The sequence below is a fragment of the Pelophylax lessonae genome, assembly GCF_965119305.1.
Source record: "Pelophylax lessonae genome assembly, chromosome: 3".
NCBI classification, from domain to species: Eukaryota; Metazoa; Chordata; class Amphibia; order Anura; family Ranidae; genus Pelophylax; species Pelophylax lessonae.
In genome coordinates, this window is record NC_138770.1 from 442,547,643 (window position 1) to 442,669,538 (window position 121,896).

At 43.8% G+C, this 121,896-nt stretch overlaps 1 protein-coding gene across 1 annotated transcript; it reads left to right on the forward strand.

Annotated features, from left to right (window-relative positions):
• Window positions 1-35,574: 35,574 nt before the first annotated feature.
• Window positions 35,575-121,433, forward strand: HECA (hdc homolog, cell cycle regulator). The gene is made up of 4 exons (XM_082252267.1): window positions 35,575-36,021; window positions 78,525-79,565; window positions 117,230-117,384; window positions 120,612-121,433. Exons 1-4 carry the CDS (start codon window positions 35,811-35,813, stop codon window positions 120,774-120,776), a joined length of 1,572 nt encoding a protein of 523 aa, XP_082108393.1. The 5' UTR covers window positions 35,575-35,810; the 3' UTR covers window positions 120,777-121,433.
• The last annotated feature ends 463 nt before the right edge of the window (window positions 121,434-121,896 follow it).

Sequence of the window (121,896 nt, forward strand, 5' to 3'; positions counted from 1 at the left end):
GAGGGACAACCACCGGCGAATTGTGAAGAGCATACAGTAGCTGGGGCATAAGTATCATTTTTATAAGATTGGCCCGGCCCGCCAAAGACATGCGCAGCCTGGACCACACCTTGACTTTATCCCTGAACCGAGCGAGAAGGGGGGCTATATTAAGGCGAGCATAGTCTAACGGCTGTGGAGTCACCCTCAGCCCCAAATAGCGGAATTCAGAGGACAGCGGGATCCCAGCCACCCCGACCGCCTGCGAGCCCTGGGCATCATCTAATAACATCAAGGAGGACTTGGTCCAATTAATGAGTAGGCCGGAGTAGGAGCCAAAAGTCGTAATGACTGTCATAGCCTCCGCCAGGGAGCCCGACGTATCGCCCAGCAGCAGCATGGTGTCATCGGCGTACAACATAATTTTTTCCTCCACAGTGCCATAGCGGAAACCCACTATCGACCGATTAGATCTAACAAGAGCAGCGAGGGGCTCTATGGCCAGGGCAAAAATTAAAGGCGACAAGGGGCACCCTTGACGTGTACCCCTGAAAAGGGAGAAGGGGCGAGATACCCTGCCCCCCTCCCTAATAGCGGCCATCGGGTCATGGTAGAGGAGCTGCACCCAGGAAATAAAATTCTCGCCAAACCCAAACCGGGACATGACTGCCCACAGGTAATCCCATTCTACACTATCAAACGCTTTTTGTGCGTCGAGGGAAAGCAGAGCCCTACTACCCCCATTATCCGCCTGGGACTGCAAATTCAGAAACAAGCGACGGAGATTAATGGATGTCGACTTTTGCGGCATAAACCCCTGACTGATCGGAGTGGACAATAGACGCAACCACCTGATTAAGCCGTAACGCCAAGGCCTTTGCCAAAATTTTAATATCACTCTGTAAAAGCGAAATAGGGCGGTAGGAACCAGGGTCCAGACCATCCTTCCCCGGCTTCAACAAAAGGATAATATTAGCCTTGGTCATGGAAAGAGGCAACCGCATGTTCCGTTTAGCCTCCGTAAAGACCTCCAGGAGATGGGGTAACGTCTCATCTGCATATTCCTTATACACCTCCATCGGTATCCCATCCTCCCCCGGCGCCTTGGAATTGGGAAAAGACGCCGACGCACACTGCAGTTCCTCCAGGGTAAGAGGAGCCTCGAGTAAGGCCCTCTCCGGGTCCGACAAGGAAGGCAGGGGGATAGCTCCCACATACTCCAAAAGCTCCGCGGCCGAGTGCCCCGAACGGGATCTATACAGGGATTCATAATATTCCAGCAGCACATCCATGACCTGATCAGGGGCATTAACTACCCTACCCTCACTGTTTTTAAGAGCTCCTATTGGCGGCGTCATTTGATGAGAGCGGGCAATCCTGGCCAGAAGGCGACCGGTGGATTCCCCCTCCTCATAGTATGCCTGCCTTTGAAAAAATCTCCGCCGCTCAGCCCCAGAAGTATTGATACGGAGAAGAGCCTCCTGGGCCGCCAGCCATCCCTCCCTGTTGGCCTCCGAGGGGTCCGCCACATAGCGGGCCTCCAGCTGAGTCACCAGTCCTTCCGCCAACGTCCCCTGAGCAGCCGTGTTTTGCTTGATGGCCCGAACCTCTCGGATGAACAAGCCCCGTAGATAGGCCTTAAAGGCTTCCCACTGAATGCCCCGCTCCCCTACAGCGTCATGCATCACCCAAAACTCACGCATAGCCGCCCTGAGACGGTCATGTGAAGGAAACAGGTGCAACCAAAAAGCATTTAACTTCCATGGAGCCCTTTGCAACGTGGCACTGGGGCGCACCGCAAGGCACACCACCAGTGGAGAGTGGTCCGAGACGCCCCGAGGAGCGTAGCGGACATCCTCGACAAATCTGATGGCGGGGGAAGAGCAGAGGCATAGGTCAATGCGCGATAAGGAGGTATGAGTCTTCGAGAAACATGAAAAGACTCTGGCTCCTGGATTACGGAGCCGCCAGAGGTCAATCCAACCCAGCTCACCAGCAAATTTTGCCAGAGCCGAGCGCCCCATCCCTCCACTCCCCACCGCCGCAGAGTGCCGATCCATCTGAGCATCAAACACACAGTTAAAGTCACCCACAATATATACCGGGACTTCCGGGCGGTTCACCAGATATACCACCAGCTTTCTCAGAACCTCGCAGTGGAACGGTGGCGGTATATAAACAAAGGCCAAAACACAGTGCACAGTATACAGTCTACAATGAATAAATACGAATCGCCCCTCACTGTCAATCAGGCTGTGAAGCTCCTGAAAGTCAAGGGACCGATGGACCAACACACTCACCCCTCGGGAGTATGAGGTGTGGGTAGAATGGTATTCCCAGCCCGCCCAGACATAATGCAGCCAGGATCGTGAGTCCACATCCAAGTGTGTCTCCTGTAAGCAGCAAATGGCTGGAAAATGCCCGCGCAGGACTGTGGAAACCATAGACCTCTTAAGAGGGTCCCTCAACCCCCGGACATTCCAGGAGACAATAGGAATCGCAGTCATGGTGGGTGGCAGTACATCAATATAGCAGGATACATATCAGGGCAGGCCCCGAGGGGCCACAGCATCCAAAACAAGGGGCAGCGGCAGAGGCACTCCCGGCCGCTGCAGTACAGCGGGATGTGCAAGCCGGCTCCAGACTCCAAAACAGGAAGGCCAACATGACCCTCCAACTGGTAGAAAAAAAAACAAGATAACAGTACTCCGGGCCGTGAGGACCCCGACCCAGTACACACGCTTCCAGGAACTGGGTCCACAGTCACCAGAGCAGTAGTCAGTGTCCCCGAAGAGACCTCCACATCTTCCTCCCCACCCTCGTCCAGAACAACAGGTCCCAGCAGTACCAAGAAAAAAGCAGACCTTCCGCTGCTGTGCAGATATAAAAGAAAAAACAGGGGAAGAGGAAAAAAAAAAAGCATAAAGGGGGGGGGGGGGGAGGGGGAACGGGGGAAGGGACAAGAACAATCAGGCAGTGGAACCAAAGTTCTGCGGTATGGACAGATCCTTGAAGCTCCAAAAACAGACCATAGGAAGAATCACGCATCCCAACAGATCTCCAGGATAAAAGTACTATAAGGAATTAGGGGGTCACCGCCCCACAAAACAACAGGAACCAGGGCGCAGGCCCCAAGCTCAATCCGCACCATCATTCGGAGGTGGTTGACGTGGGCGTAGAAGGTGCTCATTGCGGTCGATCCAGGACGATGCCTCGGACGGATCCTCAAAAAAGTGGTGTTGACCTCCAGCAAAGACACGAAGTTTCGCCGGGTACAGCATGGCGTACGAGGCCTTTAGTTTCTGCAATCGTTGCTTGACAGCGAAGAATTTCGCCCTGCTCCTCTGCACCTCTGCGGAAAAGTCCGGATAAAACGAGACACGCACCCCGTTATATTGAACATCTCGCCGCTCCCGTGCCAGCCTCAGGATAGTCTCCTTGTCACGGTAGTTAAGCAGGCGGGCCAGCATGGTTCTCGGCGGGCGTCCCGGTTGCAGGGGTCGGGGGGGAACTCTATGGGCTCGTTCCACCCAATACAGAGCGGAAAAGGCGTCCCCGCCAAAAATGTCTTTCAGCCAGGATTCCACAAACTCCGTGGGGTCTCTACCTTCCACCTTCTCCGGGAGACCAACAATTCTAACATTGTTTCGCCGAAGCCGGTTCTCCACATCCTCAGCCCTCTGCCCCAGGGCTCTGGCCAGACCTGCCGTCTGTCTGGACTCCCTGGACAGGGGGGGAAGCTGATCCTCCATGTCGCTGACTCTCCCCTCCACGGCAGTGGTGCGCTCTCTCACCTTCTGGAGGTCCTGCCGAAGAAGGGACACCGCTTCAGTCAGGCCCCCAAACTGCTTTTTAAGATGGTCCACCGAGGCATTGCAGCGGTTTATGGCCCGCAGTATGTCCGCAAGTGTGGGCTGCACATCCTCATCCCCAGCACCCTCCTCAATGCCATCCGGGAGCTCATCTGCAGAGGCCTCAGCTCCAGGCTCAATCCCTGCAGGGATGGGCGGCCCAGGGTCAGCCGAGCTGGCAGCAGCACACAAGTCCTTCTCCTTCTCCTTCCCCCTCCCTGCAGGGCCAGGGGATTTTTGGGCATAGAAGCGCATGTCGCGCTGTGGCTCCTTCGGCGGGTGCTTCGGGTGCTTGGGCGGCTTGCTTGAGGAGGAGGCTGGCCTCTCAGAGCCCTTGGAAGGACGCTGCGGGAGGCCGGGAACGGCGCCATCTTGGGTTCCAGGCATCTTCGTGTCCCCGCGTGTCTGACGGCGGAGCATCACCCGGACACAACGAAAGGAGAGTCCCGGCGTGCGCCCTGATGTGTGAGGATGCGGCGGTGACCCGGTAAGTGACTGTGGAGACCGGGGAAAGGATCAATATGCAGGATACTAGCGGGAGCTCGGTGAGATGCGTCCTCTCACATGCCGCTCCAGGCCACGCCCCAGTTATTATAATTTTTACTGAACATGATTCGGCATACAGTTCAATATGAACAATGTCCTGTCCTCAATCCTCACTAGAATAATGTAGTGGCTCAGGCATACCTCCATTTTAATAGTACAGGTTGGCCTGCCTACAGGCTGCCTTGTCCAAAAGTAATGGGACAATTGGCTGCTCAGCTGTACCATGGCCATGTGTGTGTTATTCCCTCATTATACCATTTACAAGGAGCAGATAAAAGGTCCAGAGTTCATTTCAAGTGTGCTATTTGCATTTGGAATCTGTTGCTGTCAACTCTCAATATGAGTTCCAAAGAGCTGTCACTATCAGTGAAGCAAGCCATCATTAGGCTGAAAAAAAACAAAACAAACCCATCAGAGAGATAGCAAAAACATTAGGTGTGGCCAAATCAACTGTTTGGAACATCTTTAAAAAGAAAGAACGCACCGGTGGGCTCAGCAACACCAAAAGACCCGGAAGACCACCTAAACAACTGTGGTGGATGACCGAAGAATTCTTTCCCTGGTGAAGAAAACACCCTTCACAACAGTTGGCCAGATTAAGAACACTCTCCAGGAGGTAGGTGTATGTGTGTCAAAGTCAACAATCAAGAGAAGACTTCACCAGAGTGCATACAGAGGGTTCACCACAAGATGTAAACCATTGGTGAGCCTCAAAAACAGGAAGGCCAGATTAGAGTTTACCAAACAACATCTAAAAAAGCCTTCACAGTTCTGGAACAAACATGCTATGGACAGATGAGACCACGATCAACTTGTACCAGAGTGATGGGAAGAGAAGAGTATGGAGAAGGAAAGGAACTGCTCATGATCCAAAGCATACCACCTCATCAGTGAAGCATGGTGGTGGTAGTGTCATGGCGTGGGCATGTATGGCTGCCAATGGAACTGGTTCTCTTGTATTTACTTATGATGTGACTGCTGACAAAAGCAGCAGGATACATTTCTGAAGTGTTTCGGGCAATATTATCTGCTCATATTCAGCCAAATGCTTCAGAACTCATTGGACGGCGCTTCACAGTGCAGATGGACAATGACCCAAAGCATACTGCGAAAGCAACCAAAGAGTTTTTAAAGGGAAAGAAGTGGAATGTTATGCAATGGCCAAGTCAATCACCTGACCTGAATCCGATTGAGCATGCATTTCACTTGCTGAAGACAAAACTGAAGGGAAAATGCCCCAAGAACAAGCAGGAACTGAAGACAGTTGCAGTAGAGGCCTGGCAGGGCATCACCCGGGATGAAACCCAGCATCTGGTGATGTCTATGCGTTCCAGACTTCAGGCTGTAATTGACTGTAAAGGATTTGCAACCAAGTATTAAAAAGTGATTTATGATTGTTAATCTGTCCCATTACATTTGGTCCCTTAAAAAGTGGGAGACACATATACAAACTGTTGTAATTCCTACACCGTTCACCTGATTTGGATGCAAAAACCCTCAAATTAAAGCTGAAAGTTTTCAGTTAAAGGACATCTCGTTTTTTTTTTTTTTTTTATTTGAAATCCATTGTGGTGGTGTATAGAGCCAAAAAATATTAGAATTGTGTAGATGTCCCAATATTTATGGACCTGACTGTAGATGGCCCTAGCAATAGCATAACCTGGCAACACATATTTGGCTGTGCAATTTATTTTTTTTCCTTTTACAATTACATCAGGAGTAGCACCCCAATCTGATTAGTTTCATTCTGAAATGTTTTCATTTATTTTTTAACCTCGTTTTAGCAGTGGCACGTGCTTTTTTATCAGGTGGTACTAAGCCTGCTTTGACCAGCAGAAAAAGCAGCCACAGATTGAAAATCCATAGGAATGTGTCTTAAAAAATGTATTACAAAATTACAAGTAAAGCAGTTTCAACTTGGATTGGCCATTTGCACAATAGTTTGGTATATTTTTGTGAGCTCCTTTTTTTTTCTGTTATTAACGCTGCCCTGCATCCTCTTGAAAATCTTAAATGGCTCTGATTGTAGACTTGCCTGTCACTGTACTGTTTTTTTGTAGGTGATTGAAATTACGTATCATTTTTTGTACTATGGCAAAGGGGGATGATGCTTGTGTGCATACACATTCAACAGAGTGCTGTAACAAAAGGCAACTCTAAAAACCAATGGTCAGCCACAAGTGAACGTTCTGCACTTCACCATTTAAAAAAGGGCCCTATCAACATAAAACAAACACCAATATACTACCAAGAGAAATCAAGGCCCCAAAATACCACCCTCTGAAACGAAAGTCCCTTTTTTTTTTTTAAAGAAAACCTGTGCAGAAAAAAAAAGAAAAAGCAGTTTTCCATGGACAACTGCTAAAAGTGGCTGCTGTCCCCAATTGTAAGATCAAAGAAAATAAGAAAAAGAAGCAAATGGGGTGATTGTTCAAAGAACTAGAAATTATAACTAAGTAAGGGCTAATTTACACATAGTGCGGTGACAGACGTTTACTGCTTTGTAAAACGCTTGTCACATCAAGGACACACAGAAAACAATTGTTTCCTGTATGTCCTATTCACAATGCAACACAGCCCAGAGCTGCGCTGTAGCATGCTGCAATAAAATGCAGACATGCTGCATTTTATCGCAAAGGACTATACAGAATTGCATGACACTGTACAGCGGCACATTGTACTGCTGTACAGCGCCATGAATTAAGTTTACTTTTGCACACTTCAAATAAAGTCTGTAAAAATTAAAGGAAAAAAAGGACTGTGTGTGATGCGCTGAATCGCGTACCACATTGCCCTTTACCGCAGTGGGGAATGAACAGCTGCCTAAGAGGTAAACTTCTCCAGTAGCTGCCCATTTCTTTGTGAATATAGCCTAACTTTCCCAAATCCCCCTCTACGTGGTTTGTCATCCTGTCCTTCAGGAGCTTTCAGTGCTTTGACACTATGGCTCCTCTCTGAGCCCCTCATTTTATGATAAGGTGGCTGTGTGGGCAAATGTCCTCTGCGCCTGTGCACATGGGGATACCTTTCACACGGAGTGTGCTTATCAATGCCCGGGACCAGGCAGCAGTGTTAATTTCGTTGACTAAAACCGACTTAACGTTTTCGTCGACTAAATTAACACAATTTTAGTCTACTAAAATACGACTAAAACTAAAACAATTCAGATGACTAAAACGACTAAAACTAAAATGGAATTTTAGTCAAAAGACTATAACTAAAACTAAATCGAAATTTGCTGCCAAAATTAACACTGGTGCATGCTCAAAGCTTAATACCATAAATATAACATATTAGATTTTTCACTCCAGGACCAGCAGTAGTATATAATGAGTTTGGAAATTTTGGAGAAATGCTTAAATAATGCGTTACAAATTACAATTGAACTACACCAATTCGATTATAGATGACTAAAATGAGTTTTAGTCTACTAAAATGTACTGGAGTTTTAGTCGACTAAATACGACTAAAACTAAAACACTTGCAGAAGACTAAAATGGGACTAAAACTAAAATGCCATTTTAGTCCTAAGAATAAGACTAAAACTAAATTGAAATTTGCTGCCAAAATTAACACTGCCAGGCAGAGACTGTGCTCATGTGAATCATCTAACATTAAGGCAGCTCCCCTGACTTAGAGATGAGATTTCACCCGGTGTAGTAATAAAGTGCAGAATTCCTGTGAAAAGGGACTTGTCCCATGTCACCACACACTGTAACTTGTATTTTTGTATTGGGAGGGATGTGCTGAGCCTGTACCCACTACACCAGTCTAGCGTAACTCTGTTATCTCACGCTCAGTAACAGAATAGGGTCCTGCCGAGCACCTACCATGGACCTCATGCATGCTCTCACTTTGACTCTTTCTTTCCCATACCATGTGACCCAGCCATGAAACTCCATAACTCAAGTTCGGATCTAGTTGCCAATGGATACTGACCACTAGGGAGGGAGCCAGTACATCAAACCTGGGTTAACCCTTTTGTAACAGTGTTACTTCATACCCCGCAGTGCATTTACAGACCCAAGTTATTTTGATACGCAAGAACCATCATGCACCCCTTTGAATAACTTCAGACCAGGCTATGAACAGTTATTATAATTTTTACTGAACATGATTTGGCATACAGTTCAATATGAACAATGTCCTGTCCTTAATCCTCACTAGAATAATGTAGTGGCTCAGGCATACCTCAATTTTAATAGTACAGGTGGGCCTGCCTACAGGCTGCCTTGTCCAAAAGCAAAAGGCCCTTTCCTGCCCCTTCTTACCCTCCTGGCCATAGTTTACTGGGACCCACAATGTTTGCTACGAACCCATGGTAGTCTTGAACCTGACCTCATATCTAGTAATAAAATATGCAGACTGTCATTGCAGACCTCTCCATCTAAAAATGCTAGTTGCCCTGCTGTCAAGATGATCCAGTGGCTTCAATATTTGAATTAATGAGTTAATGCTCCATAAATACAGATCTTACTGTAGTATGGATGAAAGCATGCAGATAACAATGTGTGACTTCACTTGCTGTAAGATTGTTCTAGGTAAGTAACTTGGAAAGTACTAAAGTTATTGGATAAGCATGACTGTTTGGCTGTTGGCATTTTTAGAAAAAAGTTAGCAATCCATATTTTTCTTATTATTTAGTTAAACTGGCTGCCCAGTGATGGCATAGGCATGCTGACAGCAATTCTACATTTCAGCAAGCAGAAGCACAGGGCTATAAAAGCAAACTTGGCTCAAGTCCTGCTATATCACTTTAGATTGGCCCCTTTTGTAGGTATAGCTATATAAAACATTAAAAATAAGTGCCTATACTGTCCAGTGATACACTGTCGCAGCCTGCTCTACACAGGGCCGGTGCTTCCACTAGGCAAACTAGGCAGCCGCCTAGGGCACATTGCCACCTAGGGGCGCAGCCATGAGTCGGCACTCTCTCTCTATCATTAATGATCCTTGTGAGCTGAGGGGAGAGGCGGCAGTGGGCGAGGAAGAAGGGACAGAGGAAGATGATAGGTGTCTGGGGCAGTGGCAGAACTACCAGGCCTTGGCTTTCCACCGCTGTTTGGGGGGTCCCAATAGGCAGGAAGGGAGCCCACCGGTGTGCTGTCTGCATGATGATCCTCTTCGGCTGGAGCTGAGTGGCCTAAACCCCGAGCAGGAAGTGATACTCTGCACTGAGCTGGTGGGCAGCCGTTCATGTCCCTGGGTCGATATTAAGCAGGGAGCGGAGGAGAGCTGAACCTGAGCCAGAGCTCGGCACTGACTGCTGCTTCTCCATCCACCACGAGCCAGTTGGAGCCGTGGTGAGCACTGTGGTCCAGGAGAGGAGCGTCCTGGGAAAAGGAATCATGGTGAAGGAGGGCAGAGTGCGGACCACTCTCTTCATACTGCCCAGTGGGTGTCCCCAGAACAGGGGATCGGGGTCCCGGGGTGTGACATGGAGGATCCCTGGTGTGAAAGGGAATCGGGGTCCCCAGGTTTGCCATGGTGAATCTGAGTCACCAGGTGTGACATGGGGGATAGGGGTCACTGGGTGTAACAGGGGTTCGGGGTCACCATGTGTGCCCTGAGGAATTGGGGTCCCTTTGTGTGCCATGGGGGATTGATGTCCCCAGGTGTGACATGTAAAAACATCAGGGTCTCTCCGAGTATGATATGGAGGAACATCAAGGGCCACTGGTGTGACATAGAGGAACATTGGGGTCACTGGGTATGACAGCATGACATTGAGGAATATTGGGGTCCCAGGATGTGACATGGAAAAACATCAGGGTCCCTTGGGTGTGACATAGAGGGACATAAGGACATGAAGGAATATGGGGGTCACTGGGTATGACAGCATAACATGGAGGAACCATCAGATCAGGGTCACTGGGTATTACATAGAGGAGTTTTTAACCCTTTCCCTTTTTATTTTTTTTTTGGGGGGGGGGGGGGCGCAAGTAGCTGGTCTTGCCTAGGGCGTAAAATAGTCTAGCACCGGCCCTGACTCTACACATGCTCAGTTGCTTTACATTGTCGACACTGTGCCTAAAAGCGGAGCCACTAAAGGCTGATCAGCTGACAGCTTTAAGATTTACTGTTGCTGAAGGGGGAAAAAAAGTAACAGGAATAACTCAGACTGTATGTAATGAAAACATGTTTGCAAGAGATAAAAGAAAAGCAGGGGAGGGGACAGGACAAACTCTGCTAGAAATGTACATATTTTAATTGAAGAAAATTACATATCGTTTTTGAGACTAAGGAAATGCTGAGAGTTTCCAATAAGAAAGTGACTGCTCTGGCAACAAAATTGCGGCCTCCAGCAAAAAGAACAATGCTGTAGTCAGTTTACAGCACACACTTAGTTTGGTAGCTTAATTATTAATTATTATTGTTTATTATGTTTTTTTGTTAACCTCTTCGGTGGGTAGGCTTTAACGCAGAGAGGCTGCATATATGCAACCCTATGTGAACAATTCTCTGTGCTGAAAGTGTGTGCCCTGCACGCTCCGGGCAGAGTCAACAGCAGGTACTGGAAAGCTCTCAATGCATCTTTGCGATTGGGAGATTTCCGATCATGTGACCGGGAGGAGGAGGGGGGCTGAACTTCCGAGGGACCTCACCGTGGAAAGGTCTCCAGGAAGTGAAGTGGAGACGGGTACCTCTCAAAAACAGGTACCCGTTAACCCCCCCCCCCCCCCTCCACCTGAAAGGTGCCAAATGGGGCAGTGGAGGGCGGGGAGAAAGCAAACAAGTGAAGTTTCCCCTTTTGGGTGGAGCTCCGCTTTAAGGAAATTCACAGATATTATTCTGCAATTACTAATTTTGTTCTATCTGACAGCTAGATTAGAGACAGTCTCTACAGAGCTCTAGCTTGGTGTTCAAAAACTGACACAAGGCTTTGCTAAAAAAAAAAAACTGGACATTAAATTCAGGAAACAGTTGGCATGAAAAATGTTTTCAAAGAAAACTAAGTCCCCTGGATTGGTAAAGCTAAGACTTTCAGTGGACCATCTTTCAGAAGAGTTCCACTGTAACCCAAATCATGATGTAACCATTAAAGTATAACTAAGGGCAAATCTAAGGGATAGAGTGGAGAGGGATTAGAACACCTGTCAGTTTTTATTGCTGTCTGTGCCCCTATTAGAAAGATTCACTCTCTCTATTTGTCCTGTTTACAATTATCATTGAAAGTGAAAGTAAAAGAAAATCCCTAATTTTGGGTTGTCCCCAAAAAAGTAATAGAGGGGAAATCTTTCAATGGGAACACTAGTTCTTGTGACCTGGGGGTCCCACAGAAATTCTCTTAATTTTCAGGGATTTTCTCACTTCCCTTTTGGCTATGGGACAGGAAGTGAAGGGAAATCTCTGTAATGGAACACAGATGGCAAAAGAAAGAAAATCTGACAGGGGTTACCCTTCATTACTCTATCCAATATGAAAAAAAAAAAAAAAAACAGAAAATTGTATCATACTTACCATAATTTTCTTTTCCTGGTACCTATCAATGGCAGCATACGTGCAATAGTAGCCCTGCCTACTTCCACTCACAGGACCAGTGCATAGCTATAAAATGTTAACACCCACACAACAGCTCATTCCCTGTACATTGCTAGGAACGAACTGGGTGGGTTCGGTTTGCTGCCATGGTGGCACCAGGAAAAGAAAATGGTGGTAAGTATGATACAATTTTCTGTTTTCCTGGTGCCACCATGGCAGCATACGTGTGATAGATCAATAACTAGCTATCAGGGTGGGAAGCTTCAGCAAAATTCCATTATAAGAAAGTGAGCAAGCTACTGGCTTCCTGCCAAAGACAGGTGTAGTGAGGACTACTTAGCCTATCAGTAGTGCTGATTAAATTTTCCAAAATGGAACCAGATTGGCTCCCCTGCCTGTCATGCTGGCTGACATCTCTGCATAAGGTGCCCATGATGTTCAGATGCTGCTGGAGGAATGTACAGCAATTACTTTTAGTGTTTGCAGCCCAGCCATATAGCGGGACCTTAGATATAACTTTAGGAACCGCAAGGTGATTGTGCGCTGGAGTCTTCTACCATTATTGGTTTCTAAGGAGCTTGCTATATCTACTTTGGCTAGCTAATGACTGGTTGCAAGTGTGCCATCAATAATCTGGATGTATTGAAGGAGTACTTCACCCAAGTCGAACAAAGCAATCTCACTACGGGATAGGCAAACAAACGCCCACAGGCTCTTGATGCCACGACAACAGCAAGGCTGTGAACTTTCTGCAGCTTGAAGAGCTTCCTCAATATTTCTTATACCAGAAGCTGGCTTTGGATAAGGGCGAATGTCTGCCTGGAAGAAAAACAGTTGAACACCATCTGTGATACTCTCCCCATCCAAATTAACATGCAAATCCCCAGGACAGGCCCCCGGAGCGCACCCCCTTACGGGGACATACCCTCAAACCTGCCCCCAAAAATTACAGCACAGATGGAAAGAGTACAATGGACAGCACACAAATGCTCCCGCAGCAAGTACGATAATTCAGCTACAATCACCCCAAGCCCCTGGTAGAACACAGGGAAAGTGAGAATAGAAGCCTAGGTGGTAGCCTTGCAGATCTGAGAAACTGTAGTCTGCAGCCAAAAGCTCAGGATGCAGTTATAGATTTAGTAGAGTGTATCTTGTCAGGACAGGGTGAAACCTGAACCCTAGACCATGGAGTTGGTTGATGGTCTGCTGAGCCAACTTAAAACGATGGAGCTAGAAAACCGAGCATCAGTACAGGATCCATGTTGAAATACAAGAGGAAAGTAAAGGCTGAGAGATAAACTTTCCAACATAACCACATCCAACCAAGAGACAGAAACTTCCTTTGGGTGAATTGGATGCAGATCAAAGAACTAAATAAAGATGTCATATTTGAGTAGACAAATAGAAACTAACCGTGCAAGATGAAGAACTGGGTTCCACAACCTTGTCTAATGTTAAACCTGTGAAAGTTCCATGTCAGACAGGTCACCAGTCTTGAACAATCACCTCTCCAAGTGAAGGCTAAAGCCTAGTACACACGCAACGAATTTCCGCCGACCGGTCGTCCGTCTTATGTCCAGAGTTGTGTTTTGTTGGTTGGAATGTGCCTAGACTGCACACGAATTTTCCCACACGACAAAATTCTACTTCAGAAGTGATGTCATGTGTTGGTTTGCTTTCTTTGTGTTCTTTCTTCTCTGAGCAGGACAAAAATTTTATAGCCTGCACACCAGAATTTTTTCGGCCGAAAAGTCGGAGTCGGTTGTCGGAAGCATCATACTAACAAGCCGAAAATCGGCAGATCGGTCGTAGGACGAAAATTCCCGGCCGAATTTCGTCGTGTGTGTACGAGGCTTTAGAGTGAAGTACTTAAGATCCCACAAAGTCACATGGGCAGCAATATTAAGAGCCAAATGCTGACCTAGGCCCAGCTGCAGGAGATGACTTGTCCAACGAAGAAACTTTTGGGGAGAAAGTTCTAAGGCTTACACCAAGATAAGCAATCACCACATGTCCAGCAATAGATTTAACATGAAGAGGTAGACCTCCCTGCTTAGCATCAAGGGATTCCTAAACCCCATGATGTCCGGTCTCAAAATTTGAGCTTTAAAGCTTCAAGCTGTCAAAGGCAGCTTGAAGCTGTATGGCAAAACACATTGCTTGGGAACACATTATCCTGATCCAATAGATCCCTTGGATCAACTGTCCGGCACCGCTTTGAGGTTGGTGTACCACATCTGCCTGGATCAACCTGGAACACTGGAATGCTTTCTATTTCGAACATGCAAGACAAACGAGGGAAGAAAGTACTGAAAGTCACAGGAGCATCCTACCAGAGGACCACTGCACCTGAGCCAAAACTGCTTAGCCTTTAGTTTGACCTCAGGGGCCTGGTAGTCAACTAGTAATGAAGTTGCAACCATTTGAAACTAGGCCAAAGGAATTGACTCACATGAGGCTACCCTCAGTTCTAGGCCTCTCCTACAAAAGTGGAGTTTCAGATCACTCCTGGTACAGACAGCTTGAATCTGAGGTTAGAGTGTGTGTGAACCTATCCAAGTTACTGGAATATCTGTGGGACCATGTCCAGTTGCTCGATAGAGCCTGCACCAAATATTGACCTTTTAGGGATCTCTATATGAGAATATTTCAGGAAGGCAATGAAAAGTGGGTCCAGCATCCTATTACATGAGGCACTGACCAACAGACAAGGGGCAGGATCCCAGAATGGTAGTGTATGGGGTCCAAAAACAAGTCACAGAAATTGCTTGAGGGATGGAAATAGAGATGGGCCCAGGCGCGCCCATGACCCCAGCCCTAACCCACCCACCCGATCCCACCAGGAAGCCGAAACCGCACAACCCCCAACTACAGGCAGCGAGACACCCCCACTACAGGCAGCTGCGGACCAGGAAACGCACCACTGCCCGTGACCAGTGGTGCCGGCAGGCCTAGACGGGCAGCCCTGGGTGGAAGGGCCGGGACCAGGACCCTGAAAACACCCGAGCCCACCGTCAGATGGGAACATTAATTATCTGAGATGCCCACCAAGCCAGAAAGTATCCCAGGCGAAGGAGGCAATGCAAATTTTGTATTTTTCTATTGAAAACATGCATTTGTACCCAGCCTCTTAAAGCTTTAAGATGCATACTAGATAATGTCACCATGGGCTCTTGGATAGTGAACTGTTTGACACCACAATTAGGGCAGAAGCACCTTGACCCAGGAAATCTTCAGAGGATATGCAGAGACCACAAATGGAGAAAAGACACTTCATAACAATTAGAAGGAGAAAAAGACCTTGCAATCTGTACTCCAGCCTTCTTCCTCTGGCAATGACAAGTGTTCAACTTTAGCTGCATCTCTAATGCGGTTGACCTGGACTGTCTCAAAGAGAACCCGTCCCTGGAAGGCCATGCAGGCTACTTCTTCTGACTGAGGAAATTCTGTAGCAACTTTCTTATCTAGAGCCTGCTCTGAATTCTTACCTGGCTCCTCTGGTTCTTCTCCACTCATAGTAAACTTACCTACAGTAGCTTAAAGAGAATGGTCAGCAGGGGCAAAGCCTTAGGCTGAACATAAAGTACCAGCTTATCCTCTCTGTTCTTTCTTTCCAGTAGTTGGCCTGCTTTCTGCTGAGGGAATACAGCTTGAGGTATTTTCAATAACTTGAATATGGTAACTTCACCCAGGCCCACAACAATCCTGTGCGGCTATAAATAGTGGACAGGAGAGCTTCTGTCTACCCCTTTAAGGCAATCTTGACACACTCTATCTTGAAAAGGAAATTTAATCCAGGCTCATAGCCTTTGTGGCTATTAATAGTGGGGTGGAAAACCTTCAGTCACCTTCTTTAACCACTTAACCCCCCGGAAGATTTTACCCCCTTCCTGACCAGGGATTATTTTGCGATTCGGCACTGCGTGACTTTAACGGACAATTGCGCGGTCGTGCGACGCTGTACCCAAACAAATTTGACGTCCTTTTTTTCCCACAAACAGAGCTTTCTTTTGGTGGTATTTGATCACCTGTGCGATTTTTTGATCATGCGCTATAAACAAAAAAAGAGCGAAATTTTGCAAAAATAACAATATTTTTCACATTTTTTTATATGAAATTCCCCCAAAAAAAAGTAAAAATCTAATTTTTTTAGCATTTTAGGCCAATTTGTTTTCTGCTACATATTTTTGATAAAAAAAAAAATCGCAAAAAGCGTATTTTGATTGGTTTGCGCAAAAGTTATTGCGTTTACTAACTAAGGGAAAGATTTTTGTCATTTTTATTGTTTTTTTTTAACGAGTAATGGCGGCGATCTGCGTTTTTTTTTTTGCGGGACTGCGACATGGCGGCGGACAGATCGGACCCTTGACTGACATTTTTGACACTTTTGGGGGTACCAGTGACATTACTGCAGTAATCAGTGCTATACATATGCACTGTTACTGTAAAAATGACGCTGGGAGGGAAAGGTTAACTTTATTGGAGAGGGAGGGGTTAAGTGTGTCCCTAGGGGCGTGCTTCTAACTGTGATTGGATGTGGCTGTGTGTGTAACAGCAGAGATCAACGGTCCTACATAGCAGGACCGTATGATCTGTGCTTTTACACAGGAGAGAATGACAGGCGGCTTTGTTTACATTAGCCGCCTGCCTTTCTCCCTCTCTACCCGACGATCGCGAGTCACACGCGCGGGCTGCTTTGGGAACGAGCGGGGGGCGGGAGCGCGCCTCCGGCGGCGCACGCTCGCCCCCTATTGGCTGCCAGACTAGTGACGTACCGGTACGTCACTTTGCCTGGGAGGGGCTGACCACCGCCGTATATAGTCGGGCGGCGGTCGGCAAGTGGTTTAGGCAATCTTGACACATTATTTATCTTGTAAATGCAGCTTCGCAAGAAGACAATAGATAGACACAAAATCAAATATAAAACATAATATAAAAAAATCACACTCCAGTATACTGAAAATGCTACAGCTGCTATTCTGCTAAAGAATAGCAGGCGAGTCAGCGCTCCACTGGCCAAACAAACAGTCATATGAGTCCATTGAAGACTATTGTAGGGGGATGGTAATCTTGATAGGAGAAAGGACACTACATTACCCGGCAGCTCCTCGATGGGTATTGGTATTGATACTTGTAGCCTGACGAAGGTAGCAGGGCCTTGGAAACGCGTTGCCGCCCGCCCAGTCTCTCAATCCCTCTGTTTGTGCACTCAGCTGCAGTGGTGTGTTTCAGAGCCCCTGTGACTGCCGGATCTCCCCACAGCGATTCCTGGTCTGTGCCTGTAATTGCTCTCTAGTCCGTCAAGACCACAAATTTAATCTGAGCAACTATACCAGCCCTGTGTGCAGTTTACAGCTTGTTTACATGTAAGTGCTACTTAATAAATTACACTTTTTATCTTGCTTATACTGATCTGGCACCTTCTTCTATTTGTTGCATACCAAAAATGCTGCAGGTTTTTGTAAATTAAATTAATAGGGGGGAGATTTACTAAAACTGGCGCACACAGGATCTGATGCAGCTGTGCATAGATGCCAATCAGCTTCTAGGTTTTAGCCCTCGTTCACACTGAACATGGCTTTGAAATCGTAGGACTTCATCTAAACTCGCATGATTTCAAAGCTGCATTTCAGTCCGACTTCAGGGGTGACTTAAAAGACATCTGTGCAGGTTTATGCACAGATGTCTATTGAAGTCGCCTCCGAAGTCATCAAAAGCAGTGCAGGAACTACTTGTGGAAATCAGTGCGGCAATAGGCTGCGATTTGACATGTGATTTGACCTGTCATGTGAACGGGGGCTTATTGTCAAAGCTAATTTGAACAAGCTGAAGTAAAAAGCTGATTGGTTACTAAGCACAGCTGCACCAGATTCTATGCTCGAGTTTTAGTAAATCAACCCCAAGATGATTTGCTGTGTTACATCAATGGTCACACTCCCTAAGAACAAGTTTTATAGTGACTAGCTCAAAACCTCCAATGTAGAAAGTGTTTTAAACATTTGTGAACTTACTGTAGAGGAAGTCACACTACTGCAACATCACACTCAAGTAGTGGGTAAAAGTAAAAGCAGTGTTGTGCAAACACAATATTCATTTGCAGTACCTTAGGTTTTGTATCTGCATAAAGCAGAAATGTCTGACAGCAGCTTTATGTCATTAACAAATGAGAAATGTAGAGGTACCAGGGAATATCAGATTGCCTTCTGGGGGATCAGTAAGGATTTTTCTTCTGCCACTGGAGCTAATTGGACTATGCTTCTTAGGGGTTTTTCTTGGCTTCCTCCTTAACTGTGGGTTTAGGATTGTGTATATGGAGGTTTTTTATTTATTTTTTTTTTCTATTGGTTAAACTAGATGGACTTTTTCTCAACCTGAGTAAATATTTACCTATATAAAGTAGGGTTTCTTTTTGTCTTTTTTTTTTTTTTTTTTGTTTTTACTGAAGACGTTGGGAGTTGAAGTCCACGTATGGCTCTTGTGGGCTGGACAGTGCTGAAGCTAAGATACACCAGTGGTGAAGTCACCACTGTGGACAGGACTGCATGCCTCCCATTTTTTTGGGATGGGAATGAGGGACACCTACAGTGCATTGCAAAAGTATTCGGCCCCCTTGAACTTTTCGACCTTTTGCCACATTTCAGTCTTCAAACATAAAGATATAAAACTGTAATTTTTTTTTGAAGAACCAACAACAAGTGGGACACAATCATGAAGTGGAACTAAATTTATTGGATATTTCAAACTTTGTTAACAAATCAAAAACTCAAAAATTGGGCGTGCAAAATTATTCAGCCCCTTTACTTTCAGTGCTGCAAACTCTCTCCAGAAGTTCAGTGAGGATCTCTGAATGATCCAATGTTGACCTAAATGACTAATGATGATAAATAGAATCCACCTGTGTGTAATCAAGTCTCCATATAAATGCACCTGCACTGTGATAGTCTCAGAGGTCCGTTTAAAGCGGAGAGTGCATCATGAAGAACAAGGAACACACCAGGCAGGTCGGAGATACTGTTGTGGAGAAGTTTAAAGCCGGATTTGGATACAAAAAGATTTCCCAAGCTTTAAACATCCCAAGGAGCACTGTGCAAGCGCTAATATTGAAATGGAAGGAGTATCAGACCACTGCAAATCTACGAAGACCTGGCCGTCCCTCTAAACTTTCAGCTCTTACAAGGAGAAGACTGATCAGAGATGCAGCCAAGAGGCCCATGATCACTCTGGATGAACTGCAGAGATCTATAGCTGAGGTGGGAGACTCTGTCCATAGGACAACAATCAGTCGTATACTGCACAAATCTGGCCTTTATGGAAGAGTGGCAATAAGAAAGCCATTTCTTAAAGATATCCATAAAAAGTGTTGTTTAAAGTTTGCCACAAGCCACCTGGGAGACACACCAAACATGTGGAAGAAGGTGGTCAGATGAAACCAAAATCGAACTTTTTGGCAACAATGCAAAAACGCTATGTTTGGCGTAAAAGCAACAAAGTTCATCACCCTGAACACACCATCCCCACTGTCAAACATGGTGGTGGCAGCATCATGGTTTGGGCCTGCTTTTCTTCAGCAGGGACAGGGAAGATGGTTAAAATTGATGGGAAGATGGATGGAGCCAAATACAGGACCATTCTGAAAGAAAACCTGATGGAGTCTGCAAAACAGAGATTTGTCTTCCAACAAGACAATGATCCAAAACATAAAGCAAAATCTACAATGGAATGGTTCACAAATAAACATATCCAGGTGTTAGAATGGCCAAGTCAAAGTCCAGACCTGAATCCAATCGAGAATCTGTGGAAAGAACGGAAAACTGCTGTTCACAAACGCTCTCCATCCAACCTCACTGAGCTCGAGCTGTTTTGCAAGGAGGAATGGGCAAAAATTTCAGTCTCTCGATGTGCAAAACTGATAGAGACACACCCCAAGCGACTTACAGCTGTAATCGCAGCAAAAGGTGGCGCTACAAAGTATTAACTTAAGGGGGGGCTGAATAATTTTGCACGCCCAATTTTTCAGTTTTTTATTTATTAAAAAAGTTTGAAACATCCAATAAATTTCGTTCCACTTCATGATTGTGTCCCACTTGCTGTTGATTCTTCACAAAAAATTACAGATTTATATTTTTATGTTTGAAGCCTGAAATGTGGCAAAAGTTTGAAAAGTTCAAGGGGGCCGAATACTTTCGCAATGCACTGTATAAGCAAGAGTATGTAGGCATAGGACACACCCCCTGTCATGCCCCCTTAGGAGAATTTTAGAAAATAATTAGAAAATAATTGTTGGATAAACCCATAAGTGCCTTTTTTAACCACTTTACCACTAGAGCATTTTGCTGTCTTACGTCTGAGCCACTTTTTGCGATTCGGCGCTGTGTGACTTTAACTGACAATTGCGCGGTCGTGCGACGCCATACCCAAACAAAATTTACGTCCTTTTTTTCCCAGAAACAGAGCTTTCTTTTGGTGGTATTTGATCACCTGTGGGATTTTTACTTTTTGCGCTATAAACAAAAAAAGAGCGTAAATTTTGAAAAAACAACAATATTTTTCACATTTTTTTATATGAAATTCCCCCCAAAAAAATGTAAAAATCAAAATTTTTTTAAATTTTTGGCCAATTTGTTTTCTGCTACATATGTTTGGTAAAAAAATTCACAATAAGCGTATTTTGATTGGTTTGCGCAAAAGTTATTGCGTTTACTAACAAAGGGAAAGATTTCTGTCATTTCTGGTGTTTTTTTTTTAACGCGTAATGGCGGCGATCTGCAATTTTTTTTGCGGGACTGCGACATTGCGGCGGACAGATCGGACCCTTGACTGACATTTTTGACACTTTTGGGGGTACCAGTGACATTACTGCAGTAATCAGTGCTATATATATGCACTGTTACTGTAAAAATGACACTGGCAGGGAAGGGGTTAATTTTATTGGAGAGGGAGGGGTTAATGTATGCCTGGTACTTACTGACGTGTGGGGGGGGGGGAGGTGACTGTGTGAGCCAGGGACAGATCGGAGTGTTCAGCTATGCTGAACACTCCGATCTGTCACTCCCTGTCACTTGGGAGATCCGCCCGCTTGTGTTTACACAGGCGGGCGGATCTCCACACTAGATCCCCGACGATCGGGGCAGAGCAGCGGCGATCGCCGCTGCTCCTCCCCTGGCCCGACTCCCGCTGTGACTGAATACAGCGGGAGCGAGCCTCCGGCGGCGCGCGAGCGCCGCCCACAAGGGGGAGTGTCTGACCACGTAGGTCTACGTCGTCAGACGATAATGAGCCACTTTGCCGCAGTAGTAATACGGTACTCAGTGGCAAAGTGGTTAACCACTAATATTCCTTTATATTGGCTTCTGAAATTTACAACTACAGCAATTTAAAAATTGAATGAAAGGTTTAGCACTGGGAAACACTTTTTGAAAAATAAAAAATGCATTTTAAATACAATTTTATAGATCAGACCAAAATGAGGGACAAATGAGGAGGAAGGAGGGACAGATGGACTTTGTTCCAAATCAGGGACAGTCCCTTGAAATCAGGGACAGTTGGGAGCTATGGGAATGTCAGGATGGCCCCAGAAATCAGGACTAGAGATGGCCTTGCGGTTCGCCCGGCGGTCGGTTCGCGGCAAACTTTGCTTGTTCGCAAAAAGTTGGAATTTTGCCGATGTTCGTGAATATGTCCACGCCGCCATTTTCTTTTTCATTGAGAAGAACGTTGACCCATGACACAGCCGTCAGGTGGAACGGGACAGCCAATTGAAACATTCCAGCACATGGACAGTCCCCCTACCCTATAAATAGACCTGATCTGGCGGCCATTTCACATTCAGCTTTCTGCCAGTGTAGGGAGAGGTCTGCTGTGCTCATCAGGGAGAGTTTGCCAGACACATGTAGCGCTGTGAAGATCCTTTTCAGGGCTGGTATTTTTCGGTATAGGTCTAGTATCTTTTGAGCATAGGGAGAGGTATCCTGTGGTTGCTTTAGGGGCAGTTAGAGATCGGCTGCAGTCACACAGAAATCGCTTTGTCAATGTCCACAAAAGTCATTTAAAATGCTCCAATGTCATTTTAGGGTCTATTACAGTCTCTTTACTATAGGGGCAGGTTTCCTGTGGTTGCTGTAGGGGCAGTTAGAGATTGGCTGCAGTCACACACAAATCGCTTTGTCAATGTCCACAAAAGTCATTTAAAATGCTTCAATGTCGTTTTAGGGTCTTTTACAGTCTCTTTACTATAGGGACAGGTATCCTGTGGTTGCTGTAGGGGCAGTTAGAGAATGGCTGCAGTCACACACAAATCTCTTTGTCAATGTCCACAAAAGTCATTTAAAATGCTCCAATGTCATTTTAGGGTCTATTACAGTCTCTTTACTATAGGGGCAGGTATCCTGTGGTTGTCACAGATGTGTGAATGGACCCTATATGTATTAGACAATGTATGTACTGGCTACTGTCAGTTCTGGCTGATTTATGGAAAAAAAAATTTTTTTTTGCTGTAAAAAAAAAAAAAAAAAAACAAACAAACATTTAGGGCAACTTTTTCAATTGCAATACTTCTGTTATGACATTGTCCATGTGCTGGGACTATTTGTGCGCAGCTAGTACATCTTTTGTGGCTGAAAATATGACCTAAAGGTTTTCAACGTTCGCTTCCCATTAAAGTCAATGGGGCCCGCCGCGAACTTGCGGTTCGCGGACTTTTGAGAAAATTTGCGGCTGGCGTTCGCAAACCGCCCCGGCCGATGTTCGTCCATCACTAATCAGGACCACAAAAAAAGCATCAAAAGCAGTACAAGGGTAATCTCAGTAGATTGGGTTTCCACATACAGGGGCTCGAACAGCAGCAGGAGCCATTGGCTTCTGGTGCTGTCAATCAAACGCAGTGAGGAGGAAGTGGGAGTGGGGCAAAGTCCCACTGTGTGTGTCTATGGAAAGCGGCTCCATAGACACATTGCTCGGGAGCGAGCAAACACCATGTGCCTCTATAGCAAACGGCTTGCTATGGGGACACACAAAGAAGAGAAGGAGCCAAGATTGTCAGCGGGGAACCCAAGAAGAGGAGGATCGGGGCCACTCTGTGCTGTACCATATTTTAATTAGGATTTAGAAACACTTTAACAAAATAGACTCCTCTTTAGGACACCAACTAATCCAGAGTAGAGGGAATGTCTTGCCCAGTTACCTTGTCTGTAAAGTGGAACTTTAGGAAAAAATAAAAAATAGGGAACAGGCAAGAATTTTAATGCTTTGTCTCTTCTGCATTAAAGTTACTTACCTACCTGTCCGCCCTTGTGCAGTAAGCCGTGCACGTGCAGCTCATTGTACATATTCAGCAATGAGTGAGGTCCTGCTCGCCCGACAAATGGCAGGGGCCGGCGATCTAGACCTGAAAGCTGGCCGTCCTCCTGAAGATGTCAGCCGCTGGGCGGGGAGATTTGAAATGCTGGAGCCGAGGCCAGTATAGTTCTGCTTTAAAGGATATCTGTCATGAGAGAAATATGTGACCAATCACTGCTTGCTTCCGTGTGACAATGCTAGCTGGCTGGCTGGCTCTGGTTTAAATAAATTCTGAGTTTTCTTTAAAGATTTCTTACAAGCCTTATTATAAAACGTAGCACACAACCTTAAAGTGGGACTTTTTTTTTGTTTAATAAAAAACATATTATACTTACCTGCTCTGTGCAAGGGTTTTGCACAGAGCAGCCCCGATCCTCCTCTTCTGGGGTGCCCCGGTAGCGCTCCTGGCTCCTCCTTTCTATGAGGGCACCCATGCGGGCGCGTTCACGAATCCCGCTGCTGCGTCTATTGCTCAGCCCGGCCCCAGCTCCCGTGTCACTGGATTTGATTGACATTAGCGGGAGCTAATGGCTCCTGCTGCTATCAATCTATCCAATGAGGACCCGAGACAGCGGCTGGAGCCATTGGGCTTGTGCTCGTCGCTGGAATGATCAGGTTCACGTAAGAAAAAAAAGGGGGGCAGCTAAAGCACAGAAGGTTTTCACCTTATTGCATAGAATGCATTAATGTGAAAAACTATTAGACTTTATAACCCCTTTAGGTCCTGCTAGATCACTTCAGGCTGGCCCCTTTTGCAGGTATAGCTACGTAAAACATCAAAAATAAGTGTCTATAAGGTTTAAAATCCAGTAATATACCATCTCATCCTGCTTCTCAAGAAAGCTGCTTCTGTTTGATCTGCAACTGCCATGGTGCTGTACATGTGATCAGTTATGACACCAGCTGTTTCATGGTTTGACAGTTTGGTTGAGGACACAAGCAAATGTGACAGTTACATTCCTGAAATTCCGTGTTTGCTAGCTATTTTTTTAAACTGGAAAGTGGAACTTTAGTCAGAAAATGAAGTCCAGCTAGATCACTTCAGGATGGCCAATTTTGCAGGTATAGCTATGTAACACATTAAAACAAGTATCTATACTGTTTAAAAACCAGTAATACACTGTCTCACCCTGCTGTGCACATACTCAGTTGCTCTCCCATATTAGGCATTTTTAAGTGATTATAAAGTCTAATTTTTTTAAAAAATTTCTAAATAACAAACATGTTACAATTACCTTCTCTGTGCAGTTGGTTTTGCACAGAGCAGCCTGGATCCTCCTCTTCTCGGGTCCCCCTTCGCTGCTCCTGGCCCCTCCCTCCTGTCGAGTGCCCCCACAGCAAGCAGCTTGCTATGGGGGCTCCCGAGCCGAGCTGCGGCTCCGTGTATTCAGACATGGAGCTACAGTTTGCCCCCCCCCCCTGCTCTCTCCTGATTAACTGACTTTGATTGACTGCAGCGGAAGCTAATGATGCCGCTCCTTTGTCTCAGCAAATCAGGAGGGAGAGTCCTTGATGGCCGAGGGATTCGTGGACATCGCTGGGTAAAGATGAGGATCAGGTAAGTATTAGGGGGTGCTGGGGCGGCTGCTACACACAGAAGGCTTTTGATCCTAATGCATAGAATGCATTAAAGCGGAGTTCCACCCAAAAGTGGAACTTCCGCTTTAAATAGTCCTAACCCCCTGACATGCCACATTTGGCATGTCATTTTTTGGGGGGGGGGAGCGGGTACCTAGTTTTGACAGGTACCCGCTCCCACTTCCGCTCGGAGCGCGGCGCCCTGAGTGGAAGTTCTCCTCTCTCCCTCCCTCCCTGCAATCTTCTGAGACATGTCAGAGGTCCCAGAAGATTGCCGGCCAATCACGACGCATAGCGCAACTCGCGCATGCGCAGTGCGTACCCGGCTGTGAAGCTGCAAACTGTCACAGCCGGATGCCCACATCAGTGATGCCGGCGCCGCAGACCAGAGAGGGAGAAGACGCGCATCACCGTGGGACAGGTGAGTGTGTTTAGGCTGGAACTCCGCTTTAAGATAAAAAAAACTCCTTTTACAGCCAGGGAAGCTGCACTTCTGTTTAAACTGCAACTGCCATGGTGCTGCACATGTGATCAATTATGACACCAGCCATATGATGGTTTGACAGTTTGGTTGAGGACACAAGCAAATGTCACAGTTAGCAATACCGGCATTCCAGGAATGTAACTGTTGTTTGAAACCAATAAATCATTGGGTTTAGTTCCACTTCATGATTTACTGCTGTTTGGGTGCTCTGGGCTTCAGCTAAGTGGCAGCCTTCAGCAAGAAGCAATTTGTTATGGGTAAAGTTCTGTTTTAAATTGATGGGCTTACTTCCACTTTAGGATTTCCTACTGTTCAGGGGCTCTGGGCTTCAGTAAAATGGCAGCCTCCAGCAAGAAGAAACAGTGGCAACGCTGGAGGCAATTTACAGCACACACTAATATTGATTGCATATTTATTAATGGGAAATGTATGTTCCTTGCTTATGAACATTATTTTTTACGAAGTTGTTATGGGTAAAGTTCCGCTATTCCAGCAAAACTGCAATCCTACGTGTGGAAAAGCATTTTTTTCACATTATGAAGGTCTTTGTCAAGACCTGGATGCAGAAGAATGAAGTAACGAAGAAGGATCTATCTGTTTTTTTCTGAAATCTCTTGGAAATGTGCCTGGGGGGTTGGAAAATCATAGAGATTTGGCTTATTATTTTTCCAAAAAAATAAGAAACCTGGGGACAGTAATGAAATGAAATGGTCTACCTTAGTACGATTGGAAAGTATTGTTACCAGTGTAGCACCCTCCTAGGTAGGTGCTAGTGAGAGAGTATAGTTTTTGGCTCTGTCTGCCTATCAGAGGAGCAGCAGGGAAATCTATATTGCTTGCTGCTTACCAGAGAGCAGGATCTGTGAGTTTGAGGTCTGCTCAGGGTGCTCAGTGTGTGATTCATTGGGTCTAGAGAGTGTTACACACTGGTTCAATAGGGAGACATGTTGGACAGTGGGAGGAAACCTGACCAATGGGTACACAGGCTTTGATACAGTCCCAGTGATTTGTAGAGACTGGCTGTCTCGGTGCATTATGGGATATAAAAGCCAGGAGCACATGTGCTGTGGGGTCTTTGGCTGGTGAGCATAGTCCCCGAGGGAGGGTGGTGGCTGCCTCCTCCTCTTTAGCAGTGGCATGCGGTCACAGGCAGTTGGCCTGGGGACCAGAGAAAAGGAACTGAACCCAGAGGTCCAGGAGAACTGACTGGAGGTGTGAAGACATTGGAGACCCTTGAAAAACAGTATAATGAGTACAGGGAAATCATGTCTAGGGGTCTGACCTGAGGGGGGCCACCCCGGTGTAGGATAGTTAGAAAATGGGTGTCAATCTGTGGAATGAAAGGGGATACTAGGAAGTATCCCGAAGATAATCTACCTAACTAAGTTGTCTGACCAGAGACTTCACCTAAATTCATCTAGTGGCAAGGTGAATCTGCAGCTTGGCTGCATCTCAAGACAGGAGTCCTCATCCATTGTGAATAGTTCAATTTGGAGTATCCCACTATTCCCTCCTCCCATCCCTATTTAAAATAAAACACCAAAAACAACTTCATACCTCTGGACTGATCATTGACTGAGCCAAAGAAGTAAAGTGTTAATTTGTGAATGCCAATGTTGCTAACGGTAACCCAGGGGTGCCCGAGAGTGTATTATCAAGCAGTCCTCAAGGGGGCAGTGCTACACCAGCAGAAATTCATATTGGAATAGGCAGAATGATATCAGTGGGATTCTCGGCTTGTGCAAACTGTCACAGATATTGATGAATTCTCTGTGTCACCAGCGACAGACTTGGGTTCATACAATGGCACAGTCTAAGGCAGGGGTCTTCATACTATGGCCCTCCAGTTGTTCAGGAACTACAATTCCCATCATGCCTAGTCAGGTCTGTGAATCTCAGAGTTTTACAATGCCTCATGGGATGTATAGTTCCGCAACAGCTGCAGGGCCGTAGTTTGGGGATCCCTGGTCTAAGGCAAAACATATTATGAAACGCAGGATCCGGTCTGTCCAATCCAGAAGTCAGCGGGATTTCTTATATGGGAAGTTAGCACCTTTGACAACTAAAGAAAACTTTAAAGGGTATATCCACTTTCATGGGGGAAAACAAACAAACAAAGAATAAATGATATAGCGTATACAATTGTGACACAAGTCATATTTTAATTGAATGTTAATAAAAATGAACTTTCCTTTTCAATCTGCAGCCACTTTAATTTTCTGAAAATGCAATGCAATATGGCTAATTGGAGTTGTTCTGTACATAGAATGTATACTGACCACACCCCAGAAACCTCATTTCCTGCTTGCCAATTTCCCAGAAATCTGCCTAAGATATAAGTCAGATTTCTGGAATTCCCTGCAACAAAAATGTCATTTTTGGTGAGATACTCCCAATAGGAACACGTCTAAAGGGATGCAGGCCCAGCAGATTTCCTCATTAGTGCTCTGCAAGTGCACAGCTAATTGATGCACACCATGGCTGGTCCTGAGTTCTTTTATTGAAACATTCCAATGTGACACACACAGGATGCTGACAGGATGTAGATGGTTGACGCATTTCACACAAAGAAGCTGTGCTTAACTACTTCAATACAGGGCACTTTCACCCCTTCCTCCCCAGGCCAATTTTCAGCCTTCAGTACTGTTGAACTTTGAATGTAAATTGCACGTTCATGCAACACTGTTTTTCTTAGTTTTTGTCAGCAATTTTTTAAAATCAGTAATTTATCTCCTACACTGATGTGCGCTGATGAGGCTGCACTGATAGACACTGATGGGCACTAGTAAGGCGGCACTGATGGGGTGGCATGGATGAGGAGGCACTAATATGCAGCACTAATTGGCACTGATGATTACTGATGGGCACTGGTAGGTGGCACTGATACCTTTCAGTGCCCATCCATGTAACCTAGCACTGATTGGCATTAATGATGAACACAGACTAGTGTGACTGATGGGCACTGATAGGTTGCACTGATAGATAGCACTTATAGGCAATGATAGGTATCACTGATGGGCACTGATTGGCATAATTGATTGGCACAGACTGGTGTCACTGATGTCTCACAACACACTGTCAGTGTGAGAGGAAAAGCCGATAAACGGCACTTCCGTTTACATGTGATCGGCTGTGATTGGGCACAGCCAATTACATGGGTGAAGAGCTGAGCAGCGCCATGTCCCAGGAACATGGGGGCGCGCGATGGCAACTAAACTTGATGCCGTCATATGACGTTGTCCCAGGAACATGAGCCGCACTGTTCTGCCATCATCAGGGCCGGTGCTTTCACTAGGCAAACTAGGCAGCCGCCTAGGGCGCATTGCCACCTAGGGGCGCAGCCAGGAGTCAGCACTCTCTCTCCATCATGAATGATTATTGTGAGCTGAGGGGAGAGGTGGCGGTAGGGGAGGAAGAAGGGACAGAGAAAGATGCCAGGTGTCTTGGGCTGTGGTGGAACTATCAGGCCCTGGCTTTCCACCACTGTTGGAGGGGCCCCAAGAGGCAGGAATGGAGCCCACCAGAGTGCTGCCTGCATGATGATCCTCTTCAGCTGGAGCTGAACGGCCTTAACCCCAGGCAGGAATTGACTCTCTGCACTGAGCTGGTAGGCAGCCGTTCATTTCCCTCGGTTGGAATTAAGCAGGGAGCGGAGGAGAGCTGAACCTGAGCCGGAGCTCGGCACTGGAGGGCGGAACCTTTACTGGGGCAGAAGCGACGAGGCACCGGAATGGTCTGAGGAGGTTGGTGATTAAGGAGGGCAGAGTGGGGGCCACTCTCTTCATACCGCCCAGTTAGTGTCCCTAGAACAGGGGGGGGGGGGTCCCTGGGTGTTACATAGAGCATCACTGGTATGAAAGGGAATCGGGGGCACCAGGTGTGCCATGGGGAATCAGAGTCACCAGGTGTGACATGGAGGATAGGGGTCACCGGGTGTAACAGGAGTTCGGGGTCACCAGGTGTGCCATGAGGAATTGGGGTCCCTGGGTGTGCCATGGGGGATTGGGGTCCCCAAGTGTGACAAGGAGGAACATCAGGGTCCCCAGGTGTGACATGGAGGAACATCAGGGTCCCAAACTGTGACATGGAAAAACATCAGGGTCTGACATAGAGGAACATTGGGGTCACTGAGTATGACAGCATGACATGGAGGAACACGGGGGTCCCTGGGTGTGACATGGAGGAACATCAGGGTCAGTGGGTATGACAGCATGACATAGAGGAATTTTGGGGTCCAAGGGTGTGACATGGAAAAACATCAAAGTCCCTGGGTGTGACATGGAGGGACATTAGGGACCCCGAGTGTGACATGGAGGAATATGGGGGGTCACTGAGTATGAAAGCATAACATGGAGGAACCATCGGATCAGGGTCACTGGGTATGACATAGAGGAGTTTTTAACCCCTTCCCTTTTTTTTTTTTTTGGGGGGGGGGGGGGCGCAAGTAGCTGGTCTTGCCTAGGGCTTAAAATAGTCTAGCACCGGCCCTGGCCATCATTAGACAGTGGGCAGACGGGAAGTTGTTAATAATGTTAATCAGTTGATTAACCACTTCCCGCCCGTCATATAGCAAAATGATGGCCCGAAAGTGGTTGCTCTATCCTGACTGGCTATCATATGACGTCCAGCAGGATAGACTGCTCTGCTCTCCCCCGGTGGGCAAGCAGAGTGGCGATCGGTGGTGCGGTGTGTCACTCTGACTCACCGCATCTCCGATCCTGGTAAAGAGCCTAATGACGTAGGCTCTTTACCATGTGACCAGCTGTGTCCAATCACAGCTAGCTGGTCACATAGTAAATAGGAAGTGCCGTTGATTGGCTTTCCTCGGTTTGTGCCTGAAAGGCACGAGTAGAGGAGAGACGATCGGCAGCTCTCCTGACAGGGGGGGGTCTGTGCTGGTAATTGAGAGCATTGATTACCAGTGCAGACCCTTGTGGGAACCCACTAGAGCCACCAGGGATTACCCACCCATGGCCACCAGGGATGCCAATCAGGGCTCAGGGACCCTTTCAGTGCCCTCCTCATCAGTGCTGCCCATCATTCCCATCTATCAGTGCCGCCCACCAGTGCCCATTATTGCCCATCAGTGCTGTCAATCAGTGTCTATCAGTGCTGCCTATCAGTGCCTCCTATCAGTGCCCGTCCGTGCCGCCTATCAGTGCCCACCAATGCTGCATATCAGTGCTACCTATCAGTGCCACATATCAGTTCCCATCAGTGCTGCATATCAGTGCCCCTCAGTGCTGCATATTAGTGCCTCATCAGTGTCACCCCATCAGTGGCTCCTCATCAGTGCCTGTCAGTGCAGCCTCATCAGTGCTCATCAGTGCAGGAGAAAAAGTATCTATTTACAAAATTTTATAACATAAACAAAACCAATTTTTTTTTTTTTTCAAACTTTTCGGTCTTTTTTTATTTGTATAGCAAAAAAGAAAAAAAACTTGCGGTGATCAAATACCACCAAAAGAAAGCTCTATTTGTAGGAAAAATGACATAAATTTGGTTTAGGTACAGCGTTGCATGACCGCGCAATTGTCGTTCAAAATGCAACAGTGCTAAAAGCTGAAATTGGCCTGGGCAGGAAGGGTGTGAAAGTGCCCTGTACTGAAGTGGTTAAGCACAGCTTCTTTGTGTGAAACGCGTCAACCATCTGCAGACTGTCAGCGTCCTGTGTGTGTCACATTGGAATGTTTCAATAAAATGACTCAGGACTAGCCGTGGTGTGCAAGCATTACTACTTTTTCCAGTACATTTTTCAGGCACAGCACACCTATTAAAGTCCATAGGGCCAAAAACACAATCTTGCTCCAGAGAAGCTCCTGTACTCCTTCAATGCAAAAAGTGATAACATAATGGGAACGAGCGGTGTTGAATAAAATATTGTCTAGCAGTGTTGCACGTTTTAGACACCTGTGACAAATGACTCCAGTGTGATTAGGGGTCTGTTTCTTTCCTGTGTTTCTCTTGAGAACATGGAGAAAGATTTGAACAGGGATTTCCATTTATTACTGCAGTTGTGCTCGTAAGTATACATACCCTGGCAGAACTTATAATTTCTTGGCCATTTTCCGAGAATATGAATGATAACACAAAAACTTTTCTTTCACTCATGGTTAGTGTTTGGCTGAAGCCATTTATTATCAATCAAATGTGTTTACTCTTTTTAAAACATAATTAAAACAGAAACTACCCAAATGACCCTGATCAAAAGTTTACATACCCCAGTTCTTAATACCGTGTTTTCGCCTGTTAACATCAATGACAGCTTGAAGTCTTTTGTGGTATTTGTGGATGAGGCTCTTTATCTTCTCAGATGGTAAAGCTGCCCATTCTTCCTGGCAAAAAGCCTCCAGTTCCTGTAAATTCTTGGGCTGTCTTGTATGAACTGCACGTTTGAGATCTCCCCAGAGTGGCTCAATGATATTGAGGTCAGGAGACTGAGATGGCCACTCCAGAACCTTCACTTTATTCTGCTGTAACCAATGACAGGTCAACTTGGCCTTGTGTTTAGGATCATTGTCACGTTGGAGTGTCCAAGTAGCTTCCGGGCTGATGAATGCAAATTTTCCTCCAGTATTTTTTGATAACATACTGCATTAATCTTGCCATCAATTCTGACCAAATTTCCTGTGCCTTTGTAGCTCACACATCCACAAAACATCAGTGATCCACCTCCGTGTTTCACAGTAGGGATGGTGTACCTTTCATCATAGGGCTTGTTGACTTCTCTCCAAATATAGTGTTTATGGTTGTGGCCAAAAAGCTCAATTTTGGTCTCATCACGCCAAATGACTTTGTGCCAGAAGGTTTGAGGCTTGTCTCTGTGCTGTTTGGCATATTGTAAGTGGGATACTTTGTGGCATTTTCGTAGTAATGGCTTTCTTCTGGCGACTCGACCATGCAGCCCATCTTTCTTCATATGGAAAAAAGAAAACTGTGCTAGATATCAAAAGAAAAAGGATAGCAGCAACTTAATATGTGACAAACATCCAGGAAAACAATATGTGAGGGAAGCTGCGCTAAATGACAAGAACCATATGTGATAATAGGTCCAAAAAAGTCCCAAAAAATAAATTATATATATATATATATATATATAAATATTGATGAATCAACAAAAGAGTCCAAAAACTTCAACCGAAAATCCACAGGTGCAAACAATGGGTATAAATACTGCTTACCAGATGCAGCAGTATAGTGAGCCTTGAGCATATATGGCCAAGCCGGATGGAAATCTATGGGGGATTCCTCACCAACGACATCCGACCCAGGAGCACAGATTGGTGGATATTGGAGTAAAAAACATATAGAAAAACATAACGTGATACTGTATATTGAAAAATATAATAACCACTCCCGTGTGTATCAGAAAAAGAAAGTGCTAATAGAAACCACCACCATCATAGGCAGCTTACCAGAAGTAAAAATACAATAGGCAGATCAATCTATATAATCCCAAATGAATGGAATATTATGCCGTGAAAAGAGCCACCACCACATTCACAATCTAATTACCGGATTCATGCAGGTAAGTCAGATGTAAGGTAACCACTCAAATCAACTCGTGACCCCGTATGGACCGTCACCATATATCCCCGCTTACCAGAAATAGGCAATAATGTTGCATATATCCTAAATCCGAATGGCACTGGGTAAATATTCCTGTTCACTGTGAGTAGTCCGGTCCCTTATTCAATGAGGCTGACCCGCATACAGGAAGAAAACACAAGGCAGGCTTCGAATGGCGATAGGGTCCTCGTAGGCAGCAGCCCCGTACACAGCTGGGATTCTGCTCTCGGCTCCGCACAACCACTCCCACCAACACAGCACTGTCACGACAACCAAACCGTTCAAACTGCGTACTTGCCTTCTTATTGTGCATCTTGAAACAGCCACACCACATGTTTTCAGAGAGTCCTGTATTTCACCGGAAGTTATTTGTGGGTTTTTCTTTGCACCCCAAACAATTTTCCTGGCAGTTGTGGCTGAAATTTTAGTTGGTCTACCTGACCGTGGTTTGGTTTTAACAGAACCCCTCATTTTCCACTTCTTGATTAGAGTTTGAACACTGCTGATTGGCATTCTCAATTCCTTGGATACCTTTTTTTATCCCTTTCCTGTTTTATACAGTTCAACTACCTTTTCCCGCAGATCCTTTGACAATTCTTTTGCTTTCCCCATGACTCAGAATCCAGAAACGTCAGTGCAGCACTGGATGAAAGATGCAAGGGTCTGTCAGGAGTCCAGAAACTCATTGACCTTTTATACACACACTAATTACAAGCAAACAGATCACAGATGAGAATGGTTACCTTTATTAGCCATTCAAACCCCTTTGTGTCAACTTGTGTGCATGTTATCAGGCCAAAATCACTAGGGTATGTAAACTTTTGATCAGGGTCATTTGGGCAGTTTCTGTTGTCATTATAATTTAAAAAGAGTAAACACAGTTGATTGATAATAAATGGCTTCAGCCAAACACTAACCATGAGAGAAAGAAAGGTTTTTGTGTCATCATTCATACTCTCTGAAAAATGGCCAAGAAATCATAAATTCTGACAGGGTATGTAAACTTATGAGCACAATTGTATAAGGCTAGTTCCTATCCAAGTGTTCGTCCTAAACACTCTGTGCAGTGCCAACTACCCCTACTGCCTAGGCTTCACCCCATGTTGCCCCCCACAGTGCTGCTGGCTTCCCTCCTCTTCCCTCAGCTGCTGTGGGGAATGTTTCAGGAGGAAGAGTGTCATTCTGTCATTTATTGGCCCCTTCCTTTTCTTATCAAACTCACTCACTGTATTCATTCACAATTGAAGCTTTGTAAACTGCATTTACTATGCTTCAGTTTGTGAATGAACAGGAAGCGCTCAGCATAAGGCACTTCCCATTCATTCACTGTCCAGTGCAGCTGAGGCTGCAGAGAAAGGAGAAGAGGCGTGTGTGTTTAACCACTTGCTGACTGCCTAATGACGATCTACGTCGGCAGTCAGCCCCTCACAGGCAAAGTGACGTAGATCTACGTCACTAGCTTGTGAGGGTCTAGGGAGCGAGCGCGCGCCCCCGGAGGCGTGCTCCCGCGTGGTCACGGACCCCCCAGCGCGTGTGACCGGCAGACCCGATGTCCGCCAGTCACTCTGCGATCGTCGGGGGAGAGGGAGAAAGTCAGGCGGCTTGTGTAAACAAGCTGCCTGTCATTCTCCCCTGTGTATGAAGGATGATCATACGGTTCTACTATGTAGAACCGTTGATCACTCTTCATACATCTGAAGCCACAGCCAATCACAGTAGAAAGCACGCCCCTAGGGACACACATAGCCCCTCCGTTTCAAAAAAAGTTAACCCCTTCACTGCCAGTGTATTTTTACAGTAACAGTGCATATGTATAGCACTGATTACTGCAGTAATGTCACTGGTAACCCCAAAAGTGTCAAAAATGTCAGTCAAGGGTCCGATCTGTCCGCCGCAATGTCGCAGTACCGCAAAAAAATCACAGATCGTCGCCATTACTCGTTAAAAAAAAAAACAACAAAAATGACAAAAATCTTTCCCTTTGTTAGTAAACGCGATAACTTTTGCGCAAACCAATAAAAAAAACACTTTTTGCGATTTTTTTTTACCAAACATAGGTAGCATAAAACAAATTGGCCGAAAATGTTAAAAAGTTTTGATTTTTACATTTTTGGGGGGGGGGGGGGAATTTCATATAAAAAAATGTGAAAAATATTGTTATTTTTGCAAAATTTACACTCTTTTTTTGTTTATAGCGCATGATCAAAAAATCACACAGGTGATCAAATACCACCAAAAGAAAGCTCTGTTTGTGGGAAAAAAAGGACGCCAAATTCGTTTAGATACAGCATCGCACGACCGCGCAATTGTCCGTTAAAGTCACGCAGTGCCAAATCGCAAAATACCCCCTGGTCAGGAAGGGGGTAAAATCTTCTGGGGCTTAAGTGGTTAAGCTTTGGGGTGCACACCCTAACAATGCAATGGGCTGGGCACACCTATATTCCTGATAATGAAGGCATGTAGCCCCTTGTCTAACACACACGTCAGTGACACAAGAAAAGACTTGTAGACACACCACGCGTGTACGTGACACAACTCCCACTCTCCACACACACACTCCTTCCACTCTATTGTGTTCTACTGAAAAATGCGGCAGAGAGCAGGCCACACCCCTCGGCCCGACTCCCGGGCTCTGATTGGGCGTCAGAGAGGGCGCGGACATTGACGCCTTCAGAACAGAGACAGGATAGAGGCGGTGTGGAGGGAGCGCCGGTTGCGTCACGTAGGGATGGGCTGCAGGGTCGTGACGTCACGAGAGACGGGGAAAAAATTGACAGAGGGGAGGAACCGAGTCCACGGAAAGCAGAATCAAAACAAGGAGACACGCCTTCTAATCCTGCCACCCTCTGTACATGGGCAGCGGGCATCTAGCGTGCTAGCAGTGTGCCTCACCCTACCCCTCCTCCCCCTGCAGCCCGGGCACCATGCAGGCCGTCGGGGCGAAGAGCTGAAGGCGCGTCTGACGAGAAGCAGGAGCTGGCTGCGCAATGCCTAACGTGAAGAACAGCAAGGGCAAGAAGAACAAGCGCGCTAACAGCAGCGGGGATGAGCAGGAAAATGGAGCCATGGCAGCGGCTGCTGGAGGAGGTCTGGCAGCGGCCACAGTGGGAGCCACAGCTGCATCGACCACCATGCTGGCTGCAGCCTCGGCGGTAGTGCCCGTGCCATCGGCCGCACCTTCCTGTGACAACAAGAATGGTAAGAGCAAGTGTGCGCACCTGTCACTGCCTGCTGGAGGATCGGGCCCCTCTATCAGCTACCATACATGGGACTCCCAATACACCGGCCTTATATGTCAGCTACACATAACTGATCGCTGATATCTCCGATCACATCGGCCTTATATGTCAGCTACACATACCTGATCGCTGACATCTCCGATCACATCGGCCTTATATGTCAGCTACCCATACCTGATCGCTGACATCTCCGATCACATCGGCCTTATATGTCAGCTACACAATGTCAGCTACCCATACCTGATCACTGATATCTCCAATCACATCAGACTTATATGTCAGCTACACATACCTGATCACTGATATCTCCGATCACATCGGCCTTATATGTCAGCTACACAATGTCAGCTACCCATACCTGATCACTGATATCTCCAATCACATCAGACTTATATGTCAGCTACACATACCTGATCACTGATATCTCCGATCACATCGGCCTTATATGTCAGCTACCCATACCTGATCACTGATATCTCCAATCACATCAGCCTTATATGTCAGCTACACATACCTGATCGCTGACATCTCCAATCACATCGGCCTTATATGTCAGCTACACATACCTGATCACTGATATCTCCGATCACATCGGCCTTATATGTCAGCTACCCATACCTGATCACTGATATCTCCGATCACATCGGCCTTATCTGTCAGCTACACATAACTGATCACTGACATCTCCAATCACATCGGCCTTATATGTCAGCTACCCATAACTGATCGCTGACATCTCCAATCACATCGGCCTTATCTGTCAGCTACACATAACTGATCACTGATCTCACCAATCACATCGGCCTTATGTGTCAGCTACACATAACTGATATCTCCAATCACATCGGCCTTATATGTCAGCTACACATAACTGATATCTCCAATCACATCAGCCTTATATGTCAGCTACCCATACCTGATCACTGACATCTCCAATCACATCGGCCTTATATGTCAGCTACACGACATACCTGATCACCGACATCTCCAATCACATCAGCTTTACATGTCTGCTACCTTACATGTCTGCTACCCCTATCTGATCACTGATCTCACCAATCACATCGGCCTTATATGTCAGCTACACATAACTGATCACTGATCTCCCCAATCACATTGGCCTTATATGTCAGCTACACAATGTCAGCTACCCATACCTGATCACTGATATCACCAATCACATCGGCCTTATGTCTGCCCACACAGTACTGCACATGTCCCATCACTGACATATCCGATCACATCAGCCTTATATATCTGCTACCCATACCTGATCACTGATATCACCAATCACATCGGCCTTACATGTCTACTACACATACCTGATCACTGACATCTCCAATCACATCGGCCTTATGTGTCAGCTACACATAACTGATCACTGATATCACCAATCACATCAGCCTTATGTCTGCCCACACAGTACTACACATATCCCATCACTGACATCTCCGATCACATCAGTCTTACATGTGTGCTACACATAACTGATCACTGATATCCCCAATCACATCAGTCTTACATGTGTGCTACCCATAACTGATCACTCTCATCTCCAATCGCATTGGCCTTGCATGTCTACTACACATACCTGATCACTGATATCGCCAATCACATGGGCCTTATGTCTGCCCACACAGTACTACACATATCCCATCACTGACATCTCTGATCACATTAGTCTTACATGTGTGCTACACATAACTGATTACTGACATCTCCGATCACATCAGCCTTACATGTCTACTACACATACCTGATCACTGACATCTCTAATCACATTTGCCTTATATGTCTACCCAAACATACGTGATTACTGACCTCTCCAATCACATCAGCCTTATATTTTTGCTACCCATACCTGATCACTGATATCCCCAATCACATCAGCCTTATGTGTATGCTACCCATAACCGATCACTGACAGCTTCAATCACATCGGCCTTACATGTCTACTCACACATACCTGATCACTGACATCTCCAGTCACACAGGCCTTACTGATCTACTACACATACCTGTTTACTGACATCTCCAATCACATGGGCCTTACATGTTTACTACACATACCCCATCACTAACTTCTCCAGTCACATCAGCCTTACACGTATGGTCTACTACACATACCTGTTTACTGACATTTCCAATCACATCAGCCTTACATGTCTACTACACATACCTGTTTACTGACATCTGCAATAACATCCGCCTTACATGCCTGCTCACACAGTGCTACACATACTCCATCACTGACATCTCCAATCACATCCGCCTTACATGTCTGCTCACACAGTGCTACACATACTCCATCACTGACATCTCCAATCAGATCAGCCTTGTTTGTCTGCTCACACAGTGCTACACATACCCCATCACTGACATCTCCAATTAGATTGGCCTTGCATGTCTGCTCACACAGTGCTGTGCATACCCCATCTGTGACATCTCCAATCTGATCAGTCTTGCATGTCTACTAACACAGTGCTACACATACCCCATTACTGACCTCTCCAATTATATCAGCTTTACATATCCGCTCACACTGCTGCACATACCCAATCACTAACATCAGCTTCCATATCAAAGGGATATTCTTAGGATGGATGAAAGCAGCTTTTATTAAAAGAACTCCTTATTATTTATTGCAGACATGCATACATCAGTCCCTACCCTCTAGGAGTTTACAATCTAAGGTCTCTACCTCATACACATACCAGGGCAGATTAAAGAGGAACTAAAGTCCTGCTGTCACAAACTGTGATTAGGCAGGCTCTTTTTTGCAGAACAGACATGCAATGTCTCTTCTGCAGTAAAACTCACCTTCCTTCCCTTCCTGGTAGCATTCTCTGGCATGTAAAGTGAGCTGCACATGCACAGCTCAACTTACATTACTGACCCGTGCTCTGTGTGCCGGGATGACTGACTCCTGCACAGGAGTTAAATCATTCCACGATGAGGCCCAAAGGCCAGCACTCAGGAGAAAATGCTGGAAAGGGACAGAGACCATTGGCAGAAAGGTAAGTTTTTAGTTCTGCTGTAAAAAGGAAGTGAACTCCCCCTCCCCTCTCTTTAGCTGTCCAAAAGCATACTCCTACACCTGGTGATCCAATGCTGCTCTCTAGGGATTTGCCCCTTCAATGCAGCACACCTAGTCTGAGCAGCCAGCTTCCACTGATGCCACCAGGGGGTGCTGTCTGTCTTTTTCAGGTTATTCAGTGGCCTGCAAGGGGGGGGAAGTTGCAAAACACATGAATAGACACCTGGACCCCAGGTGATGTGGTGCCGGCACATGCAATGTTGAGTGCCTTGCTGCCTAAAAGGACCCGTGATGTCAGTATCCCAGGAGGCTGTGGGTGTTGAACACATCATTCTGGTAGTGCAAGGACGGGGTCCACAAAAAATGTATTTCCCCTCCATATATTAAGGAGATTGATAAAAGTTGATGGGGAGGTTACATTTTCGCTTTAAGATACCAGAATGTCAGTGGAATGTGGGAGGAAACTGAAGTACCCCGAGGAAACCCATGGAAGCACAGGGGGCACATGCAAAATTCATGCAGATAGTGTCCTGACTGGGATTTGAGCCAGGCACTGCAAGGCAGTAGTGCTATCCTAAATACCTGGTGATCAGACACTACCTGTTTTAGGATGACAACATTCTGACCTGCCTCCTAAAAGCTCTCCTGCATTGTCACCCTGCTACATGCACTTTTGATGTAGACTATAGGTGGGCATTCTGATGCTCATTGGGCAGGTATGTTCTGCTGTTGTCAGCATCAGGAAACCCACCCTGAGCAATGGTGCAGGGAGAAGCCGTCCCTGCCGGGAGAAGACAGTGATTATCTCTAGTGGCTATAGCCACTGCTAGTGATAATCGCAGGAGAATCCAGCAGGCTGGTTGTACCAAAGTTGATCGATCAACTTGATACATTTAGCCTGCCTATTATTAATTCAAACCGTGTATGACTGGCCTACGTGTAATCTTGGCCACATTTTTGCCACTTCCTGAGATAATGCTGCGCCTGCCTCAGCAGGAATGATGTTCTGCTATGACCTCCCCTGTATGGAGTGTGGGTGTATTATTATTACTGATCACTATATTGGTTAAAGTAAAGTTGTTGTAGATAAAGAGCTGTCACCGGTTTGCAGAGCAGGCAGAGAGGCTGCAGAAATTGCTTTTACTTGTCTAGCATGTCATTCCTGCAGATAACAGCCAATCGGCTACAAGAAAGATTCTTGGGGGTGGGACTTCCTCTTTGTACAGAACTGTTCAATATGGAGCAGCCAAAACTAAAGCAGAACAAAAAATGGTTTTTCCAAAGTTACATTCATGGCATGCCATGAATGAGAACTGTCACAGTTCCTTGTGCTCTCAACCAAACTGTCAAGACCTCAAATGGTTTGTGTCATAACTGATGCCATGTGCAGCATCATGGCAACTGCAGATCATGGGTAACGAGGAAAAGATTGGCTGCACACAACCATGGAGCTGAAGCAAATTAAGTCCTTTATTGTCGCATGCCAGACAACAGGATAAAAACGTTGGCATGGTTCACACGGACATAACATGTTTACTCCTATGAATAAGCACGTTATGTCCGTGTAAAACACATAGTTTCTATCCTGTTTTGTCTGTCTGGCATGCGACAATAAAGGAATTAATTTGCTTCAGCTCCATGGTGGTGTGCGGCCAATCTTTTCCTCTTTACCTGTGAAGTTAAGTTAAGGGGGTGGGCACTCACATTGGATGGCTGCTGATTTACTCACTTGAGCGGTGTACACTACAGATCAAACAGAGGCTTGAATGGCAGCTTCCTTGGCTGTAAAGGAGAGGAGGGTTATGTTCCATTTAAAAGATGAACAAAAAGGGCTCATTAACACGTGTGCTCAGCTTCTGTGTGAAGATCTGTGTGTTTGACCTGCCGTGAACTGCATGCATAGAGAACCACTCACCCTAGCTCCACCACACTGTGGGAAGATAAAGAGCTAAGTGTCTGTGCTCATGCCTCGTACACACGCAACGATTGTTGGCCGACCGATCGGCCGTCTTTTGTCCAGTGTTGTTGTGTTGGTTGAAATGTGCTCTAGACTGCACACAAATTTTCTCGGCCAACAAAATCCAACTTCAGAAGTGATGTCATGTGCTGGTTAACTTTCCGTGTGTTTTTTCTTCTCCGAGCATGCGCAGTCTTGCTCATCTGATTTTGTCTGCCGAATTCTGTACTGACTGACGGAAAATTGGCCGTTGTGTTGACGGCCAACAAAAATTTTATAGCATGCACACCAGATTTTGTCCGGCCGAAAAGTCGCAGTCGGTTGTCGGAAGCATCATACTAACAAGCCGACAATCGGCCGATCGGACGTTGGCCGAGAATTCACGGCCAACAATCGTTGCGTGTGTACGAGGCATTAGGCTGAACGTCCAAACCAAATGTTATATGAATAAAGCCGGCACACGAAAAAGGCTTCTTCCAAGTAAAATTCTTTATTCCAACATGGATAGCGGTGACAACATGACAAAAGCTGACGCGTTTCGGCTTTACGCCTTCCTCATAGCATGTACATATACAATAAATATAATGTGAAAACTGCTCCTAAAACTAGGGGCGGTACATACTTAATTGCAATTTACATCAATACATAACACCAGGGGAGAGGTGGTGTGTTCAAGTCGGTCAAAAATCAAGGAAGGTGTCCCATAGGAAAACAAAAAAACTGCATGCAGGCAATTCATTTCAGAGGATGGAAGTACATCAGCTGTACGGACTCACCCGCACAGCCAATTATGACAAGTACGCAGGGATGGGTGTGCATGCTCTGCGTTGTGGGTCCGTGCATCCATCCCTGTGTACCTGTCATACTCCGCTGTGTGGGCGAGTCTATACAGACCATGCATGTCCATTCACTAATATAGGCTGCCTGCATGCAGCTTGCTGCAAGCACAAAAACATAAACACACTGCTATTCACGCTAAACTGAGCACTGAGAAACCGTGTGAATGAGCCCTTATCCTAACACAAGGCCCAGTTCACACTGTTGTGCTCGGTAACGCGGGCATGTTTTATACTCCTTGATGTGTTGCGGTGCTATTCTTTCTTAAAGGATAGGTTTATCTTTGGGAACATGTTTTTAGGATGGAACATGTAATATGCAGCCGCTGCCTGATTCCCCCCCCCCCCTTTCCTCCTCTTGTGACAGCAGTACAGGGAGAAGTTCCCCGCACTAGCTGTCAGTATATTAAATCAGTGTGGCCGTGCGGGGCTCTGCCCATACAGCAGCGTCTTTCATACATAGAGCTCTGTGTATGAATGAACTACAACATCCTTTGCAGCTGTCAGCTTGTTGTTGTCAGTGAACTACCATGGTGCTATGGGATGTACAGGCACACATATGCACTGGCAGGTCTGCTGGAGATCTGCATTGCACCAGTGATCTGCTGATCGCAATGCTTTACAGGTAAAAACAAAATAAAATAAATAAATGCACTTTTTTTACCTGCAAAAAAGTGAAATTTATATATATATATATATATATATATATATATATATATATATATATATATATATAATGAATAAAATGAACTTATTCTTTAATGGAACCCCAACTCACCTTGCTAACAGACCTAGGCAGTGGCACTGTAGGGCACTGCAGTTCTCATTAGTACATTTAGGTTTTTGGTATGGTAGACAGCCCATTGAAATGAATGGGATGCCCTAATGCAACGCATGTTAAAGTGCTGAAGAACACACAGTAATGCTTAATGCGTTCTAACAGTGCATCAGTGTGAACCTAGCCGTTTAACATGCATAACAGAAATCATTTATTGTCTAAGTGCTACAAAGTTGCATGTCCAAGTTTATTTGTTTTTGGATGACATGGATACACTTTTTCTTGTTTTTGTTCTCCAGTTCTGTCCTGTGCTGTTTTCTACATCTAGTGTAGACCTGTCCAATCACTGGCTGTTTATCCTCTAAAGGAAAGGTTACATTCATTCTGTGTTTTAGGCCCCTTTCACACTTGTGCGACTTCAAAGTCTGACTGGGCTTATAATGTCTCTTCCTCAAAACGCATCAAAATCGTGCCAAAAGTAGTGCAGGGACTACTTTGAAGTCGGTGCGACTTCAAGTCGCACAGATATGAATGGGGCTCATTGGAAATAATGGAGGACTTGTCATGCGATTTTTTTGCAGTCCCAAATCGCATTACAAGTCGCACAAGTGTGAAAGGGGCCTAAAGTGGGCCTCCTAGATACAATGTTTGTGTTTCTTCTACAGCTTGGTGTTTCTCTCTTTTTTTATATTGCTCTGGGTCAGTTTACTAAGGCCCTGTTCACACCTGAGCATTTTCAGCTCGTAAAACGCTCATGTCTGAAGTCTCAAAATGCTCAACGAGCAAAATCCCATTCATTTCAATGGCCCCTGTTCATATATGAGCATTTTGTCCTCTGACGCGAAACGCCTGAAGCTCAAAAAAGAATGAGCTTGTTTTTTTAGTAGATTACAAGCATTTTTTGTTAGATGTCAATGCCTGCAAAAAATGCTTAAAAAACGCCAGAAAGAAACGCATGAAAAACGCCAGAAAAAAAAAGCCTGGAAATGATACGCTCAGGTGTAGGGCTGGGCGATTTTGCCTAAAAAAAAAAAATCTTCGATTTTTAACCACTTGCCGACCGCCGCACGCCGATCTACGTCGGCGGTCAGCCCCTCACAGGCAAAGTGACGTAGGGCTACGTCACTAGCTTGTGAGGGTCTGGGGAGCGAGCGCGCGCCGCCGGAGGCGCGCTCCCGCGTGGTCACGGACCCCCCCCGCGCGTGTGACCGGCGGACCCGATGTCCGCCGGCCACTCTGCGATCGGCGGGGGAGAGGGAGAAAGTCAGGCAGCTTGTGTAAACAAGCTGCCTGTCATTCTCCCCTCTGTATGAGAGCTGATCATATAGATCTACTATGTAGATCCGTTGATCACTCTGCATACAGCTGAAGCCACAGCCAATCACAGTAAGAATCACGCCCCTAGGGACACACACAGCCCCTCCCTCTCAAATAAAGTTAACCCCTTCACTACCAGTGTATTTTTACAGTAACAGTGCATATATATAGCACTGATTACTGTAGAAATGTCACTGGTAACCCCAAAAGTGTCAAAAATGTCAGTCAAGGGTCCGATCTGTCCGCCCCAATGTCGCAGTACCGCAAAAAAAATCGCAGATCGCCGCCATTACGCGTTAAAAAAAAAACAACAAAAATGACAAAAATCTTTCCCTTAGTCAGTAAACGCAATAACTTTTGCGCAAACCAATCAAAATACGCTTTTTGCGATTTTTTTTTTTTTTTTTTTTTTTTTTTTTTTTTTTTTTTTTTTTTTTTTTTACCAAACATAGGTAGCATAAAACAAATTGGCCGAAAATGTTAAAAAATTTTGATTTTTACATTTTTTTGGGGGGGAATTTCATATAAAAAAAAAGGGAAAAATATTGCTATTTTTGCAAAATTGACGCTCTTTTTTTGTTTATAGCGCGTGATCAAAAAATCGCACAGGTGATCAAATACCACCAAAAGAAAGCTCTGTTTGTGGGAAAAAAAGGACGCCTTTTTTTTAGGTACAGCGTCGCACGACCGCGCAATTGTCCGTTAAAGTCACGCAGTGCCGAATCGCAAAATACCCCCTGGTCGTTTAGCAGCCAAATCCTCCGGGGCTTAAAGAGGTTGTAAACCGATAATTTTTTTTTTCTTTTCTTTACATCCTGAAAGATAAAGACATAATGAGCTAGTATGCATCGCATACTAGCTCATTATCAAATACTTACCTTAGAACGAGCCCTCGCCGCGCCGCTCTCTTACCTCTATGACGGGCGACATGTACAGTCGCCAGTCTTCCGGGATCGCGGCATCCGGCCATCTGATTGGCCGGAGCCGCGGTGACGTCACTCCCGCGCGCCGACGGTCACGGCACAGGGCTCTGAAGGAACGGCACGATCTGCCGTTCCTTCAGAGCGCATGCGCCAGTGACGTCACTGGCTGCATCAAATGTAAATATCTCCTAAACGGTACATGTTTAGGAGATATTTACAGTACCTATAGGTAAGCCTTATCATAGGCTTCCCTATAGGTACAACTTCCTGAGGAGGGTTTACTTCCTCTTTAAGTGGTTAAAGAAAAATTCGAGTTTCGATTCGATTTTTCGATTTTTTTTTTTTTTTTTTTTTTTTTCCAATGCACTTAAAAAATGACTGCAGACATCAGATATAGTGTCAAAAGTGCAACTTTATTGCTATTTTAACTCCTCAAGAGTTAAAATGCATAGAATCCCAAAACAAAAAGTACACGCTGCCATGTTTGTTAATTTTTTTGACTGTGTTGTTGTTCTTTTAATAGACTAGACATTAGACAGTAAAAGAAGACGCGGGGGCTGGCTCATATCGCACTGAGCGGGGAGGGAGGCGAGCTCACTGTGTGGAGGGAGGACTGAGGAGAAGGAGAAGCGCTGCGGCTGTATATGTGTGTCTGACGGACCACCGCCGCGCCTGGATGTGATGTCAGCTGCGGGCGGTGCGTCTGTACAGGGGCTGCGCTGTGATAGGTACAGTCAGAGAACTCCCCAGTAACCGGCCACCTTTTTTAGTTTGAAACGATTTTTTTCTACACTTGTTTTTTTTCCGCCTGCCCCCGCGTAACTACACACACCTGGGCTCAGCCAGCTACTAGTCCACCGCACAGGAACCAAACTCTCCCCAGTAACGGGCCGCCGCGCCGCGCCTGGATGTGACGTCAGCTGCGGGCGTCGCGTAATTTTCAGATTATTAATTTTAAGTGAAAATTCTTGAGAGACATACAAGGGGTGCCATTGCAGACCTCTTTTTGGAAATGCTATTTGCTGTTCCAGTGATTTTAGTATGTTGTGTCACTGACCCAGAACTAGAATGCAGAGCGCTGCAGAACTAGCTGCGGCGCGCTGTGATATTGCAGGGGGCGCTTTAACTCACTGTACATGCTTCTTCCCACCTCCACTCTTGCTCCTCCACCCTCCCCCTTGTGCAGAGCATGAGATTGGATTGGCTGTCCTGGTACAGTGAGTGAATATAGAGTGGCTTCAGCAGTGTGGAGGACAGAGCAAGGAGTAGAAGCAGCAATGACAGCTTGCTCAGAGCTTCATCACAGGCATCGGAGCTATCTGAAGGGATTTCTTCCTCCTTCTCTGCTACTGTGAGTCACCCCCCCCTCCCCCTCCAAGGCTGCTATGTGTGTACGGTTCTGGATCTGTTCACTCACTAGTGACGTCAGCTGCCGGGAGAGGAAGGGGGCGGTGCGTCTGTACAGGCCAGCGGCTGTGATAGGATAGGTACCTATCCTATCACAGCTCCTGGCCTGTACAGACGCACCGCCCCCTTCCTCTCCCGGCAGCTGACGTCACATCCAGGCCGGGGAGTTCTCTGTGTACCCATCACAGCGCGCCGCAGCCGACGCACCGCCCGCAGCCGACGTCACATCCAGGCGCGGCGCGGCGGCGGTGGTCCGATACTGGGGAGATTTCGGTTCATGTGCGGCGGACTAGTAGCTGGCTGAGCCCAGGTGTGTGTATACGCGGGGGCAGGCGGAAAAAGGAGGAGAAAACAATTGTATAAAAAAACTCGAGTTTTAAAAAAAAAAAATCGTTTCAAACTAAAAAATCGATAAATCGATTAAATCGATTTATCGCCCAGCCCTACTCAGGTGTGAGTGGAGCCTAAATCTTAGCCGTACACTGTTCTGTTTTCCTTTGGTAAGCATATATCGCCCATTCGTGGATCAGGGGAATCTTTGCTGCCTGAATACTGTGGTCCTGCTGAACAGTGGCTGCATCTGATGGGATGCAGTTGCTGTTCAGCTGATCATTTTTGGTGGTATTTTCAGGGCCCACCAGAGCTTAAATTCTGACCAATTCAGCAGGAATTGTCTGACATTTGAGTTGTCTATGGACAGCTCTGGTCGGTTTGCACCACAGTAAAAACAAAATGGCATGTTATGTTTAAATACTGTATATTTCCACTTTCGTTTTAAGTGTTGATTGTGGTTTCAGTTTACTGTAGTTCTCAGTGACTGAGGAAAGGAATATCAGCGGGCTGTTACTGTAGTAGTATATACTTAAACTCAGTTAAGCCTAAAAAAAAAAAAAGTTAGAATAAAAGTATCTATATACTTGTGCACTATTGGTTTACATTTGCCTCCTTATTTAGCTATATTTACTTTGTCCAAGCCTGAGGTGGCCGAAGTCATTAGAAGTCTGATAGTTACTGCCTTAAAGTAGAACTATAGGCAAAACTTTTTATCTTCATTTTGGATAGGGTAAGAGAGGGTATTAAGTTACTCCTGTCAATTAATTATTGCCATCTGTGTCACATTGAGGAGATTTTCCTCACTTCCTGTATCATTGCCAAAACAGAACCCCCCCCCAGCAGACCTAGTGTCCCCACAGGCAGATTTCTCCTCTTACTGTTCTGGGGACAATTCAAATTGTGGCATTTTGTTTTACTTTTGATGACAGCAGTAGACATGACAGAGAGAGAGGAGGGTAAACGGGAGGGGGAGCACAGGTAGCAATAAAAACAGTTTTAATCCATCTCCATCCAAAACTTAAAAAGCTGTGCCTTCAGTTATGCTTTTAAAGCATTGGTTGGCAACCTTATAGGGGTGGATATCTACCTGAACAACATGGAAGAAGTCAAAGATCACCGGGTACAGGGTCACCTTCTCACACCTGATTTAAACCTCTAATTGCCATACTATCGTGTCGCAATAACGTGCATTGCACGGCAATCATGGGTTTAAATCAGGTGGTGAGGAGGCAACATATCGCCTCCTCACCACCTCAAACACAATAGGATCACTTTTCAGAGGAGCAGCAGTGCTTGATGCACTTGTGAATGACCCCTTAGTTGCATTCAGGAGCGGCACCCATAGGGCTCATTCACACAGGGTTGGGGGTTGGTAAAACCCTGCAGTTGATTTGCTGCCCCCAATCCCTACCTTCCTTGGCTGCTGTGACAGCAGCTAAAGGTGTGCACATGCCGCAGCAGGAAAAAAAACACTCGCGCTTTGGGTGGGAGTTACCGCCTGCCATTTGCAACCCAATAAAGTAAATGGGGCCACTCTGCATGTTCCCTGCAACTACATGCTTCTGCAGGATCCAAGGGGTTAAGGCCGGTGGTGAGAAAGCAACACCTGTTTAACCTCTTGTTTGCTGTATTGCACAATGTTGCAGGGAACTTGCAGAGCAGCCTCATTCACTTGAATGGGTCATGCTTGGCAGGTGCTATACCCACCAACCATGACAGGGCGTATAACTCCTGCTGTGACTGCGACCTGTATACACCCCTGCCCACTGCAGGTAAAGAGAGTGCAGTTATGGCAGAGGTGGTAAAAACATGCCTTAACTGGGGCGTGTTACCACCCCACAAACTGGAAATGTATATTAACGCTTACTGTTCTGAGCCCCCTATAAGGCTGATTTCACACTGATGTGCTTCAGTTTACCTGCACCACGGGTGCAGCGCAATGTGTCTGCGACTTTCCTGGGTTAGCTGTGCTTTACCAAAGACTTCTATTATATCCTGCAGGTGTGGTGCACTTTCTGAAAGCTCACCAAAACGCCTGAATTCAGAAAGGGCTCCAAACCCGCAGGATATAATAGATGTCTATGGCTAAGCACAGCAAACCTGTAGGATATAAGAGATGTCTATGGCTAAGCGCAGCAAACCCGCAGGATATAATAGAGGTCTATGGCTAAGCGCAGCAAACCCCGCAGGATATAAGAGATGTCTATGGCTAAGCGCAGCAAACCTGTAGGATATAATAGATGTCTATGGCTAAGCGCACCAAACCCGCAGGATATAATAGAGGTCTATGGTTAAGCGCAGCAAACCCGCAGGATATAAGAGATGTCTATGGCTAAGCGCAGCAAACCTGTAGGATATAATAGATGTCTATGGCTAAGCGCAGCAAACCCGCAGGATATAACAGATGTCTATGGCTAAGCGCAGCAAACCTGTAGGATATAAGAGATGTCTATGGCTAAGCGCAGCAAACCCGCAGGATATAATAGAGGTCTATGGCTAAGCGCAGCAAACCCGCAGGATATAATAGATGTCTATGGCTAAACGCAGCAAACCCGCAGGATATAATAGATGTCTATGGCTAAACGCAGCAAACCCGCAGGATATAATAGATGTCTATGGCTAAACGCAGCAAACCCGCAGGATATAATAGATGTCTATGGCTAAATGCAGCAACCTCGCATGGAAGCTGCAGGTACACTGCACTGCACCCGTGGTGTGAGTAAAATGCAGCACATCAGTGTGAAGGCAGCCCTATACTATTATCCCCAGTGTATTGCTTCCCACTGACCTGAAGATCTCTCCTTTCCTGCTGCTGGCACCACTCTGGAGACTGCTAGCCAGGTAAGAGGTGGAGTGCAGTTGGTATCACTGCAGGAGCTGGCACTACAGAGGAGGCATTAGCTTATGAGGCTCTTGCTCTCTACTACAGCTCCAACTTTACAAGGAGTCCCTCTGCATTGCACTCGGTTTGATGCTCTGGGCATGCCCAGACCGTGATCTACTGTTTGCTGATCCTAGCTTAACTAAACAATATCCTTATTCTCCAAAAATAATCTGTACACATCTACTACTTAATGGCCTTGTAATCGTTTTATTGTTTTTTTCTTCTTCTTTGTAACACGCTCCATGAGCTCCCAAACCTCTTCTTTTCCTTCTCCCTTCCATTTGTTTGTAAACAGGCCACGCATGTTAGTTGTGGTCACATGCACTGCTCTATGCACAATACAAATTCCAAAGTTCTTAGTCTATCTCAGAAGTGAGCAAAAGAAGGCGATTACATTTCTATATTCAGTGAGACCATGAAAAACGAACGTAGCCACCTTCTAATAGGAAGTCAGATCACAGCAGCAAAAATAAAGGAATTTGGAGGAGGCTGAGAATAATAGAAGGTACTTTGAGTTTTGAATAGATTTTTTTTTTTTTGAACCAGAGTTTGTCCCTTTAATCCTGCAGGATTAAACAAAAGACATCTAGCAGTTTCCCCTATTCACGCTAACAGAGCGGATGAACAGATCTCCTGCTGCAGCACCTCCGGCTGTCAGAATACCCGAACAGTGCCTGCATCTGATTAGATGCAGGCACTCTTTGCCGAATAATTTTCTGCCCAGCTCCTTTGACAGCTTGATTCATAAATTTACTTGTTTCAATCCAGGTTTTGAGGACTGGGCCACTGTATGGTGTGAATTTTCCCCTATTCTATACCCTATAGCAGGGGTGTCAAACTCCATTTCATTGTGGGCCGCATCAGCATTAGAGTTGTCCTCAAAGGGGGGTTGTATCTGCAAGACTATGCATCTACTTGGATACTTAGAAGTATGCAGTGTACAGAGTGTAGAGTTCACAAGTGCGCTACATACAGATTGCAGGGTTGAGGAGTGTATGATATACAGAGTGCAGGGTTTATGGGTGCGCTATGTACAGAGATAATAAGTATGCGGTGTGCAGAGTTCAGGAGTGTGCGGAGTACAGAGTGCCCCCCAAAAAGCTTCCTCACATCTCATCTGCCTTGCTCTAGTACCCCCAGTACTCCCAGGAGTGTAGGTGGCTCCGCGTCTCTCTCTCTCATTTGCAGGACTGTTCCCCACCGTGAGTGCATGCAGGGTAGGCAGGGATCTGCAGGAGCCAGAGGTGGCAGAACTGAGTTCCACCACATTTCAGCTGAAAAGAAACCCTAGGTGCAAGGGCCAAATAAAATGGCCTGATGGGCCGGATTCAGCCCGCGGGCCTTGTGTTTGACACCTGTGCCCTATAATTTTGTAGCTGATATAAAATTGTTCTTGAAAATGTTAAATTGTATTCAATGAAAGGTCTGTGTTGCTGAAATTTCAAGCAATTTGTCGCCTAATTTATGAGTAATTGGCTTTTTGAAGACTAAAATCGGGTGGAACGTGTAACATGTTCCCAAAGGTGAACATGTTATAACATCAGTATTCTAAAAACAATATAAACAATAGTTATTGTGACAATCCAGTATATGTTTATAAATCTTTCATGTTGTGAGTTCTGCCTGTCTGGTTGCATGCTTTGCAGCTTCTCCTCTGCCATTTACTTTATATTTCTAAGGACTACATATCCCATGGTACCTTGCTGCCTGCAGGCAGCGATTCCTGTACTGACTCCTCCTCTTCCTCCTCCTCCTGTAACTTCTCCTCTCAGCACCTCTGTATTTCAAAAGGCAGACTCTGTGAAATGTGTGACACAGCAATGCATGCTAACAGGACATAGCGAACACATGTCACAGAATTCAAAGAAGAATCTTTTAAGTTTACAGACTTCAAGATCATTCATTAGACTAAGCTAGAAATATTTAAATACAATATGGTAAATTTAATATATGGTCCAAAAATTTTGACCATAGATACGCTTAAAATACTGAAGGGAAATAACAATGCCCGATAAGGGAACCAAACGGTTATGGGATTAATGCACATCTACTCAAAGTACACTTTTTAGTTTTGCCCGCCACCCCACCCACCACTCTGTTCTAAACTACCCTACCCTCTTCTTCCCCAGATTCCTTCTTGCCTCGGTCTAGTTGCTGCAGCCTCCAGTGCTTGCTTGCTTTCCGTCCTGATAATCCTCTGTGCACTGGCTAAGCCTGCCCCGTAGTTCTCCATAGATTGTCACAAAGCAGTGTCCTGAGACCAGAAATATTCAGGGGACAGTCCCATGGAAGTCTTTGGAGCAGTGTCCCAACTCTGGAGATGCTTGTGGGATCGGCTCATAGAAGTCAGTAGGAAGATATTGCACAGGTGCAACAGTACATTATTGGAATGGGATTTATACAATTGCCAGAGGCCACAGCTGTCTGGTCAAGGTAAGTATACATCTGGGGCTGGTGGGGTACTTTAATAAAGGTAAGTGCACTCTGTTTAAGGCCCCTGTCACACAACTGTTCCGATCAGGTCCAACTGTCTGTTTTTCAGCCAGACCTGATTGGGTGGTCCATTCATTTCTATTGATAGGCAGGTGTGAACGGACTTGTGTCAGTTTACACCCACCTACCTCCAATTTGGTCTTGCTAAAAACAAACGGAAGGGGATCTGTTCTCCTCCTCCGTGTAGGTGGATTGAATCCGCAGGCAGTCAGGAGTAAACAGACAGCAAAGTCCATGTACCCATAGAGCAGAGCGGGCTCTGTCTGTGTCTGCTCTACAGAAACTGAGCAGATACAGACCTGTCATTCGCCTCGCTCTGCTCTGATCAGCCGGAGATCTGTGAGCAGATCCCTAGCTGATCAGGATGGAGTCCACCCTGTGTGAAAGGAGTGTTTATCATTCATGTAGAAAATTGCAGGGATCTGTTTCTTGACAGGAGGAGTTTGTAGAGACTGTCTGAAAGGTAAGCAACTTTTAGGCCCCTTTCACACAGGCGATCCGATCCACCTGTCAGTTTTTCAGGCGGACCTGATCGGATCTTCCATGCATCCCTATGGGACAGCGGGTGTCTCCGTCAGCGGAGATGTCTCCACTGACACCTGCTCCTATCTGATCCGATCCTGTCCGTGAAATCCGGATGGATGGAAACCCTATTTTCCATCCATCTGGAGGATCGGATGAGAACGGACAGGCGGTCCGTTCTCATCGGATCTCCCCATAGAGGACAGCGGGGATCTGACAGCTCTGTCTCTGCACACAAAGACATCCGCCTGCTCAGCTGGGATCAGCGGATTGCTGAGCAGAACGGACTCCGTCGGGTGGTGCCCCCATGTGAAAGGGGCCTTAGATATCAGGTGACTTGCTAGCCATACACAGTTAATTTTCTTCTGTTTGCCCCATGGCTTCCTGAATAGCTGACCAGTGACTGTGGAGTTAATTCTCTGAGAGATAAATACTGCATGAGTTTTTGCCTTTAAACAGCTAATTTGATATTTATCTCATTCAATTTACCAAAAAAATGCATTGTTTAAAGCGAATCTCAAACCATTCCCACTCCCAGTTTTTTACTTTTTCTTTTACCCCTTCTGACCGGGAGGTGAGTGTTGCACATTTCAAATATTCACTCTTGCAGCGGATCCAGTGTTGTCCCACTGACATCCTCTCATGCCCTGCCACTGTTGGGTCCTGCGTTGCCATGTTATCTCTGATATCATCTAGAGCAGTGGTCCTCAGGGCCCACTAACAGGCCAGATTTTAAGTATTACCTTGGGGAGATGCAGACTAGAGTACTGCAATCACTGAGCAGCAAATGATATCACCTAGGATGCATTTCAGTTATCTTGCAAACCTGGCCTGTTAGTGGGCCCTGAGGACCAGGGATGAGGACCACTGATCTAGAGGCCCTCCAGCTCTCCTGGGTTCAGCAGGTGGGCCTTTCGAAGACCTACCAATAAGTCTGCCCACCAGCCCTCTTCCTCAGTGAATTACACAGTAAGGCCTAGAAGAATTACCTTTAGAGGGGGCGGGTCTAAACGCTTTTTCTGAGAAAAAAAAAAGCCGCTATACATGTAGTGGGGTGGGAAGAAGGCACATTTACTTTATGGCTGAAGATCCGCTTTAATAGAATGTGTTTAAGCCCCGGTTCACACTTATGCGATGCGGGAAGGTTGCAAATTCGTAGTCTGTTCCCGCATCGCAAACGCACCCCTGGCAGTTCACCCTGCCATATGCGATACGCTGGGGGTGTCAATGTAATCTTAACGACACCCCCAGTTTGATCGCATATCGCAGGGCGATCTTACAGTTCGCACAGGATCGGATCGCACAAGTGTGAACCGCTGTGCGATCCGATCCTGATGCGGCTGCAAAAAAGGGTCCTGTGCATCTTTGCTCCGGGTGCGGTGCGAATTTAGCCATACAAAGTGTATGGCTAAACTCGCACCGCACAGCCGATCGCATGTAATGAAGGAGAAGTGCGCTCCGACATTACATGCGATTGCCGCAGCCGCATCAGTGTGAACCGGCACTAAATATTTGTTTTGAGATTGTTTTGATATTGCTTTTATTTGTTTTGATATTGGTTTAGCACCCAATTTTTTTTTTTTTTTTACATAGTTTTCTCAGTTTTTTTTATGCACTGGTTTTCACTGCACCATAGGCTTCTTTCAGATGGCCGCTCCGCATTTCTTCTCCGCTGCGGGACTTTTTTTTTTTTTTTTTTCACGGAGCGGATGACATTTGTGTCATCCGCTCCGTATGCCCGCATATCATCCCATCCGTTTGCGGATGATATACGGACATAATGTATGTCTATGGGCATTGTGGATGTCAGCGGATGACACCGCTGACATCCGATTTTCCTTCCTTTCCGTTTTTTGAACGGATGTAAAAATAGGGTTCTGTTCCATTCCAAAAAACAGAACTGAAAGGAAGAAAATCGGATGTCAGCGGATGGTATTCCGCTGACATCCGCAGTGCCATTGACTTACATTATGTCCGCAAATCATCCGCAAAAAAATAGGATGATTTGCGGACAAGCGGAGCGGCCGTGTGAAAGAGCCCATAAGGAGATCTTCTATGAATGAAGATGTGCAAATATTGTGAAACTATGAAAACTTTATAAGTGTGCTTTCATTCATAGAATGATCTCCCTCTGGTGCAATGTTTATTTACATTCCTAATTTAAGAGCAAGCCGTTATGAAACTGATATTATAATATAATATTCATTTAACTTGCGGATTAGTGCAGAGTTCCCCTCATTGTTATTTTGTACATTCCTAAAATGCCGCCTTGCCTGCACCATGGCATAAGTAAGTTTTGTTTTTTGTTGAATTGACTTTAAAGATCTGTCTCAATTTTTTTTTTTTTTTTTTGCAGTATTTCCCTCACATATTTACTCAATTTACCCCAATCTACTTTTAGAAATTCATTTTTTTATTATAATGTGATATTTAAAATAAAAACCCAAATATCAAATGCGATAACCAATGCGGGCACCGCTCGGCTATTCATTTTCAACCTGTTTCAGCCAATTTTGAAATTGACTTTTGTTGAGTTGGGTGGTGCTGACATGGCCACCCAAAGCTTGAATTTCAACTGATTCAGCAGGGATCTGCAAATATTTGAGCTGTGTTTGGCCAGCTCCATTTTTGTGCAAAAATGTTAGTATAAATCTTTTTTTAATTTTATTTTTTTTTTTTTTGATCAACAAAGCAACAGATTTAGCTTTGCATGGTTGAGGGGCTGAATAGCGACTACCACTTATTTTTCACAAATCCTCCAAGACAGTGCATGAGAGAGGCTCTGCATACTTAAAACAGGAAACACATCATCCACAATTGATAAAAACTGCACAGTCACCTAGTGTTCTAAGTATTTGTGTTTTCCTCCACCCTAACAGGAACATCAAAATCATTTTGTTATTTTCCCTCTGGTCTTCATGCTAGTTGCAAGCGCTTCCCAGTATATGCTCCTGCATCATTTCAAGGACCGTGTATCTGGAGGGGTTGCAAATCTGGGCCTTTCTGGACTTTTGTTGGTATCCTAATTGTGGGATCTTCCCTCCCCATCACCTATTTGATTTTCCCCAGGGTTCCTTCTCCACTGGAGGGAAAGCAACTATCCCCATGGGCGTAGAGGCTCTAGTTTCTTTTGATTTTTTTTGCCAGCTAAATGGGCAGGCCCTATTTTGCGAGTCGGCACTGCGTTACTTTAACGGACATTTGCGCTGTAATCATGACGCTGACAATCGTGCGACGCTGTATCCAAATAAAATTGATGTCCTTTTTTTCCCACGAGTAGAGCTTTATTTTGGTGGTATTTGATCACCTGTTAATTTTTTTTTTTTTTTTTTTTGCGCTGTAAACAAAAAAAGAGCGACAATTTAAAAAAAAAAAGAAAAAAAACAATATTTTTCACATTCTGTTATATGACATTCTCAAAAAAAATGTAAAAATCTAAATTTTTTTAACATTTTAGGCCAATTTGTTTTCTGCTACATATTTTTTATTATATTTTTAAAAAAAAATCGCAATAAGCAAATTTTGATTGGTTTGCACAAAAATTATCGCGTCTACTAACTACGGGAAAGATTTATGCATCGGCTTTCCCACTCGCCCCCCAGCTTCCCGCGCGCTGCCTACGTGGGTGTACGTCGGTTTGCGCAGGAGAGCCACTCTGCCACAGTAAAAAGGCGGCGGATGCTCGGGAAGTGGTTAAAAAAAACATATAATACGAGGTCAGGCCTAAAGACTTTCAATTTGTATGCAATCAGGCAGGCCCTTGCACTACATAGAAAAGGTAAGTTTAACCACTTAAGCCCCGGAGGATTTGGCTGCTAAACGACCAGGGGGTATTTTGCGATTCTGCACTGCGTGACTTTAACGGACAATTGCGCGGTCGTGCGATGCTGTACCTAAACAAATTTGACGTCCTTTTTTTCCCACAAACAGAGCTTTCTTTTGGTGGTATTTGATCACCTGTGCGATTTTTACTTTTTGCGCTATAAACAAAAAAAGAGCGTAAATTTTGCAAAAATAACAATATTTTTCACATTTTTTTTATATGAAATTCCCCCAAAAAAATGTAAAAATCAAAATTTTTTAACATTTTCGGCCAACTTGTTTTATCCTACCTATGTTTGGTAAAAAAAATCGCAAAAAGCGTATTTTTATTGGTTTGCGCAAAAGTTATCGCGTTTACTAACAAAGGGAAAGATTTTTGTCATTTTTGTTGTGTTTTTTTTTTTTAACGCGTAATGGCGGCGATATGCGATTTTTTTTTTTTTTTTTTTTTTGCGGTACTGCGACATTGCGGCGGACAGATCGGACCCTTGACTGACATTTTTGACACTTTTGGGGTTACCAGTGACATTTCTACAGTAATCAGTGCTATACATATGCACTGTTACTGTAAAAATACACTGGTTGTGAAGGGGTTAACTTTATTTGAGAGGGAGGGGCTGTGTGTGTCCCTAGGGGCGTGCTTTCTACTGTGATTGGCTGTGGCTTGAGCTGTAAGGACACTGATCAACGGTTCTACATAGTAGATCCGTCTGATCAGTGTTTTTACACCGAGGAGAATGACAGGTGGCTTGTTTACACAAGCTGCCTGACTTTCTCCCTCTCCCCCGACGATCGCCCAGTGACTGGCGGACATCGGGTCCGCCAGTCACACGCATGGGGGGGGTCCGTGACCGCCTCCGAGGGCGCGCGCTCGCTCCCCAGACCCTCCCAGGCTAGTGACGTTAATTAACGTCACTCTGCATGGCCGGGGCTGACCGCCGCAGTAAATCTACTTGCGGCGGTCGGCAAGCGGTTAAAGGAAATCGAACAACAAAAGTTGCATAGCTGGTATCCAGCTTTAAGCTGGATACACACTATACAACTTTTGTTGGTAGACCCTTGAGAATAAAATTGAGATCGTTGCAATGCTTTATGTCACATCGTACTTGCGCAGTGGTCTTAAAAAGCAATTTTTCGGGAAACAATACACGTTTTTGAGTTAAAAAATAAGAAAACAGTAAAGTTAGCCCAATTTTTTTTCTATAATGTGAAAGAGATTGTCATGCCGAGTAAATAGATACCCAACATGTCATGCTTCAAAATTGCGCACGCTCGTGAAATGGCGTCAAACATTGGTACTTAAAAATCTCCATAGGCGACACTTTAACATTTCTTCAGGTTACCAGTTTAGAGTTACATAGGAGGTCCAGGACTAGAATTATTGCTCTCGCTGTAACGATTGCGTGCGATACCTCACATGTGTGGTTTGAACTTCGTTTACATATGTGGGCGCGGCTTGCGTTCGCGTCTGCGTGCGCGCGCGAGCTTGGAAGGACGGAGAGCTTTAAATTTTTTTTTTTTCTTATTTATTTTACCTTTTTTATTTTACATTTATTTTTACACTGTCCCTTTTTTCAAAAAATAAAAAAAATCTGATTACTTTTATTCCTATTACAAGGAATGTAAACATCCCTTGTAATAGAAATAAGCAGGACCTCTTAGATGTAAGATTTGGGGTCAAAAAGACCTCAGACCTCACATCTACCCTTATAAGCAAAAAAATAAATAAGTAAAATCTTTTTTTTTTTTTTTTTTTTTTTTTTTTCAGCATGACAAAAAATTAGCCCTTTATGGCCATTGGGAGGAAGTGACATATGACGCCCGTCTGGTTCTCTGAGGTCATAGAGTCGAGTGGGGGCAATCTTGCCCTCACTCGGCTTCCTGCCTGGGACATGGACGGACTGGATAATTTTCCCCGCTACTGACGCTTCGGTAAGCGGGGAAAACAGGAGGGGGGCACCTCTCCTGTCGCCCATAAAAGTGATCCCGCGGACCACTTTTATGTGAAAGAAGACCGCCCGCCCTGTAGGCAAATACTGGGTTTATGAAAGCTTTCTGCTGCCATAACACCGGTATTTAACGTCAAAGTACCGATGTAAAACTGCGGCAGGCGGCCCGGAAGTGGTTAAACACAGACAGATATGTTCATCTTCAACAATTTTATTATACTAATGACATACAAAAAATAAATACCTGTCTAACCTATTAATAAAAGAAGCAACAGATTACCAATTGCAAGCTACAGACAGTTTTGTTAATTTTTAAAGTAAATTAAAGTGTAACCAAAGTCAAAACTTTCTTTTTAGTTTTTGGATAGAGTGGAGAGGGATTAGAACACCTGTCAGTTTTTATTGCTGTCTGTGCCCCTTTTAGGGAGATTCCCCCTCTCTATTTGTTCGGTTTACCATTATCATTAAAAGTAAAAGAAAACCCAAATTTTGGGTTGTCCCACAAAAAAGTAATAGAAGGGAAATCTTCCATTGTGCACACTGGCTCTGGTGACCTGGGGTTCCCCAAGGAATTCCCTTAATTTGCAGGGATTTCCACTCACTTCTGATTTGGCTATGGAACTGGAAGTGAAGGGAAATCTCCCCAATGGGACACAGATTGCGAAAAAAAAAATTGACAGGGGTTATAACCTTCCTTTACACGTACAGTGACAGTAAAAAAAACATGCCTACAATGCATTTTAATAGGGTTTTTCTATTTCGCGGATTTTCACTTTTCGCGGCTGGGTCCGGAACGTAACCCCCGCAATGGAGGGGGGTTTACTGTATAGGGAAAATTCCACTATTGTCCTTTCCATAATACATTATACCACAGGGGCCTCCTTAGATTTTTATGGCCTGATGTGTTGGCCTTTCCCTATGTATCACCACTGGCCCACAAGAACTGTAGTGTTCATTTGAGGCCTTCTTTTTACTGGACAGAATCTCTACATCTTGACATACCTGGCTATTTCCTTGGGTGATCCCCCACTTTACAGGGAAGGAATGAAACGATCGTACATCTACTGCGTATTGGTTGTAGAGGCTAGTGGAAATCGCATTATGCTCAAGTGCTCACAGATCCCATTGTTACCTGTTTGCTGCTTCCAGAGATATTTGAAGGTACTCTTTGGGTTGGGGACACTCTATTTTGAACACCTTATCCTTTTGAGACTTCATGTTTGGCAATAAAAACAAATTCTGAAGAGAATGCTGATCTGTGGACAGCGGTTCCTCCAATTATAATAACTGCAACCTTGCACAATGTCATTTTAACTCTACACAAGTGGGATATGATATCATTTCTGCTGGACAAAAAAAAAAAAAAAAACAGTCCCTGAGTACAGTGGCATTGCAAGGATTGTATGACCTTTTATAAATCAATCTTAAAATTATACTCACGAGTGTTGAAGTGAGCTAATATAACATTAAAGCAGGAGGCAAAGACTGTTAAAACTGGATCTAATGCCTCGTACACACGCAATGATTGTTGGCCGTGAATTTTCGGCCAACGTCCGATCGGCCGATTTTCGGCTTGTTAGTATGATGCTTCCGACAACTGACTGCGACTTTTCGGCCGAACAAAATCTGGTGTGCATGCTATAAAATTTTTGTTGGCCGTCACCAGAACGGCCGATTTTCCGTCAGTCAGTACAGATTTCGGCAGAGAAAAAGCAGATGAGCAAGACTGGGCATGCTCAGAGAAGAAAAAACACACGGAAAGTAAACCAGCACATGACATCACTTCTGAAGTTGGTTTTTGTTGGCCGAGAAAATTCATGTGCAGTCTAGAGCACATTTCAACCAACACAACAACACTGGACAAAAGACGGCCGATTGGTCGGCCAACAATCGTTGCGTGTGTACGAGGCTTCTTTCTCCAGAGTCTTCTTGGCTCTCGTGTGCGTCCTTCTTTAGGGCTCATGCACACTGCAGCTCACAACAAAAAGCTGCTTTTACAGGCATTTAACCTTTATTTCAGCTTGAAGAAGCTTGTGCTTTTTTGTGCTCATGTGCCTGTTTTTATTGAGCTTCTTCAAACTCCTTTTGAGCTTCTCTGAAGGCTTTTTTGAGGATAAGCCTTTTTTTTTTTTTTTTTTTTTTTTTTTTTTTTTTTTTATACAAACCCTCCTAGATAGTATTTTCTCAACCACTGTATAAACAAAACAAAAACGTGGAACAAACGTTTTTGCATGTTTTCGGGGTCTTTTGGGCACTAGCTCTCAAAAACACGAGTTTGGTGGGGTTTTTTTCTGCCTGTAGGAGCATATGCCTGAAAACGCTTGTAAAAGCCATGGTGTGTATGGACACATTGGCTAACATGGAGGGGAGTTTCCAGGCAGAAAAAATAAGAGCTCAAAAGCCTGTAGGAGCCGCTTCTTTGAGCTGCAGTGTGCATTAGCCCTTAATGTGTTTCCGGGGTCCCAGAAAGTCACTAATGAAGGATGCACACGAGCGCACCGCCTCCTGTCCTATATTATGCGCATTGTTATTCACACTTGCCTTCAGGGATGAGCTGAACGTACCTGTTGAGAGTTGAATCTTTAAAAAAGCATTTTTTGGCTTTTTTCATGGCAATGAACGGTCAAACAAATGGCATCAGGGGCTGACCTGGGGGATAAGTATTTATTCAAAAATAATTTTAAATTGTGCCAACTGATATGGAACAGTGATTTTAATAACCATTAAAAATGCCCAATTGCTTTAAATAACATGGTTGGGCGCACCTGTGTGAAGTAAACTGCACAATGTATTACGGTAAAAGTGACGTTTACAAAGAAAAAAAATACCATTTCGATTTTTTTTTTTTTTGCAAGGGGGGAGCGAGGAATGAGTATGCTCCCCCCCACCTTAACCATATGAGGGAGGGTACCTTTAACAGGGTGCCTCCAGATACCACCCCCCCCTCATGTGAATGAGTAAGGGGTACATCTTCCATCGTCCAATGATGCAGATCCTTGTCAATCACTATAAATGACAACTGCTGACACACAGCTCCCATTGAATGATTGATTCCCAACTGTAAACAAATGGGGTGGGGATTGGTGGCTGATGTTTGTTGACCAAGTATGGTCCTGGTCAATGACATTGTCATAGGTTTGTGTTTTTTGTAAAAGACGACAATCCCCTTTGTTCACGGTCATTCACAATGCAAGCCTCCAGCTAGGACTGTAGTCGCTGCCTTCTGAACTAGCTGGCGCCTTTTGGGAGGTTTTGAACTGAACCTTTTATCAATATAAAGAAGAAAACAGAGGATGCATAGAGCTGCACGGCAAGGAGGAATGCAAAACTGTAGATTATTAGTATTATTATTATTATTATATTGGATTTATATATCGCCGACAGTTTACGCAGCGCTTTACAATTTGAGGGTAGACAGTACAAATACAATACACTTTAATACAGTAGGAAACAGAGGGCCCTGCTCGTTAGATCTTACAATCTAATGGCGCTTTTCCACTGCATAGAACCATACCGGCTCTGCACGCTTTTGTGCTTTTCCACTGCGGTACCGCATGGTATAGGGTCGGAACGGTTCGGTACGGTACGGTATAGGTTTGCTTTTCCACTGCATGGAACCGAACGGTACGGTACGGTACGGCTCTGAAAAAACAGTACCTACTCGATTGTGGTTCCAACAGGTACCAAACTGGTACCATATCCCACAATCCTTTGCATGCAGTCACTATTAGCCACTGATTGGTCAGAGAATCACACCCACCCCGTTGTTATCCCACCCACTTAACTTTAGTACTACTTTAGTGGAAAAGCAAACCTATACCATACCGTACCGAACCGTTCCGACACTATACCATGCGGTACCGCAGTGGAAAAGCAAACCGGGCCTAGCAGGGCCGAGTAGAGCCGAGCCGGTACTAGCCGGTACTTGCAGTGGAAAAGTGCCATAAGAGGTGAGGCTGTGGTTTCAGTACCTCCAACATAGGAAAGTTCATAAGGCTGAATTCACATTGGCATTTAAAGCAGGCGTTTGAGAAATGTTAACGCCCCTTAAAACACACCTGGATTGCAGAAGGGTCCTGTGTGTCTTTGAGTCCGGTTCAGGTGCGAATTCAGGGAAAAATTCAAACCTGAATCGCACCTGAACTGGTGAACAGGCACGCACTGAACCCCAGGTGCGAAACCGCAGCTGTGCATATGTGAACCCCCACCTTAAAGTGGTTGTAAGCCTCAGACCTGAAACGTGAACAAAGCATATCCCTCTATAGTGTGTATTTGTCTCAATCCAGAGCACTAAGTCATTTCTGTTTGCTGTTTCATTTCTCTCTGCTATCAGCATTAATCACTTCTGACAAGTTTTCCTGACGCTAGGAGAAAAAATGGTGACAGAAGAGGGATCTCCAGCTGCTTGACAGCCCCAGCTCAGTTCCTGTGTGCTGTGTGAAGGGGGTGTGTCTCTTCCCTCCAATCAGCTGTCAGAGCTCTCCTCAATGAGCTCTGCAGAGTGTAACTTCAGCTCTCCACCCTTTTTTTTTTTTTTTTTTTTTTTTTGGACGCTCAGACAAGCTTTATAATTCTGCACTTTGAACAGATATTGAGAAGAAAGGGCTGCATATAAACAGATACATGAAAGGTATATGGAAGAGTTTACAACCATTTTTAATTTGCAATACTTGCAACTTTAACCGCTGCCCAATTGGATTTTAGAAATATAGATTTGTGGTGTATGTATTATACACAACGTATAAATCAAACAATTTTTATTCCAATATTTATGATCTATGTGCATGATGTAAATCATACATGCTTCAAAAAAATTTAATAAAATCGTCAGTCCTGTTTCCTATTTAAAATCATGATATTTCATCACATTCTCACAGGTCTCTGCATGTTTAATCTTGCCTCTGATGACTCAAAATACAGACCTGCAATCAAAATCAGTGCATTCAGGATTCTTTGCTAGTAAATGTTCAGCATTGTCCCTGAATCAGATATTAAAGTGTTGCTAAAGTCAAATATTTTTTTTGTTTAAAAAAAAAAAAAAAATAACAACGTAATACTTACCTGCTCTGTGCAGTGGTATTGCACAGAGTGGCCCTGATCCTCCTGCTCTGGGGTCCCCAGCGGTGATCTTGGCTGCTCCTCTTCTTTTGAGGACTACCATAGCCAGCCGCTGGCTATAGGGAGAGAATAGTCTGCGGGCCCCTGACCTGTGTGTCCATGGAGCCACGCTCCATAGACTATACAGCGGGACTTGGGCCCATCCCCCACTTCTTTTTCACTGCATCTGATTGACAGCAGCAAGAGCCAATGACTCCTGCTACTGCTTGAATGCTGTGTGAAGAGGAAGTAAGGGGAGAATAGATGCAGCCGTGCACAGCGCTAATCTCTTCTTCCCTCTCTTCCCCATCACACAGGAGAAGGGAGGCACAGAGAAACTGAAACATTTTTTAACTTAATACAAACAATGCATTAAGGTAAAAAAAAAAATTTAGGTTTAGTAACGCTTTAAAGCTCCATCCATCTCTGGGATTCCTCAAAGAAGCAATAATTATTTATTACAGGTATTTATATAGCGCCACCAATTTACACATTTATGCCTGCATTGGGTTTCCTCTGGGTACTCCAATTTCCTTCCATACTCCAAAAAGACATGCTGGTAGATTAATTGGCTCCGGTCTAAATTGCAATTTACAATATATATATATATATATATATATTGTAAATTGACATCGGTCCCTCTCCCCAAGGAGCTTACGCTCTAAGGTCCCTAATTCACATTCATACATATACCAGAGGCAATTTAGACCGGAGCCGATTAATCTACCAGCATGTCTTTTTGGAGTATGGAAGGAAATTGGAGTACCCAGAGGAAACCCAACGCAGGCATAGGGAGAACATGCAAACTCCATGGAGGTCATATACTCACGCTGCTCAAAGATGAGTCGGCGCAAACGGCATGATCTCCTCGTGCAGGGTGCTCGCCCAGTCACAGCTGTAGCAGTCAAAGAAAAAAATCTGGATAGCTGCACTCCCAAGCAGATTAGTAAAAAAAAAAAATCATAAAGAGCACAACAAGTACAATCTGGGAAGAGAAGGATAACGCGTTTCACACATAAACTGAGCTTTATCTATGCCTAGCTATCATCTCCGTGTACTGATCCTTCTATCCGGCCAAACCACCCAAGTATTGGCAATCAGCTGGTTAACCAGTTAATTACCATGTTTTCATCACTGCTCCAAAACTACATATAAACACATATCTATTACATTTCAGAACATTAAACAAAAAAGTTTAAAATGTTACAAAATGTGTAAACATTGATTACAAACGTAAGATTGTACAGCCAAATCATCAGTAACTATCAAGTAGCTAACTAATTATATTAATGCAGGTCTGGAGAAATACCAACAAATAAACCACTAAGAGCTGGTTCACACTGAGGCGACACGACTCCTTACTACTTCGGGGGCGACTTGTGCATTATCATGCACCACGACTTCGGAGCGACTTGCAGGGACTTCACATAATGGAAGTCTATGCAAGTCACTCCAAGGTCGCCCCAAAGTAGTACAGGACCCTTTTTCTAAGTCGGACGACTTGTGTCGCTCCTATTAGAACGGGTCCTGTAGCGGTCAATGGACCATGAGGGAGCGCGACTTGTCAGGCTGACAAGTCGCGCTAGTGTGAACCGGCTCTAAAGCAACCTGACTGAGGTGCACTTATATGCTCTTATATGGCCCCTCTGACACATTACTACATCAATAAATGTGATATAAGATTAAATTTTATATATAAATGTAAATCATTACAGACCTTTAACTTGGACTATATGTGCCTGCTAGCCTTCATTCATATTAGTGTGTCAGATCCCATTCGTAGTTCATCCCCGCTGGGATTCTAGTTTGAACATGGAAGGTCCAGAATACTTTGTGTAGGTAGTGCTGTGGTTGGGATTCGAAACAAACAATCCTAGTGCTGCTAGGCGGAAGTGCCAACCACTTCGCTGCTGTGCTGCCCTAGTTATTAAATTATTACGTTTTTGTTATTTATAAATTAATTTAATTAATATAAATTAATTATTAATTAATATTAATTTTAATTAATAGTTTTTAATGTACACTAATAAACACATACATAGACATTTATTGTACATCCTCTTTGTGTGTTCACACAATGCAGAACTCCTGGTGGGTGGGGTTGGGGGGGGGTTAATATTACACAAAGCCACATGTACTTCTACTTTTAAGTACACAAGTCTAATGATTTGTTTGCTTGAGTCATGACAATGCATTACATGATGTAAAAAGTTACAGCAGAATAAACCTTTGACTGCCAAAGATGTCTAACACATCATGACAGTCAAAGGGTAAAACAAGCTCTCATTCTTAGAGCAGTTAACCCGAAAGTGCTCATCTCTGAGGTCTCTGGGTACTGACTATAAAAATCCCAGCCGGCTATGGCCAATAAACAGCTGTTGGTCCAGAATGCTAGGGAAATATCATGGGTCTAAAAGACCCCTGATTTCTCCATAAAGACAACTTGGACAATGCTATTATAGAGGTAGTTTGATGCCCCCCTTGTGATAGCAATAAAGATAATTTAAAATTATAAAATATATAATAATGAATAGGAAAAAAAATACTAAAGATTTTAGAGGACTCTCACCCCACCATGCATGCACATTTGTACAAATTCTTCCCTTTTCAGGCCGACTTCTTACCCCTTACAGTACACCATGTTCTCCTATCCTTGCACTCTTGTATTTACGGTGGGATCAAATCCAAAAGCAAATTTATTATATGGCTGCTTACAAGTTCTTTGATGTGATGACGGCATTCGTTTTCTTTTTTAGGCTGCCTTTCTTTTTTCACCTAGTGATCTGGCTAGTAAGTTTTTTTGTGTTTCAGGAGAACAAGCTGTCCTGAAGTTATAGCAGTTAGAGGGTTGAGACAAACCATTTACAACTGACAGGGGTGCTACAGTGGTCAGCTTATATTTATTTATGTAAAACCATTATCCCAAAAGGTATAAAAACTGCTGTAACCTCTTATAAATTATAAATTTTTATCTGGAGTTCAGCTACAATTTCTTGTTCTGTCTAAATCTTCTAGTACAACTTAAGCCCCGTACACACGGTGAGAATATTGTACAAAAAATACCGCTTGCGAAGCAATCGTACGATAATCTGATCATTCGTACACAGCTTTTGCCTGAAATTTTCCGAAGGAACAAACAAGAAAATTTTTCATGTACAATACCTGATCGTATGATTTTCATTTAATCAGTATAGTTTTCGTCCAAAAATACAATACAAATTCATTACATCACTTCCGAAATTGTATTCTGTCGTATGAGAATTTTTATACTTTAGTAATCTATTTGTTTTTCGATATGAAGACTAGAAAAAAAAAAAAGGACGACCATTCATCTGATAAGGCTTCAAGCCTTAGTCCCGGTTCACACTGCCACGACTTGTCAGGTGATTTGGTCGCCTGACAAGTAGCGCTCCATTCTGTTCAATGGAACCGTTCTAATCAGAGCTACTCAAGTAGCTCCGACTTAGAAAAAGGTTCCTGCACTACTTGGGGGCGACTTCAGAGCGGCTTGCATTGACTTCTATTAGGGAAGTCGTTTGCAAGCCATGTTGAAGTCGTGCTGCACAGGGCGCCTTCAAAGTCGGGACAACTTTGAGTCGCCCCAGTGTGAACCAGCTCTTGCAGTGTCTCAACTAGTTAGACACTTCTTTTTGTCAATACTGACAATTTTAACTGTCTTGTATGATATATTTAAACTACTTCTAAACCACTTAACATGAATGTGAATCCTACCATAATTGTTAAATAATACACTTGAAGGCATTTTGTTTTATTTGTTTTGATATGTGCAAAAAATAAAAAATACCCATTGATCTTTATAGTAATCTTGCAAGATGCCATTACTCTTCCTGTGATCTCCCTCTGCTCCCTGTTATCAGTCAGCATTGTTCACAGCTCTCTCTGTCTAGTAAAGAACACCCACCAGGCTGAAAGAAAAAAAAAAACTGAGGAGCTTGCAAGGAGCTCACCGTACTAACTATGCAATGTAAGTACAGCGATCTGCCCACTGAGCTATTGTGTCCCGACCAGGGGACTGCCCCCCCCCCCCCCCGCCAGAACACACCAATCAGCGCTCGCTGCCATTGGCTGCCAGCTCTAAACAGATACCAATCAACTGCTGGTTTTCCAGCATGTTGGCCAGTTTCTGTTTAACCAGTCGAAATTCTGCCAATGTGTACCAGCCTTTAGTTGTGTCAGTCTGAGGAATACTGCTTGGGCATCTGTCAGTGGGATGAAGGGGGGATGGGCTTTGTGGGGTTCATAGAGCTAAAGGTATCTAGGGTAGGCTCTGAGGGGGGAAGGGGGCTTAAGGGTTCTCAAGGGAAGAGGGAGCCTAACAGGCTTTAGGAGGTTTCAAGGGGGTTTTAAAAGCAGAGGTCTAAGGCTGAGTTGTTCCCCCACCCTCTGTGTGCTCACCCAGTACAGACCTTCTTCTCTGCAGTGGTGTCTAATGGGGAAAAAAGGGAAATACTCCTTCTTATTCTATAGTCATGGGATATGTTACTTGACAAAGGGAGACTGAAAGAATGGTAGTCTGCCCTCACTCTCTAGTGGCACCACGGTAAGACGGAGGGGTTTTCTTAGTAGGCACCTGCTCTTACCTTCCCAGAGTAGGCTGCATTTGATGTCCCTTCTGCCCTTCTCATTGTTACATAGTTACTGAGGTCGAAAAAAGACATCCGTCCATCCAGTTCAACCTAGTGTGTGTTTGCTGTTAACCGTACATTGTATACCCCTGTATGTTGTGGTCCTTAAGGTGCCCATCTAATAGTTTTTTGAAACTATCGATGCTCTCTGCTGATACGACTGCTTGTGGAAGAGAATTCCACATCCTTACTGCTCTTGCAGTGAAGAACCCCCTAGGTATTTTAAGGTTAAACCGTTTTTTCCTCTAGTTTTAGTGAGTGGCCACGTGTCTTATTGTATTCCCTTTCTCTGAATAGTTTGTCCCTTATGCTAGGGTCGCCAGTACAGTATTTGTACATTTGATATCATATCCCCCCTCAATCGTCTCTTCTCCAGAGAGAATAAGTTCAGTGCTTGTAGTCTTTCCTCATAGCTGATGTCCTCCATTCCCCTAATTATTTTTGTTGCCCTTCTCTGGACTCTCTCCAGTTCCAGCACATCCTTCCTGAGGACCGGTGCCCAGAACGGGACAGCATACTCCAGATGTGACCGGACCAGAGTCTTGTAGAGTGGGAGAATAATCTCTTTATTTCTGGAGCGAATCCCCTTTTTTATACATGCCAGTATTTTGTTGGCTTTGCTTGCAGCGGCCTGGCATTGCATGCCAACTGTCAAGCCTGTTGTCCACTAGTACCCCCAGGTCCTTTTCAATCTTAGATTCACCCAGAGGTTCCCCCCCCTAGTGAGTAGCTTGCTTTCTGGTTTCTGGCACCCAAGTGCATTACCTTACATTTTTCAACATTAAACCTCATCTGCCAAGTAGTTGCCAACCCCATTATTTTGTTTAGGTCCGCTTGTAAGGTTTCCACATCCTGCATAGAAGATATTGGCATGCTTAGTTTAGTATCATCCGCAAATACTGAGATTGTACTAGATATCCCCTCCTCTAGATCATTTATGAATAAATTAAACAGGATTGGTCCCAGGACAGAACCCTGGGGGACCCCACTTTCCAATCCCGCCCAATCCGAGTACTCCCCATTAATCGCCACCCTTTGCATTATCCCCTAGAGCCAGTTCTCTATCCAAGTACTCACCTTATGGTCCATACCTACCTTCCTTAGTTTGAACAGTAAGCGTTTGTGGGGAACAGTGTCAGACGCTTTTGCAAAGTCCAGATACACCACATCCACAGGCTTACCTTTATCAAGGTGGCAGCTCACTTCATCATAGAAGGTTAATAGATTGGTTTGGCAAGAACGATTTTTCATGAATCCATGCTGATTACTACTAATACCATTTTTTTCATTACTAAAGTCTTGTATGTGGTCCCTTAACATCCCCTCCAAAATCTTGCAGACTACTGATGTTAGGCTGACCGGCCTATAGTTACCCAGGATATATCTCTGCCCTTTTTTAAATATTGGTACCATGTTGGCTTTTTTTCCAATCAGCTGGCACCATACCCGTCTGTAAACTTTCCTTAAAGATCAAGAATAATGGTCTGGCAATCACCTGGCTGAGCTCTTTAAGAACCCTCGGGTGCAAGCCATCCGGTCCTGGTGATTTATTTATGTTAAGTTTCTCTAGTTTAGTTCTAAGTCTATCTTCTGTTAGCCATGGCAGTACTTCCTGAGGTGTGTTTTTAGTTTGGCCTTACAAGCTGGGTTAGTGTAGCCCCCCAATTCTTTTGTGAAGACTGAAGAGAAGAAATTATTTAACACTACCGCCTTTTCCTTGTCCTCTGTGGCCAAATGTCCTTTGTCGTCTTTTATGAGGCCAATGTGTTCTGGCCTCGCTTTCTTACTGTGTGTGTGTGTATATATATATATATATATATATATATATATATATATATATATATATATATATATATATATATATATATATATAGGCCTTCTACCACTATTAATTCCCCTTAACTTCTTTCAGGACAGCACCTGAGAGATGGCTCCTCCCACTTGCCAACAAGAAACACGACTTCCACCAAACTTTAAAAGGAGGCTTCTCCCCACAGCTCATCAGTTTTTGTGTTTCATCCAGCCGAGGAACACCTAGTGGGGAATCAGGAGCTCTTAGGTGCTGTCCTGAGAGACCAGGCTTCCTGCTCCACCATACTTGTTTTTTTCTTAAAGAGAGTCTGTTCGTCCCATACCGCACGCACTGAATGTTGGATGGGCTCCTTCTCCCTCTTCGGTGCTTGAAGACAGCCTGTACTGCTCATGTACGCCAGTCCTAGGCGGCGGAGGCCGGCGGTGAACACTTCTTTTTCCTGTTCCCACCCGCCGGTCTAAATGTGCTGGTGCCTCGCTTGGCCGGAAGTGAGGTATCCGGCAAGTGGCGGCGCTCATGAGCAGGCGCACGGTGTCCCTTCCGCTGGAAAAGACACAGTGGGTGAAGGGAGGAGCGGATGCCTATTTCTGGTTCCGGTCCGGCGCAGCGGCAATATTGGAGTTCGGAACTGGCGTTCCTAGCCACATGTGGACACTGCAACACTGCTATGGAGAGCACGGTTGCGGCAGCCAGTGGGGGAGGCACAGGCACCAGCAAGGCCCAGGTAAGGGGTGGATTGGTCACCTTGGCCTGATTACTGTCTCTCTCTCTCTCTCCTTCTCTCTTTTTCCTCCCTGGTGGCTGGGGCCTGTCTGGGCACCTGAAATTTTGTTTATGCTTCCTGTGCACCTGTGGTGACCCTGATGAGAAATGGGTGGACTCACTGGGATGGTTTGTCTTGTGTTTTTTTTTTTCATTATGGCAGGCTAAGAGCTCTGACCTGGCGGTAATAAGGAATGCCCTTCATGTAAAGCAAAGTTACCTGAGGGTTGGAAGAAAACACTATGTCAGGCATGTAACTCCCTGGTTAAAGAAGAAGCTTCTATTGCATGCAGTTACTTGATCGCATCTGTTAAATAAGCTGGATGCTACCATTCAATCCTTTCACTCTTTCTTTGCTAACAAACCCATCCTGAAGTCAACCATCTATCTCACAATCCTCTCATGGCTCACAGTTAATCCCTGCGGTGGAGGGTGAAGTAGGTCCTCTTACCCAAGAGGGATATTCCGTCTCTCATTTCAAAGATGTTTCAGAGGAAGACGAGAAGGAAGAGATAAAAGATGTGCCCTCTAAATACAAGTTGTCTTTAGATCAAGTTGATGGTTTGTTAAAGGCAGTTTGTTACTTTGGGCTTAGGAGAAGGGAAAAAAAGAATTATCTCTGCATGATCGGATGTATGCAGGTCTGAATGAGCCTAAAGGTCGCACCTTTCCAGTACATTCAGTTATATCTGTGGCCATTATAAAAGAATGGGCAGAACCAAAGAGAAAGCTTATCTTCTCAAAGGCCAATAAGAGGCGTTTTCCTTTTGATGAAGACCCAGAGGCACTTTTGGAATAAATTACCTAAGCTCGATGCAGCCTTTTCCCAAGTTTCCAGATAAACTGACCTGGCATTTGAGGATTATGTAACTATGTGACATGGGAATACTAAAAGATCAAATGGACATAAGGATGGATCAACAACTTAAAAAAGCTTAGCCATCCATCATGGGCAATCTTAAACCAGCTATGGCGACTACTTGCGTATCTAGAAATCAGGAGTATTAGATAAATCAACTCAAAGCCCATATTCTCGCAGATTCACCCAAACAGGAGATCCTTGATTCTTTTTTGACTCTGTCAATGGCTGTAGCCTACATTGCAGATGCATAAGCAGAATCCGTAAGTATGACAGCAAGATCTGCAGCCCTAGCTAACTTGGCCAGAAGAGCTCTGTGGTTGAAGACCTGGCCAGGGGATGCAGCATCCAAAAGCAAACTTTGTGGAATTCCATTTATGGGGGATCTATGACTCGGTTCTAGACAGGACAGCCGACAAAAAATATTCATTACCTATTAAAAAGAAAAAAACAACCAGCTAAATGACTTTTTCGACTTCAAAGGGTTAAGGAACAAGATAGCAAACCCCAGGGGAAAAGAGAGAATTGGTCAGCGCAAAGGAAGTGTCATTTTCCATCCTCCTGCATCAATCAAGAAAACGCAATCACGACTCGTTGCCAGTGGGAGGAAGACTTCGAAAATTCCTCCCCCACTGCGCAAACGGGACAGAAAATCAGTATATTCTAGCCATGCTGTCCCGGGGATAAAAATAGAAATTTCAGATCCTCCTCCAGAAAGATATTTTGTCACAAACCTTCCAAAATAGACAATAAAAGCCCTGGCTATGAAGGACCTGTTAAAGGACCTGATGTGACAGGAGGTTGTGAGTCAAGTATCACCAGAGGTACGGCATCAGGGAATCTGTTTCCAAATGTTTCTCATAAGGAAGCCATCCAGGAGTTTTCGTCTCATCCTCAACTTAAAGCCGCTGAACAGGTTAGTCCTATACAGACGATTTTGTATGGATTTGATCTTCACTGTCAGGAATCTGTTAACCAAAGGATGCTTCATGGCATCGATTTAAGAGATGCTTACCTACAAATTCCTGTAGCCCCCAAAAATTCCTGAGGTTGGCAGTGGATATGAGGAAGGAAGTCCTGCATCTACAATTAAAAGCCCTCCTTTTTGGCCTTTTATCCACCCTACTGATTTTTTACAAAGGTAATGGCAGAAGCCCTTGCTCCTCTCCGCCTTCAAGGAGTCTCTGTAATCCCATATCTGGACGACCTCCTCTTCTTTGCTTCCTTCAGGGAATGATTGCAAGGAGACCTGGGCAAGGCCCGCAGTCACTTGGAAACCCTGGGTTGGATTGTGAACCCTCAAAAGTCAAACTTCACTCCAGCTCAGCTAGTACAGTTTCTGAATTACCAGATAAATTCAGTAGAGCAAAGAATCTTCCTTCCACAAGAGAAGAAAAACAAAGTCTAGAATGAAGTAGTTATGCTACAGGCAAATCAGGAGATGTCAGTCAAGTTATGTCAGCCCTAGGTACCTTTTACCTGAAACAATGGCAACCATTCAATAGGCAAGGCTCCTTTTCAGGCATCTCCAAAGTTTTTTGAGCAGCCAGCAAATTCAGCAGAGTGGAGCTTGAATCCAGAAATCTTTGCATTAATCGCCAGGACTTGGGGGCATCCACAGATAGACCTGTTTGCATCAAGAGAAAAAGCACAGCTCCCTAGATTCTTTTCTCTTCGCCAAGATGATGGTTCTCTAGGGATAGATGCCTTAGTACTTCCATTGAACTTTCACATGAATTATGTTTTTTTTTCCCTTTTCAGCTAATTCCATTGGTATTAAGGAAGATACAGAAAAGAGTGTCCGTAATTGTGATTACTCCGTTCTGGCCAAAAAGAGCCTGGTTCTCCACCATTCTACAAATTGCAGTCAAACCATTCTGACAGCTTCCTCTCAAACAGGATTTTCTACTTCAAGACCCAGTATGCCACCCGAATGTAGCCAGGCTAAGCCTCACTGCCTGGTATCTGTGGAGCAGCTATTAAAGAGTAAGGGATTCTCAGAACCTCTAATAGCCACTTTGCTTTCTTGTAGGAAGAAAGTAACTAGAGCTATTAGCGCTAAGATTTGGAAAGTCTATACAGTACTGCCTGGTGTCATTCGAAAAATCAAACCTTGGAAGATAATGTGTCCGTGTTGGAATTCCTACAGTATGGTGCAGTCAAAGGTCTGCCAGTTAGTACTCTTAAGGTGCAAGTCACCGTCTTAGGAGTATTCCTGGAGATACCAATTTCTTCAGAAGCCTTGGTCGCAAGATTTTTTTTTTTTTTTTTAGTGCTCTTGATTGTTCCAGACCAGCACCTGCTAAATGTTTTCCTAAGTGGGATTTGTCAGTGGTTCCACAAGCCTTCACAAAGGAGCCTTTTGAACATTTAGAATCTACTTTGAGGAATCTTAACCTCAAGATGGTAATTTTAGTTGCAATTTCATTTGCAAGAAGAATAATTGAACTGCATGCACAGTTAAGGAGCCTTTCTTTTCTTGTCCATCTACACAGATAGGATTATACTCAAAACGAATCCAGATTTTGTCAAAGGTAGCGTCAGTTCAAAACCAGTCACAGGATATTATCCTGCCCACTTTTTGTTCTAACCTTTCAGGGGTTAAGGAGAGACTTTCTCACAATCTAGATGTAAGAAGAATTCTATTACGTTACCTGGAGGTAACACGGGACTTTAGGTCTTCGCACACTGTTTGCTTTTTTTTCAGGCAACAAAAATGGCCACCAGGCATCTAAAGGGTCATTTTGCTAGGTGGCTTAAATCAGCTATTTTGGAGGCTTACTCCCAGATGGAATTTTCTCCCCCGCTGGGAATCCCAGGACACTCTACTAGAGCTCTTGTTTACATAGGCAGAAAAAGCTGGTGCCCCCAGATCGAATTTGTAAGGTGTCTACGTGGTCAAGTTATTTAACGTTTGTCCGTCATTACAGACTGTACCTTCTGTCAGCAGGGGATCAGGCTTTTGGCGGAAAGGTCCTTCAGGCTGTTGTCCCTCCTTAGTTGGTAAGTCTTGTTTATCCTCTCAGGTGCTGTCCTTAAAGACGTTAAGGGAAAATCCAAGTTAGATTTACTGGTAACTTTGTTTTCCAAGAGTCTTTCAGGACAGCAGCGACCCTTGTGATTTTTTTTTAATCATAATTAACCATATTGTGATTATGTGTTCCGGCCTGGGCCGGAGGTACTCTACTACAACTGAAAAGCTGTGGGGGGAAGCCTCCTTTTTAAAGTTTGGCGGAAGTGGTGTTTCTTGTTTTCAAGTGGGAGGAGCCATCTCTCAGGTGCTGTCCTGAAAGACTCTTGGAAAACAAAACAAGTTACAGGTAAGAGCCCATTCACATTAGCGCGACTTGTCAGGCGACTTGTCAGCCTGACAAGTCGCAGTATGTCGCGGTCCATTGAGTAGTACAGGACCCGTTCTAATAGGAGCGGCGCAAGTCGCTCCGACTTAGAAAAAGGGTCCTGTACTACTTTGGGGCGACCTCGGAGCGACTTGCATAGACTTCCATTATGTGAAGTCTCTGCAAGTCGCGCCGAAGTCGCAGTGCACGCGACTTCACGGGTCACCCCCCGAAGTCATGTCGCCTCAATGTGAATGGGCTCTAAGTCTAACTTGGATTTTTGTTTTATGTTTTTTATCAAATTCTTGAACTTTTCAGATTTAAGGCCCCTTGCACACCATGATTTGCTGATGTTTACTTGTGATGCCTATGTGCAAGGGGCCAAAAATTGTGTGTAAAAGACCTAAGTAATGTTGAGTATAGGTGAGTAAAGGTATGCAAGCGTATGAACGAGTAAAAATTCTTCTTCATTGCCAGTATTGTATTATACTAATTATACTCGCGTAAACAATAAACAAGTAAATAGTCAAGTAAATTACTGCACTTAAAGCGGTAGTATACTCATTTTCACTACTTTGCATAATATAAATCAACTGTGTCCGTATTCCATTACTAACCTTTTCTCCTTGCTGTGACTTTAGCTGTTCTCTTTCTATTTACATCGTTCTGCTCAATGACGTCACTCGCGCATGCTCAGTGTACCCTGATTTTCCGGCAAGCTAATGATCTTGCCGGAATAATGCAGGGTCTATGCCGGGGCTGCGTCATTTCCTCTGCTGGACGTCAGCCCCGTGCTCACGCGAGATTCTGACCTTCCCCCACATACAATTAGGTGGTTTGATAGTGTATGTATACAGTAATATAACTACATATGCAGCTGGCAGCTCACCTCCATTATTAGATCGTGGAGAAGGGAGGAGAGCTATTGTGCATAAGGGAAATAGTTGACAGACTCTTATTGGGCGATAGTGGACAGCCTCCTATTGGCTGTCCAAATGGTTAGTGAAACCAAAACGAGGCTTGGTTTCAGCGTCTACAGACAATAGACATACTGTGGGCGGAAATACCGCACCAATAAGAAGACAGAACCCACACCAAGGATGGCGGCGCACAACCTCACAAAACCCCCAGCAGAACGAAAGGAAATATAAATGTAAGGAAAACCGATAATCCATTGCTTTCTTGATATTTGATTGAACATTACATGGTACTGCTGGTGATTGCATTTTCAGATATGCATGTACTGAGTATACTACCGCTTTAAATGTAACGTTTTCTGTTTTTTGTTTTTCTGCTCTGTACTCAACGCTGTATTACTGATGTGCAATGTCCCATAGACAACAATGCATCTCATTTCAAATCAGTAAAAACTCTTGTGTGCAACAGGCCTAAGTCCCGGTTTACTTTTGTGCGATGCGGGAACGCTGCGAATATACAGCGTGTTCCTGCATCGCATCCGCATCCCTGGCAGTTCACACTGCCATATGTGATACGCAGGGGTGTCAATTAAAAGTTAACGACCCCCCCCCTAGTTGAGATCGCATATATCAGTGCGATGTGCAAGTTTGCACAGTATCGTATCGCACTAGTGTGAACCACCATGCAATCCGATTCTGCTGCGGATTAAAAAAAGGGTCATGTGTGTGTTTAGTGCGTTAGCGATGCGAATTCAGCCATACAAACTGTATGGCTGAAATTTGCACCGCACAGAGATCGCATGTAATTTAGGAGCAGTGCGCTCCGAATTACATGCGATCTCTGTGATCGCACTAATGTGAACCGGCACCAAAGGTTCAGGCTTTCTATTTCTTTAGACCTCTGACACATAGGGATGTAACGATATCAAAATCTCACGGTACGATACAATTTTGATATTGACCTCACGGTACGATATTTGTGATATTGTGGAAAAGCTCATGGTATTGTTAAATAGCTCATGATAGTGTTTGTGATGATAATAGCGAAAAAATACCGACATTTATTCTGCTTTTGCCAGTCAACAGGCAATTTATTGTTGTATTTATGGATCCATGACAACATAAAACACTGATCACATAGTGCTTTTAAAGTGCAAGTTGTAGTCGGGAACATCAATATTCTGTATAGTAATATTTGGTTGCATAACTGATTCTTCTGTGCAATGTTCAAGTTAAGAAGCAGCTAGAACAATTGTAAACAAACAATAGGCAATTCCCTTTAAGTGCAAACAAAGATCAAGTTAAGTCAGGTTTAAATGTGCAAGGCAAATAAAGGCAGCCTTTTAAAACTAATTTAGGAACATAACTTAAACTTAAATAAAATAGTCAGTCAAAAAGCCTTTAAAAAAAACACTTACCTATCATTTAGCTTATGTTCACGTTTTTCATCAGAAAGCTCAAAATATCTACATTGCAAGAAAAAAAAAACAGTAAAAAAAATCCTTAAACTCTGGTCTATGTAGTTAACAATGATTTGTTCCGCGGGACTGTGTTTATTCCTCTTGCTTTTTGACGGACACCTGTCCTTTTAATATTGTAACTCAACCACGACGATATCGAGACACGACCACGACGATACGATATCGCGATATCTTCGATATCGTTACATCCCTACTGACACACCAAGTAGAACTATTTACAACCTGATTATACCACATGTGGTAACTAAAATTTGGACTAACATGTAAAATATATAATATATAAACGTTAATGTAGTCTTAATGTGGTATTAAACCCAAAAACAAAAATGTTATATATTACAACCTACTGATCCTTAATTGTGGAAGCTGTATTAGTTTTCCTATTTTTTAGCTTTTTTTTTTTTCTCTTTATTTTTACCTGGTGATTTAGCCAGTAACACACTTCCTGTCTAAATCTGTCCATACACCAGTAACATTGTGTTAAAAAAACTTTGTTTCAAGAAAATTTGTTTGATTTTTTTTTTTTTTTTCAAATCAATGTTCATTTTCAACTGCAGCAACCTTATCTAAGAATTAGTAAGCTGCAGTATAATAATTTTTTTGTGTTTTATTACTGCTTTAATGCTTGGTCATGGCAGTTTGATTTTAGAGTGTTTGCTATTTATTGCAATTGAGAATTTTGTTTGTGTTACCTGTTTTGCATATTGAGAAGAGAAAAATATAAATGAATCAAAACTGCCAGTCTATACCTGACACGCAAAGGCAGTAAAGAAATCCTGTAATTTTACTAAAAACCTCTCAGCAAAGGACTTACTGGTAATGAAGAGGCTTTGAATACTTTTTACTCCTGCTGACCAAACCGCCTAGTGCTGCTCCATTGAGTACTGGTACGCTGGGACAAAGACACTTCAAGGAGTGCCCTTTTCTGGGTACCAGATTTCACAGGTTCCTCCCTCTGACTTCAGGTCATTACTGTACCCTTTGTGACACGAGTTCAGAGGAAGAAACCTGTGAGAGCTGCAGGGGACCACAGAGTTTCCACACTTTATTTTTTTTTATTATTACAGGTATGTCCTTGGCTAAAAGCATTTTAGTACATAACAGAGTCTCTCTTCTTTAGAAAGTCCGTAGTGATTCTAAAAGCAAGTAAAGATCAATTTTGCATTTTAGCTTGTTTGCATATTTATGCAGAATTCCTCAGGAAACGGCTGCTAATGTATTTCCTGACACAAGCAATACACCTTTTTGCATTCTCTAATATTTAGTGTTTTGTGTTCTCCTTTTTTTTCAGAAGCTGCTTGTGCTACACCTTTGATTTGTAGTGTAGGCAGACCTATTGATCTGGAGAAGGACGACTATCAGAAAGTCATCTGTAACAATGAACACTGTCCATATAGTACTTGGATGCATCTGCAGTGCTTTTATGAATGGGAAAGCAGCATACTTGTCCAGTTCAACTGTATAGGTAGAGCACGAAGTTGGAATGAAAAGCAGTGCCGTCAGAACATGTGGACTAAAAAAGGATATGATTTGGCTTTCCGGTTTTGTTCGTGTCGTTGTGGTCAGGGTCACTTGAAGAAGGATACAGACTGGTATCAGGTAAAACGAATGCAAGATGACAAGAAGAAAAAATCTGGCTCTGAAAAGCCAATGGGCCGATCTGTATCAGAATCGTCTGATGATGCAAAAAAGTGCCGTGCTTCAACAAAGCTCCAAAAAGGATTGACCTTTGACCCTCCTCGAAGACATTCAGTGGATAGACAGAACTCCCAAGAAAAGGGTAACAGTGGAGGATCACATGGTCTGCGTTCTCCTTGTGTTTCTCCTGGCCAGTCTCCTCCTGCTGGCTACCCTATCCTTTCTCCTTCTCACTTCAATGTTCCTCGTAGTTCTAGATATTTAGGAGAATTTTTAAAGAATGCAATTCATTTGGAGCCTCATAAGAAAAATATAGCCTCTGGAGGAGTGCTCAGGAGCACCCACTTTGACTACAGTGTTCCTGTATTGCAAGCTCACAGATCTGGGCGTTCTGATGCACCAGTGCAGTTTCTCCGGAGACTTGACCTTTCAGAATTATTAGCTCACATACCACGGCATAAACTAAATACTTTCCATGTACGTATGGAGGATGATGCACAGGTTGGACAGGGGGAGGACCTACGGAAATTTATTTTGTCCGCCCTCAGTGCCAGTCATAGAAATGTAGTCAACTGTGCATTGTGTCACCGAGTGCTGCCTGTATTTGAGCAGTTCCCACTGGTGGATGGGACATTATTTCTCAGCCCTTCTAGGCATGATGAGATTGACTATGATGTACCTTGTCATCTTCAAGGTAAAACATTTTAGTACACTAAGCTAAAAAGTCATATTAAAGAGAAAATGCATTTGATTTTTTTTGTGCTTTGTCCTCATAACTTCTGACCAGTTGTAGTGACTACTGCAAAGCTGTAGTTTTCTACCTGTCTTTCTCTAGATATGAGCCCCATTGGATGAGGTAGGTAAATGTTTGATACACACAGAGACTGGGGCATGGATGTCTATAGGTCCTAGTATTCATTCCTTCTGGAATATTGTAAATAGGAGGATTGGTAACCTAATTTGTTTACAAAGTACCCTCACTGTGATAATTCCTGTTGGGTCATTGTGGACCTTTCCTTGTGAATGCTTTTAACATGTTTCTCTAAAACCAATACTGTGCTACTGACTTTAAAATAAAGTAGCTGCAAGCACTACAATTTGACATACAATTGTGCAATAGTAAAAAGTGCTGCGCTATATATAAACTGTGTTATAAAGTTACATATATTAAAATTAAACCTCTATATCAAACAAATGTGTATCATATAAAACATATCCAAGTTCACCAACTAAACCATCTACATCAGGGGTGGGGAACCTTTTTTCTGCCAAGGGCCATTTGGATTTTTGTAACATCATTCGGGGGCCGTACAAAATGATCAACTTAAAAATTAGCCTGTTATATTTGACCACAGCGTGCCCCCTTTCAATGCAAAGTGACCACAGCGTGTCCCCTTTCAATGCAGACTGACCACAGCGTGTCCCCTTTCAATGCAGACTGACCACAGCGTGCCCCCTTACAATGCAGACTGACCACAGCGTGCCCCCTTACAATGCAGACTGACCACAGCGTGCCCCCTTACAATGCAGACTGACCACAGCGTGCCCCCTTACAATGCAGACTGACCACAGCGTGCCCCCTTACAATGCAGACTGACCACAGCGTGCCCCCTTACAATGCAGACTGACCAAATCGTGCCCCCTTACAATGCAGACTGACCACAGCGTTCCCCCTTACAATGCAGACTGACCAAATCGTGCCCCCTTACAATGCAGACTGACCACAGCGTGCCCCCTTACAATGCAGACTGACCACAGCGTGCCCCCTTACAATGCAGACTGACCACAGCGTGCCCCCTTACAATGCAGACTGACCACAGCGTGCCCCCTTACAATGCAGACTGACCACAGCGTGCCCCCTTACAATGCAGACTGACCACAGCGTGCCCCCTTACAATGCAGACTGACCAAATCGTGCCCCCTTACAATGCAGACTGACCAAAGCGTGCTCCCTTACAATGCAGACTGACCACAGCGTGCCCCCTTACAATGCAGACTGACCAAATCATGCCCCCTTACAATGCAGACTGACCAAAGAGTGCCCCCTTTCAATGCAGACTGACCACAATTCAGAGATCATTGTGCCCCCTTATAATGCAGAGTGAACAGCGTGCCAAGCCCCCCAGACCAGTGCACTTGACTTACCTGTTGTAGCGGCGGCTTCCTCTCTTCAGTCCCCGCGTCTCTTCGAGTCCTCCCGTGTCCCGCCTCCTCCTCGGCCAATGGCATTGGCCACGGAGGAGGAGGATCCGTGAGACAATAGTGAATTTTCATTCGCTATTGTCACACAAATGGGTGGGCTTGAGGTGCACTGCTCTGCACCTTGGGTCCACCCTTTTTGGAGACTCACAGTGTCAGGACGGAGCCATCGGCTCCTTCTGACACAGCGGCACGGGGAGGGGGGCGGATGTAACGATCGTGCGGGCTGGACGTAACGATCGTGCGGGCCGCAGGTTCCCCACCCCTGGTCTGCATGAATAAACCTAAAGTAACAGTCCATGCGTGACATCAAAAAAAGTTCATAAGACCCCGTTCACACTGGGGCGACCCGACTTGCCGGGGCGACCTGTGAAGTCGCCGTGCGCAGCTCGCACCACGACCTCGGAGCAGCCGGCACGGACTTCATATCATTGAAGTCAATGCAGGTCGCTCCAGGTCGCCCCAAAGAAGCTCCGGACCCTTTCACTAAGTCGGAGCGACTTGTGTCGCTCCTATTAGAACGGGTCCTGTGCTGCTCTATGGCAGGCGACCCACGCGCCCCAGTGTGAACGGGGTCTTATGGTGAAGAATTGTCCAAACAAGTGTATTGAATTTCATTGTTGATAGAAGATAAACCTTGTTTTTCCAATCGAACACCCTGGTGTGTGAACTGCCACCGATAAGGGATTTCGAAGAGCTTACCCGATTGTATGGACTCAAATGCTATCACCACTGAGTCAAATAGGCATCAGGAGAATAAGCTCTCCCACATTTAGTGCTGTGTGATAGATCCAACATCCGATTCCAGATCAATAAAGAAGAAACCTTTTCTCTCATTTAGTATGTCAGTGATCATAAAAAAAAATAAAGAAGATCTCCACAAAATGGGAAACCGTTTAGGTAATATTTATTAAAAAAAGAGATATTGCACTTACATCAAGCAGGATTTAAGCAGTCATAATATTATAACCCAGCATAACTCCGTATTGGCACGCAGTGATTAGATGAGCCTCAACCCGATATGTTTAGTCTCAAAAGGCATCATCTGGGGTACATGCCTGTTTGACTCGGTATTGATAGCATTTGAGTCCATACAATCTGGAAAGCACTTCTAAATCCCTTATCGGTGGCGGCTCACACACCAGGGTGTTCTCTTGATTGGAATAACAAGGTTTTTCTTCTATCAATAGTGAAGTTTTTTTTATGTCACACATGGACTGTTTCTTTATTATGTTTATTCATGTACACTGTTTAGTTGGTGAACTTGGATATAATTCATATGATACACATTTGTTTGATATATATTTTTTATTTTGATATATGTCACTTTATAACACAGTTTATATATAGCACAGCACTTCTTACTTGTTTTTACTAATGCTTTTAACGTACTGTATAATACAGTGCATTGTGCATCCTATAAATAATCATAAGGTATTCTGAGAAACGTCTTTGATAATGTGAGACAACTTACTTTACAGTAAAAATGAAAATAGACATAGTATCCATTTGTCATGTGAATGCTCATGCTACTTGGGATTGCAGGAAACAAATTTTGTGCCTTTACTGTCTTTTCTCCACTCAGACTTTTCTGCGGCCAGATCATACATTTTCGAATAATTAAAGATTATTCTGCATGACTTTTTTTTAAAAGGAAATCACTTTTTACACAGACTAGTAAAAGCAGATATTTAAATAGGATATATCTCTACCCTGCGAACAAAAAAATGTGTGTGAGCCGCTCAAGTTGTATGAGAATGAAGTCCTGTGCCCATCGTCTCACTCAAGTCCCCATGAGTAAGCTCCGGTGAGCAAAGTGAAATATGCTGGGGGTGTGGCCTGGAGGGGGGTCCAACCTGAGACTGCCATTCACTATCATACAGCAGGTCTTGACTTGATGTGCAGCTCCCTGAACACCTAGTCACTCTCCTGAATCTCTACCCTCCCACTGAGAAATTGTACAGTTCAGGACATAGGCAACATATTCATATTCCATAGGATATAGGCATATACCTTCAGATTATTTGACATTGGCAAGCTTTTAAGTGCATGCCCCCCTGGGGCACCTTCTTTATGATCCTACCCCACTCCATGAGTCCTTAGCTTTTTGGTAGTGTCTGAAAGCAATAGACTTCTTCTTCACAGAGAAATTGGCTTAGCTAGTTTATTATTTTATTTAGCCACTTCTGGACCAGAAGGTTTTACCTCCTTAATGACCAGGTCATTTTTTGCAATTTGGCACTGCGTGACTTGAACTGGTAATTGCGCAGTCATGCAATGCTGCACCCAAACTAAATGTTTGTCCTTTTTTCCCACAAATAGAGCTTTCTTTGGTGGTATTTGATCACCTCCTGCTGGTTTTATTTTTTGCGATATAAACGAAAAAAGTCTGAAAGGTTTGAGAAAAAAATCTACTTTTTCTGCTTTTTCTTACAAAAAATATCCAATAAACTCATTTCTCTATCGCTCATTGACAGACGTAGTCCTCGGTGATTCAACACCCTCGGGTTATGCTGCCCTCTACAGGAGTAGGACTAGACGGGAAAGAAAACGTTCTGGCCACACCCTAGGGGCAGTCCCAGAGGGTACATCCTCTCACTTCCTACTCTAGCAAATCAGTTTTTTTCTGTCTAGTTAGGAGTAAGGACCTAGATACCTTGCTGGGATCTTCGGTCCTGGCAGGATTTTTTTCTTAGAAAAGATTTTTTAGACAGCTTTTTTTCTCCAGTGTTCCTGTGAGATCTTCAAGCAAGAAAGCTGAACTGGGCGACGGGCTGGATGTTGAGATCCAGTGGTCACCCCAGTTCAGCCTACGAGCGCGTGCAGGCCATAGCTCCGCGCTGGGTCGGCCGCGACATAGTCCCACTGGACGGGGACTGACCCTGCGAGTTAAACGTCTCGCTGAAACGCCAAAGACCATGAGTCACGGCGTCCGTATTGGTCGACAGCCCTCCTACCTCGGTGGAGAGGGGTACTGTCAGGAGTTGGCGCCCGCCTGGTTCCGGTATGGTGAGTAGTATGTTCCCCCTTTCCCCCTGACGGGTCTTGTGGTGAACGCGGGCCCCTCTCTGTAATGGTAAGGATGGGTTCCCCTCTATCCTATAACATGTCACAGATCCCCCTAATTGAGTGTGATTTTTGTGTACAAGAAGCCAGGAGGCTTGGTTTGGGAGCTGACAATCTAATTGTAAAAATGTGAAAATGATTGTAGTCAGTGGCAGTACTAGAACTTTACTGTGATAGTATAAGGTATCCTACCTGTCAGTAGCCACAGGGCGATGTCTATACATGTATACTGCATTCCAGATCATTCCTCCAGCTAAGCAGATGCCTCCCAACGGCCACGGACCGCATACGGCCCGCCAGGGTCCGGTACCGCCGACCACGCTGACCACCATGAGGGTGAAGGGTTGTGAGGCCGAGATCCTTCTGCAGACATGCCGCTATTCTGTGCAGGCCCGCCGCCATTGTCTGGTAGATCGCACAAGGCCGCCATTTTGGTGTAGCCTCGTGTCTCCAGCATGGGGGCGGCCATGTTTGAGGTGACTCAAACACCTCATGGAGCCAGGGGGAGGCGCCGGCAGGCATGTTAAGGGGCGGAGCCGCCTCCTTTACCCAGGAAATAGGGCCAAAGACTTCCTGTCTGTAACAAGACAAGCACTGAGCAAGTTGATGAAAACTTCTGTGCATCAGGGATGAGCCTTGGGGTCTCTCTCTCTCTCTCTCTCTCTCTCTGGGGTCCAAAAAGGCAGGTAACACTGAGGGGCGCTGTTGCGACTGGGGGGACACAAAAAAAAAAGAAAAAAAAAAAAAAGTTTTTTACTTTGTCATTTTTTGTCGCTGGCAAGTGTCTTGTATAATCATTGACCCTGCCGCATAGGTATCCCCACCTGATCCCCTCAAGGTGGCCGCAGGACCCTCCAGTACCCCACTTGTTTTTAATGCATTATCGGCAGTTTTGGAGTCTTTGGTATCCCGGGTGGAGGTGGCCTGTCAGGGACGGGGGTCAAGAAGCGACCTCAGCAGTGAGGAGCACGTTTCTGCCTCCGCCATAGCACAAGAGTGGTGGATGCACTAGTTGTGTCCGTCCGGGAAACCTTTAGTCTTGAGGTTACACCGGCAGAGGTAGCTGAGACTGAGATTCCTTTTTGGTACTTGTTAGCCTACCAAAAGGGCAAAGGATTTTCCTTTACCCAAATGGGGTCGTTTTGAAACGAACCCCTGTTATTTCCAAACGCATGGCTAGGTGCTATCCGTTGAGGAATTCCTCTTTATAGGATAGACGGTACCACCTGCTGTCTTGCCACAGACTGTTAGGATAAAAGGACCTCGTAACTAACGAGGACCTTCCTTTTCTGCTCATAGAGTTGTTCGTTCCGCGAGGGCGGGCGATAAGGCGAAACCCTCCAAAGCCCCTTTATTGGGGTTTCAAAGGGCGCTGGTCGGCTAAACAAAAAGTCCGGCTCAGCCAAACCTGAAGATACAGCCTGATGCGCCCCTACCCATCTCTGGGGTGGGGGGGATGTCTTCACCGGTTTCTGGAGGACACAGGATCGAGTTTCGATCACTTCCACCGGTGCAATTCTTCCCTTCTAACATTGAACGGTTTCAGGGGTTCTATTCAAACCTATTCACAATGCCCAGGAAAGAGGGCAAGGTGCGTCCAAATCTGGACTTGGGAAGAAATAGAGTCCATCCGTACAGTGGTGGCCTCCCTGCATCAGGGGATTTCCTGGCGTCCATAGACATTTAGGAGGCCTATCTTTATATCCCCATCATCGCAGGACATCAACGTTTTTTCGCTTTCCCAAAGATCATCCCTGGTTCCCACCAGGAGACTGAACTATCTGGACCTAAGGTTGGATACATCCTGGGCAAGAGAGTTTCTCCTTGCGGAGAAACTCCAGAAGGTTCAGTCAACGATTCGGATGTTGCTGTCCGTCAATTGGCTGGGACTGATGGTGGCCTTCTTAGAGGCAGTACCGTATACCCAGTCTCATACCCGAATTCTCCTGAAGGAGATTCTTTTTTAATGGAATCAGAATTCCGATTCCCGGGACAATCGGATCCGGTTGAGCGAGCGGACCAGGAAGTCTCCGATGCTCAACCAGGGGAAGTCATTTCTTCCGATAGTATCCAGATTACCAATAAGGGTATCGGAACTGAGAGCGATCAGATTTTGTCTAATTTACTGGATCGAGCAGCTCTAGAGCAGCCCGATTCGGATCCAATCGCATATGGCCTCTTCATCCAGAGGTTTTTCACTAGCTGTCCCTTCATTGGGACATCCCGGATGTGAATCTGTTGGCACCTTTGCTTAACAGGAAGGTGCGGAGGTTTGTAGCTCGCGCCGCGATCCTCTAGCGGACGCAGCAGAAACGCTGATCGCCCCGTAGGGGCAGTATCAGCTACGGCATGCCTTCCATCCTCTCAAGTTGCTGCGGGAACTTCTTCGCAGGATAGAGGTGGAGGGAATTCCAGTTATTCTGGAAATTCCGGACTGACCTCGTCGAGCCTGGTACGCCGACTTGGTGAGGCTAGTCGCGGACGCTCCTTGGAGACTTCCTCTCAGGGAGGATTTGCGTTCTCGGGGACCGATCTTCCATCTTGCTTTACAGTCGCTGGCTTAATGGCCTGGCCATTGAGACCCAGGTACTGAAGGACAAGGGAGTGTCAGCTTCAGTTATTCCTACCTCCAGTTAAAGCAAGGAAAGCGACTTCCAGCACATGGAAGTCTTATATTGCATGGTATGAATCTATTGGATTTCCCCCACATACCTATTCGGTGACCCGAATTTTGGTCTGTCTGCAACAAGGGGTTGAGCAGAAACTATCCTTGAGCACGATCAAGGGTCAGGTTTTCGGCGTTAGCAATCTTCTTTCAAGAAACCTTTGGCTAATCATTCCTTGGTGCGGAATTTCATCCAGGGGGTGCGACATCTGGCTCCGCCAGTGCGCGCACCCTTACTGCCTGGGATCTTAATTTAGTGTGGTCGGTTCTTCAGAAACTTCTCTTTGAAGATATTAGGGAGATTCCCTTGCTTACATTATCCCAGAAGGTGGCCTTCTTGGTGGCCATTACTTCTGTGCGCAGGGTGTCAGAACTGGCCGCATTATCCTGTCGTTCCCCAGATCTGGTGGTTCATAGGGATAAGGTGGTTCTTCTTCCGAATCCATCCTTCCTTCCTAAAGTGGTTTTCGTAAGACGGACTCACTTTTTGTGATCACGGATAGCCCTTGAAGGGGGTTGCCTGTGTCTGCCGTGACCATATCTACATGGATCAGTCAGACGGTGGTACAGGCTTATTCTATTAAGGGTCGGAATCCTCCGTTCCCTGTTAGGGCGCACTTCACTCGAGCTTCCTGGGCCTATCGCCATCAGGCGTCAGTGGTCCAGGTATGTAAGGCGGCCACCTGGTCGTCGATACATACTTTTCCAAAATTTTATAAGATTGATGTGATGGCATCGGCGGATGCCTCATTTGGCCGCAAGGTTTTGCAGGCCGCAATTTGAGGAGACCGGTGGTCTACCTCGGGGGTTTTTTTCTGTTGAAAAATTTCTGTTGAGTCTCATCATTGAGGATGAGCATTGTAAACTTCTAGTTGGCACCGGTTGGGCCTTCTAGATTGGATTTGATTTCCATTTTCCCACCCCTCATTTGTGGTACTGCTTTGGGACGTCCCGAGGGTGTTGAATCACCGAGGACTACGTCTGTCAATGAGCGATAGAGAAAAATGGATTTTTGTAAAATCTTACCGTAAAATCCTTTTCTCTTAGCTCATTGACAAACGTAGTACCCGCCCCTCTGTTTTTGAGTTGGGTTGGGTTAAATTCTCTAAACACTGCTTTGTGACATAACTGATTTGCTAGAGCAGGAAGTGAGAGGATATACCCTCTGGGACTGCCCCTAGGGTGTGGCCAGAACGTTTTCTTTCCTGTCTAGTCCTACTCCTGTAGAGGGCAGCATAACCCGAGGGTGTTGAATCACCGAGGACTACGTCTGTCAATGAGCTAAGAGAAAAGGATTTTACGGTAAGATTTTACAAAAATCCATTTTTTTTTCATACATTTAGGCCAAAATGTATTTAGCTACAAGTCTTTGATAAAAAAACTATGGTGTAAATACTGGAATTTATGCAGCTTTTACTTTCTGACTGCCTGTCTCATTTCTTGAATTGCTAAAATGGCAGGGCAGTACAAACCCCCACCAAATTACCCCTTTTTTGGAAAGTAGACATCCCAAGGAATTTCCTGAGAGGCGTGTTGAGCCTATTGAATATATTCGATTTTGTTTGTCACAGGTGTTTAAAAAAATAACAAAATTATTATTTTTTTTACACAAAGTTGTCATTGAAATGATATATTGCTCACGCATGCCATGGGTATATGTAGAATTACACCCCAAAATACATTCTGCTGCTTCTCCTGAGTATGGCGATACCCCATGTGTGAGACTTTATTGCAGTGTAGCTGCGTACAGGACCCCAAAAACCAATCCCTGCCTTCAGGCTTTCTAAAGGTGTAAATTGTTGATTTCACTCCTCACTACCTATCATCAGTTTCGGAGGCCATGATAGCATGAAACCCCCCAAATTACCCCTTATTCGGAAAGTAGACACCCTAAGCTATTTGCTGAGAGGCATGTTGAGTATTTTGCAGATTGTGCACTTTTTTGTTACAAAGTTTTGAAAATTGAAATCTCTTTCTTAAGTTTCCAAAACAAATGAGAGCCGCAAAATACTCACCATGCCTCTAATCGGATACCTTGGTGTGTCTACTCTTTGGGGGGGGGGGGGGGGGTTGTGCTATCTTGGCATTTCATGGCCTCCGAAACTGTGATAGGTAGTGAGGACTGAAATCAACAATTTACGCCCTTCGAAAGCCTGAAGGCGTGATTGGTTTTTGGAGTCTTAGACTGCCAAAAAGCCTCACACATGTGATATCCCCGTACTCAGGAGAAGCAGCAGTATGTATTTTGGGGTGTCATTTCACATATAGCCGATAGCCGTGGCATGTTTGAGCAATATATCATTTAGGTGAAAACTTTTGTATAAGAAAAAAAAATATATTTAATTTTCCCGAAACTTGTGGCAAAATATAAAATATTCCATGGATTCAACATGCCTCTCAGCAAATGGCTTAGGGTGTATACTTTTCCAAAGAGGAGTCATTTTGCATAAACACGGGGACGGGGTGCTTGAATTTTTTTATATTTATACTATTTATTTTGCTTTTTTATTTTATTTTTACACCTTCCCTTTTTAACTTTTTTTTTTTTTTTTTTCAATCATTTTTATTGTTCTCACAGGGAATTTAGATATCCCCTATGATAGCAATAAGTAGTGACAGGTACTCTGCCTTTTTCTTCTTTTTTTTTTTTTTTTTAATAAATTGGGGTCTTTTAGACTTTAGATCTCTCCTCTGCCCTAAAGCATCTGACCACACCAAGATTTGTGTGATAAGATGCTTTCCCAATTTCCCTATGGCGCTGTTTATATCTGGCGACACCGAAGTCATGAATTGCTCGTATTTTAGGCCATAGAGATGATTGGAGCCACTCTCTTCTCCAATCAGCTGATGGAAACACTGGCTGCAGTCTTGGGTTACCCGGTGGGACAGGGGAAAGCCCGAGAAAACCGTAGAAAGGTGGAGCCGGTCATATCCAGGGTCACCCCGCAGGCGACAAAGTTCATTACTGAAGTGCATGAACTGCAAGATTTGCTCGTAGCTAGTCCTGGCTATGGCAGCAGAGAACACGGTCATATGATTAATTGGGTCAGTGGACCAATATGACCGTAACTTACTCTTTTTAGTATTGCCCATGAGGGATAGGCCTCGAAGGTTTTAAATTCGGAAACCGTGATACGTTTCCATACAAGTTCTCTGGCAAGGAACAAATTTGGATTTGCGGCGATGAATGTACAGATCTTCCATGAAAAACGGCTCAAAAAAAAACCAAGGTTGGCCAGTGAATTGGGGGGGGGGGGGGGGGAGAGTATGGGCGCTGCATAAGTGGTGGGCTCCCAATCAGGATTTGCAAGCGCATCAGGAAGGAAACTATGGGCACTGCGAGCCTGTTGTCTAATTCTTGGTGGCTGCTGGACAATACTTGTGCTAGCCACCGCACCAGCTTGAACTGCACCTATGGGACGCTCCACGTCACCAAGTGTTACTGCAGTGCTGGTTTGACTATGACCAGGATGTACTAGGCCGCTGGTGCTTGCTAGTTCACCAGAAGGTTGAGCGACACTCTGCATACGAAAACTCTGCGATTATTGCACGTTAACAACAGAAGAAAGGGGCCGGGTAAACCTGACCTTAGCAGGGACCATTACTCTGTCGTCAGAGCTATCCGTCAGGGTGTAGCTGCTCTCCACAGGTTTGAATACTGAGTCTGATTCTGACAGTGAGGCTTCCCCATCACGCTCATCTGTCATGCTCCGCATCGTGTAGGCCTCTTCACTAGTGTACCTCTATTTGGACATTTTTGCCAATAAATTTAAAGGTACCTAGTGTGACTCACAGGTAAAAAAGCACTTGGTTGTCAAGGACTGTTTGAACCGCTACCAAAAAAATGTACCTGCTAATGCTAGCAGAGATCATGCCTGACTCTAACGCTGCGGTTTTGTGTGCTGTGTATTGGAAGTGACCATAATCTGCTGATACTGCACTTCTTGGGGGAGGGGGCTAAACGTAGGTGCTGGCAGGTGTCAGGGCTGATCCTGCTAACGCTGCGTTTTGGGAACACTATACTAAACTATTGGAGATGCTCGTATAGTTCTGATCCGATCAAAGCTATTGATCTGTTCAGACACTATACTAGTAAAGGGTGTGTGTGTGTGTCGCTGGCAATCAAAGGGTTAAAATGTATTACTAAATATGCAGTGGGCAATCTGACGCTTTCCTGTATTGATGTTAACTAACGTTAATGCTAACTGATGTCACCTGTGACACTAATACAGTGATCAGAAAAAAGATCTGGACACTATAATAGTGACACTGTGGCAGCGCAATGAAGGGATTAACTGGGGTGATCAGGGGTTAAATTTTTATTAGGCGATATATGGCGGGCACCCGAACCTATCTGGGACTGGCTCTAACTACCACGAACTGTCTCTCACACTAACTGAAGTCACTAGTGACACTAACACAGTGATCAGTAAATTATCTGTATACTGTATATAGTGTGCACTGTGACAGGGAGTGAAATGATTAACTGGGGGTGATCAGGGGGTTTAATGTGTGCCTATGTTTACTGGTGTCAGTGTAGTGTTTGTGTACTCACAGTTGATGTTCTCTTCTCTCACGCTGGAACTGAAAAGGGCTCCAGGAGAGAAGATTGTATAATTTTCTGTGCCTGTGTTTACATTACACAGGCACAGGACATTATGCAATTATGCAATTGGTCAGAACCTATCACCAGGTCCTGGCCAAAAAAACATTGGCCTGGACCTGATGACTGATCAGTTCTGAACCGAATCAGAACATTGCGGGGAGGGCGGGAATGCCCCGCGTGCGACCGACGTACAGTTACATTGGTTTGCGCAGCCGAGTCACCTTGCCGCAGTTAAACTGTGTCGGGTGGTCTGCAACTGGTTAAAGTAATTATAAAGTCTCGTTTAAAAAACAAAAAACAAACATGTTAAACTTACCTACTCTGTGCCGTGGTTTTGCACAGGGCAGCCTGGATCCTCCTCTTCTGCGTGCGACTGACGTACAGTTACATTGGTTCGCGCAGCCGAGCCACCTTGCCGCAGTTAAACTGTGTCGGGTGGTCCGCAACTGGTTAAAGTAATTATGAAGTCTCGTTTAAAAAACAAAAAACAAACCTGTTAAACTTACCTACTCTGTGCCGTGGATTTGCACAGGGCAGCCTGGATCCTCCTCTTCTTGGGTCCCTCGTTTCTGTTACTTGCACCCCCACAGCAAGCAGCTTGCTATGGGGGCACCTGAGCCAAGCTGCAGGTCCATGTCCATTCAGCCACGGAGTTGCCATTCGGCCCCACCCCCCCTCTCCTGGCTAACTGACTTCGACAGCTGCAAGCCAATAGCGCCACAGCTAGGTCTCAGCCAGTCAAGGGGGAGAGCCCCGGACGGCCAAGGGACTCGTGGACATCACTGGAGAAAGATAGGGCTCAGGTAAGTATTAGGGGGTGCTGGGGAGGCTGCTACACCCAGGTTTTTTATCTTCATGCATTTGGATAAAAAAACCTTCTGACTTTACAACTCCTTTAAATACTTTAATAAACACTGCAACTTCAGTAAAACCTTGGGAGCCATACCCGGACCCCATGATGTGGGGATGGCCTGTAATGTTGATTTTAAAGTGGTTGTAAACCTGAAACATGAAATATGAACAAAGTATATTCTTCTACAACAAGGGTCGGCAAGCCGCCGATCGTGATCTGCCAGTCAATTATGGCCAGATGACTGGTAGATTGTGCCCTAGGCTGGCTGACCCATCATTTCTAGAACAGAGAAGAGCAGGGCCTGTACCACTGAAGTGAGCAGGTGGCCTCACTCCACCTCTCTGTATCTTTTTTTTTCAAATTATATCTTTATTTTTTTAAGTTCAGTTACATATACAGTATATTCATTACATTTTAGCTTTCAAGGTTATAATTACAAACCATTTATTCCCTTTAAGGAACCTTAGCCTTTCTTTGGCAATCTATTACCGAACCCAAAACTCCCATTTCGTTCCTTTTCCTTCTTTCCCCCTTTCCCCCCTGTCCCCCCCAAAAAAAAAAAAAAAAGGAGAAAAATGGTGCATAGGTCTCTACACTCCTATTCATTATATATCTATCTTCTCCGCACAAGTTCTTGTCCTGTACTTGGAAATTACCTTTCTTCTGAATTAACATAATCTTTCCACTGTTTCCATTTCTTCTCATATTTATCAGTTTGTTGATGAGCAGATAGGACCAATTTTTCTAGGTTGTGTATTTCCTCAACTTTCCTTAACCACATGTTTATGTTAGGTGGTTCAGTCTCTTTCCATTTAAGAGGGATACATATCCTGGCAGCGTTCACCAGATGTGGTATAATGGACTTTTTGTAATTTTGTATCGGTATGCTGGGGGTATGGAGCAGAAAGAGGGCAGGTTCTTTGGGAATATGACATTTCATAATTTCCTGTATTGACCTCCAAATCTGCTCCCAAAACTTTTCTAGTTTAGGACATTCCCAGAATATATGGAGCATTGTCCCTCTCTCTGTCCCACATCTCCAGCACAAGTCTGTATTTAATATAGAAATTTTATTCATCTTAACCGGGGTGTAATACCATCTGGAATAAATTTTGTAATTCAGTTCTTGAATTCTAACGCAAATTGAAGTTGAGAATACTGACTTAATTATTTGATTTTCCCGTTCTAGTGAGAAGACAATACCCATTTCCCTCTCCCATTCCTTCAAAAAAGGAGGTTTACGCCGTTCTACTGATGTCATTAGCAGAGAGTAAATTTTAGATATAGTATGTTCCATAATTCCATTTTGGGTGCATCATTTTTCATAAGGTGTTACCTCTTTATCATCCTGGGAGGGGACTTGCAATGTTCCCAAAAAATGGCGTAGTTGAAAGGCCCGCCATAGATCTAGGCCGAAGTGGCCTGAAACGTCTGTTAATTCCTCCATCGTTACCCAACCTGTCTCTGTTAGGAAGTCAGATATTTGTATAATTCCTCTATCTGCTAAGGTCTTAAATTTCCTGTCTTGATATCCTGTCTCAAAGTGGGGGTTTCCTAGTATTGGATACAGTACGGAGTTCTCCCGTATTAATTTATCCTGTTTAAATATTTTTGCACAAGTTTTGATCGTGTTTCCTATAATAGGATGTTTCTTTATTGATACTGGTAGGATCTTATAACACCATGGGGCTCTTTTCAACGAGATCTCACATTGTGCCTGCTCTAAGTTTGGCCAGAGCTTATATTCTCTGTGTCGACACCAGTCAATCACTCTTCCCAGTTGAATGGCTTGGTAGTATTTCTTTATGTTCGGGACTGCCAGCCCCCCATCTGTTTTCGCTTTAAATAGATATTTTTTCCCTACTCTCGGACGTTTTGAATTCCAGATGAAATTCATTATCATAGTTTCAATCTGCATCAAGTATCGAGGTGGGATGTGTATGGGAAGTGCCTGAAAAATGTACAGGAATTTTGGTATAACACTCATTTTAATTATATTGCACCTTCCCATCCATGAATGCATTCCTCCTCTCCACCTTAGCAGTAGTAGTTTTATAGATTTTAGTAAGGGAATAAAGTTCAGATTAAACAATTGCGATATATTTGGTGTGATCGATGTCCCCAAGTATTTAAGGGCTGTCTTAGTCCAGTTCAATTTAAAATTTGCCCTTAACTGTTGTTGGAGTGTCCCTGTAAGTTCTATTCCCATTGTTTCGGATTTAATGAAATTTATCTTCATATTAGATTGAGTTCCGTATCTCTCCAGCTCGTGTAACAAGTTGGGGAGTGATATAATTGGATTCGTGATCGAGAATAGGACGTCGTCGGCATACGCTGATATTTTATACTGATCCTTTCCCACGCTGATGCCCGAAATATCCGAGTTCATTCGGATTCTGCACAGGAAGGGTTCCAGTGATAATACAAACAGGAGCGGGGACAGGGGGCAACCCTGTCTCGTTCCGTTTGTAATTAAAAACTCTGTAGATAAAATTCCGTTTACCCTCACTTTTGCAGAAGGGACTGAATAGCTCTGTGTTATCCATTTTAACATTTTCTCCCCTATCCCTATATAGCGAAGGACCGTGAACATATACTCCCACCTGACCCTGTCGAACGCTTTCTCTGCGTCGGTATTAAGCAAGACTGTTGGTATTTTATTTTGGTGTGTTATATGTAATAAGCTCAATAGCTTGGTCGTGTTGTCCCTTGCCTCACGGGTTGGGACAAATCCGACCTGGTCCAAATGGATCAACTTTGTCAGGTATTTCTGTAGTCTGACTGCCAAAATCTTTGTGAAAATTTTAAAGTCAGTGTTCAACAGGGAAATTGGTCTGTAACTTTTGCACGAGGTAGGGTCTTTCCCTTCCTTAGGGATTACCGATATATGTGCATGTATGGTTTCTTTAGGGATTCTATTCTCTGCCCCCCATGCGTTGAACATATCCCTCATAAATTCCTTCAGGTGTCGCATTAACTTCTTATAGTAATGAATAGTAAACCCGTCAGGTCCAGGTGCCTTCCCTACTTTAATATTCTTTATAGTTTCCATTATCTCCGCAGATGTTATAGGGGACTCGAGTATTTTACTCTCCTCTTCTGACAACTGAGGCATTTGTGAGGTATATACATATTCCTCCATCTGCGTTTGTGGGGCTGTTTGGGTTTTTAAGTTATATAATGTTTCATAATATTTTTTAAATTCTTGAGTTATCTGTTTGGGGTATACAAGTTTCTGTCCTGCGTCTGTTACTATATGTGGTACATATGTTGTCAGATTTTGGTCTTTGAGTGATTTTGCTAATAGCTTCCCACATTTATCCCCTGCTTCATAGAAAATCCTTTTAGTTTTCTGAATTGCTGCTTTAGCTCTATAGGATAAGAGTTCATTAATATCTCTCCTTATTTTCAAGAGCTCATCCTTTCCCTCCGCTGATGGTGCATGCTTATGTTTTGCTTCTGTTTTATAAAGAGCTTGAAATAGGTGATCTAATTGTTTAGTTCGCTGTTTTTTGATCCTGGCCCCATGTTTTATAAAAATTCCTCGTATAACTGCTTTGTGTGTTTCCCATATTATCCCTGGGTCTGAGTCTGCAGTGGTGTTAGTTAAAAAAAAATAAACTATCTCTGACTCGACCTCTGCCATAGTCTCCTTATCTTGTAAAAGACTTTCATTCAGTCTCCAGGTTGTTTCTCTCCTTTCTCTTTTGTTTGGTAACTCATAAATTAATGTAATTGGGGCGTGGTCTGACCAAGTCACTGAGCCTATCGTTATGTCTTTTATAGCGTGTAATTGACTGTGTGGGATTAAGAAATAATCTATGCGGGAGTATTGTTGATGCAAAGAGGAATAGAATGAGTAGTCTCTTTCTCTGGGGTGCATCAGGCGCCATGCATCTATTAATTGTCCTTCCTGTAGTATTTTAGCAAAGTGTTTTCGCACCATAGGCGGGATTGAGGATTGGCCCCGGGATGTATCTTCTGAAGGGATCAGGGGGATGTTCATATCTCCTCCTATTATTAAATGTCCCTCCCTAAACTCGTTGAGCATATCCATGCCCCTCCTCAAGAAACCATCCTGCTTTATGTTTGGGACATACATATTGGCTAGTGTGACTTCGGTCTCTCGTATCGTCCCTTTTACAAATAAATATCGGCCATTTGGGTCGCTCAAAACTTGTGTACATTTCCAGGGTATGTTCCTTGATAGGAGGATGGATACGCCCTTCGACTTAGCTTCCCAGTTAGTCGAATGATATACTATAGGAAAAAGATTATTGTTTAACTAATGCCCCATACACACGTGCAGATTATCTGCAGACTTTTGTCTGCAGACTTACCAAAACCATATAATATGAGGTCAAACCTAAACACTTTCAATTTGTATGCAATCCGGCAGGCCCTTGCACTACATAGAAAAGGTAAGTCTGCAGACAAAAGTCTGCAGATAATCTGCACGTGTGTACGGGGCATTAGGGCATTTATCCTCTCTGAAATGTGTCTCCTGTACCATCGCAATATCTATCCTTGATCTTTTCAGATCATCTAACAAAATTCTCCTTTTCTCTGGAGTGTTGAGGCCTTTTGCATTAATGGATAAAATCCGTATATTCTCCATTATAAAAGAAAGAAAGAAAAAAAAAAAAAAGGGGGGGGGGAAACTTAGGGGGGGAAGGGGGGTGGAAGGAAAGTACCTTCTTGACCTCTCTACTATAGAGGGGTCACTATATAGCTTCACGCTGGGTTGCTCATCCAATCTATATTGGTTCTTTGAGCAATTTCCTAAATGGGGTTATGTTTGGGTTAGGTTAGAGAATAAAACTCTCCCCTCCCTCTCCCGAACCCCAACACAAATCATTCACAGGGTATTCCGGCATATATATATAAATAAGATTCATTATTTTTGTATATCTACTTCTCCCGGCCTCAATTTCTCACATTCCTTGTATCTCATTTAGAGGCAAAGGAGAGAAAAAAAAAAAAAATCAAGGATATAAACATTATATTAAAGATAAAAAAAAAAAAAAAAAAAAAAAAAAAAACCCATTCAATTCCCCCTGCAAAAAGGGAAGAAAAAAAAAAAATTAGAAAAGAAAAAGTAACAAAAAAAGCAGGGGGGGGTGGGAGAAGGAGGAGATGGTTATACGGGGGCTCTCTTCTCCCCTCGTCTCTCCCCCATCCCATCCATCCCCACCCCTAGATCTCACTATACATTTGCCATCTACCATCTACCCCTCCTCTTCTCCTAGTTCCTTGGTAGGTCAAGTATTACCCAATGCTTCCTCCGCCCCTCCCCCCCGCCTCTAGGGCACCCTGTGCTCTGTCACCTTTTTAGAGACCGCTGAAATTGGTCGTATTGTGAAATGTGTTTATATTCAAAAATAGAAGTTAAACAAAAACTGTGCTATTTAATAAATTTAGATTATCACCCTTATTACCCTTATTACCATTATTACCCTTATTAGTGTTTTATAGGTTACAAAGTGTATATTATACCCAAAAAAAAAAAAAAAAAAAAGAAGAAAAAAAAAAAAAAATTCCTAATTGTTATGTGCCCAAAACAGAAAAAGAAAAAGAAACAACATAATTTTCCCATAATCATAAAAAAAGAAAAGGAAAACACCTCCACTACCACTCTACACTCGTGTCTCATGCGTTTTAGAATTGTGCAAAAAAAAAAAAAATATATAAGAATATATGATATAAATATAAGAATATATGAGAATACGGAAAAAAAAAAAAAAAAAAAGTTCAAGTCAATAGTGATTTTGTGCAAAAAAAAAAAAAATATGACCTTATCTCTTATCCTCCTCCCGGGGGGGGGGGGGGGGGGGCGGGGGTGTATCCATGTATCCATATACCCACAAAAAAAAAAAAAACATGTTGGAGCTGACTGCTTCAAAAAGAAAAGGGGGAACAGCCGACGAAGGGGTGGGGGGAAAAAAAAAAAAAAAAGTTATTGAAGAGAGAATTTTGTAATAGCAGTATTTCTTCCTGTCATTTCTTCATTCTCTCGTTCCAATTGGATCCTCAATTTCACTTAGTTCTCTCAGACCTGTCCTTTCTTATTACCATGTCCATTCAACCTCCGTTCACGGGGTCCCCAGTTTGGGTACCCCATTGTTCTGGGGGAAATTGTAAGCCAGTCCTCCACCTGAACAGGTTCTGTACCCAAGAACTCAAATAGGTTGGGTAAATCCGCTGGGGTACGAAGAACAAACATGTCTCGTTCTTTAAAAAAAGTCACTGCCAGCGGGTATCCCCATCTGTACCTAAAACCTTGTTGCTTTGCTCTCTCCAGCACTGGCCGTAGTAATGATCTGCGGTAAAGCGTGGTTTTAGACAGATCCGGGAGTATTTTTATTTTAGCCCCTGCGACTTCCACTGTACCTATGTCCCAGGCTTTCCGGAGGATCTCCTCTTTCTGTGTGTAGTAATGCATTTTACATACTATATCACGGGGTCTGTTGGAGTCTGTATATCTGAACCCTGTCAGTCTGTGGACCCTATCAATTTCCATAGGGGCTGCAGGGTGTGAGGTGGGGGCTAGCACTTTTAAAAAAATGTCTCTCACCTTTTCTTGTAAATTTTCCCCTTCCACCTCTGGTACGCCTCTCAGTTTTAAGTTCCCCCTGCGGCTCCTATCTTCTAAATCTTCCATATGAAGTTGCATATTAATGGTGGCCTCTGATAATGTCTCTGTGGTCTTCCTTATGTCCGCTACTTGGTCCTTTACTTGTGTGATCTCGGTATCTTTTAAAGTAACTCTATCTGATAATTGGACCATATCTTTGCGGAGTTCCTGGATATCACGTTGGTGTGTTTCCTCAATCCGCATTATTAATGCCTCTATCTCTGCCTTAGTGGGCAATGCTTTCAATAAGTCTTTGATATCCAGATTTACCTTTTCCTGCTGAATCCCGGGGTCGGCTTCGGGTTCTCTCGCTGCTGTCCCCCCTGGGTTTGTCATGTTCCCCTCTGGCGGCTTCTCACCTTTCTCTGCATGCTGTGTGCACTGCACTCCCTGCGCACTCTGTTTGGGCTGTGTCCCCACACGTGCCGCCGCCATCTTGGTTTCCGGCACTCCGGACAGCTGCTGCTGAAAGTATTGCTGTATTCCACCACCTGATCTCCTCTGTAGTTGGCGCCAGTCTACTACCGAGCGATCGCTAACCGAGCGGGTCACTGGGCGATTCCTGACCGGGTTACTTGTTTGCATGCCGTGTAGCTATGCCGTGTCGGGGCAGTCCGGGAGAGGGGTTAGCGGGAGCTCCTACTCACACGTCCTCACATCTCTTCCTCTCCAAACCACTCCCCCTCCTCTATGGGAATGTTTGACCATTCTTCCCCACCTCTCTGTATCTGCCCTAGGGCCGAGCAGCAACAGGAAGGGAAGGTGCCCAGTGAGCAGAGCTCGCATGTGAGGAATGGGCTCATTGGGCTGCACATTGAGTGCCGCATTGTCACGGCAACGTGTGCATACTTCCTGTCCTCCCAGGGCTGCTAATTGTCTCCCTGTTGTTTGAAAATGGCTCCTATTTTGCATGGGGCACATGTGCAGTAGGTCCTGCATGCTCTGCTTGTTAGTGGCTGCAGGATGAAGCTTATACTGCTGATCTGGAGACCGTGACAAGGCACATAGCCTAATATACAGTGCGGTTACTTGTTCATCTAATTCGGATTGGGCTGGATATGATTTATATGCCTGCATATATAGGAATCATGTGAGTGCAACTTATTTTATATTTCTTTTTTAACCACTTCAGCTCCGGAAGATTTACCCTCCCTTCCTGACCAGGCCATTTTTTTTGCGATACAGCACTGCTTTATCGTAAGGCCGATATGTATTCTACTACATATTTTTGGGAAAAAAAAATCCCAAAAAAGTGTATATTGATTGATTTTGCACAAAAGTTGTCATGTCTATAAACTATGGGATATGTTTTATGGAATTTTTATTTATTTTTACTAGTAATGATGGTTATCAGTGACTTATAGCGGGACTTTGATATTGCAGCAGACAAATTGGACACTGACACTTTTTTGGGGGGCCAGTGACATTATTACAGTGATCAGTATAACTCCTAACAGGACATGAATACCCTCGGCTGCTCCCTCTTCGGCTGAAGGTGGCGGGAGTCTGTGTTCCTATGTGACTGTGTGGTGCAATTTTGAAGCCTATTCATATAAATGGGATGTGCATCACACCAAACCGCACAAAAAGTAGTGCATGCACAACTTTTAAAAAACACACTGCACCAAATCACATGGTGCTGAAGTACCATGTGATCCGGTGTAGGCAAACCCATTGCTTTTGCAATCTGAGTTTGGGGTGCCATTACCAATGTATTTTAACACACAGCAGATTGCAAAGACAGTATGCTTTGCAGTGCAGGAAACGTGCACTGAATGCACATTTCCCGCGCTAGGCTCTGCTGTGAACTGGCCCTAACAACAGCACAATATGCCTGGTGATCTTTGACTACTCCCATGTTGTTGAGGTAGATCTCTACCTCCTCTAAAGTTGCCAGCCCCTGTTCTACACTGTATACTTGTCTCTATCCGAAGCGTTGAGTTTGCTTCCTCTCTGCTGCCTGTCTTCTTTTATCTGCATGAGTCACTTCTGACAGCTTTTCTCGACTCCAAGAGATAAATGGTAATGGGGAGGAGAGCTTGAGCACACTGCCTGTAATTTACAGCCACAGCTATGCATGTTCCTATATACTGTGAGGAGGGGAGTGTGTCCCTTCCCTCCAATCAGGGCTCAGTGTTCTCCTCCCTGAGCTCTGCAGTATAAGACTTTAGATCCCCACTCCCTGCTTTTCAGAGATTCTGTGTAAAATGTATATATTGGAGGGCTGTAGAGAAGAGAAGGCTGCAGATAAACATGTATAACTTGTTTGGAGGATTTGTTTCACCTCTGTTTATCACTTTAGTGGCTATATGTAAGCGTGTACACCCAGTTTAGGGCACTGAATCCGGCATGGCTGCTTACCTTTGCACTTGGTGCATTGCATGAAGTCAGTTGCAACTTGCAAGGTACAGTAAAGGTCCAGGGCCAAAGTCATTCGCTATGGAATTCCATTCCTAAAGATCCGTTCGGGGGTATGCCCACTGTGATGGGCAAAGCCTAGACTTTATATTCAGCCCAGCATCATAGACAGATAAGACAGGATGACCCTGTATCTCTGTCTGTTACTGTACTATACTAACTAGGCTTCAACCTTAAAACCTAAGTTCAGCTCTTCCTTTCTACACAAGGCTTGGCCCACAAAGGCCTCAAAGCCTTTTCTAAAGTTCTCTTCACAATGAAGGGGCGTCTTCACTCTTATACGTGGGGGGATATCTGTTACTGTTTGCCTTTCTTTGAGTCAGACGTCCCAAACCTGTTGGTTCAATCGGGGTTTCAAAAGGGTACAAGATAGAGTACAGAACTCTACCAATTAACCGTTTTCCATTTTTAAATCTGCCAAAAACTACCTAAGGACATTTATTGTAGAATTGCAGAATGCCCTGAACCACATCTTGTCCCATGGAGTGGTTGTGCCAATACTGCCACAAGACAGTACCAAAGGCCAATGAGGATATTCATCCTATTCTGGACTCAAAATCCATCAACAAATTCCAAACTTGCATGCAATCTCTCTGAGGCAAAGGGAATACATGACATCTGTTGACATCCAAGATGCATATCCGCATGTTCCCATTTACCAACCTCACTAGTGGTTTCTGCACTTTGTAGTGATAGAAAAACACCAAGTTTATCGCGCTGCCTTTTTGGCCTATCCTCTGCTCCCATGTTCAAAAGTTTTAGTACCCTTGCTTGCCCTCTTAGAACTCGGGGCAACCAAGTCCCAGGCTATCAAGAAAACCTGATGGGTTTATCTCCGAAGCTCTCAGAAAATGTCAACAATTCAGCCTTTGGCTGGGTGATGCATTTCAACAAGTCTGCCCTCTAGACTTCCCTGCCGGTAGAAATCTGAACCTGGACACATCCCAAGCAAAAGTCTTTCTTCAAGGAAAGAAAACTTTCTCTAAGAGCTCATGCTTAACAAATGAGATACTAGAGAAATCCCACAGTGAGATTTGCAATGAGAGTTCTAGGCGTAAAGGTCGTCTTCTTGAAGGCAGTACCTTTCGGCCAATTTCATTAAAGATCTCTCCAACAAAAAAATATTTTCAACATGGAAAAAGCAGGCCTTTTCCCTAGACTTATCCATGCTCTAATACAGCCAAGCAATATCTTTCTTATATGGTGGATCTCCATCCCAGCTCTAACACTGGGAATGCTCTTCCTTCCCTACAACATGAAAGTCCTTACAACAGACGCAGGTCTTTCAGATTGTTCAATCTTTGACAATCAAAGGACAATGCTCAAGAGAGGAAACCAAACCCCCCAATAGCATCCTGGAGCTCTGAGCAGTCAGTTTATCCCTACAGCCCTGGTCCCCTTCCTCAAGGGACACCCAATCCTTGCTGATTTTGTAGCTCTGGGTGCATGTTGGTCTCCTTTAAGTAAAGACCAATGTTTACACACACAGCAGCAATCTAGCCATGAGCAGGCTTTTGCACTACAGCTGGAAAAGATTTGCAAGCCCAAACAAATGTTTAACTTTGCAAGATTTATTTATTCTTTTTTTTTTTTTTGTGAAAGCTACGGTTTGGCTTTAAGAATGGTTTGTACAGTTTCTCGCTTCTGCTAATTTCCTTCCTGTAAGATTAAATTCTCATGCAGATCTTTGCTTAACCACTTCTGGACCAGAAGATTTTCCTCCTTTATGACCAGGCCATTTTTTGCGATTTGGCACTGCGTTATTTTAACAGACAATTGCACAGTCGTGCGACGCTGTACTCACATTAAATTGTCCTTTTTCCCCCACAAATTTAGCTTTCTTTTGGTGGTATTTGTTCACGTGTGATTTTTTTTTTTTTTTACATTTTTTTTTTGCGCTATAAACAAAAAAAAAAGCGACAATTCTGAAAAAAACAATATTTTTCACTTTCTGCTATATAACATTCCCAATAAAAAAAAATTTGAAAAATCTATTTTTTCATCATTTTGGGCCAATATGTATTCTACTACATATTTTCGGTAAAAAAATTCCCAGTAAGCGTCTTTTGATTGGTTTGCCCAAAAGTTATTGCGTCTACAAAAGATTTGTCATTTTTATTTTATCTTTTACTAGTTGTGGTGGCGATCAGCGGGACTGCGACATTGCGGCGGACAGATCCACCCCCTAACTGACATTTTTTACACTTTTGGGAGGATCAGTGATATTACTACAGTAATCAGTGCTAAAAATATGCACTGTTACTGTAATAATGACACTGGCAAGGAAGGGGTTAACCCAGGGCGATCAAAGGGTTAAATGTGAGCCTAGGGGGTGTTTTCTAAATGTGAGGGGGATGGGCTTGTGAAATCAGTACAGAGACGTTTGTTCCTAAATAGGAGCAACGCAGGAGCTCTGTATTGATTCCAGAGAGAATTCTCTCTTCACGGGGAGCGATCGCGGGACCGCTGTTCTCTCTTCACGGGGAGTGATCGTGGGTGCTGGTGGCAATCTCAGCCACCGGCCCTGTACATCGGCTTCCCCGCTGGCAAATGGGGAACCCTCAGGATCTCTCCTGTGAACCACCGTACAGGTACAGTGATTCCCGGGAACCTGCCACCATATATAGGCGGCGGCTGATAGGCAAGTGGTTAAAAATGTAATTATCTGGCATTGGTTTTGTTATATTTCTAGATATTTAATAATATTGTGGCATTTTCATTTAAAAGGGAGATTCCACAATTCAATATCTCCCAAAATGTAATTCTACAGTTTGGATTTATGTAATAGATCAAAGATGGGTGTTGGAGATACTGGTTATCACACTGATACACACAGAACACATGCTATAGTCGTGTATTGTTGGTAAGTACAGTATTTATCACATTGCTTTGTATCAGATTAACAAGTAAGGCGGAATGAGGCTTCTAAATCTGCTTAGGTCTATTACAGATATCATTAAACCAGAGTTTCCCTGTGAACATACAACAGAGTTTATTTTTAGGCTACATTCACACCTGAGCGTAGCGTTTTTGTGCGTTTTTACCGCGATTTACAGGCGTTTTTTGTTTGAATAGATACCAATGGAAAACGCCTGTAATCTGCCCAAAAAGAAGCTCATGTACTTTTTTGAGCGTTGGGCGTTTTGCTTACAGCGTCATAACGCTCAGATGTGAACAGGGGCCATTGAAATGAATAGGATTTGTCTTGTTGGGCGTTTTGAGAGCTGATCCTAGAGCAGATAAACTCCCCAAAAACGCCCCAAAACGCCTACATGTGAACGGAGCCTTAGGGATGCACAAACAGGGTGACAGAAATTATTCTTGATTAGAAGCATATACTTTCATTGATCTCACATAACTCTTGGTTTTGTTGTCTAGTGGATACTGTAAAAGTCAGAACTTTGCACAATCCAAACAGACCAAGACAAGACTTCAAATTTGAAATTACGTAGCACTAAACCTTAAATGTATTAGTTGCAGCTATTTTATTTACCATAATATAGCGACCATAAAACGTTGGACAATGCGGTTTGTAGAGCAACTCCAAGCAGCAGATCTCAAAGGGGTGTGAGCACCATCTCCTTTTTTTCCTAGATATTCTACAAAGAGCTAGGTTTACAATAAAGCAGACATGTAAAAAGATTGTCTATTTTGTAGAGCAAAGACCATGGTTCTTAATTACACACATTTTCAGTATGTTGTCAAAATACAAACATACGTGCAACTTCATTTTTAACTTAATGTGGTTGCAAAGGTTTTTTTTTTACCCTAACGCATTCTCTGCATTAAAGTGATTTGTAAACGATCACCTTGTAAAACAACCCATTTAGTTTAAAATTGAAATGAAGGGCAAAACATTTTTGTATAGATTATAAAAATACATTATAAATACTTTTTTTTTTTTTTTTCCCTGTTTTTATAAGTGGTCACATTCCCTCTGTTCTCAGCTGCATATGAGCTGGGGGCAGGAGAAGCAGCAGCACACTGAGCTCTCCAGTGAATGGCTGTGCAGCAGGGTGTGTCAGGACAAATCTGATTATTGGAGGAGAGCACACGGAGCTCCCAGCATAGCTAGAGAACTGACCACAGTGTGCTCTCCTGCTTAGTGTGGTCAGTTTTTATTAGGAAAGCAGAGGGACTAGCAGGAACACCAGGGATTTCACATAAAGGAAGCAATAAAAAGAGAACAGGAGACTTTCCCATTCAAGTACATGGTACAGCAGCCACATATCAGGATAATGAAGTTTGGGGTTACAAACGCTTTAAACTAAAAAAAAAGTTCCAAGATTAGCTACCTCCAGACCCCATAAATACTTACCTGAGCCCAATCTCAATCCAGAACTGTGCCCAAGCACTTCGCTGCTCTATCTCTTCCCACTGGACTTTGAGGCAGAAGCAGGAGCCATTGTCTACTGCTAATCAGATTCAGTGAGAGGAGTAGTGGGCAGGGCTGTACTCTGTGTTTTATATGCACACAGACCCCAGCTTGGGGGCTCCTCAGTGCAGTAAGTATAAGATGTTTTTTTTTTTTTAATAAAAAAAAAAAAAAATAGACTTTAGTAACGCTTGAACTAGATGTCCCATGATACTGCACAGATACAGCTAAAGGCACCATGTACAGCTTAGTGTTTTACCAGTGATGCAGCTGATCTAAGTATTGCTTGAGATAATCGAGCTGTTAATTGTTGTGTGGCTTTCATCAAATTCTTAAAAAAAAAAAAAAAAAAAAAATTGGATAACAGTATGACACACCACTCCAGATACCAGGAAGCAATACAGGAAACTATGGGTTTTGCACTCGGTTATTTTCCACTAGCTTCTCTGCTTCCTTTTTTTTTTTCTCCAAACAGCTAGATTATTTCTTTTGGATGTTTTATTTTTTTAATTGTTTTTATGCAAGAATTAAATTCAGTATATATATGACCATCTCACATATGTCCCTTCCAGCTGAATGTTAAGTGTTAAGCTGGCCATACATTTATACAATTGAAGAAAGAAGGGGTTTTCTTGGTGTCTCAGGCCAAGGGAATGGGACTTTATGGGCAAGTAGATATCAATTAAGCAAGGTGAGAAAATATATATATATAAAATAAATATATCAATTTATTACCAATATTTACATAGGTCAAAAATAAATAATATCATCTCAGTGTGAGCATTGGTGTTGGGTATGGGCCCAATGTGAAAAGGATGAAGAAAGAATAGGGATTCTAATTGAATCCGTGACATAAGTGCTATTTGTGACAGTTATGGATCTTGTCTCTGTATATCCCGTGTATATTCAGGTCACGGACCCCCCCGCGCGTGCGACCGGCGGACCCGATGTCCGCCGGCCACTCTGCGATCGGCGGGGGAGAGGGAGAAAGTCAGGCAGCTTGTGTAAACAAGCTGCCTGTCATTCTCCTCGCTGTATGAGAGCTGATCATCTGGATCTACTATGTAGATCCGTTGATCACTCTGCATACAGCTGAAGCCCCAGCCAATCACAGTTAGAATCACGCCCCTAGGGACACACACAGCCCCTCCCTCTCAAATAAAGTTAACCCCTTCACTACCAGTGTATTTTTACAGTAACAGTGCATATGTATAGCACTGATTACTGTAGAAATGTCACTGGTAACCCCAAAAGTGTCAAAAATGTCAGTCAAGGGTCCGATCTGTCCGCCGCAATGTCGCAGTACCGCAAAAAAAATCGCAGATCGCCGCCATTACGCGTTAAAAAAAAAAAACAACAAAAATGACAAAAATCTTTCCCTTAGTTAGTAAACGCAATAACTTTTGCGCAAACCAATCAAAATACGCTTTTTGCGATTTTTTTTTTACCAAACATATGTAGCATAAAACAAATTGGCCGAAAATTTTAAAAAATTTAGATTTTTACATTTTTTTGGGGGGAATTTCATATAAAAAAAAGGGAAAAATATTGCTATTTTTGCAAAATGGACGCTCTTTTTTTGTTTATAGCGCGTGATCAAAAAATCACACAGGTGATCAAATACCGTCAAAAGAAAGCTCTGTTTGTGGGAAAAAAAGGACGCCAAATTCGTTTAGGTACAGCGTCGCACGACCGCGCAATTCTCTGTTAAAGTCACGCAGTGCCGAATCGCAAAATACCCCCTGGTCGGAATGGGGGTAAAATCTTCCGGGGCTTAAGTGGTTAATTGTAATGTCATATCATGTCGAGATGTAAAGTCATATACTGCCATTGTTGGCTACTCACATCCAGATTGGGAGGTAATTCTATATGGGTATATGTTGTTCCTCCAGTAGTATCCTGGATGGTTCTGGAAGGGGGTATATGTATATAGTTGACATTATATCTTTCTGGGTAAGTAATTCATGTGGGTATTCAATGCCCAAATGGAAAAGGACTTACATTTGCAAGGTTTGAAAATGAATTGAAGGGAGGGAGGGAGGGTGTCTCTCCTAATACCGCAGTCCAAAGTGGGAAGCTGCCGCCAGTAATCCGTTTCTGCAAAGGGGGGGACCATGGGTTATATCCATGTAATGTTCTTCACAATACGATTTGGTGTATAAAAATATTTTATTTGTGACTTTGGTAGGGTAAAAAAGCATTCGTCCAAACTTACATTTTAGGAAAGGTATGGTATAGAGAGGAGGGGGGGGTGTGTAGAGTCCTTCGCCGCCGCTGGCAACGTCCGTCCTGTTCCCTCCTTCTGAGGGAAGTGAGAGTGGACGCCGGCTCCCCGGCCTTATAAAGCCGCTCGCGCATGCGCAATAAGCGCTGCACGTAGTCGGCTTCTTCCGTCAGTGACTCAGGCTCATTGTACTGCGCAAGCGCCTGGGTGATGCACGCGCAGCACGAGCCGGTCCTGACAGCTCGGCCGCCGACACGGGATATGTGAGATCTGGAAGGTAACCCAGCCGTGGCCGGCGGGTGTGGGGGAGAGATCTTGAATCCCTTTCCGTCTCAATGATGGCCCCTGTCCCAAGAAGGGCAGGGGCTTCCCGTGCCGGGTGCAGGATAGAGGGGGCCAGAGTGGTTTGCTTGTGAGACAAGATCATAGTATTATAGGAGACAGCAATTACACATAAATAAACAAAAAGAACAAAAAGGAAAAAAGGAATACAAATTCCATGTACATAACATTCTTATAGCTTGTTTTAACAGCAGTAACAATATATGGATGGATACACAGGGGAGTATCCCTAAGGGGGACATCAATGGGATATCCACAGGTCTTGGCAAATCCAAAGAGGGAGGGAAGGGGGAGGATTAAGCAGGAATTCCAAAGTAATGACATGGGTGTAATCTCGAGATTACACCAAGAAAACCCCTTCTTTCTTCAAGATATAGGGACGGAGGCAACACCTACTCATACCACTTAAGATGAAAAAACCCCACCCCCTCATACATTTATACAATTTTCTTAATCAATTTTCTTTAAGCCTCGTACACACGCAACGAATTTCCACCGAACGGTCGTCTGTCTTTTGTCCAGAGTGGTGTCTGTTGGTTGGAATGTGCTCTAGACTGCACACGAATTTTCCCGCACAACAGAATTCTACTTCAGAAGTGATGTCATGTGTTGGATTGCTTTCTTTGTGTTCTTTCATCTCTGAGCATGCCTAGTCTTGCTCATAAGATTTTTTCCCCATTGAAATCTGTACTAATGAGACGAAAATCGGACATGTTTTGACGGTCGACAAAAATTTTATAGCCTGCACACCAAGGATTTTTTTGGCCGAAAAGTCGGAGTCGGTTGTCGGAAGCATCATACTAACCAGACGAAAATCGACAGATCGGTCGTCGGACGAAAAATCCCGGCCGAATTTCGACTCGTGTGTACGAGGCTTTAGATTTACTTTCAACTATGTAGTGCAAGGGCCTTCCAAAAATGAACACAAAGGGGATCTGAACTCCTCCGTCTAGGCAGATCAGATTGGGGGGCAGTGGAGCTTAAATAGACAGCGAAATCCATTTACACCCGCCGGTCCATAGAACAGAGCAGGCTTTCCCTCTGCTCTGCTCAACAGGGTATCACCAGAAATATTCCCAGCTGGTCGTAATGGAGTCCACCCCATGTGAAAGGACCTAAATCCTGATACGATGGTTAGTGGGGAAATATTTAAAAAATGCAACAGGAGCAGTACAAAAAAACACAAAATTTTAAAGCATTTATAAATCCTCTTGCTTTCTATGCAGCTGAGAACAGAGTGAATGTGATCACATAAAAAAAGGGGAAAAAGCTAAGAGCCAGCCATTGAGCTTGCTTTGGTGAGGCACAGCCATGAGTGGTCAGATTGTTGGTATGCATTGGGAGTTGCCTATGGATTGATGTTGATTCAGCGGAGCGTTGTTGCATGCTAGGGCCATTACCTACTAATCAGTTCGGAGGTGGTTCACATAGCACTTGGAGGAGTTTTTTGAACAACACACTTGCAGTTCTTCATGTGTTTGGGACTGTTTTTTCTTTTCAATATTTACACATGGGACTCTTCCCTAAGGATTTTATTATGGTTGTATGAAATGGTTTCACTTTTTTGCTCTATGCATGGTTGCACAGTATCACTTTGTGTTTAGGGTCCATTCACACTAGCGTGACTTGTCAGGCGACTTGGCCGCCTGACAAGTCGCGGTCGGTCGCTCGCCATTGAATAGTACAGGACCCGTTTTAATAGGAGCGACACAAGTTGCTCCGACTTAGAAAAAGGGTCCTGTACTACTTTGGGGCGACCTGGAGGCGACTTGCATTGACTTCAATTATATGAAGTCCCTGCAAGTCACCCCGAGGTCGCGGTGCACGCTGTGCACCGCGACTTCACAGGTCGCCCCAGCAAGTAGTGTCACGCCAGTCTGAATGGACGCTTATTGTTCCTAATTATTATTTTTTTTTTTCACAAATCACAATAATTGCAGATATTTATCTGACATTTTTAATTTCAAGATAGCGCACTAGTACAGTAAACCCCCCTCCATCGCGGGGGTTACTTTCCTGACCCACCCGCGAAAAGTGAAAATCCGCAAAATAGAAAGACCCTATTTACATACACTCTAGGCATGTTTTTATAACTTTCACTGTACTTTTTAAAAGCATTTTAAGGTCTTTAAACACACTTTTAAAACAATTTAAACACATAAAAGATACTGAGAGACAGAGCTAGAGCAATAGAAAACACAAAAATATTTAACACGCTAAGCTGTCAGCCGCCGGCTTTGCTGTGGAGGCGGTTGCAGAGGACATGGCTGACAATGGAAGCCCTATAGTAAATCTGTGGGTGACGTCACTTCCCATTCATGTCACAGCCGTTGTCAGCTGTGTCCTCTGCAGAACTTCCACCACTGGAAATCAGATTGGATCGGCTTCAAAAAAGGTATGTATACTGATTTCTTCTTTACAGGGCTAGATAGGTTAGTGGTAGATCGTAGATGTCTGTAGATTCAGGGATTTTAGTGTTAGGGTGGACTTACACTTTAAGTACGGTTTTAAGGACAACTGGTTGATAGAACAAAAGTGGAGATTGTAGACTATCTCTACTGGGCATGGAATGCATGGTGTATTTGAAGGTATTGGGGGAAAAAAACATCCTCTAGGGGTATTGTATTCCTCCTGTAATTGTTGGAATGGTTTTAACATGGTTTTAGTGCACACTTGAGCTAAATTAACAATGCCTCTAGATTTCCATAGGTCAAAAGTTCCCAGCTTTGCCATTTCAGGTAAATAAGTATTATTCCATACAGGCATATAGTTGGAGCTCCCTGGGATCTCTAAATCCTATGTTAGTAGAAATCTATCCTTGAGGGTGGCATATCATTGAATCTCACACTGTCTGCAGGAAGTTCATTATTTTGATCTGCACTCCTTTAGATACTTTACCTTCCTCAGGTCCTGTGCCCCTTGAGGGATTATATGACTTGCTTGCTCAACAGGGATCTGTTTCTACTACTTTCCTATACTCCCAGACAAGCCTGACTGTTCCCAGTACTCAGGTTTATAGACTATCCACAACACCCATGAACATACATACATACATTAGTGCCAGGTTATATTTCTTAGCTTCTCCATGTAAAAACTTTACAGAGGAGTCCGTGTCCTAATAATATTTTAACATTTTCTTTTTTTTTTCTCAGGTACTAAGCCAAAAATCCCCTCACATTTATTCTTTATGTACAGTGGATCCGGAAAGTATTCACAGCGCTTCACTTCTTCCACATTTTGTTATGTTACAGCCTTATTCCAAAATAAAATAAATTCATTATTTTCCTCAACATTCTTCAAAAAATACTCCATAGGCTCCTTTCACACGGCCGCTCCGTGTGAAAGGTCCGCTGCGGGACTTTATTTTTTTTTTTTTCCACGGAGCGGATGACATTTCTGTCATCCGCTCCGTGTGCCCGCATATCATCCCATCCGTTTGCGGATGATATGCGGACCTAATGTAAGTATATGGCACTGCGGATGTCAGCGGATGACACCGCTGACATCCGATTTTCCTTCCTTTCCGTTTTTTACACGGATGGAAAAATGGGGTTCTGTTCCATTCCAAAAAACGGAACAGAACTGAAAGGAGGAAAATCGGATGTCAGCGGATGGTATTCCGCTGACATCCGCAGTGCCATTCACTTACATTGATGTCCGCAAATCATCCGCAAAAAAATAGGATGATTTGCGGACACACGGAAAGCAGCGGAGCGGCCGTGTGAAAGGACCCTTAATGACAACAGGAAAGATGTTTGTTTGAAATCTTTGCAAATTTATTAAAAATAAAAAACAAACAAAATCACGTGTACCTAAGTATTCACAGCTTTTGCTCAATACTTTGTTGAAGAACCTTTGGCACTAATTACAGCCACAAGTCTTTTTGTGTATGATGCTACAAGCTTGGCACACCTTCTTTTTTTTTTTTTTTTTTTGCAGTTTCTCCCATTCTTCTACGCAGGACCTCTCAAGCTCCATCAGGTTGGATGGGGAGCGTCGGTGCACAGCCATTTTCAGATCTCTCCAGAGATGTCCAATCAGGTTCAAGTCTGGGCCACTCAAGGACGTTCACAGAGTTGTCCCGTAGCCATTCCCTTGTTCCTTTGCTGCGTGCTTAGGGTCAATGTCCTGTTGAAAGATCAACCTTTGCCCCAATCTGAGGTCCAGAGCACTCTGGAGCAGGTTTTCATCAAGGATGTCTCTGTACATTGCTGCATTCATCTTTCCCTCATGATTAGTACCCCAGCTCCTGCCACTGAAAAACACCCCCACAGCATGATGCTGCCGCCACCATATGTAACTGTAAGGATGGTATTGGCCAGGTGATGCGTGGTGCCTGGTTTCCTCCAGACATGACGCTTGCCATTCAGGCCAAAGAGTTCAATCTTTGTTTCATCAGACCAGAGGATTTTGTTTCTCATGGTCTGAGAGCCTTTTGGCAAACTCCATGTAGGGCGGTCATGTGCCTTTTATTGAGGAATGGTTTTCATCTGGCCACTCTACCATACAGGTCTGAGTGGTGGAGTGCTGCAGAGATGGTTTTTCTTCTGGAAGGTTCTCCTTTCTTCACAGAGAAATGCTGGAGCTCTGTCAGAGTCACCATCGGGTTCTTGATCACCTCCCCGACTAAGGCCCTTTTCCTCCGATCACTCAGTTTGGCAGGGCAGCCCGCTCTAGTAAGAGTCCTGTTTGTTCCAAACTTCTTCCATTCTCGGATGATGGAGGCCACTGTGCTCCTTGGGCCCTTCAAGGCTGCAGAAATGTTTCGGTACCCTTCCCCAGATCTGTGCCTCGATACAACCTAGTCTTGGAGGTCTACAGACAATTCCTTGGACTTCACAGCTTGGTTTGTGCTCTGACATGCACTGTTAACTGTGGGACCTTACACATACCTATAAATCATGTCCAATCAATTGAATTTACCACAGGTGGACTCCAATCAAGTTGTAGAAACATCTCAAGATGATGAATGGAAACAGGATGCACCTGAGCTAAATTTTGAGTGTCATTGCAAAGGCTGTAAATACTTATGTACATGTGATTTTTTTTTTTTTTTTAATAAATTGTCAAAGATTTCAAACAAACTTCTTTCATGTTGTCATTATGGGGTATTGTTTGAAGAATTAGGAGGAGAATAATGAGTTTAATCTATTTTGGAATAAGGCTGTAACATCATAAAATGTGGAAAAAGTGAAGCGCTGTGAAGACTTCAGGTGCACTGTAAATACAGCATTGTGGGAGGTACTCTTTTTTTTGTCATATTCCCTCTTGCTTTGTTGTTCCTTACTACTTTTCTGTGTGGAAGAATCTGGATTTCCGACATGTTAAAAAATGGATCCTTTTCAGGAAATCAGTTTCAGAATCTAATTTAGGTGGTTTTTATACCTTTTTTATTTTATTTTCTTGCTGGGGAGATTTTTCTTACAAATGTATCCTTTTCCCTAATCCTTAAATCTAGTTAAAGTGGTATTCCAGATAATAATTAAAAAATTTTACCCATTTTTTTTTTATATGAAGAATATAGAAAACATTTATAGTAAGCACTATTTGAAATGCCTGATCAGAAAAAAAAGGCCTAATCAGACATTCAGCAACCCTCCTGTCTTTTATTGACAACGGTTGTCCTATGCACACAGCCACTTCCTCAAACCGTTGTCAGACCCTTTTTAAGCAACAATATCTAAGCCCCGCCCCTTTCAGACGTCACATTAAAAAATAAAACAAGCCACTGGCGCGTAATAAAAATAAATAGATGTGTAAAAAAATTAGGGTAATTGGCGCTGCCAATCTATAAAGTGCAATCAGTGGAATAAATAAATGTAAAACCTGTAGTGTGATGATTACACAAACATAGTGGTGTGTAAAAATAAAACAATATAAAATGTAGTTGGGTGTACAATTTCAATTAATATGCAATCAACAATATATATAGTGCAATATTGATGAAATAGCCCACAAGAGGCGTGAAAAAAAGTGCAAGGTGCGTATCAGAAATAATAAAAGATTAATAAAATGAAGAAAATGCAAAGTTCATACAACTAATAAAGTGCAATGTAAATATATGACCAGCAGAGGGCGTCACTAAGTGCAAAAATGCATCTTAATAAATAAATAAATAAGTGGTCTAATGAACCCAAAATTAATGGATTAATGGAGAGAGTGCAATAAAGTAATAAATGTGGACAGTGGATGTGCAGTGCAAAATAGTAGCACTGTAAGATAAAGATGAAAATTAGGCACAAGAATATGCTAATGAAAATATAATAGGTGAAAATGAGCATATAAATACGCTATTAAAAATAATAAAGTGAGTGAATAATGCGCCATATAGGTGCAAACTAGTGCACAAAAAGTGTGGCTGGAAATGAAGTCCAATAAGCCAATATAGAAAAAAAGAAAACAAATTAGTCCATGTCTTGGTGGGTGTGCAGAGAAAGTGAAGATGACCTTACGGTGACCCCAAGGTGGGTGACTGGCGAGGTGTGGGGTGACCCCTAGTAAAAAGACCTACTAACCAGATATACCCACCCCACACAGGGGTATAGAGCGGGTATTTAGGGTATGGCTGGGTGCTCCTTCCTCTGGCTCCTTAATTCCCTTCTGTGTAGGGGGAGATGTAATGGACAGCCAATGGTGATCCCTGATGTCCCAAAGGAGAATGGGTTTAGTGGGGTCCTCTCCTAATGAAATGAGGTCCGGCGGTCCGTGGGTGAGGTCCGGTCACTCAGAGGTACATGGGTGGGAGGGTCACATAGGGCAAAGAAAGGCTCGATAGTGTGATATCGATTAACACCTTTATTAGATCAATACATACAAGATGGGTACTCACATTTAAAAAATCAGTTCCGAGCGAGAAAATGGCGTCCTGGAACGCAATGCGTTCCACCAGGATACCGGAAGCGGAAGTGATGTAACGGCGCTGTACGCGTTTCGTCATCTGACGTCTTCTGCAGCGCTGCGGAAGACGTCAGATGACGAAACGCGTACAGCGCCGTCACATCACTTCCACTTCCGGTATCCTGGTGGAACGCATTGCGTTCCAGGACGCCATTTTCTCGCTCGGAACTGATTTTTTAAATGTGAGTACCCATCTTGTATGTATTGATCTAATAAAGGTGTTAAACGATATCACACTATCGAGCCTTTCTTTGCCCTATGTGACCCTCCCACCCATGTACCTCTGAGTGACCGGACCTCACCCACGGACCGCCGGACCCCATTTCATTAGGAGAGGACCCCACTAAACCCATTCTCCTTTGGGACATCAGGGATCACCATTGGCTGTCCATTACATCTCCCCCTACACAGAAGGGAATTAAGGAGCCAGAGGAAGGAGCACTCAGCCATACCCTAAATACCCGCTCTATACCCCTGTGTGGGGTGGGTATATCTGGTTAGTAGGTCTTTTTACTAGGGGTCACCCCACACCTCACCAGTCACCCACCTTGGGGTCACCGTAAGGTCATCTTCACTTTCTCGGCACACCCACCAAGACATGGACTAATTTGTTTTCTTTTTTTCTATATTGGCTTATTGGACTTAATTTCCAGCCGCACTTTTTGTGCACTAGTTTGCACCTATATGGCGCATTATTCACTCACTTTATTATTTTTAATAGCATATTTATATGCTCATTTTCACCTATTATATTTTCATTAGCATATTCTTGTGCCTAATTTTCATCTTTATCTTACAGTGCTACTATTTAGCACTGCACATCCACTGTCCACATTTATTACTTTATTGCACTCTCTCCATTAATTTTGGGTTCATTAGACCACTTATTTATTTATTTATTGAGATGCATTTTTGCACTTAGTGACGCCCTCTGCTGGTCATATATTTACATTGCACTTTATTAGTTGTATGCACTTTGCATTTTCTTCATTTTATTAATCTTTTATTATTTCTGATACGCACCTTGCACTTTTTTTCACGCCTCTTGTGGGCTATTTCATCAATATTGCACTATATTTATTGTTGATTGCATATTAATTGAAATTGTACACCCAACTACATTTTATATTGTTTTATTTTTACACACCACTATGTTTGTGTAATCATCACACTACAGGTTTTACATTTATTTATTCCACTGATTGCACTTTATAGATTGGCAGCGCCAATTACCCTAATTTTTTACACATCTATTTATATAGTCATCGGACTATAGTCTTGGGTAGGCTGCAGCCGACCTGTATATACATTTTTTAATCCTTTGATAACCTTAGCGCGGATTTTATCTTTATTTAATAAAAATAAATAATTTACACAGTAGGGCTGGCAGAAAGTCTGGCCCTGGATGCAGGGAGAACTGTCAGAGTAGCTGGAAGTGCTCTGGGGTGTCAGTACAACTCACACTCCACAATGCCCACCAATGTGCCTAATGATCTAGGGGTCTTGTCCAGGTTCAGAAAGTAACTAGCTGACCTGAGTGCAGAGAAAATTGTCCTAAGCAGCCTGAAAACACTGGGGGAGCAGAAAGTTGAGCACTCAAATCACCTTCTGCCTGTTCTGCAGAGTTCTAACAATGGAAAGAACAAAGCCACAGGCTTGCATATATAAGCACACAAAGGTTTGGTCCAGAAGTTGGTTGATAAGGCAATGGAAACTTGCTGGCTGGGCCCTGGAGACTAGATGCAGAGGGGACCGTCAGAGAAGGGCTGGAGTGTACTCTCCCTACTTCCAGCACTCCAGGCCATCTCTTTGCTCTTTTCTTAAAACAGCAAACCTTATATAATAGATTCACATCACTTTCCATTATAGTAAAGACTGCTGCCTCTTCTTTTTCCAAAATCTGAATGCTGATCTGTGGAGGTCACAGGAGAATAGTATACATTTGATAAAGATATAGTTTTAAAAATTATTTTAAAATTGTAACATTATTACTGGATTTATATTTGCCTACACTCACACAATTTAATCACAGGCCAAATATTCAAATGGTTTTTCCTTTTTTTCTTTTTCTTACCCTAGGAAGGCTTATGCACCTGTATGCTGTATGTGTGGACTGTTTAGAAGGAGTTCACAAAATCATCTGCATCAAATGCAAATCTCGATGGGATGGAAGCTGGCATCAGCTTGGAACCATGTACACTTATGATATCTTGGCAGCTTCCCCATGCTGTCAGGTAGGTTTTTAATCATTCTTAAAAACATAACAAATATTTGTTTTTCTTTGATTGATGTTGTTTGCTTTGTCTTAAGGTATTTATAAGAAAATTGATTTAAATCAATTCATCTTTGTGAGTGTATGAATCAGGCCCCTTTCACACTTGTGTGACTTAAAAGTTGCGCGATTTTGCTACAATTTTGTTGCCGTGATTTTGACTCGACTTGAAGCAATGCCTATGTCTTTGGACCTCAAAACGCATTAAAATCGGCCAAAAGTAGTGCAGGGACTACTTTGAAGTCGTACATAAATGAACGGTACTCATTGGAAATCATGGAGAACGACTTGTCATGCGACTTTGCAGTCCCAAATCGCAGGACAAGTCACACAAGGGTGAAAGGGGCCTCAGTATTAATTAGAAAAAAAAAGAACATGTAAGTACAGTGATTTTACAATGTGGGTTGTGCAGTTGGGCTCCCAATCCTATTAGTGCCTGAGCTGTGCACTGGAGAAATCTAGTCCAAGTAGCGCATAGTAAGCACTACCGATCATAAAAACTCCATACAAAGAAAGGAAGAAAATAACTAGTAGGGAATAGATGTAATTACAGGCATATAAGCACATAGAAGGGAATAGGCTTGAGCATTTCAGATCTTTGGGGATTCAGAAAATCTGTATAGCTAGGATGGGAACCAGACAAAAGTTAAGAGTTTAAGATGATCTAGGGGTGGGAGGAGAATTTTTCCTCTTTTCTTTCTTCTCTTTCTTTTTCTTCTCCTTTTTCTTTCTTTCTCCCTTTCTTTTCCTCTTTCTTCTCTTTCTTTCTTTCTTTCTTTCTTCTCTTTCTTTCTTTCTCCTATTTCTTTCTTTCTCCTCTTTCTTTTCTTTCTTTCTTTCTTTCTTTCTTTCTTTCTTTCTCCTCTTTCTTTCTTTCTTCCTCTTTCTTCTCTTTCTTTCTTCTTTCTTCTTTCTCCTATTTCTTTCTTTCTCCTCTTTCTTTCTTTATTTATTCTCTTTCTTTCTCCTCTTTCTTTCTCCTCTTTCTTTCTCCTCTTTCTTTCTCCTCTTTCTTTCTCCTCTTTCTTCTCTTTCTTTCTCCTCTTTCTTTCTCCTCTTTCTTCTCCTCTTTCTTCTCTTTCTTTCTTTCTCCTATTTCTTTCTTTCTCCTCTTTCTTTCTCCTCTTTCTTCTCTTTCTTTTCTTTCTTTCTTCTCTTTCTTTCTTTCTCCTATTTCTTTCTTTCTCCTCTTTCTTTTCTTTCTTTCTTTCTTTCTCCTCTTTCTTTCTCCTCTTTCTTTCTCTCTTTCTTTCTTTCTCCTCTTTCTTCTCTTTCTTTCTTCTCTTTCTTTCTTTCTCCTATTTCTTTCTTTCTCCTCTTTCTTTCTTTCTCCTCTTTCTTTTCTTTCTTTCTTTCTTTCTCCTCTTTCTTTCTCCTCTTTCTTTCTCCTCTTTCTTTCTCCTCTTTCTTTCTCCTCTTTCTTTCTCCTCTTTCTTTCTCCTCTTTCTTCTCTTTCTTTTCTTTTCTTTCTTCTCTTTCTTTCTTTCTCCTATTTCTTTCTTTCTCCTCTTTCTTTTCTTTATTCTCTTTCTTTCTCCTCTTTCTTTCTCCTCTTTCTTTCTCCTCTTTCTTTCTCCTCTTTCTTCTCTTTCTCCTCTTTCTTCCTCCTTCTTCCTCCTCCTCGTTTTTGTAAACTTTTTTTTTTTTTTTTCTTAACAGGTGAGGTAGAATTGGCTTAAAAACCAAAAAAAACACATACAGTTTTCAAATACAATATTTTTGTGATGGCGGGCCTTTACAATATAGTACCCAATTTATAACTGTAGCAGATATTTCCAGACACGTAAAAATATATACAGTCCATAAGCAGAAATGTGAAAAACCTTTATGGTAACGTCGGTTAACCATGTTGTGACCCTAACTACAAGAATAGTATATTACTGGAATAATGTATGCATATTCATAACCTTACTTATTACTACTGGAGTGGAAAGATAATACCATAAGTTACCAGTGTTTATAGTGTTTCATTTTGCATCTGAAAGCAAATGAGCAAATCTGGAAACATATGTTGGGAATGCAGCACTTAGATAATCAATTCATTTAAAGCCTTTTATCAATATCAGTTACAATAAACTCAAGAACAAACATATCTGTGTGTTTTAAAATTAGTTTTAATAGCTGCATGAGTTTTTTTTTTTTTTTTTTTTTAATTAATCTGTGTCTTGTGGTAGCAGGTGTGTGTCAGAATAGTTTGGGAGAAACCAGCCCTGTATCTTCATATGAAAGACCAAAAAGGAGAGGGGAAAAGGTTAATCTCCTAATATATTGGACTTTTAAATAGCGACTCCCAAATGGAAAAACAACCTAATAGATATCTTGTTAAAGTACAAAAATGCATTTATTTAATATCCACAGTCATACACAAAAAAACTCATAGCATGTAAGGCCATAAACAGACATAGGGCCCATAAGAACATTATACATACAATGACATAAAAAATGTATAACGGATAAAAGTGCATGATGTGGCAACATGTTTTGCGGCCTAAGTATTCCGCTTCCTCAGGGCCTCTGCCATCTGTATACACTTCACAAACATCTAATATGTATATCACAAATAAGCAGATAAGGGAAATGAGGGTGAAAAATGGGGAAAAGAAATTGTAGTCAGATGTGTTCCAGTCAGGGGGAGACAGATATAATTATCCGTCACAGGGTGCGTAAAGGCTCACCACTATAAATTATGGGGTTTATCATACCGCCCATCATAAAAGGTAAGGAGAAGTGTCCTCCATAAAGTATATAGGCAAACCACCCACTTAGAGAAAGACAAGTGTATGTGGGATTAGCAGCATGATGCCTGGGTCTCCCAAAACCCCACCAAATCAAAAGTGATATGGTCTACATCACACCTCGCCCTCTCCTAATCTCTATAACATGAGAGACAGGTAATTCTATAGCTCCCAACAGAGAACTGGTGAAGCTGAAATTTTTAGTTCAGTGCACAGAAAGTTTTAGGATTTCTGGCAACATCAGCAAGTATTTTTGTGTATGCCTGATGCAAAAAAAAAAATAGGTAGTCACCACCTAGGACTGGCAGCGTATTACATTTTTATTCTTGAGTTTGGATATTTTACATTGACTAGTTAAGAGTGAATGTTTCTTGTACAGTGTTTGGTACTAAATGTATATTTGATTTCATAAAAAGTATCATGTATTTCTTCTCATTTTTCCTTTTTGACACAGGCCAGACTGAATTGCAAGCACTGTGGAAAGCCTGTCATTGATGTACGCATTGGAATGCAGTATTTTTCCGAGTACAGCAACGTTCAACAGTGTCCACATTGTGGGAATTTAGACTACCATTTTGTGAAGCCATTCTCCTCATACAAAGTACTAGAGGCTTATTGACAAAAGCTTTGTTTTAGTAATAGCCATTTTATAGGTATTACTACTTTGTTACAAATCTTTTATAGGAAATATTCTGTGAAAACAAACTTCTTTTCTAATTAAAAAAAAAAAAAAAAAGTTGCAGCTTTTTTTTCTTTGTATTGTGTTACAAAAACTTTGTAAATAGTATTTAGATTTCCCCTGATGGCTTGGGGAATGTAAAATGGAAATTTGACGGGTGAATGTAAATTTATGCCAGCAAAGTGTATTTTTTCTTTCCTGTTTAAAGTGAACCTGTGCTTCTAGAAATAGAAGAGCTGTCATAACTGACTTTTTTTTATTGGTACAAGTTCCAGGGTCGTAATCTTAACCTAGATTGTCAATGATCCATTACAAGTATACAGTTGAAGTTGGTACTACATATTTGTTCCAGGACTGTGAATCACTCCTTAGTATATAATGGATGATGATAATGGCCTTGGTGCTTGCACCTTTAAAAAACAAGTCAGCAATGGCATCTTCCATATTTCTATGGTGATGGCTTCCCTTTTATGGGTTTGATAATAGTTATCGAATTTCTGTTTAATAGAAAATAACCTTTGTGATTAAGCACTTAAAAGAAATCACTTTTCACCAAAGTAAACTTGGCCATTTTTAAAAATGAATTTGATATTTAAAGCTGTTTTGCTTTTTTTAACTAGCCTTTTTCCTATTGAAAAAAATAGGAGCAAAGTTTGATGCCAGTTTTATATGTTTGGATTTGCATATAATATAAAAGTGATGATGAATATGAATCATTTTCTTGCCCAAAGCACTTCCGATAAGGTGATGGTCAATCTAAGATATCGATCATTCATTTTCTTTATGGACATTCTATTCTTCATTACCATTTTTACTTTTGTTGTGTCTGTGGTACTAAACCTGTTTGTTTTTCTGAAGAGCACTGAAAACTTTTTTTGTTTCTATAGGGTGCTGTATTTATTTTATTAATGAATAAATAATAATGTCCTACAAATGTAAAGATGAGAAGCCAGAATTTCGAATCATATGTTTGATATGGAATTGTATTTTTTAGAGGGGCAGTACTGAAACAGTTTATTTTGTTTTTTTAAGGAAAGGACACATTAGTCCAAGTATAACA

What these genes read in the sequence shown, in the direction of transcription:
- HECA (XM_082252267.1), top strand. Translation starts at nt 35,811, where the DNA reads ATGCCTAACGTGAAGAACAGCAAGGGCAAGAAGAACAAGCGCGCTAAC. An exon ending in TTCCTGTGACAACAAGAATG is followed by an intron (nt 36,022 to 78,524) that starts GTAAGAGCAAGT and finishes CTTTTTTTTCAG; the next exon opens with AAGCTGCTTGTGCTACACCT. An exon ending in CAGCTTCCCCATGCTGTCAG is followed by an intron (nt 117,385 to 120,611) that starts GTAGGTTTTTAA and finishes TTTTTGACACAG; the next exon opens with GCCAGACTGAATTGCAAGCA.